This window comes from Bos indicus, chromosome 3 (genome assembly GCF_029378745.1).
Source record: "Bos indicus isolate NIAB-ARS_2022 breed Sahiwal x Tharparkar chromosome 3, NIAB-ARS_B.indTharparkar_mat_pri_1.0, whole genome shotgun sequence".
Taxonomy (NCBI): domain Eukaryota; kingdom Metazoa; phylum Chordata; class Mammalia; order Artiodactyla; family Bovidae; genus Bos; species Bos indicus.
Window position 1 is genome coordinate 106,244,932 of NC_091762.1, and position 144,179 is coordinate 106,389,110.

Here is a 144,179-nt window from a genome sequence, read left to right on the forward strand (position 1 = left end):
CCCCTGTTCAACATAAACAATTTTACAGGACACAAACATCAGATAAGAGCATTCTGATTATGACAGAGGCAGACAAAACAGGACTACTCCATAATCATGTCTGAGCAGACAAAAACAAGGAGCTTGTCTAAACCACAATAACATATTCCCTTTCCCTGGATAATATGAGTGACTACTGCTGAAAGAGGAGCATTGAAAGAGTTGGCTTAAAACTCAACATTAAGTTCATATCCCAGCGGGACATCCAAAAAAAAAAAAAAATCAACATTAAAAAACTAAGGTAATGGCATCTAGTCTCATCACTTTATGGCAAATAGAAGCGGAAAAAGTGGAAGCAGTGACAGATTTTCTTTTCTTGGGCTCCAAAATCACAATGGATGGTGACTGCAGCCATGAAATTAAGACATTTGCTCCTTGGGAGAAAAGCTATGACAAGTGTTTTAAAAAGCAGAGACATCACTTTGCTGACAAAGGTCTGTATAGTCAAAGCTATGGGTTTTCCAATAGTCGTGTATAGACGTGAGTGTTGGACCATAAAGAGGGTTGAGCGCCAAAGAACTGATGCTTTCGAATTGTGGTACAAGAGAAAACTCTTGAGAGTCCCTTGGACTGCAAGATCAAACCAGTCAATCCTAAAGGAAATCAACCCTGAATATTCATTGGAAGGACTGATGCTGAAGCTGAAGCCCTAGAACTTTAGCCAAATGATGTGAAGAGCCAACTCACTGGAAAAGACCCTGAAGCTAGCCAGATTGAAGGCAAAAGGAGGAAGTGGCAGAGAATGAGATGGTTAGATAGCATCACCGACTCAATCACCTAAATTGGATCAAGCTCCGGGAGACAGTGAAGGACAGAGGAGACTGGTGTGCTGCAGTCCATGCGGTCACAAAGAGTCAGACACAACTTAATGACTGAATAACAGCAACAGCAGCTGCTTCTTTACCAAGCACAGCTTTAACTCTGCTTTATTCCTCCTGCCTTCTGGATAAAAACCACAAGAAATTGATATAAATTAGCATTTATTATTTGTCTTTGCTTTGAATAATAATTACATAGTCAGAACAACAGAAGTTCTATGCTGTTGATTTCCACTTCTAGAATCAACCTATAGACAAAGCACAGCACAGAAGATTGGATGTAAATATTTCCCATCTTGATCATGTAAAAATAAAGAAGACAGTAGTTTTGGAAGTAAAAGTGGGGAAGATGCTGAAAGGTAGGATTTCCTGACCAGGGTCAGAAGGGAAGAGGATTTGTTTCAAGGGACATTTGACATTGGCTGGGGACATTTTGACTTGTCTCACTGGCAGGATGCTAGTGGCACCTAGTGGGGAGAAGCCAAGGATGCTGCATAGCATCCTAAAATACCCTGGGCAGTCCTCCACACGAGAGAAATATTCAGCCCCAAATCTCTGCAGTGCCATGGCTGAGCCATCTTGATCTAGAGTAAAAAGCAAGGTCCTTACCATGGCTGATACAGCTCTACCTGATCTGGTGCAGTCTGCCTCTATTGTCAGCTCCACCCACTCTCCGTCAATCACACTGATCTATTCTTTCTCAGACTTCCCCGGCACATTTCTGCCTTGGGGGCTTTGCATATGTTGGTTCCTTTAGTTGGGAGCCTCTTTCCCCAATAACCACACAGCTCAGTCCCTCCTCTTTCTACAAGTTTTGGAATAAATGTCCCTTCTCAATAAGATCTACGTTGACCACATTACATAAAATTACAATACCTGCGCAGGCGCTAGCAATCCTTGCTCGGTTCTATTTTTGTTTTCTTAATTCTGTTTTACTTATCATCTACTAACATTGTTTTCCTTTGCTTGTTTATCGTGTTTATTGCTGTTGTCTGTTATCCCTGTGATAAGCACCACAGGAAATGTTGTGCAGTTTGCTCACTGACCTACCCCAAGTGCCTGGAATACTTCCTGAAATGAAGTGAAAGCTGCTCAGCCATGTCTGACTCTTTGCAACCCCATGAACTATACATTCCATGGAATTCTCCAGGCCAGAATACTGGAGTGGGTAGCCTTTCCCATCTCCAGGGGATCTTCTCAACCCAAGAATCGAACCCAGGTCTCCTGCACAGCAGGCTGATTCTTTACCAGCTGAGCCACAAGGGAGGTCCAAGAAACACTGCCTGGCATATCTCTACGATCCCAAGGACTGTAGCCCACCACACCCCAATGTTCACGGGATTTCCCAGGCGCAAATACTGGTGGGTTGCCCTTTCCTTCTCCAGGGGATCTTCCCAACCCAGCGATTGAACTCACGTCTCCTGTTTCCGGCATTGCAGGTGGATTCTTTACCTGCTGAGTCATTAGGGAAGCCCACTAGTAACTGTCAATATATATTAATTGCATGAATTAAATGGATGAACTTGATAATTTCCAAAGCTTTTTAAAGTATTTAAACATTTTCAGTATCATTTGCAGCAAGATGGATGGACCTAGAGATTATCATACTAAGTCACAAGTAAGTCACTGCTGCTGAGTCACTTCAGTCGTGTCTGATTCTGTGCGACCCCATAGACTGCAGCCCACCAGGCTGCCCCATCCTTGGGATTCTCCAGGCAAGAACACTGGAGTGGGTTGCCATTTCCTTCTCCAATGCATGAAAGTGAAAAGTGAAAGTGAAGTTGCTCAGTCGTGTCCAACTCAGTGACTCCATGGATTGCAGCCCACCAGGTTCCTCTATCCATGGGATTTTCCAGGCAAGAGTACTGGAGTGGGTCGCCATTGCCTTCTCCAAAGAGAGACAAATACCATATGATATCACTTATGTGTGGAATCTAAAATATGACATAAATGAATTTATCTACGAAAGAGAAACAAATTTTAGACATGGAGAACAAATTTGTTGTTGATGAGGGGGAGGGGGCAGGGAGGGATGGATTGGAAGTTTGAGATTAGTAAATGCAAACTATATATAGAATGGATAAACAACAAGGTCCTACTGTGTATAGCACAGGGAATTCAACATCCTGTGATAAACCATAATGAAAAAGAACATGAAAAAGTATGTTGTGTATATATATATATGTATATGTGTGTATAACTAAATCATTTTGCTGTACAATAGAAATTAACACATTGTAAATCAATTATACTTCAATAGATTTTTTAAGAAAGCATATATATCTTCTCTGTTCACTACCAATTTCAAAATTCCAAAAGACTTTTAAAAATCAAGAATTTTCTAAAAATCCACACTACATATTATAAATTATACCTAACAATACATTCTCACCTGCAAACAAGATTTTCTTTTTGACAGTCTATGGATTGAATTAGGAAACTATCAAACTCTCTGTGCTGGTCTCCAGGAAATAAATTGCATAGCCAGTTAAACACCAAGTAGGTTCCCAGAATCTCATTGCTTCCATATTGAATATTCAAGATAAAATTGCATTCTCATAAAGCACTGGCCTGCTTACCCTAGCTCTGTTCATTGTATTTTGAAAATACACTGCATTTAGATATTAATAAAATTAAGTCCATCACTGTTTATTTGTTTTGCCCATAGATTTTCCAAATAACTGCAAATAGAGAAAACACTTTCCCTGTATAAACATACGGGCTTTGGGAAGATCCCCTGGAAAAGGGAACAGTTACCCACTCTAGTATTCTGGCCTGGAGAATTCCATGGATGTATAGTATAAACATACACACATGTGCACACAAATTACAGGAAAAATTATCCTTAAAAGCAATAGTTTACTTTTGTTCATAAAGATTTGGAAAACTCCCAAATTATTTCCCTGAACAGGCAGCTTTTATTTGGCAGTCAACAACCCTACCACATAGAGTCAAATAATTCTTCATTTTTAACCCACAGTACCTTAAAAATTAGTCAGGAAGACAACTTTTGCTTGTTTTTCACTTTGTAATATATCTGGTCAACAAATATATAATTTTTAAATTGATATGTTGGTAAATTATGAATCTTCTTAATTAAGATGAAATAAGCAGTGTGTGTCAATTGTTAAATTGGAAAAAGTTTAAATTTATCTCTGTGTATCATAAATGTAATTTAAACAAAGTTAACAATGAACTTCGGAGAAGGCAATGGCACCCCACTCCAGTACTCTTGCCTGGAAAATCCCATGGATGGAGGAGCCTGGTGAGCTGCAGTCCATGGGGTCGCTAGGAGTCAGACATGACTGAGCAACTTCACTTTCACTTTTCACTTTCATGCATTGGAGAAGGAAATGGTAACCCATTCCAGTGTTCTTACCTGGAGAATCCCAGGGACAGGGGAGCCTGGTGGGCTGACGTCTCTGGCGTCACATTGGGTCGGACATGACTGAAGCGACTTAGCAGCAGCAGCAGCAGCAGCAGCAGCAGCAACAATGAACTTTATAGTAATAATATGTTTAGAAACATGCTAAACTAAAATAAGTTTTGTTATAGTATAACAGGTGATGTCATGGAATCACTTGATATGTGGAAAACCCACACATCTGGTATCAGAAGCAGTGTTAAGGTAGTGTGAGAGTAAAAGAGAAAGACACAGGAGGAGTGCAGATTTTTCTTTATGACCTCTAACAAAATTCACGGCTCTTGGGACTTCCCTACTAGTCCAGCAGTTGAGAATCCACCTGCCAATGCAAGGAACACGGGTTTGATCCCTGGTCCGAAAAGATTCCACGTGCCGTGGAGCCACAGCCAACTAAACCTGTGTGCCACAGCTACTGAAGCCCAAACCCTAGAACCTAGGTTCTGCAACAAAAGAAGCCACTAAAATGAGAAGCCTTCACACAGCAACAAAGAATAGTACCTGCTCTCTGCAACTAAAGAAAGTCTGTACGCAGCAATGAAGACCCAGCACAGCCAAAAAACCAAACAAAAAAAAAATTGATGGCTCATAGTAAGTGTTCAATAAATATCAGTGATGTTGACCTTAAAAATAAAATAGTTATTTCACCAGCAAAAACAGGTTTATTCAGGAATAGCTGGGGAATTGCAATTGGGACAAACAAGCTATAGCAAAAGCCATAGGCAAACCCAGTAACAAAACGAGAGCAATGTTGCTTTATAGAGAAAAAGGAGGAAGTTGAAAGGGGTTGTTTTCAATGAAAATCTATTGGAAAAAAGTGAGAGTTCAGGGTGACGAAGATTTCTCATTGACTGAGTTGCTGGTGTAGTCAATTTCTTGTAGGAGATGCAGTGCACATCTTTTCCTGTTCAGTTCAGTCGCTCAGTTGTGTCTTTGCCACCCCATGGACTGCAGCACGCCAGGCTTCCCCATCCATCACCAACTCCCGGAGCTTGTCTGACTCAAGCCCATCTAGTCGGTGATGCCATCCAACCATCTCATCCTCTGTTGTTCTCTTCTTCTCCTGCCTTCAATCTTTCCCAGCATCAGGGTGTTTTCCAATGAGTCAGTTCTTCACATCAGGTAGTCAAAGTATTGGAGTTTCAGCTTCAGCATCAGTCCTTCCAATGAATATTCAGGACAGATTTCCTTTAGAATTGACTGGTTTGACCTTGCAGTCCAAGGGACTCTCAAGAGTCTTCAACACCACAGTTCAAAAGCATCAGTTCTTATGTGCTCAGCTTTCCTTATAGTCCAACTCTCACATCTGTACATGACTATTGGAAAAACCATAGCCTTGACTAGACGGACCTTTGTTGGCAAAGTAATTCTCTGCTTTTTAACATGCTGTCTGGGTTGGTCATAGCTTTTCTTCCAAGAAGCAAGCGTCTTTTAATTTCATGGCTGCAGTCACCATCGGCAGTGATTTTGGAGCCCAGGAAAATAAAGTCTGTCACTTTTCCATTGTTTCCCACGTATTTGTCCTGTTGGAGCCTATAACTGATGGCTGTTCCCTGTGGATTCTTTCATCGAGGTCTGTAATTGACAGCTCTTCGTGTGAGCCACATAGAGTGCTACTGCAGTGAGAGCTCCCCTTCCTGGCCTACAGACTCCGCTTTAGTGAGATTTCCATTTATTAATTTTCACAGTGATAGTGATCTGTCTTTGTCTTTACTCTGGGCCTCCAGGGAAGTTGCGACTACCAACAAACACTAACAAGCAAATACGTAGCTTTCAGGTGGTTTTGATCGAACCCGTAGGTGGCGTTAAGAGCACCTACATGAGGGACAGATTCTGCACTTACTCCTTCTGCAGGGCCTCCTTCTTCTGCCTGAAATGTTCTGTTCATTGTCAACTCCAATTCTGCAAAGTAAACATATCTTTCATATTGCAGGCCAAGAGTGACTTCCAAAAGAAAACTTTCACTGACCTCCCAGTCTAGGTCAAGTCCCCTTTCTAGAACCAATAGAACTAATCAGAAGTGTAATGTCATAATATTTTCACAGATATTCCATTTGTATCTGCCTCCCCACCAAACTACAGGTCCCATGACGGCAAGGCCTACTCCTTTTTGCTCATCTGTTTCCCCAGGACCCAACTTAGTGCCTGGAATACAGTAGGCATTCAAAAAACACATTTTATGAATGTGTGTCCCTCATGTTATCATCCATAAATTTAAGTTCTTTTTGTTAGAATTTAATTTTTAAGTTGATTTTGTAGTTGAAAAATACTTTTTGCACTTATTATAATAGACTTCTGGAAAAAATATTCATTTTTATTTATTTATTTGGCTGCATTGGGTCTCAGTTGCAGGACGTGGAATCTTCAATTTTCATTGGCATTTTTGGGATTTTTAGCTGGAGCAAGTGGGATCTAGCTCTTCAACCAGGAATCGAACCTGGGCTCCCTGCATTGGAGTCAGCCACTAGACCACCAGATCAGATCAGATTGGTTCAGTCACTCAGTCGTGTCCGACTCTTTGCAACCCCATGAACTGCAGCGCTCCAGGCCTCCCTGTCCATCACCAACTCCCAGACTTCACTCTGACTCACGTCCATCGAGTCAATGATGCCATCCAGACATCTCATTCTCTGTCGTCCCCTTCTTCTCTTGCCCCCAATCCTTCCCAGCATCAGAGTCTTTTCCAATGAGTTAACTCTTCGCATGAGGTGGCCAAAGTACTGGAGTTTCAGCTTTAGCATCATTCCTTCCAAAAAAATCCCAGGGCTGATCTCCTTCAGAATGGACTGGTTGGATCTCCTTGCAGTCCAAGGGACTCTCAAGAGTCTTCTCCAACACCACAGTTCAAAAGCATCAATTCTTTGGTGCTCAGACCACCAGGGAAGTCCCTAAAATAGACTTTAATGGGTGTTGGTAGCATAGAACTGAACCTTGTGCTCTCTGGTAAAATCCAGGCACACTGATTTGCTGGCAGAGGTGCCCTTAAAACTAACGCGTTCCAAATAGAAGATCTATATAAGACAAGCTACATTCGCCAAAGTTTTTGTACTGTGGTGTTTCTGCATCAGTTCAGTTCAGTTCAGTCACTCAGTCGTGTCCAACTCTTTGCGACCCCATGAACCGCAGCATGCCAGGCCTCCCTGTCCATCACCAACTCCCCGAGTCCACCCAAATCCATGTCCATTGAGTCAGTGATGCCATCCAACCAGCTCATCCTCTGTCGTCCCCTTCTCCCCCTGCCCCCAATCCCTCCTAGCATCAGGGACTTTTCCAATGAGTCAGCTCTTCGCATCAGGTGTCCAAAGTATTGGAGTTTCATCTTCAACATCTGTCCTTCCAGTGAACACCCAGGACTGATGTCCTTTAGGATGGACTGGTTGGATCTCCTTGCAGTCCAAGGGACTCTCAAGAGTCTTCTCCAACACCACAGTTCAAAAGCATCAATCCTTCGGCACTCAGCTTTCTTTATAGTCCAACTCTCACATCCATACGTGACCACTGGAAAAACCATAGCCTTGACTAGACAGACCTTTGTTGGCAAAGTAATGTCTCTGCTTTTTAATATGCTGTCTAGGTTGGTCATAACTTTTCTTCCAAGGAGTAAGTGTCTTTTAATTTCATGGCTGCAATCACCATCTGCAGTGATTTTGGAGCCCAGAAAAATAAAGTCAGCCACCGTTTCCACTTGCAAGATTAAAACCTCAGTGCACTAATCCAATTCGTTCTTATCTGTAGATTTTCCCCCAATGGCTACAATCATATTATTCTATTAAGGCCCACTGATCATTGTAACTCAGTTTATCTATTTATTATAAGTTGCCATTCAACTATTACTAATAGTTGAGTTATCACATTTTGATAGCTGGTATCAAAAACCTCTGAGGGTAACCAGCAAGCAGTCAGGGATTGCTATCTCTGGATGGCTCAATTAATATTGTGTAGTCTGCAAGTTTTGGTAATTGCTCTTATGATGAAATAATCATATGTGCATTTTAAATTTCACTTTGATAAGAATTTTTCTTTGTTTTAAGCAAATAAATGACCATGTCCACTTGAATAGACCCTCTCTACCCTGATGGCTTAGTGTTTCTGGTTAATATCCATTAAAGCTGAGTTTCAAGCATCCCAGTACTTTCCAGGGCTAAACTGCTGCCTTTTATTTTGTTCCTCAGCAGAAAAGAGCACCTCCTCAAAGAGAATATGAATAAATGGGCCTCTATTTTGTTCTGAACAGTTCTCAAATGAGCCAGGAGAGTTGAAAGTAGAAGAAATTTCAATTCTTCCTCCACAAGAGGCAATTGAAAGGATCTCTCTTAATATGAGGGTATTAATAGAAATAGAGAGAAAGGCAGAGATATACCCAAATGAACACTTTCAAAGAATAGCAAGGAGAGATAAGAAGGCCTTCTTAAATGAACAATGCAAAGAAATAGAGGAAAACAATAGAATGGGAAAGGCTAGAGATCTCTTCAAGAAAATTGAAGATATCAAGGGAACATTTCATGTAAAAATGGGAACAGCAAAGGACAGAAATGGAAATGACCTAACAGAAATAGAAGAGACTAAGAAGAGGTGGCAAGAATACACAGAAGAACTGTACGAAAAAGGTCTTATGACCTAGATAACCACAATGGTATGGTCACTCATCTAGAGTTAGACATCCTGGAGTTAGGAAGCATTACTTACCAACAAACCATTACTTAGGAAGCATTACTACCAACAAAGCTAGTGGAGGTGATGGAATTCCAGCTGAGCTAGTTCAAATCTTAAAAGATGATACTGTTAAAGTGCTATACTCAATATGTTAGCAAATTTGGAAAACTCAGCAGTTTTCCATAGGACTGGCCACAGGACTGACATTTTCGAGTCAGTTTTCATTCCAATCCCAAAGAAGGGCAGTGACAAAGAATGTTCAAAGCACTTTACAATTACCCTCATTTTGTATGCTAGCAAGGTAATGCTCAAAATCCTTCAGCAGTATGTGAACCAAGAATTTCCAGATGTTCAAACGGGGTTTAAGAAAGACAGAGGAGCCAGAGATCAAATTGCCAACATTCATTGGATCACAGAAAAAGCAAAGGAATTCCAGAACAATATCTACTACTTCATTGACTATTCAAAAGCCTTTGATTGTGTCGGTCACAGCAAACTGTGGAAAATTCTTAAAGAAAAGGGAGTACCAGACCACCTTATCTGTCTCCTGAGAAACCTGTATGCAAGCCAAGAAGCAACACTTAGATCCAGACATGGAACAACTGACTGGTTCCAAATTGGGAAAGGAGTACGACAAAGCTGTATATTGTTATACCACTTATTTAACTTATATGCAGAGTACATCATGTGGAATGCCAGCCTAGATGAATCACAAGCTCGAATCAAGATTGCTGGGAGAAATACCAACAACCTCAAATATGCAGATGATACCACTCTAATGGCAGAAAGTAAAGAGAAACTAAAGAGCCTCTTGATGAGGGTGAAAGAGGAGAGTGAAAAAGCTGGCTTCAAGCTCAACATTCAGAAAATGAAGATCATGGCGTAGGGTCCCATTACTTCATGGCAAATAGAAGGGGAAAAAGTGAAAGTGGATCTTGGGCTCCAAAATCACGGTGGATGGTGACTGCAGTCATGAGATTAAAAGCTTCTTGCTCTTTTCCAGTAGTCATGTATGGATATGAGAATTGGACCAAAAAGAAGGCTGAACGCCAAAGAATTGATGCTTTTAACTGTGTTGCTGGAGAAGACTCTTGAGAGTCCCTTGGACTGCAAGGAGATCAAGCCAGTCAATCCTAAAGGAAATCAGTCCTGAATATTCATTGGACGGACTGATGCTGAAGCTGAAGCTCCAGTACTTTGGCCACCTGATGTGAAAGGCTGACTCATTGGAAAAGACCCTGATGCTGGGAAAGATGGAAGGCAAAATGAAGCAGCAAAAGATGAAATGGTTAGACAGCATCACCAATTTAACGGACATGAGTTTGAGAAAACTCTGGGAGATTGTGGAGGACAGAGGAACCTGGCGTGCTGCAATCCATGGGGCTCACGTAGAGTGTCAGATACAACTTAGTGACTAAACCACAACAACGACAAATTAATAGAAAGGAGAAAGGTACTTGTTTATTGGGTATAAGCAGAGAAGAGAAAGCATGGCACCAACAGCCTCATTCTCCCTAATTGCTCTTCTTTCTGCCAACCACGTTCTCTCTGGAGACGGAGGTATCTGGAAGGGCTGCTCATGGTCCCTCCTGAACCAAGACCATTCCTGGGCTAAGTAAGGACAAGGTATGTATTCAGAAGGAGAAATCCACTGAGTTATCTGTGGTCTCAGGATATCATCTGAGTGAGCAGGTTGTACCCAGCAGGAGGCCTATGCCCCGAACACTCAGTCCTCTTAGAGCATTTCCACTCCTCTCTGCCACTGCACTTTCTCCCACTTTCCTATGTGAACAGACTAACTAACCCATGTTACTCCTTTCCTCATTTCTCAGGGCGTGACCATCACAAGCAGAATTTTCACAACTCCTTTATGAAGGCTTAGACTCTGGAGTCAGGCTCTATCTGACTTAAACAGACTTAATTGACTCTACTCTAAGAACAAACCTTTGGATGTTCAAGGGACACAGTTTTATCAGTTCAAGTGAGCAGGGGAGAAGCTGGAGTGAGGAAGGCAGAGTTACCTCTCATTCTAGAGTGTTCACAAACAGATCTGTCTTTAACCCTTATCTAAGACCCACTCATTTAATCATTCATTCACTCAGTGTTGGTTATGACTTATACTATGTAGACTATGAACTATTTGGTGTGTTAGGAATATGGTAGTAAACAAGACAAAGTTCTTGCTCTTAGGTAGATTACAAAGCAAGTCATAAAATAATGGATATAAAATAGGTGGAAAAATAAACAGGAAAAGGGAAATAAATAATTACATATGTATATTTAACATATATTATTTGCTGAAAACTCCCAGAAGACGCTAGTGGTAAAGAATCTTCCGGCCAATGCAGTGAGATATAAGAGAAAAGGGTTCGATTCCCTTCCCTCCTGGGAAGATCCCATGGAGGAGGAAATGGCAACCAACTCCAATATTCTTGCCTGGAAAATCCCATGGACAGAGGAGCCTCACAGACTACAGTCCATAGGGTTGCACAGACACAACTGAAGTAACTTAGCACCACTGCCTCTCTACATAGGTGACCACTGAATGGAGATGAGAACGAAGTGAGGTTGTCAGCCATGCAAATACTTGGGAGAAGAGCATTTCAGGCAGAAGGAATAGCAGGCATCTTAAGGTGAGAGTCTGCTTGGTGGGCTCATGGAGTAGCTGAAGGCCAGTGTGCTAGAGCTCAGGGGATGACAATGATGGGGGAAGAGATGCAGCCAGGGACGTGAGGCTGGAGGCTAGGGGCAGGTCATGTAGGGTCTTGCAGGCATCGTAAGGATACTGGGTTTTATTCTAAGTGCGATTGGACCTTACTGGAAAGTTGAGGAGTAGCATGATCTGATTCACATTTTCAAAGAATCAGTCTTGTTGCTTGTGGAGAACAAATTGTAGGGGTCAAAGTGGAAGCAAGGAGACTTGCTTCAAGGCCTTTGCAGGAGCTCAGGGGAGAAATAACAGGCAAGGATGGTAGCCGTAGAGGTAGTGAGCCATTGCCAGATCCTGAATGTGTTTTGCTGATAGGATTGGGTGGGGTTATAAGAGAAAGAGAAATGTGAAGGGTGACTCCAGAGGTTTTGATCTGAGCAACTGGGTGAATATAGTGTCACTTACAGAGACAGGAAACCATGGAAGAGGAATAGGGTTTGGGGCAGGGGAAGGAGGGCCGGGGAGGGCGGGTGGTGGGTGGTGGAGTAAAGAGGAAGGGTAGCCCAGAGTTCATTTTAGACATGTTGAGTTTGAGATGACTGTTAAACAATCAAGTAAAAATGCTTACTAGGCAATTGAAAATACTTATCTGAAGTTCAGGGGGAAGTCAGGGCTAGAAACATAAATACAAAAGAGTTCAGTATATAGATGTTATTTATTTATTTGTATTATGAAACAACTTTTAAGCATATACAAAAGCAGAGAGAATAACATAACTATCATCTACATACCCATCACCTAGCTTCATCAGTTACTAATATTTTGCTAATCTTGTCCCATCTTCCCCTGCTCCTCCAGGGCTGCAGCATTTTAAAACAAACTCTGGATATTTATTGCTTTCCCCATAAATATTTCAGTATATAATGGATTATTTTTAAACAAATGACATTACCCACAGAGTGTGTATAAATAGAGACGAGGTCAGAGAATTGATCTCCGACTCTACTTTAGAGATTAGGATTAGGAACCACTTGAGGGGGCTGAGAAGGAACAAGTGAGGGAAAGGGTAGGGAATGTGGGATCTTGAACGCAATGTGAAACATGGGTTTCAAGAAGGAGGGAGGATTTGGACTTCTCTGGTGGTCCAGTGGGTAAGAATCTGCCTGCCAATGCAGGGGACACGGGTTCAGTCCCTGGCCCAGGAAGATCCCACGTGCTGTGGAGCAACTAAAGCCGTGCACCACAACTACTGAAGCCCACTCTAGAGCCCACACCCCACAACAGGAGAAGCCGCTTCAACGAGAAGCCTGTGCTCCGTAATGAAGAGTCGCCCTCATTCGCCACAACCAGAGAAAGTCCGCAGAAAGCAATGAAGACCCAGTACAGCCCCAAAAAATTAATTCATGAATTAAAATACTAGAAAAAAAAAGAAGGAGGAGGAGGGAAGGATCAATCGTGCTGAATGCTGCTGAGAAGCTGGGAAAGATGAGGACTGAAAAAAGACCCTTGCATTTAAGGAAGTTGTGATCACCAGCGATGAGAGCAGGTTAGCACAAGAGCTTGATTAAAATGGATTTAAGAGAAAATGAGAGGAGAGGCAATAGAGAATTCTAGTACACAGAGCTTTTAAAAGGGATCTATTTTTTCCCATAAAGAGAAGGTGGGAAAGGGAGTCATTACCAGAGGATGGTGTGAGGCTCAAAGGAGGCATCTTTTAAAGAGAGGAGAAATGATAGCATGTTGGTAGGCTCATGGAAACAATAAAGTAGACAGGGAAATTCTGATGATGTAGAAGTGAGACAGAAAAAATTCATGAGCTAATTCCTGGAGTAGGTAAGAGGAAGTCGGATTTAGGGTTTTAGATCACTCATTTCAGTAGCTACAGGAAATTCTGAAGAGGCCTTGCCTCTTATGGGTCAGGTCCTAGGGTAGAGACAGTCCCCCTTCTTTATCAGCACTAGCTCCGGAGGATGAGCATCCTTGTCCAAAGAATGATTGGGCTTGTCATCAAGATAGGTGGGATCCTCTTTCACTAAGTGGAATCATTTGGTTGTGTCTTACCCACTGTCAAATCTCCATGGATCTAGTTACTCCCACAGCAAGCGCAGTCCCAGTTATACAGAGATATGAATCACTCCCTCCAAGAATTAGCAATAAAGTTGAGTAGATCAGATATTAAGAATAGAAAGCTTTTTTAAAAATCTCCCTTCATACCCTTCGTTTGGAGAAGCTGACTCTAACTCAGGGGTGGAGTGGATCAGTGCACACGTGACCACAGTCACAGGTCCAGGGGTGGACTTGTGATCTAATCCAATCCAATTGTATCTTTTTTAGAAACCCTAGGCTAAAGATTCCTGATGCCAAACCCTGGAGCTTTGAGCATCGATCAGTTAACAAAAGCAGTCAGTATTACAGATGTAGGGGAAAAAATGCATGGACATCAAGAGGGGAAAGAGGATGGGATGAACTGGGAGATTGGGACTGACATACACACACTGTACAAAATAGATAACTAATGAGAACCGACTGCACAGCACAGGGAACTCAACTCAGTGCTCTATGGTGACCTAAATGGGAAGGAAATCCAAAAAAGAGGGGCTATATGAATACATTTAGCTGATGCACTTTGCTGCACAGCAGAAACTAGCACAGCATTGTAAAGTCACTGTACTGCAGTAAAATTTTTTAAAAATACAACTGGATAATCATGCCAGCCAGATACATTGAATGATATATTTCACCAGTCAAATGAAGGTCAAGGTAAGAAAGTGTTTGTGTTTGCCGTATCCTCATTATTACACCTGGAATGATATTGTAAGATAGAATAATGAATTCCTTGTATCACTCAATAAACATATAACTCATAAAAAAAGAAGTCAGTTTTACGACTGACTTTTATGCCAACATTTCAGAAGGCAGAGATAAGGGATGAAAATATATTGCATCCTTGTTGAGCTGTTGGATTAGTGTGTTACCTTAAGTTCTGATACCAAGTTTTAGCGCAGTTTCGAAAAATATTCAATTATGTAGAATAATATATTTCCCTTTATTGCTTATAGGAATATTGCTTAAAGGGAATATATTCCCTTTAGGGCTTCCCTGGTGGCTCTGATGATAAAGTGTCTGCCGGCAATGCAGGAGACCTGGGTTCTATCCCTGGGTCAGGAAGATCCCTTGGAGAAGGAAATGGCAACCCACTCCAGTACTCTTGCCTGGAAATTCCATGCACGGAGGAGCCTGGTAGGCTACAGTCCATGGGGTCACAAAGAGTTGGACACGACTGAGTGACTTCATGTTATTGCTTAAGCCAGTTTGCGTTGGGATTTCTATTATTTGCGATCAGAATCATCGTAACTGAAGCACAATGAAAGGCACTGTTCTCTACTAGGTTACACATTTATTAGACATGTTTATCATAGACTAGTTCTGTGTCAAGCATGTGCTATGCACCAGGGAGATAGTAGTAAACAAGGATGTGTCTTCACAGTTTAAAAGCAACCCCCCAGGCGCTTTCTTCTGGAGGGTTGGGCCCTTTGTTCTTTGCTGTGAGCCCCCAACATTCAATCCTTGCTTCTCTCTTCTCAGAGCTGACACCTCCTGCCTTCACCACATGGGACCTTCTCTAGCCAATTTTGTCTTAAAGCATATTTATCTTCCCAGCCCTCCTTGTCATATCACTGTTTCAGTTGGAAGTCAGTCAGGGAAACAAACTATTTTAGATGTTTCAAGCAGGAAGGAATTTATCTCAGGGAAATAGTTTTTGTCTCAAACCATTAGAAGAGCTGGAGAGTTGAAGCTCAGAGTAAGTCGTCCTTTGTTCTCAGAACTGTCACTGGCTTTCAAAGAGTCAAAAGTTTTAGGAACTGCAATGATTACTCCTGCAAGTGGCACGGAGGTGTGGGGAACTGCATGGAGACTACTGCAAAACCTCTTGTCTTCCTGCTGCTTGCTGGTGAAGAAACAACAATATATAGCTTCCACTTCTCATTTGCTTTCCAAATCTCATCTGAATGACTTTCATTGGCTGGCAGTAACCTGAACTCCACTGGTGAATTTCCAACAGACAGTCCGACACAGCCAGTCATCAAAGGAAGAACCTAACCCCTTTCTTTTAAGGAATTGTCTGCTAATCACAGTATACCTGGTCTTTGAAGGCAGTGGGGATTTGACTGGAGCAGGCTCCTAGAGAGAATAGTTTACTGGACAAAAAGTAGATCTTGTATAAAAGGAACCAAGGGGCAGGGAGTGGGAAAGCAACTTCAGTTAGAAACAATTCAGTATTTTTGTTATTTCGTTGTTGTTCAGTCTCTAGGTCATGTCTGCCTCTTTGTGACCTCGTGGACTGCAGCACACCAGGCTCCTCTGTCCTTCACTGTCTATCTCCCAGAATTTGCTCAAATTCTTGTCCACTGAGTCAGTGACGCTATCTAACCATATTATCCAATTTACCTTCATTCATGGACCTAACTTTCCAGGTTCCTGTGCAATAATGTTCTTTATAGCATCGGACTGTCGCCACCAGACACATCCACAGCTGAGGTCATTTCCACTTCGGCCCAGCCACTTCATTCTTTCTGGAGTTATTCGAAATTGCCCTCTGCTCTTCCCTAGTAGCATATTGGACACCTTCTGACCTGGGGGGGCTCATCTTCTGTTGTCATATCTTTTGGACTTTTCATACTGAGAATGGGGTTCTTGCAGCAAGAATACTGGAGTGGTTGCCATTGCCTCCCCTAGTGGACCATGCTTTGTTAGAACTCTTCACTATGACCCATCCATCGTGAGTGGCCCTGTACCGTGTGGCTCATAGCTTCATTGAGTTACGAAAGCCCCTTCTCCACCACAAGGATCTGATCTGAAGGGGGAATCAGAGATCACCTCCTCCCCAGGAACCTTCGAAGAAGACTGCGTGATGATATGATCTTCACTTCTTGTTCAGTTAGAGCCCAAAGTTAAGGGATAGGTCTCCTGGGAAAACACACATGCAGAGGAAATTCAAGCTAACTCTCTATATAAGAATGTGCATGGGCAACCAGGTATCTAAAGAGGCAAAGAAACAAACAAACAAAACAAGTTCTTGTATAAAGAAATGAGACTTGTCATCATTAGCAATGAATGTCATTGTGAGGGAATAATTGTTTGAACCTAGAATTGTTAAGAAGAAATTGAGCCAGATACTAATTAAAGGCTGTATAAAGACAGATTTTATTTAGTACCATTGCAACATGGCAGTGAAACTAAATTTCACTAAAACTCATTTTCGAATACAACAAAGACAGCTGGAAGAGCAAAGTGAGGGGGTCAGTGAATGGAAGTTACTAAGGGGAGAGACCTGAAAGGTAGGGGGATTCTTGATAAACGTGTGTAACAGGATTCTATGGCTCAGCGGGTAAAGAACCCACCTGCCAATGCAGGTAATGTAAGAGATGTGAGTTTAATCTCTGGATCAGGAAGATCCTCTGGAGAAGGACATGGCAACCTACTCCAGTATTCTTGCCTGGAGAATCCCATGGACAGAGGAGCCTGGCAAGCTACAGTCCATATGGTTGCAAAGAGTTGGACATGACTGAAGCGACATAGCATCCATAGCACGCAACATAATTTTTGTTTGTTTTATTTATTTGGCTGTGCTGGATCTTAGTTACAACATGTGGGATCTAGCTCCCTGACTAGGATTGAATCCAGGCCCCCTGCAATGGGAACTGAGTCTTAGCCACTGGACCACCAGGGAAGTCCCACAACAGGATTTTTGCTAAGAGCAGGCCAAGGACTTAGATATTAAGGGTAGGGAATCAGTAACTTCATGAGGTATCAATGGTGATGAGATACTAAGAATGGGGCAAGTCTTGCTAAACTAACTCAGCAGGATGCTTGCTAAAACTGGGCTAGGCAAGAGCCCAAGGGTGAAGAAGAGTCAAAAAGAGGACTCAGAGTAGCCTGTCTAAAGTTTTGTCAAGGAGTCTTTGTCAGAATTCTGTACCTAGCCAAACTGCCAGCTGAATGTGAGGGCAAAATAAGAAACAAGTAGAATGCAAAATGGGTAACATCATATACTCTATGTGAAAAAAATACTCATAGATACACTTCCATAAAACTTCTGCAAAATGAAAATCGAATCTAACAAAGATCTATATGACATCGGATAAAAAAGATAGAAGTATAAGACTAGACAAAGTGAAAAAGGCTTGGGAAACAAAAATTAAAGATCCATAAGATCCTGATACATGGAAAGCTTCCTTTTGAGCTACAAAGTTTTGATGCTATACGGATATATTTCTATCACTAAGGATCTAATCATGTTACTTGGTTCTACAACTATTACTTATAGAATTATAATATGTGGGCACTTGAAATCTCTGTTAATTTTATTGAAAAGTCAGTGGGTGTCTAGATCCTGGTCATCAATAATCATGTTTTTTAATGGCAAGCAACTTTACCAAATTTTAACAATCTATGAAAAGTGCTTTCATTTATCTGCAAAAACAGAGAATTGAAATTTATGAGTGTTCAGATACTTCTCCAAGTTCTCATTGTTCCCTGCCTAATTAGGGAATGTATATGTATCTTATTAACTTTCAGTATTCTTTGAAGCTACATGGGAATTCAGACTTTGCAAGCTCTCACTTCCTATTATACTATTAATAAGCATCAGAAGCTACTTATTAGAATAACAATCTGGAATTGACTTAAATTGAAAGAACTTTGTCTCATACTAAATGGTTCCTCTTAAAACCAAATCCAAAGGAAGTAAGAACTCTGCTGGTACTTCTCTACATGGATACTTTGAACTATTTGATTAAAAACTGCTTGGGCAGGGAATAAACTCTGAAGAGATCAATGGAAGAGACAGACAAGAGGCTGAGCTTTGTGGGATGGACTGTATTTGCCTGGAATAAAGATGATGAGCCCATTCAAGACGCTATAAATGATGTTGGAAAAGGAGCAGAGAAGGGATTTTCAGGCAATATCTCTAGTAGATCAGACCAGTTAATTCAAGATTAGAGGGAGATACATTTGGAAAGATGGTTTGGGTTTTTTGTTTTTTGAAAGCAAAAGGATCAACCATATCCTGAAAACTAGGAAGAAGTGTTGAAATTTTTTCAATTTGCTTTAAGAAAAATTATGCTGTTGTTCGTATAAAAAATACATTTTCATGATAAAGAATTTAAGCAATGCAAAACACATACACACAAAAGAAAAATATTTTAAATCCCTCAAAACTCATCATCAAAAATAACCACTATTAACATTTGGCTAACTTCATTCTAAATATCTTTGCATGCTTTATTACAGATAGAATGATAGATAAATAGGAATGTAAATGATATATCTAATTTTTTTAAATGGCATCATAATTTATGTGCTATTTAAAAATTTCTTTGCAGGCAGATGCTTTACCGTCTGAGCCACCAGGGAAGTCCATATTTAAAGATTAACATGTGTTAAATTCAAACTTAGTTGAATTTAACAGAATTTTTAAAAACTAGAAGAAAAGCTAGACATCAAATAAGGGTTTATTCACTACAAGAGCTATCATTTCTTAAAATATCAATTTAAGATAAGAAAAAGTGGTTTTGATATTGTTATTCTGTTGTTTTCAAAAAACATGTTTTAAATTAAAATCAGTTGATCCTCAATTCTTAAAATCTTCAGTTCAGTTCAGTTCAGTCGCTCAGTCATGTCCGACTCTTTGCGACCCCATGAATCGCAGCATGCCAGGCCTCCCTGTCCATCACCAACTCCCGGAGTTTACTCAAACTCATGTCCATCGAGTCGGTGATGCCATCCAGCCATCTCATCCTCTGTCATCCCCTTCTCCTCCTGCCCCAATCCCTACCAGCATCAGGGTCTTTTCCAGTGAGTCAACTCTTCGCATGAGGTGGCCAAAGTATTGGAGTTTCAGCTTCAGCATCAGTCCTTCCAATGAACACCAGGGCTGATCTCCTTTAGAATGGACTGGTTGGATCTCCTTGCAGTCCAAGGGACTCTCAAGAGTCTTCTCCAACACCACAGTTCAAAAGCATCAATTCTTTGGCACTCAGCTTTCTTCACAGTCCAACTCTCACATCCATACATGACCACTGGAAAAACCATAGCCTTGACTAGACGGATCTTTGTTGGCAAAGTAATGTCTCTGCTTTTGAATATGCTATCTAGGTTGGTCATAACTTTCCTTCCAAGGAGTAAGTGTCTTTTAATTTCATGGCTGCAGTCACCATCTGCAGTGATTTTGGAGCCCCCAAAATTAAAGTCTGACACTGTTTCCACTGTTTCCCCATCTATTTGCCATGAAGTGATGGGACCAGATGCCATGATCTTAGTTTTCTGAATGCTGAGCTTTAAGCCAACTTTTTTGCTCTCCTCTTTCACTTTCATCAAGAGGCTTTTTAGTTCCTCTTCACTTTCTGCCATAAAGGTGGTGTCATCTGCATATCTGAGGTTATTGATTTTGCCCTATTTCTTAACTGACTGAATTTCACTCTAAGTATTTCTCTTTTCTATAAGTTCTTTTATATTTGTGGGAACTGCCCAATACCTTTACTTTTGAATGACATCTTGACTGGGTTTACAATTCTTAGATCACAGATTTGTCCTTTCAGAACCCTTTCAGAAACCTATCAGAACTGCTCTACTGTCTTCTGTCTCTGAATGTTGCTGTTGAGATATCTGAGGACAGTCTGACTTTTTTCCTTAGAGATGATTTGCCTTTTTTTCTGCCTGGATGTCTGGATTTCAATAAAATAACTGAAATACATCTCAGGGTTAAATATTCTGTATCAAATATTGGACCTTTCAAGCTACAGACTAACATCATTTTAGAGGAACTTCTGTTCTTATATTTTTTAATACTTCTTATTCCATTAAGAGTTCTTAACTCTGAGGACACCAACAACTTCTGTCTTCCGTATCTAGTAGCTTCTCTCTGACTGTTTTAATCTCTTGGCGATTTTCCATTTGCCTTTATTATAATTATTTCAAGCCTTTTTCCACATCGATAATTCAACTTCCAGCCATGTCTTTTCTGTTCCTTGCTGTTTTAATGTATTTATTAGTTCTTTAATGACACTGTTTTGGTCTCTACTTTATCAGATGTGCGATTTCTCTGTCCATCTCTTTCAGTTGTTTTATTGTCTCATTTTTGAGTTTTGCCTACTGAGTTTATTTTCTTTTTAGATTATTTTAGTGCTCAAAGCACTTGGAGTGATTTTTTCTGATTCTCTATTTGCCTCTTGAATTCCTTCCTACTTGATCTGAAACTGGTTTGATTTTCCTAAGGAACAGCAATTTGAGGCTGTTATTTTTCTATGACTTATAAGCTAGTTTGAAGGAGAGGAGGGTGCAGAACTTAGGGGAGGTAGGATGCAGTCTTTGTTAGAATACAAATATTCTGCAGTCACTTCTGAGGTTTCAAGGGTCTACTTCAGAATTCACTCTACTATGGGAAAGAGCCTCCCCTGATTCACTAGGCTTTCCTGGAGTCTTCACTGCTACCTAAAGACTTAGTCTATTCTCCACTTCTCACTCCACCTTCTTCTCCTCAGCAGCCATTTTTCACGTCTCCGGAGAGAAGAGATAAAAGATAAGGAAGCCACTTACTTTTCTCTCAGGATATATGTGCATATATGTATGTGTTAATTTCTAGGATTTTGAGTTTTAGCAGTATGAGTATTGATGGAATGCTCCAGACCAGAATCTTCTATATCTTTCCTTGACTGCCACTTGTTGACATTTAAGATATTAAGCTGTTACTCTTTGCGTGCTGTGGATGAAATTTTAACTTTTAAAACTTTCTTGGGTATTGGTGGAAACAGAGTCTATGAGAAAGCTTTATTTCATTGCCTTAACCGAGAAACACAATAATTTTTAATGTACATATATATCTTTTACTGATTATAAAAGTTATGTATCTATTATACATATTCATTATGTTGGATACCTCAAACTAACACAATGTTGTAGCTATATTTCAATAAAACTGGGGGAAACATAAGTTATATATCCTTCCTATAAAAATTAAAACCATACAGAAGCGTATAAAACACAAAATGAAAGTGCCTTATAATTGGCAACTGAAGACTGTCGCTCGTTGTGCGGCACTACAAGCATGAAGTCACTAGCCTTCAGTCTCTGACCTTCAACATCCCCTGAAGGGAGTTCAGGCTGGAGATCGGGAATGAAGCACAGTGGGCTCTGGAAACAACTGGCAGAACAGGCCTCCAGGTAGTCAGAGATTTTCAGGAGATTTTATGAGCCCCAATTCTTGCATCTTCTCATGCCCAGGAAAGCACTAAAATCCTCAACAGAAGCATCTGCTCCTCCTGACCAGCAGCTACCTTATAGCGAAAAGCAGCAACCCTCTGCCAAAATAAGCACTTGATTGCAGGTCTCTTGCTTCACCAAAATCACATTATACACTGACATCTGCCCCTTAACCTCTTTGGAGCAGATCCTCAGAGCTCTCTGAGAAATTATCTCTGGGCTATAGTCCTCACTTTGCCCCAAATAAAACTCACATCACAGCTCTTACGTTGTGCACTTTTTTTCAGTTGACATAATACCATCCCCCAGATGTCACTTTTGACAGCTTCCTGATCTTTGTATATATTTATTTTCTTTCTTTTTGCTTGTCAGTGCTTCAGCCTTTCAGTCAAAATCAGGAGAAATATGTGAATATACAGATGTTGGAAGAACAGCTTTATTAAGCTAGGTTTTACATATCATAATGTTCACCAATTTCATGTGGACAATCCAACAATTTTCAGTAAAGATAGAGTGGTATATCCATCACAATATAAATACTTCTTTAAAAAAAATTTTTTTTTATTATTTATTTATTTTTGATTGCACTGGGTCTTTGTTGCTGCTTGTGGCTTTCTCTATTTGCCCTGAGTGTTGCCACAGCTTCTCTGGTTGCAGAGCATGGGACTCAGTAGTTGCCCCTCAGAACAACATATATATTTCCTGTAAAAATACAGTTCCTAGTTTTTCCTTTAAAATAGATCAAAAACATTTTCCCATGTCACTATATACAACTTTGGGCTTCCCGGGTGGTGCTAGTTGTAAAGAACTCTCCCGCCAATGCAAGAGAGGTAGGGTCGATCGCTGGGTGGGGAAGATCCCCTGGAGGAGAGTATGGCAACCCACTCCCCTATTCCTGCCTGGAGAACCCTAGGGACAGAGGAGGCTGGGAGGCCGCAGTCCATAGGGTTGCGAAAGAGTCAGACATGACTTAAGAGACTAAACAACCAGCACCACATATACAAATTTACCTATCCTTTAATAAAATCCACCTCACAATTTTCCATTATATAATGGATACACTTTAATTCACTTAAACTCTCCATTTAAACAATTTCAAAGTTTTGCTGAAAAAAATCATTTTTTTCTTTTGCGGGCAAGGATTGAGATTACTAATCTAGAGGCAAATGAAAAGTGGGAAATGGTGGATGAGAGGTTCCTACCATAATTCAGCTTTTGAGATTATACCAGAAAATGGCAGTGGCTTTTCCCACCATGCTTACATCCATCAGACGCTCTTGTCAATCTGGAAGTTGTGACACTTCTAGAAAACATGTACCTTCCCTCTCTATCTTAGCTTATACCAGTCCTTCTCTGGCATTTTATCTTTGCCTTTTGAAGTTCTATCTTTCCTTCACGATAGCAAACACCACACTGCTATGATTAGCCCTGGAAATTATAACTCTCCTTCAATTTCTGACAAAGAGCTGAGTCAGCTCTTTTTTCTTTCTTCCTTCTCTTTCACAAAGTACTTTTCTTCCAAAGGCAGGGCGATGCAAGGCTAAGAGCAAAGCCTTTGGATCCACCAACGTACTATCTCTGTGACATTGGTTACTAACCCACATTCTCAGTGCCTCAAGTGTCCTGACCTGTAAAATGGGGAGAAGGGTATTTGGGCGTGATGGGAATTAAAGCAGTTACCAGATGTAAAGCGCTTAGAACAGTGCTTGATGCACAGGAAGCACTGAGAATATGTTGGCACGCGTTTGATTTCTGATGGCGAGCAGTCTACTGGGGTAACTAGCCAGGAGAGACGCCCGTCGGACCGGGGCAACCCAGACGGAGGTGTGGCGGATGCGATGCGCCCGCGGCCGCGGCCGCCCTCGCGCCCGCGCCTGCATAGAGGCCGGGGCCAGGGGAGCGCGGTCACGTGATAGAGTCAAGATGGCGTCGTCCAGCTGCTTGTGGCTCTTGGCTCTCGCTTTCCTGCTGGGTTCCTGCGCTTCCCTGGCGCTGGGGCATCTCGACCCGCCGGCTCCCCTGCCGCTGGTGATCTGGCATGGGATGGGTGAGTGAAGGAGGGAGTGAGAAGAGAGTCAAAAAGGTTTCGCGACCCTTTCCCTCTCCGAGCCTGGGTTCGCGTCTGCAAAGTGCAAGTGTGGAGGGCGGGGACCGTGGTCACACAGGACCGGACTGGCTCCACGTTTTAGGATTTAGGGGTTATCCTGCATTGGAAAGGGAGATGATGAGGAAGGAGCTGTCTTTTGGTAAGCGCTCACAGCAGGCTGTGCACTGCGGTAGGGTTTTACGCGGTGTCCTGGTTTAATCTCACGGCAGTGGCGTCAGGGTGCAGCATCCGACTCTCGCTCGGGAAGGCAGGGTTGTGCCTGCGCGACCGCGGTATCTCCATCCTTTTGTTCATTCATGCATTGAACAGAGATTTCTTAGGCACCTGTAATTCGTTTATACTTTTGACGCGTAGCTATTGACTACCTACTGGATCCTGAGGATACAGTAAACTAAACAGACTAAATTCTTTGCTCTTTTAGAACTTCCCAGTGGAAGAGACAAACGATAAATAAACATATGTCAAATGGTGATTCGTGCAATGGAGGAAAATAAAGCAGGGGAGGGGGAGGATAGAGAGTGCAAGTGAGGGCTTGCAGTTTCATAGAGCAAAGTCAGGATTTACTGAAAAAGTGATTATCTGAGCAAAGGCCTGAAGTCCATGAGAGAAGATGCCATGTGAGTATATGGTGGAAAGATCAGCAAATGCAAAGCCATGAGGCAGAAGTATATCTAGTATGTCTAGTGTGTTCAAGGAGCAACACTCAGGTCAGTGTAGCTGAAACGCAGTGAGTCAGAAGAAAATAGGGGTAGGAGGATGGCCTGCATATGTTGTTGGGGCTACTAAGGCTACTGTAGGAACTTTGGCTAGAAGAGATGGGACATTGTTGTGAGTTTTGAGCAGATGAGTGACATGATCTGATTTGCATTTTAAAAGCACTCTAGTTCCTATATTCCCTGATGCTGGGAATGATTGAAGGTGGGAGGAGAAGGGGACGACAGAGGATGAGATGGTTGGATGGCATCAGCAACTCAATGGACATGAGTTTGAACAAGCTCCGGGAGGTGGTGAAGGATAGGGAAGCCTGGCATGCTGCAGTCCATGGGGTCCAAAAGAGTCAGACACAACTGAGTGACAGAACAAAGACAAGTTGCTATATTGAGACTAGATTGTAGGAGGTCATGGACCTTTGCAGGGAAAAAAGTTAGAAAGCTTTTGCAATAATCTAAACAAGATGCTGGGAAAGATTGAAGGTGGGAGGAGAAGGGGACGACAGAGGATGAGATGGTTGAATGGCATCACCGACTCAATGGACGTGAGTGAGTAAACTCTGGGAGTTGGTGATCGACAGGGACGCCTGGCGTGCTGCAGTCCATGGGGTCACAAAGAGTCAGACATGACTGAGCGACTGAACTGAACTGAAATGAGGTGACGGTGACTTGAAAAAGTATAGTAAAAGGGGAGATGTTGGAAAGTAGTCAACATTTGGAAACAGTTTGAAGATAGAACCAGTAGGATTTGCTAACAGATTATATATGGCGTGAGAAAGGAGTCAAGGATGATTCCATGGCCTGGACAACGAGAAGGATGAGGTTGTCATTTTACCAAAATGGGGGAGCCTGTAGGGTGAAAATCAAGGATGTGCTTTGGGACTTACTAAATTTGAGATGTTTGTTACATATTCAGGAGATGTAGAGGCATTTGGAGTTTGGAGTCTTGAGACAGATACAGGCTGGAGGATTAAGTTGGGAACCTTTGGCATATGGCTAGTATTTAAAGCCATGAGACTGGACAAGATCACCTAGGGAGTGACGATATTCAGAAGAGGAAAGAGGTCTAAAGACCAAGCTCGGAGGCATTCCCAGCATCTGGAGGATGTAGAGATGGAATGCATGTGTGCTAAGTCGCTTCAGTCATGTCTGACTCTTTTGAGCCTGTGGACTGTAGCCCGCCAGGCTCCTCTGTCCATGGAATTCTCCAGGCAAGAATACTGGAGTGGGTTGCCATTTCCTTCTCCAGGGGATCTTCCCTACCCAGGGATCAAACCAGATTCTTTACCCTTAAGCCACCAGGGAAGCCCCCAAGGGGATGGAGAGGAACTAGCAAAGGAGACAGAGATAGAACAGCTAGGGAGAAGGTGGAGTCAGGAGAGTGCAATGTCTTGGAAACCACGTGAAAATGTTTCAAGAGGAAGGGATAGCAAACTGTGAAATGTTGGTGATAGGTCAACTAAGATGAGGGCTAAGAATTGGTTATTGGATTTAACAATGGGAAGATCAGTAATGACCTTGATTAAACCACTTTTAGGGGAGTGGTGAGAGTGAGAACCTTATTGGAATAGGTGAAAGAAAAATGTTCAGAGAGGAATTAGAGTCAGTAAGTAGAGATTGTTCTTTCAAGGGTCTGTGCCAGGGCCTCAGGCTACTGCAGTGGAGTTAAAAGAGAGCATGAGAGCTCTGTGTTCTCCCAGAGCACAGTCTATTTGGAAGCCACCTAAGTAACCCGTGATTATAGTTCAGTATGAGAAATAGAACATGCTCGAGCTCTTTTCCTTCTTTAAAAACGAATTTTTAAGTTTAGCTCTCAGGTTGAAAATGGAAAGATTAAGTTCAAAATGGAAAATGATCTTAGCCCACTTATCCTACTCAGCAGTCAGTCACTTTGCTTCCTATTCTTAGTTCTTGGTTCCTTGAAACAGGAAGAAAAAAAAGTGCAGAATGTGAGTTCAGCGTCAGCACTTACCTGAGCTTTCTTTACTTGTCTTGCTCTAGTCCTGGCCCTAAAGAGAGAGAAGATTTCAAGGTGCCTTGGGGCCTGTGAGCCGCAGATGCTCTAGATGATAAGAGAACACGCACCTCTGCTTATTTTCAATTGTGAATTTGGGGTCCCTATGATACCGTGTTGGGCTTTTGAAGTTATTACTTGTTAACAACATGAGCGGAGCAAAAAATGTTGTTCTTTTTGTTGTCGTTGAGGTGAAATTCATGTAACATACACTTAACCATGTTAAAGCATAAGTTCAGTGGCATTTAGTGTATTCGTGTTGTGCAACCACCACTTCTCTCTAGTTTCAAAACTTTTTCATCACCGCAGCAAACATGTGTGCCCCGTTTTAAGGAATCACTCTTCACCCCGTCTTCCCATCACCCCAGGAAATGTTCAGTCTGCTTTCTGTTTCAGTGGATTTGCCTGTTCTGGATGTGTCATATAAAAGGAACTATACAGTATATAAGCTTTCATATCTGGCTTATTTCACTTAAAATAACATTTTTGAGGTTCATCCATGTTGTAGCATGTTTCAATACTTTGTTCCTTTTTATGGCAAAATAGTATTTGCTTGTATATATCTACCATAATTTGTTTATCCAGTCATCCATTGACGGACTTTTGAGTGTTTCCCACCTTTAGCTATTACAGATAATGCTGCTTTAAATATTCTTGTACAGGGCTCTGTAGGGACATATGTTTTCCCTTTTCTTGGTTATGTATTTAGAATTGAAATTAATGGATCAAATGGTCATTGTGTATTTAACTTTTTGAGGAACCATCCAATTGTTTTCACAGTTTCCACCAGCAATGTGAAGAGTTCCTGTTTCTCCCTGTCTTTGCCAACACTTGTTATTTTCTATTTAAAAGTTTTTTTCTTTTTTTTTTTGCTTTGGATGATTTCTTTTTATTTTGCGTTTCATATATTATCCAGTTTCACATTCTCACAGGATCAGCAATTACAACAGCCACCTCGTCTCCCAAGTCTGAAAACGGCAAGACGGCCACGGCCGCGGCCAAAGGCGAAGCGCTAATGTGCTCACGAAACAAAAAATTGCACAATTTTTCCTTCATTTTTCTTAAACTAATGGCTGACGCTAAGGCTCACTGCTGGAGAACAGAAACCCTTTTCTTTTTCATGCCTCAAACGAAAACGTTAAACTTATCTGACAAGGCGGACAAGGTCTCTTCATAATTAATTGCACACACACACGAAAAAAAAAGTTTTTTACATTTATTTTTTATTTTGGCTGCACTGGGTCTTCGTTGCTGTGTGAGGGCTTTCTCTGGTCGCAGTGTATGGGTTTCTCGTTGCGGTGGCTCCTCTTGTGGTGCAGGGGCTCTGGGGTGAGTGGGCTCAGTAGTTGTGGCACACAGGCTTAGTTCCCTGTGGCATGTGGAGTCTTCTAGGACCACGTCCCCTGCATTGGCAGGTGGATTCTTAACTACTGGACCACCAGGTAAGTCTGTTATTTTCCATTTTTAAATAAGTTAATTAAAAAAAATATTGAAGGCTTTAAAGGCATCTTAGTAGGTTTGCATTGGTACCTCATTGTGATTTTGATGTGCATTTCCTTAATGATCAGTGATGTTGAACATAATTTCATGTGTTTGTTGGCCATTTGTATATCTTCTTTGAAGAGATGTCTGTTCAAGTCCTTTTCCTATTTTAATTAGATTATCTTCTTGCTGACTTGTAGAGTTCTTTGTATATTTCAGATATTAAATGCTTATTAAGTATGTTTTGCAAATATTTTCTTCTCTGTGTTGACTTTGCATATTTTCATTAATGCTTTTGAAGTACAAAGTTTTAAAAAGTTAAATAATGTTGTTTTACTCATAAGTTTCCATGATTGTCTTTGTTGTCTAGGAGACAGCTGTTGTAATCCCTTAAGTATGGGTGCTATTAAAAAAATGGTTGAGAAGAAAATACCTGGAATTCACGTCTTGTCTTTAGAGATTGGGAAGACTCTCAGAGAGGTGAGGCGCTTCACCGTTCAGTTCCTTTGAAGGTTTGCTGACTGATTTCGTAGAATGTAATATTAAAATGCATTACCTTGCATTTTTAGCAGAAGACCATACAATGATACTTAAGTTCTTGAGTGGCTTATGAGGGTACCAACCTAAACAAGTTTGCCTCTTAGAGAAGGTGCCAGTGCTTGTGTTCAGCCCCGTCCTTTGATTTCTCTTTTAGGATGTGGAGAACAGCTTCTTTTTGAATGTCAACTCCCAAGTAACAACAGTGTGTCAGATTCTTGCTAAGGATCCTAAATTGCAGCAAGGCTACAATGCTATGGGATTCTCCCAGGGAGGCCAGTTTCTGTAAGTCCCTTTCTGTTATATCATACCACTTATATACCGCATCACGTGAAACTGACTGTTTGCCCTTTAATGCAGGTAGATCTATCCGTTTAGTGTTTCTGGAATCTTCATCTACCTTGGATGGGAAACTCTTCTAAAATAGCCCCTTGAAAGAAGCTCTGTGGAACTTAATTTATTTTCTCTGAAGGAATAAAGATTTGTGTTTGGCTGTATCAGAGGAAAATAAATCCTGAAACTTTGTGGCTTTGGGGAACCACAGATTAAGTAACTTAATCTGGGAAGTTTTTTTTTCTTTAAACTTTTAATTTTGTATTGAGGTATAGTTGATTAGCAGATAATGTGAGTTTCCGGTGAACAGTGAAGGGACTCAGCCATACATATATATGTACCCATTCTCCCCCAGACTCCCCTGGGGAGTTGATTATTGACGATCTATTTCCATCTGACAGTGGAAACTGACAATCCCTTTTTTTTCCTCCAGGCGGGCAGTGGCTCAGAGATGCCCATCACCTCCCATGGTCAACCTCATCTCAGTTGGGGGACAACATCAAGGTAGCTTTGTCCTTTTTACCTAGAATATTCCAGCATCTCTATTTGTACAAGAAGTCAGCCATCCTCCCCCAAACCCTGTTTTGCTAAGCTATAACAAACTAGCCAGCAGTGATGACAAAACCGGATTCCAGACACCTGGAACACAGGGGAGTCATTACATTACTGCCTACTTTTCTCTAATATAATTGACGTGATTTCCTGCAGTTGAGATGGTTGCAGCCGTGTAGCAGGCAGTGGTTGAGGAGTTTGGCAAGTCCAACAACCTTTCCTGTTGTGACGTGAGTGGTGTCATATTGAATTGGGGCTTAGGCAGTGAATAGTGTCTAGACTTTTTTGGTCTGTAAAATTAACAGCAGAGATTAAATCTTTCAAAAAAAAAAAAACCCCAACAGGTTTGCTATTTAGATAGAATTAATAAACTTTTGGGGCAGATGTGTCTTGGGGTAGAACTTTATTTCTGTTCTGATGGATTTAGCTGTTAAGCTGGTTGAGTGTAGGAGCAGGATTCCCCTTATAATCAGTAAATTGAATTCATCCAATTAAGTGTTAATTGGGCAAGTAATTTGGTATCGTAGGGTCCCTCTCACAGAAAGAAGCTAAAATAAGACGCTGCCCATCTTACGGGAATTTTTCAGAGGAGGAAATAAAATAACAGGTAGGAAAATACTTTTTAAAAGTATATGTTTTATTCAGATGCACATTGGTAGAAACAGCTTTATCATTCATTCATTGATTCCATGAATATTTATTGAAAACCTCAAAACAAGACCGATAAGGTTTCTGTCTTCATGAAACTTCCATCCTAGTACGGGAGAGTAGACACGAAACAAGTAAGCAAACAAAATAAATACAGATAGCAGTAACTGTGATAAAGAAAAAAATACAATAATGGAAGAACAGTGGTTATATTTGTGAAAGGCCTGGCCGCTGGAACCAGAATGCTCATGTTCATATCTTGGCTCCATCACTTACTGTCTAACCTCAAAGTATCTAACTTCTCCATTTAAAAGTTTCCTATTTGTAATATGCTCTAAATAATGATTTCTACTCCACAGGGTGATTGTAAGGATTAAATTAATTATTGCCAATATATGCTTAGAATTGGTATGTCTGGTACCCCGCAAAATGTTATTGATGAGGACGCAGGTATAACTGGGTTGGGGGAGGAACAGGGGTTGAGCACTGCTTGAGTTAGGGTTCTCAGATATGACTTCTCTAAGCCAAGACCCAAGAGATGAGAATGAGGCCCCCTGTTGAAGCAGTGAGAGAGGCACATCCTTCAGAGGGGAGTGGGTGCAAAGGGCCTGAGGCAGAAAGGAGAGGGAACACCGGAGGAGGAGGGAGCCGGTTAGAGTATTAATTCCAAAGACATTATTTCCTTAAGAAATGAATGAATGAAATCAGGATCTATTGCTGGTTTTTTTGTTTCTCTCAATGCCCTGCACATAGTAGGTATTCAGGACATGATTATTAAAGGCATGGGTATTTGTCTTCTGCTGCTGTAGGTGTTTTTGGACTCCCTCGGTGCCCAGGAGAAAGCTCACACATCTGTGACTTCATCAGAAAAACACTGAACGCTGGGGCTTACAACAAAGCTATACAGGAACGGTATGTACGGTTGGCCGAGAAGGATGCAGAACTGTCACCGCATGATGATATCACTCGGACTTGCATGCTAACCGTGATTCTAGGAGTAGTTGCTAGTGATATTTAAATGATATTCAAATGATTGTGAATATCTTTATACTATCTGCTTCATTTTATTGTAAATCTAAAGCTGCTCTAATAGTAATTTAAAGAAAGGGAGGACATTCTTTTATATAAGAAGAATGTAATTACAACAATACATTTTCATCTTTAAAAAAAAACAAGCCTATAGAAATTACTCAAGCTAAGAAACTACTGTTAATATTTGAAGGACAGATTCTTTATATTGTCAGCAGCAAAGGGTTAACCTCTTACATCAGTGTCCTCAACTACATATGTTTGGGTATTTAAACATATTCAGAATTACTTTTGGAGTATGTTGTCCTTCAATTGTTCCCAAAGCTAAATTATATGTCAGACCCCCTGGGAAATTCATTAAAAATGAATTCCAGAGCTTCATCCCTAGAAATTTGGATTTAGTAGGTCTAGAATATTCTGGGTGATAGCTGAGATTTGGGATCAACTAGTATGGTTATGGGGCTTCCCAGGTGGCGCTAGTGGTAAAGAGCCTGCCTGCCAATGCAGGAGACGTAAGAGACTGGGTTTGATCCCTGGGTCAGGGAGATCCCCTGGAGGAGGGCATGGCAACCCACTCGAGTATTCTTGCCTGGAGAATCCCTTGGACAGAGGAGCCTGATGGGCTACAATCCATGGGGTCACAGAGGAATCAGACATGACTTAGTGACTAAACAACAACAAAGCAAAAGAATGGCAACAACATGGCAAGAGCGCTCAGTCGTGTCCAACTCTTTGCGACCCCGTGGACTGTAGCCCACCAGGCTCCTCTGTCCATGGGATTCTCCAGGCAAGAATACTCGAGTGGGTTGCCATTTCCTTCTCCAGGGGATGTTCCCGACCCAGGGGTCGAACCAGAGTCTTTGGCGTTGCAGGCAGACACTATAACCTCTGAGCCACCAGGGAAGCTAAAAGAATAAACTGTGATAAACTCACAAGGGCAAAGAGAACAGAGAGGAGAGAAGAGATGATGAAAAAGATGTCAGTATGTTTTTTGAAAGAAAGCAGATGAATGAGTGATAACTGTTTTAGCAGAGCAGCAAATTCTGAAACCTTTATGTCTGTTGAAGGAAACACTGACAAGAAGGGACCGGTTCACTTTTTATAATCTCAGAAAGACTCAGGAATTTGACATCTAAGATACTTTGGTAGAGTAAGTGCATGAGACTCTTTGTTGAAAATCTGTAGAAACAGTGATCAGACTCCCCGAATCCCTTAAGTGTATGTCCAAGTGACTGCTCGTCCCCAACCCTGACAAGAGAAGCCAAATTTATTTTCTGGAGCAGTTTAACTCAAGAAGTACCAGACTTTGTGATAATAAACACAGGATGGTGATAAGATACCATAGTGAAAACCCACCTCCTCCTGTTTGATTCCCAGAATGATAGCAGCCAGGTTATTCCTCCTTGGCAGAAGTTTGATGGATCCCTCCCTGAAAAAACTGATTGGTCCCAGAGAGATCTGCAGGTTGATGTTTTGCAATCCTCCAACAAATCAGGACTCCTTTTGACTAGCACGTAGTGGAACCACCAGTAGATAGCTGTCTAAATTAAAAGACACTTACTCCTTGGAAGGAAAGTTATGACCAACCTAGACAGCATATTAAAATGCAGAGACATTACTTTGTCAACAAAGATCCGTCTAGTCAAGGCTATGGTTTTTTCAGTGGTCATGTATGGACATGAGAGTTGGACTGTGAAGAAAGCTGAGCGCCGAAGAATTGATGCTTTTCAACTGTGGTGTTGGAGAAGACTCTTGAGAGTCCCTTGGACTGCAAGGAGATCCAACCAGTCCATTCTAAAGATCAGTCCTGGGTGTTCATTGAAAGGACTCATGTTGAAGCTGAAACTCCAGTATTTTGGCCACCTCATGCGAAGAGCTGACTCATTTGAAAAGACCCGGATGCTGGGAGGGATTGGGGGCAGGAGGAGAAGGGGACAACAGAGGATGAGATGGTTGGATGGCATCACCAACTCAATGGACATGGGTTTGGGTAGACTCCGGGAGTTGGTGATGGACAGGGAGGCCTGGCATGCGTCAGTTCATGGGGTCGCAAAGAGTTGGACATGACTGAGCGACTGAACTGAACTGTGTGAAGAACTTCCAACTGTGTGAAGAACTTCCATTCAGCTCAGTGAAAGTGAAAGTGGCTCAGTTGTGTCTGACTCTTTGCAACCCCATGAACAATACAGTCCATGGAATTCTCCAGGCCAGAATATTGGAGTGGGGAGCCTTTCCTGTCTCCAGGGGATCTTCCCAACCCAGGGATTGAACCTAGGTCTCCCGCATTGCAGGCGGATTCTTAACCAGCTGAACCACAAGGGAAGCCCAAGAAATCTGGAGTGGGTAGTCTATCCCTTCTCCAGCCGATCTTCCCCACCCAGGAATTGAACCAGGGTCTTCTGCATTGCAGGCGGATTCTTTACCAACTGAGCTATCAGGGAAGCTCTTGTTTAAATATGAACAGTGAGCCAAGGACCGCCACCCACCCCTCCATCAGACATCTGAGGAAAGCTTCCAAAATAGAAGATAGATCAAAACAACAAAAAGTAAAAAGGGACTTGGAAGAAACAGATGGCAATTCAAGAAGCTGAAGGAAACCTTAAACAAAAAAAAAGCCTATATTATTATCTTCAGAGAGAAAGAGATCATCCATGACTCTAGAAAAGAATTCAAATAAAACCAATCATTAAAGAGTAAGAGAGAGATCCTGGAAGTTCAAAATAAGATAACCCAGGGACTTCCCTGATGGTCCAGTGGTTAAGACTCTGAGTTCCCAATGCAGGGGAGCCTGGGTTCGATCCCTGATCAAGGAACTAGATCCCCCTTAGTACCAGCTAAGGCTGTGGCAGAAACAAGATGCAGTAATGGACGGTAATGGAGGAGGTACCTAGTTTGGCCAGAATGGTCTTTGAAGAAAAGATACTTAAGCTGGGTCTCAAGGACAAGAAGGAAGGAGAATAGGAAATGCTAAGGAAAAAGGGATCAGGCAGCAGGAACAGAAGGCTCTGGTCTTTTGCCCCTTTGGTCTCTTGGTGGCCTGTGCCCAGGGCCAGCCCCAGGCATACTGTCTAGTGTGCCGCTTGGTCACCTTTATTTTTTTTTCTCCCGCAGCCTGGTGCAAGCAGAATACTGGCACGACCCCATCAGGGAGGACATATACCGCAACCACAGCATCTTCCTGGCAGATATTAATCAAGAGAGAGTAAGCACCCAAGCCAGGCTACCCTAATTGTGCATTCCCTTTCCTGTTAGGGACATTATAAACAGAGGAGCAGTGACTGTCCAAATATCCCAGGCAGAACCCAGGAAACCGGAAGTTCTGTGTTGGGGGAGGCGGTGCTTATGAGGTTCAGTTCCTTCTGCTGCTGCTGCTGCTGCTGCTGCTGCTAAGTCGCTTTAGGGAGGCTGAAATTCATTTGGCTTTCTTCCTGTGGATTCTTCCTGTTGCCTAGTGTTGAAGCAGCGGGGTGAACTCAATAGGTGCTGGCTGGCAGGAAACTCAACTGCTGCCTTACTGAGGGAAGCCTTTCCAGTGGATCGCTTTGGGGTCGTATTTTTTCAGAAGAGTGATTTACTTAAGAAGAGAGACTGCACAGGGCACTGAGTGCGTCCCAGAGATGAACATGGGTTGGGAGATTCTGGCTCAGTTTTTATTGGCGTATCTGGAGGTTTAAAACAAACAAACAAAAACAGAATTTGAAGAGGGGGGCGACGGTAACAGAATAGTATGGCAGAACCACTCAGAGTTCGCAGTTTCTTATTTTGCCTTGGCTTTCTCTGGCTAGAAGCCTTTAACCTATGTGATGGAGACCTGTGGAGTGCAGTGACAGATTCATGGTGGCCATCTGTCCGCCATGGTTGCTGGGAGCAGTCAATCAGATGGCATGTTAAGAAAAAGGCTGTACCTGGTGTGTTCTGGGCAGGAAGTGAGAAAAGCAGCCCATTACCATGGAGAAGAAACCCAGGGTCACGCAGACCAGAGCACTGCAAGCTTTCAATTCCCTGGCTAGAATCTGATGGTAATGTCCCCACGGTCTTACTATTGCCTTTTCCTCCAGGGTGTCAATGAGTCCTACAAGAAAAACCTGATGGCCCTCAAGAAGTTTGTGATGGTGAAATTCCTCAATGATACCATTGTGGACCCTGTGGATTCTGAGGTGAGACGCTTCTTAGGCCACAACATGCCAGGAGACTGGCAGAGAAATGGCATTAAAACATAGCTGCCTGAGGACTTCTCTGGTGGTTCAGGGGTTAAAACTCTGTTCTCCCAATGCAGGGGATGCAGCTTCAGTCCCTGGTCAGGGAACTAAGATCCCACATGCTGCAACCAAGACCCAGTGTAGCCAAATAAATAAATCAATTTTAAAAAAACAAGTAAAAAAAAACCCACAGCTGCCTGCTGGGAAGAATTGTCAGTCCCTTCCACCCACATTTGTGTAGAGCAGGGGTTCTGAGGTCTATAAATGGGACACTCAGGGTTGTAACCCCCCACAACCCAAAACTGTTTGCAAACTTATATACAGTTGACCCTTGAACAACATAGTGGTTAGGGACGCTGGTGCTTTGCACAGTCAGAAATCTACATATAACTTACAGTTGTCCCTCAGCATCCACAGTACTAAACAAAACCCACATATAAGTGGACCCGAGCAGTTCACACCCATGTTGTTCAAGGGTAAGCTGAAGTTGCATTCTCTGAGGAAGGGCCTGGGAATTTTTTATCAGATTTTCAGAAATCTGTGATCCAGAAAAGGTTCAGCAGCACCAGTCCAAAATCTGTAACTCCCTGAGGTTCACATTCACGTTCAGCCTTGACTTGGCTTTGATTTCTTTCCAACCTAATCTTACTTCATGATCCCTTCATCCCCTCTCGGACCAAGTCATATTGCGCTACTGGAAATGCCCTGCTCCCGGCCCGGGTTTCTTGTGTTCCTTTGTTCATGCTTTAGTCTCTAAAATGCCCTTCCCTGGGCTTCTCCACCTGACAGGCTCCTGTTCAGCTCAGATGTCATTTCCTCCATCCAGAAAGCCACCCCTCTTCTAGGCAGAATTTGCTCCCTCTTAAGAATTATCAGCCTCTATCATATCAGTGTTCATCACACTGTGTCAGAGCACACCACAGCCTATGGGCTGAATCCACCCTGCACCTGCTTTTGTATGGCCCACGAAGGAAAATGGTTTTTGTTTTTAAATGGTAGAAAAAAGTAAAAAACTTTGATAATGTGAAAATTACATGAGTTACAAATTTCAGTGTCTATAATAGTTTCATTAGAATGCAGCCATATTGAGACTTCCCTGGCAGTCCACTGGTTAAGACTCCAAGCTTCCACTGCAGGGGATGTGGGTTTGATGCCTGGCCAGGATCCCACATGCCATGCTGGGATGCAGCTGGGAGCTGGTGGGCAGAGACAGAGGAAAAAAAGAATGCAGCCATATTCATTTAAAAAATACTGTCTCGTGGCTTTTGTATTACAATGGCAGTATTTAGTAGTTGCAACCACGTGGCCCCTTAAAGCCTGAATTATTTTGTGTTTATTATGGAAAAGTTTGCTGACTTCCATGCTAAACAATTAGTTGTGTCTGTGCATTGGACCAGAGCTGCTTAAAAGTAGGGATTGTATACATAAATTCATCTTGGAATGTTTATACCGCACAAGGATTTTCAGAGTAGGTGCTCAGTAACTGTAGGAAGCAGCAATTCTAGGGAACTGGAAAGCTCTTCGGAATGATTAACTCACACCTCAGGATCCACCCTTAAGAAGAAATGACTCAAGACATGCTTTGTTGCCCCTCCTTGCTGCAGTCTTAGGGAGTTGTTCGTCAGTAGTCTTAGCTACTAGCCAGTCTTGAAGTAGTTGGCGATGTGCGTGTGTATCTGATCTGACCTCCTTTCTTCCTCCTCTCCTGTAGTGGTTTGGATTTTACAGAAGTGGCCAAGCCAAGGAGACCATTCCCTTACAGGAGAGCACCCTATACACACAGGTAACTGGGGAGGGGAGGTGCCGTCCTTGTCAGCTCAGTTCTGGGAGCTGCTAGGTGCTTTGGTGACATACCTGGTCCTGTACACTCCAGCACAGCAGGTGCTGTGGGCAAGACTCGTTAGGCTGCTGATTCTGGCACCAGCTTATCAGGCACTGGTTTACTGAAGTCTCCATCCTGAAGGTTAAAGGACCTGTTCCTCGTGTTTTCAGGCCTGGGCAAGGAACATATCTCTAACTCCTTCTGATAACAGGGTTAGAACTGGCTTCCTTTGCTGAGGCACAGTCCATCACAAATCCAAAGAGCCCCCACATGAGAAAATATGGAGGGCTGTTACTTCAAAACACTAATATCAATAGATGCTGTTAAACCAGGCACTGACAGGGGAAAGCTCCTCCTGCAGGAGACTGGGAGGAACAGAGCTATGAATTTTGTTCAGGGTAGGCTTTTTTCTCAAGCAGCTTTTCACCACTCCCAGTTCTGGAGTCTCCCACATTCTCAGGCTTTTATCTTGGAGATACTTTTCCTAAATTGCAGAAATGATACATCTGAACCACTTGCCTTCTATTCAGATCCCAAGTAATTTCAGAGGCCAATTGTCATCTCTTGGCTTTTCTCCTGCCTCTGGTGCTCTGCTGCGGGTGAGGTAAAAGGAAGCTAGGGTCTGTTAAGAGTTTTGCAAGCTACAATTAAGAACTTGTCATGAAACTCAAATTGGTGGTTTGATGCTTTTGAACTGTGGTGTTGGAGAAGACTCATGAGAGTCCCTTGGACAGCAAGGAGATCCAACCAGTCCATACTAAAGATCAGTCCTGAGTGTTCATTGGAAGGACTGATGTTGAAGCTGAAACTGCAGTACTTTGGCCACCTGATGCAAAGAGCTGACTCATTTGAAAAGACCCTGATGTTGGCAAAGATTGAGGGCAGGAGAAGGGGACAGAGGATGAGGTGGCTGGATGGCATCACTGACTCAATGGACATGAGTTTGGGTAAACTCTGGGAGTTGGTGAATAGGGACGCCTGGCATGCTGCAGTCCACGGGGTCTCAGTTGGACACGACTGAGAGAGTGAACAGCAGGAGCAGCATTCTGGCACCATCCTAACTGCTCATCTTCCCAGCCACACTTGTTCAACAACCCAGCTGTCATGACTTATCCAGCTGCCGAATGTTGAAGTGTCTGAGTTTTGTTATCTAAGAGTTGGGTATGTTTTAAGTTCTCTAGCTAATGTTCTCCCATCTTTGGCTCAGTCCCAGTTGACATTTTGAGGCGGTTTTGTCCATGGCTTGCCCACTTGTAGGTGGTCCTCTGGAAGCTTTGGGAGACTTTCCAGAAAGCAGAGTATAAAAGTCTGTATAGAACAACCTCAATGGCACGTAACTTTTTTCCCAATTGCTTGACTCCATAAAAATCAGAAGACAATAATGGACCACCGCCCATCCCCATGGTGTCCTGAGAGAAGACCGATCAGCTTAGATACACAGTGGACCAAAACCCTACCACCCAAGGCTTCAAGCAAGGAGAGGAACAGCCGTCAAAAACACGTTTTTAATATTCAGGGGAAAAAATGGGAGGGAAGTATCCTTATTTGCATTTCATTTACCTAAATTTTAATACTCAAGAGAAAATACTGCATTTTTGAGAATATCTCGTTAACATTATTTATGATTTTACTGTGAAACCATTAAGCTTCTTAATTATGGCCTTATCCTCTACAGGACCGCCTGGGGCTAAAGGCAATGGACAAGGCCGGACAGCTGGTGTTCCTGGCTCTTGAAGGTGACCATCTTCAACTGTCTGAAGAATGGTTTTACGCCCACATCATACCCTTCCTTGAGTGAAACCCTTGTAGTCTGAACCAGAGCTCAGGGAACCCCTCCCACTCCCAAACCAGTTCCCTCTATGCCCAAGCCTGAGCTCAGATCCAGCTAGCAACTAATCCTTTTCTCTAGTCATCATCGAACATGCCCCGCTTGGAAAGATCCAAGATACGAATCTTATCCTTTGCCTCATCCTATCAGCAGATGGTGCTGAATGCCAATTTAATTAGCTAATAGCCGTGGAGCTTGTTTTACAGCCTTTGATATGGTCAGACTCTTGTAGGAATCAGGAGTTTGCTGCAGGTCAGTGCCAGAGCTTTGCCCAGGCCTGGATGAGACTGAACAAACTGAACCAATGGAATAGTCTAAGATGAGTGACTTTCTCAGGAAAATCTAGCCACATCTCAAGCCAAGGGGCCAGTACTCAGGCCTGAGGTATTCACAAAAAATGCTTTAACTGTTCTGGTGATTTGACCAGTGCTCGGAAAAGTATCGCTTGGCTAATGCATCCATGTAATTTCTTTATGGCTGTCCTCCTCTGAGTATGTTGCTTTCTGTGTGTCTTGGGTATTATTTTACAAATTCCGGCAGCCCATGATCTTGCCTTGGTAGCACTGTCTCCTTAGGTAGTGATGAATTAGTTGCTCTGTCACAAAAGGAGGGAAGTAGCACCCAACTGGATTGCTTAAGGCAGGAAGTATACATATTGCTTAACTTAGATGGGGACGATAGGGAGGTTTAAAGAAAAATGTAAAAATTTAAAAAGGAGGAGGTAGCTGGTTCTTTCCATTCCACCCTTGATAAACCTGTCCCTTCTGAATATGACTGGTGGTCTGGATTCCAGAGTTACTCTATTGCTGGCGTTAGCAAAGAATGGGAGGGGGAAAAATATGAACAGATCAGGCTTTCTAACTTCCATCTCAAAAATGTGTATTACCAGCACACTCCAAACTGCTTCTGATGTGTTCTGTGAAAAAAAAAAAAAGATTGCTCAAGAAAGCTTAGGGAACATTCCATATCCCTTTTCTCTTGGAGATCAACCCACCTTAGACTATTAAGGACTCTTTTGAGAATTTCTGCTAAAGACAACATCTTAGCCCCTGACTCCCTTACCCCATGAAATCCTAGCACCACTTCTGGAAGACTGTTCTGCAGAATGCCCCATCTGTGGAAATGATTAGCTGCATTTGGGGGAAGCACTTTCTTAAGTGCTACAAAGTTTACCTTCTGGTTTTCCTTCACCTCTTTCAAGACTTTTCAACTGAAACAAGGGGATGAAAGGCAAGAAGTGGGGACGGGTGAAAACAATTTTATGAAGTCGTCTAAAATAAAGAGTAGTTTCTTATCCTTGGTGTCATTTTTCTTTTCAAAGTTCTTACATCTCTGTTCAGCAAATATCATACATAAATACTAAGCGAGTTTGGTATTAATTTTATTCTATTTTCTGTATAACTTTAAGTACATAAAGGTTTATTTCCACAGGCCTCAGGAAATGGGTAGAAATCACAGGACAATCTCTCTTTCCACCAAAAAAAAGTTGCATATTTTGGTAAAGTGTCTGTCCTAGAGGAAAAACTGAAAGTTGCATTAGCAAGGCTGTGCAAGGTTTTTACACAAGACCTAAAACAGCCTGCAGTGGAGATTTCTGGTCCTTTGTTCAGGTGCCCAGACAGAAGCCACAAGTTGTGAGCGTGACAGGGCCATGGAAGCAGTGAAGACGGATGATGGGCACCTAGAATGGAAGGAGAAAGGGAGCCAGATTGCTGGGAATGGTGCAGTTTTCCTTTTTTTTCACTCTTTTAAAGTCATCTCTGTAGGAAGGTGCTGGGCAGGGGCCCAAGAGAGAAAGGGTCCGAGACTCCCTTAGCTGGCCTGGGGGCAGGGCACCACCACAGCAGCCTCCACAGGACAACCTACGGCCAGGTTTGGCCAGGTGCGGGATGGAATGCAGAAGAAAAGGAATGCTCGTAGGAAATCATTTTCCTAGGAATGCTAGATGGCCAAGCTTCAGCCTTTGGTCCCGTGCAACCCTTGACGCACTTGTCAATAGTGATAATTAGTTTAAGTTAGAAGAACTAACTAGGATCAGCTTCTGTTACCTTCACACTTGTTGTTAGAAAAAGGTTAACTTGTGTGAACATTCTGACCTGTTAATTCCTGGGACTGCTATAGTCTTCCCAAAAGACTATTTGTTGGTCAAATAACCCCAAAGGCTGAAAGCTAAAACACACCTGTCCTGGTCTGCAGTTGCTTAAAAATGGACTGGCGGTGTGGTTGAGCTGATATGAAAGAGCTGCACCTTCCTGCGGAAGATCAACTGACCTGCTATCCCACCCCAAATCTCAGCCTGAGGTATATTTCAGTGAAGGCAGGTAGCTGTGCTTCTCAAAGCAGAGAAGCAGTTTAAGAGCAGAAAGGTAGAGGAAATCTAAAAAAGAACCGTCTTGATACAGATTTATCCCATGGTGTGAGGGAGAGGACAAGGAACCCAGTGGCACTTCGCTTATCCAGCAATTTCTGTCACTGTGGTGACCAACTTCTGCCCATTCCATAGGGTCTTAAACTGCTCAGGGACTGGGAACTCATTCTGCAAATAGAGAAACAACAAGTTTAAACCTGAGCTAGGCAACATGGGGCTAATTAAATCTTAACACTTTTCTCCCAATGCCTGTTTGCACTAAACTGTGAGAGCAAGTAGGATGTAATGAGGGAAACGGAATCCTCTTGTGAAAGCCTGGCTATGGGGGCTATGGAACTGGCAGCACCACATCTTAGAGACCACCTGCCCCACCACTGACACAGTGACGAAGCAGTGCAGTGCAGGAATGAGGACAGAGCCTCCAAAGCTAGACAGATGGAGGTGGCAGTCTATTTCCTACTGACCAGTGACCCTGGACAGCTGTTACGCCTGTGAAGTACAGATGGGAATGTGAATGGCTCAGCAGGGTGCTGTGACTCAACCCCAGTCCTTTCTGCTACCCTGAGCATCTGCTCAGCCTAAGAAAGCCAGAAACCACTCTCCTTAGGGGGTCTACTCTGTGGGACCACCTCAGGCTTCCATGTGCTTGAGGTGTGCACGGCTGGGTTGGACCTCACTCGGTGCAGAATGTCCATCAACTAGCTTTCTCCAACACTAGCCTTCAGGCCCTTCTGTTTTCACATCATACTACTAAAGGGATCAAGAAACTTACGAAGTCACCGCCTTCTGTAGGAATGAGGACATTCATCTCAGAAGATTTGGCACTGACTATCTCACAATCCAGGGAGTTCTTGCTCAGGTAAACGTGGCAGCCATCTGTTTTGTTGATGGAAATGGTTGGCACTTTACCCATTACCTGCAGAGGAAACCAAGAGCACTGAGTTCTGGCCTCTGGAAGAACAACAGCTAACTGTGGGAAAAGCTTTCCCTGTTTCACAGGAGCACATGAACAACTCACAGGTGTACAACAGATACTGGATACTAGGGGTGGGTGGGGATGGTGCTGGAAACAGCTCACGCTAAGGGCCAACTCTTTTCCTGCCACATACGGAGCAGCTCAGCTTACAGACCCCACAGAGTCAGATTTCTACCAGGGCAACATCTGTGGGTCGGCTGTGTCTCTTTCAATTAATCCCCGAGACCAAAGGAAGGAGCCAAGGTATCGAGTTACCTGAACTTTGACATCCTTACTATTGATTATCTCCACAATGCCCACCACGTCATCAAACACCAGACCAAGTTTCTTACAGTTATCTAGGAGAAGAAAGGGAGCAGGTTAACAGTATAAATTTAAAGGAAAACACTCTATTAAGAATCTCTAGAAATAGGGGAGGTAGGGTGCCAGCCCTCTTAAGCTCTAGGACAGAGCCTGCCTGGGCCAAGAAGAACTCACCTACAGTAATGGAGTTAATTTTGCCCTTGATCTGCAATGTTGAGTTCACACACTTGAATATGTAAGCCACCTGTTTCAGCTCTGTATCCTCTATCATCAGGTTGGAAACATTCTCCTGATTTTCCTGTTAAAGAGATCCCTTTTTAGGAACCTCATCACTAAGCACACCCCCAAAACCAGACTATGCCAAACTTTCTTTCTTGTAATCAAAAGCCTGTACTCGTTTGGCTGCGCCCCGTTTAGTCTCTGTGCCCCCACTTGTTCCCCCACTCTGGGCATTTTTAACTCACCACTCTCCACTTCTTGCCCTCCAGTTCAAGTAGGGCTGGCTCCTTCTTTGCGACTGGTTTGGGGGGATCTGGTTTAGATGCAGAGAAGGGTTTGGGGCCACTTCGTATCAGACCACTCTGAGCCTTCAAGGCAGGGTTCTTGTGAGTCTTCATGTCATCAGATACGTGTTTCAGGGCTGTAAGAACAACAGCTGCTTTGTTCCTGTCCTTCATACCAGGGCTTTGAGCTGAGGCAATAATCAACTTCTGCTATCAGAAGTTACACTGATCCTTAACCAAAAATTCAAAGCCAAAACCCAGAGCCTCTGAGATGTTCTCTCTCACACCTTTGGAGAAGCACTTGTATAATTCTCTTCTACCTCAAGGTTAAATTATAAAATTCCACTAAAAAATAAATAAAATGCAGAATGTGTATATATGGGGGGATGGGGATAAAAACACAAGAAAAAGATCTAGAAAGACACTAAGTATATACTCACAAAATACGTACACAGTTTTTAAAGCAACAGAGGAATAAAAAGTACTATGTGATAATAAAGAAAATTTGGTAAAAGGAAAAATAACCTCATTCACAGCTAACTTACCACCCACCCCCAATCAGTGCTGGCACTTGAAACTTCCCTTCCAATAATTTTTCTATTCATAGTTGTTTTTTATTTAGATGTAAGCATACACACTTAGACCAAAAAAAATTTGGTTTAACCAATTAACACAGTAAAATTTTTCTCAAGTTAGCCTATAGTTTCTAAAAATATATTTTTTTAAGGGAAAAAAAATTCCATAATCGCCCTCAATAGGCTGACACGTGCCTTGCTTATGAACAGAGCCCAATCTACATAAGCAACACTAGCTTTTTAGTATCACCACTCCGTGTGGTTAGTTTTTTTCTTTAAACACTGCATGGTTCATGGCAGAAAAAAGACTTAACGGTTGCATAATATTCCATCAAGAGGAACATACCACAGTTAACCATTTCTCTTAAAGTTGGATATACAGATTGTTATACCATTCTTAGCTACTATAAATAATAATGTCTAAAACTTGTCCTTTGAATATTTTTATAGGTAGATTCCTAGGAGAGTGTTGTATAATTTAGACTTCAACCTACTGTATATGAGCCTTTTCTATGCCAACATTAGGTCATTCTTATGCAAGTTTTCCGTTATGACTAATATACATCCTCGGAAGAAGTTAACCACCCTCTTCCATGATGACTTCCCAAAGAGACCATGTGGTAACACGGAAAAAGCTCTAGGGAGAACCACTGGCACCATGCCTTGGCACAATATAGAAGGTACTCTACGTGCCCCTTAAATCACTTCCAATGGGAAGAGAGATTCCCACAACTATAATGACCCATTTTCAATTTCCATTTAAGCCAGCTCTGCTGTCCCTTTAGGCAACCTGAAAGAATGTAACAACCCAAAAGAACCTCCCATAAACAAACCATGATTCTGGTTTACAGACTACCAGGTTGCTAGCCGGTAAGTTCTTGCCAAAACGAGTTGTTTACTGACTCCTCTTGCCAAAGCGTTCACTTACCATGTGTGATGCTCTCCCCCTGATTAATCTGCGCAAACAGTGCTGAGCGTGAAGCAGAGTCATCTGAGCCTGAACTGGTGGGGACTGGGGGGGGAGGTGGACCTGGGGGGGGAGGAGGAGGACCAGATCCAGCAGAGGGTCCAGATGGCAAGCCACTCAGTTCTTTTGCCACAGGCCCCTGGAACAGTAAGTGCAGGGAACACAGTCAACTTTTCTTCCCCTCGGTACCAGCCCCAACAGAGCCTTCCTTACATGTGTCCAAGATACATGGGATTTTTACTGTAGTCCTTGATGCAATGATTAATGCTCCCCACCCACACCCAACTCAGCTCCATTTTTCCAGCTCTAAACCTAGAGTTCTAAAAATCTTAGTGTATCAGCAATACCTCAGACTTACAAAATCCAAGTTTGATTTCACCATCTCCTGCCTGCTCCCCTTCCTGTACAATCACCCCATTTCTATTCTAGTGAAAGGTATTACCATCCAAGCTTGACTGTTCAATCATCTTCTCATTAACTCGTTCTATTATCTTGGTTGTATCTCCCTAAGTTTGTCTGTATCAGCCTCTTGCACCATGAGTACTTAAATAGTACTTACACAGTACTTACATTAGTCCTTGCCCCTAATCTATATACTAAGACTCTTTTAAAGACAAATCTGATCATTACCACTATTTTGCTCAAACACCTATTATAGTTTCTTATCATCAATTAAAAAAAAAGTATTTATTTGGCTGTGCCAGGTCCTTGTTGTGGCACGTTGGGCTCTAGTTCCCTAACCAGGGATTGAACCCAGGTCCCCTGCATTAGGAGTGCAGAGTCTTAGCCACTGGACCACCAAGGAAGTCCCCTTATCACTTGTTGCAAAGTCTAAATGTCTCAACTACTTCCTTTTCGTCCCTTCCTCCTAAAAATTTGACTCTCTCTTCTTACTGAAGGCAGATGACATTTATTCTGCATTTACTTTAAGCTTTGCTGTTACCCATCCCGCCCACTTCCATCCTATACCTGAAAAGTCTCAGATGAGAATATGACTCCTTAAAGTACAGTCTCTCCCAGGTGAGAATCACACTTTCTCATACTCTGTAGTGTGTACCTTTATAATACCACTTGGCCTGGTGATTGGTACTGGGGTTTCGTATCTGTTTTTAAGCTTCCTGAGGGTTGGGATGATGCTATTTATTCATCTATCTCCCCTCCAGCCCAAGCATGTCCCTGACCCATGTTTACCGACACTGCATAGAACTGAGTATTCTTTCCCTTACCCTCGCTTTCTTTACTCTTCTACCCCTTTTCCTCCTCTCCTATTTCCTGGAGGAATGACAGTAGGGGACAAGAACTCACTGTTCTGCTCCAGGCCAGTCCGGTGGTATGGAACTCCTTAATGTAAGCCTGCAGCTCTGTCCATATACTCAAGTAAGCTTTGACCCAGTCCACGTGCTTTTTATCCCTGGGAGAATTAAAGAACAACTCACTGCAGGCAATCAGGGTACATTACAACAATGATTCCAGATCCTTCCTATCTATGAGCTCACATTTTCCTGCCTGTGATGCTCCTTAGGCTCTGCTCAATGGCAGCTTTTCTATCATAACTGAGCTTCTCTTTTCTTTTTTAAACCTATTTTCTTACCCTAATTAGACCAAAGTCCATACTGACAGGGACTCTATATCTCTACCTCTTATAGCAATATGCCTTAAACTTTTTAAAGTAACAAACTGTTTTTTCAAAGCATAAGACCTTAGGCATAATCTTATATAAAAAACTGAAAAGAGCAAATATTCTGTGCCTGAAGCCATGGTCAGGAGGGCGCTCAAGCATCACTATGGATCTTTAGGACTCCAAGAAACTCAACTGCTTTGTAACACAATGCCTTAGGTCAAAAATATGCCTTCCTCCAAAAAATTAAAAATAAAACACTTCCCTTTAGAAGGAAAGATGATACTGTGAAAGTGCTGCACTCAATATGCCAGCAAATTTGGAAAACTCAGCAGTGGCCACAGGACTGGAAAAAATCAGTTTTCATTCCAATCCCAAAGAAAGGCAACACCAAAGAATGCTCCGACTACCGCACAATTACACTCATCTCACACACTAGTAAAGTAATGCTCAAAATTCTCCAAGCCAGGCTTCAGCAACATGTGAATAGTGAACTTCCAGATGTTCAAGCTGGTTTTAGAAAAGGCAGAACATTTAGAAAAGGCAGAACATAGAAAATTGCCAACATCCGCTCGATCATTGAAAAAGCAAGAGAGTTACAGAAAAACATCTATTTCTGCTTTGTTGACTATGCCAAAGCCTTTGACTGTGTGGATCACAAGAAACTGTGGAAAATTCTGAAAGAGATGGGAATACCAGACCACCTGACCTGCCTCTTGAGAAACCTATATGCAGGTCAGGAAGCAACAGTTAGAACTGGGCATGGAACAGACTGGTTCCAAATAGGAAAAGGAGTATGTCGATCAAGGCTGTATACTGTCACCCTGCTCATTTAACTTATATGCAGAGTACATCATGAGAAACGCTGGGCTGGAGGAAACACAAGCTGGAATCAAGATTGCTGGGAGAAATATCAATAACCTCAGATATGCAGATGACACCACCTTTATGGCAGAAAGTGAAGAGGAACTAAAAAGCCTCTTGATGGAAGTGAAAGAGGAGAGTGAAAAAGTTGGATTAAAGCTCAACATTCAGAAAACTAAGATCATGGCATCTGGTCCCATCACTTCATGGCAAATAGATGAGAAAACAGTGGAAACAGTGTCAGACTTTATTTTTCTGGGCTCCAAAATCACTGCAGATGGTGACTGCAGCCATGAAATTAAAAGACGCTTACTCCTTAGAAGGAAAGTTATGACCAACCTAGATAGCATATTCAAAAGCAGAGACATTACTTTGCCAACAAAGGTCCATCTAGTCAAGGCTATGGTTTTTCCAGTAGTCATGTATGGATGTGAGAGCTGGACTGTGAAGAAAAGCTGAGTGCTGAAGAATTGATGCTTTTGAACTGTGGTGCTGGAGAAGACTCTTGAGAGTCCCTTGGACTGCAAGGAGATCCAACCAGTCCATTCTAAAGGAGATCAGTCCTGGGTGTTCCTTGGAAGAAATGATGCTGAAGCTGAAACTCCAGTACTTTGGCCACCTCATGCGAAGATTTGACTCATTGGAAAAGACTCTGATGCTGGGAGGGATTGGGGGCAGGAGGAGAAGGGGACGGCAGAGGATGAGATGGCTGGACGGCATCACCGACTGGATGGACCTGAGTTTGAATGAACTCCAGGAGTTGGTGATGGACAGGGAGGCCTGGCGTGCTGCAATTCATGGGGTCGCAGAGTCGGACACAACTGAGTGTTTGAACTGAATCAGTATTAAATTACAGAAGTAGCACTGCACTGTAGTTCAAGTCTCCTCTCTTATGTATTATTAGCTGGAAGACTTTATGATTATTGAGCGCCAAAGAATTGATGCTTTGAACTGTGGTGTTGGAGAAGACTCTTGAGAGTCCCTTGGACTGCAAGGAGATCAACCCAGTCCATCCTAAAGGAAATCAGTCCTGAGTATTCAATGGAAGGTCTGATGTTGAAGCTCCAATACTCTGTCCACCTGATGCAAAGAACTGACTCACTGGGAAAGATCGAAGGCAGGAGGAGAAGAGGACGACAGAGGATGAGATGGTTGGATGGCATCACCGACCCAATGGAGATGAGTTTGAGTAAGCTCCGGGAGTTGGTGATGGACAGGGAAGCCTGGCCTGCTATAGACCATGGGGTCACAAAGAGTCGGACATAACTGAGTGACTAAACTGAACTGAGCTTAAAACCCAATTTCCTCAACTGTAAATTGTGGCGTATAATAGTGGGATATAATCAAAATGTTGTGATGCTTAATTCCAGATTACTGGAAGGATCAAGGAACTGCCTGGTGTTCTGGGAGATATTTCAGACCCACATGAAGGCTCATTCCTTCAGAGTAGTCACTCAACATATGCTGATTACTGAGGACAAATGAGGGAAGAAAAGAAGGGTTTGGAGAGTTACGTAGCCAAGTAACAGGTGCCTGTAGTCACTCCAGCTCAAAACCAGTGATGGAGAAGTTCACACTGGTGGACACATGTGGTTGGACATACAGTAACTCCCCTTACGCAACACCTGCACTGGTCAGGCAGCCTTCCTCTCACTTTACCTGACTATAAGAATAGTCAGGGTCACTTTATAGTAAATCTTGTTGTAACTTTTGCCATTGAGCCAGTTAGAAGTTTTCAAAAAGGAACAAAATCTTATCCACACAGGCCAAAAAAAAAGGGCATTAGTTCATTTTCATATCCAGCAAAAGCTCCTAAACTGTAAAGGCAAGGATGAGAAAACTCAAAAGCCCTCTACAAACCCCAGATAAAAAGCAGAAGAGGAAGAAGAAACACTTCTTGCTTGCAAATGCAGCTTCTATGAGTCAACATCTATCACACTTTCCAAAAAGCAGCCCTGAGATAAGAGAATAAACACAGCAGCCGTGGCCAGCCTTAACTTAACCCAAAGCCCTACTCTAGCAAGTCAAGTAACCAGCTGGGTTTGTTCTTGACCCCTTGAGGACAAGCTGGACTTACACATCTTTGTACTCCTTGAGGACTCGATTTGTATAAAACATGGCAGCATCATTCATTTCCTTCACATAGGGACCAGGCTTGGGAGCCTAGAAAAAGAAAAAGCTGTCAGTGACGCAGGGCCTTTCCAGCCACATCTCCTGATCTCTGTCCCTTCCCTCCCATAGAAGCTGCACAGCTCACCATAGCCACCCAACCCAGGGCCTGGATACTTTCGCTGACAGCTGACAGGTGATTGAACAACTTGCTGCCTCGGTTCTTCTCCCGGAAGGTCACCACTTCTTGGATCTGCTCGGAGATGGGTGCCAACAAGTCAGAAAGCTTGTTCTAGAAAAAAAGAGGCAGGAAAAGACAGAGGTTAGAGTCCTTTTATGTTTTATGTTGCTCAACTCTGATCTTGTAAGGCAAGAATTCTTCATGAACTACAACAAGCATGCACATAAACTCTGTATTTATCTCCACAGATTCATATGGCTACACTACTACTCAACACCTCACTCTCCTCAGAGTTCCAACTTCTCAGGCAGGATTTTGTGGTTCTTCATGATCAGGACCCATACCCCAGCTGTACCACAAAATTCTACCATTTCTGTCATTTGTCTCTTTTCTGTCCCACTAACAGGAGCTACCAGCTCATTTCTGGGCCCTGACTCACGATGGGCTCTTGTCTTTCCATCTATCCACGTGATCCTCTGCTTCATGAGGAACAGCCCTCCAACCCCAGCCACACTGGCCTCCTACAGCATCTCTCGTCAGCAGAGCCAATTCTGGCACCTTACCATGCAACCATTTATTAATGAACCCATGTGAACATGTTTTTCTTTCTCATTAATTCTTCAAACACAAGGGCTTTGTTTTAGCCCTATTTTATAATCTCCACAGCCCTCAACACAGTGCTAGCCATATAGCAGCTGCTGAGAAGAGATCTGCTGAATCAAATGCAATTAGAGGACTTGGCATTTGAGCAGGAAGCTTAGCATAATGGACCAATCTTGTGTTTCTGTGTTTTCATCCTCCCCACAAAGCCTGGTTTCCTGAACATCTCGATTCTCAGATCTCAGTATGAGAACAGTCTAAAGCAGGAATTGGTAAACTTTCTGTAAAGAGCCAGACCGTAAATATTTCAGTCTTTGCAGGCCATACGGGCTCTGTTGCTATTTCTTAACTCTGCTGTTGTAGTGCATAGAGCAACAACAGACAACACTTAAAAGAATGGACATGGCTGTGTTCAAAAAAACTTCCCTTAAAACAGGTGGTGGGCCGATTTGGCCTGCAGACTACAGTCTGCCAATCCTGGATCTAAAGTAAGGGGAATACAATAATGTCTCAGCAGCCTGAATTGTTGTGAAAAGTGTGGGGTTGGGAAAAAAGGTTTAGACAAAATGCTTTAACCTTTTGTCTTTTAAGATTAAAAATTAGAGTCTAACATATTTAACATTACTTCTGCTACTTTTACATTGTTTAGGCATGTTGAGGGTTCACAGGTTTTAATACAGCATTAGCACGAAAACTTATGTTATTACCCTTTACCTAGGAGAGCCAAATGCAAAAAAGAAGAAACAAAACAAAACTAAAATGTGTGGCTCTGAGAAAAATCTAAATTTTCTCAAATTTATTTTCATACTTTGGCAGCTTAAAATTTTGAGGTAGGAATAAAGTTTAAGAGAGATGTCCAACCACTTAGGGTGAGGGGAGAAGCAATACTTTTACGATCTCCCCAGCAGTCTTACTAATAAAAGCACATCCACAGTGGAGTAAGAGAATCACTTTCTAGGGCCTAATGAACTTAGGAGACAATATGATGAATTTGGGCTAAGCCAAGAGGCTAGAAAAGACTGTCAAATGGCACATTCCCATAGTGGGGCTTAAAATCAGACTCTCCTGGGACTTGGTGCCTGGTAGGTCTATCTTAACATGTTGTGATAGCTCAGCAGAAAGCCCTCAACCTGTCCTGCACGTCAAACCATAACAAAACCAACTAGCAGTGAACTTACGCCTGCTGGCTGCTGGCACTGAGAGGCTGTAACCAAGAGAGCTCGCTCTAACTTCAGACCTGTGTGGACCATCTCCGCCTGGAAACAAGAAGACAGGAAAAGAACCAGCTATCAGCGATACTTCACAACTGGACAGGTCCTGATAAGAATAACCTGAAGCCTCCATGTTCATGTATTCTGGCAGCAACCCAGGCACTTCATGTTGATTTCTTTAAGTAATCCAGATTTCAGGGACTGATAGCAGAATTACATATACCATTGCTCCTGTTGGAACTAATCAGGGTTGTATATCCAGAGTTGGAAATGAAGATACTTAGGGCTTTCAAAGAAGTCAAGTTTGCAACTGCACATGTGTGGTATGAAGTGCACTGAAAAATCTCTCCTACCTCTCATCACCAAAAAAAAATTATTTTCAAAAACCAGAGGTAGGAGTAAAAGCAAAAGCCTAAGCTTATGCCTCAAATTCTTAAGGTATTTACTCCATAAGGTTAAAGCTGTTTTCAGGTGTTGGACCATGACCTATCACAGGTAATTAAATCAACTTTGTGACACATAATGAGCACTTCATTCAGTGAAGTATAGTAGAACAATGAGTGCAATACAGCAATTAGAAATTTTTTTTTAAGGTTCAATACAAGTAGCATAAACACTATTTTGTGAAACATCTATCTCAACTGGTCTTCCCAGGTGGTGCTAGTGGTAAAGAACCTGCCTGCCAACGAAGGAGATGTAAGAGGCACGGTTTCGATCCCTGGGTCGGAAAGATCCCTAGAGGAGGGCATGGGCGACCCACTGCAGTATCCTTGCCTGGAGAATTCCATGGACAGAGAAGCCTGGCAGGCTACAGTCCCTAGGGTGGCAAAGAGTCGGACACGACTAAAGAGACTTAGCACACATGCATATCTTGGTTACAAATATGTGTTTCTTACTGAGGGCCATGGACAAATGAATATTAAGAAGCATGAAGCTATAAGCACTACCACATATAAAATTCAAAGTCAAGTCATTTTTCTGGGTTTGTATTTTTTAAATGTAGAACTGATATGTTTTAAACTTTTTCAAATGTTATGTACTGTATAAAGTAAAAATGCAAGCCCCATACTCCTAAGTCCCAGTCCCACTCTCTAGAGTTAACACCACTGCCAACAGATGGTATCTAAGAGGCTTCAAATAGATCTTTCAAAGATCAGGGAAACAGTTTTACTGAAGGATCAGGCTGATCCTAAACATGGTTACTGCTTACAAAGGATCACTCAAAGACTAGCAGTAAGGTTCTGGGTCCCGAAGAGAAAGAGTGGTGGTGGGGGGGGCGGTGGTGACAACGTGGGTAGCAGCACATGAAGGGAGGTGGGTGGAGAGCACCTGTCAGTGCCTACTTCGTATTCTTACTGTGGGCTAAGTGTGAAAATAACTCACATTAGCATAGTTTTAGCATAACTACCAAGCACAGTTTCATAAATGCTAAGTCATGATGATGAGTCCTTTGAATAAGCCACCCCAGGCTTGGTTATATAACATGGTGGGGTAGCATATTCTCACTACCAAGATGAGCAGAGCACGCTATCTATATAAAAGAAGCCCATCAGAGCATGTGATAAAAGCAGAGGGCCTGGGAAAAAATGTGAAAAACTGTTTCAGTGCATAGACTGAGTTCCTCAATGCAGGTAGAAGAAGCCAGGAGCCTCTCAAGGGGCTCTTAAACCAAGCATGACTATGATTTGAAGAAAGCCACCAGTCCGTAAAAGATGGGAAAAAGGGCCAAACCTCCTTACATGTTTCTGCACATCTCCCCCAATCTCTTTACTGATCTTGAGGTACTCTGCCACAGGACCGGCCAGCAGTGAGTCAAATGCTTGCACATATGGAGTCGTTCCTGCTGAAGACAGTCACACCACCAAGAATGGTCACACATGAGAGAGTTTGTTAAAGGCACTTCCATATGAAAGCGGAGAGGCAAGGTAACAGTAAACAGAAGGCTGGAGTGTAAGTCAGGAGTTTGCATTCTAGCTCCAGAATCACCATTAACTTCTTATGTGATCCTAGCTAAGTCCCCATTCCTAACTAAGCTTGATTTTCTTGATCAACAGAATGAAAATAAGCAAAATTACCCCCCACCAAAGTTCCTTTTAGCCTAACATTCTATAATTCAACTGGTACATGTGGTCAATCTGCCAATAATTTGGAGAGAGGAAATTTTAATATCACTTGTCATTTGACTTATACTAGAGTCATTTTGCTAAAGAAAGAACAGGAAGCAGGAAGTTCTCGTGTTAAAATAACTTAACCACAGGCCTCCCTGCAAAGAAGTCACTTCCTCCCTTATCTTACAGGCGATGAACTTTCTAAATTTAATGTTTCAGCAAGTTAGCTCCAAAGAAGAGATCATACCAAGATAGAAAAATTTCAGGCCAGGACACCAAGTTTCACTCAAAGCATTCTACTGGCACGTATACTGCTTACCTTTTGCAGCACTGTCTCCATACCCACAGTGTGTGTCAGAGGCATGGGAGACTGCCTCCAGGCGGCCCACCACTCTCTCCAATCTTTCTACCAGATTTCGCATGTCAGCCATAATGTACCACCTGCTGAAACAGACCAAATGTTATTTGTTGTTTTAATATGACACAGAACCTGGGGTGGGGGGGTGGGGGGAGAATGCCCTGGAGATAAAGAAGATGCCAATTCTGAGGAACAGAATCATTTTACAGTAAAGTAAGATGGAAGATAGTTTAGCATATTTGCAGAAGCCTAGAGACCTCATTAAGCAAAAGAACTACCCAGGAAACAGTGTTAACTGAAAGCAAATACTTACTCATCCAAATACTTACTGAATATTTACTATGATATCATCAACTAAGTATTTGTGTAAGAATTTAGAATTTACAAGGAACAGTCACATATGTTCTCTCAGTTTAATAAGCCTCTCAACAACTACTTATGAATGGAAAGATAATTAATATATTCTTAAAGATAGGAAACAAATTCAATGAAGTTAAATGACTTGCCTATAGTCACAAAGTTAGTTAGTTGGGAAGCCAGTACTCAAATCAAGTCTTCTGGCTCTAAGTTCAGTGTTTTTTCCTACAACATCCTGCTGCCTGCATGCGGAATGCCCAAGGCCAAAATGAACAGGATATTTATTCTACCCACAATAACTTATAGTCTAACAGAGAACTGTACACTGTGCACTAAAACTATTAAAAACAAACAGAAAAATATTTAAGGTGATGTAAGTTGCAGGCAAAATAACATAGGATTTCAGAGAAGAGAAGGCTATATCAGCTGAAAGGGTCAGATAAGGCTATCAGGGAGAAGCTGCCAATTGAGCCAGGCTTCCAAGGAGGATGGGCAGGATCTAGATATGCAATAGAGAAGGAAAACAAGACATATCCAGAAGGGCTTGTTATAGATCTTTTCACAAATACCAACTTACTGAACTAGCCTCATTCAATGTCTGATATCCTAAAGAAAGGAAGCTCCTTTCTTCTCAAAAGAGAAGGGACCTTTTCTGGTTTGTTTCCTAAACAAGTTTATCCTCTACCGTCTAGACCACTACCTGGCAGGTAGAAAGTGTTCGATAAATATTTATGAAGTCAATGAACCTGAAGCATAGAATCTCAGAACTCCAAAGGGACAAGGGTTCTGAAAGTTGCCCACAAACCCATATAAGTGTTAACGTTATCAACATACATCAATATAAAGTGGCTGAGACTGTAAGTGATCTTGTAAAAATCAGTCACATGAAATTTGAGCCAAAGACTTGAAAAGATTTCATTTCAAAGCATTAATCTGGTCAGGTAACTGAAGACTCAACTCCCTTGAAGCCACCTAAAATGACGATAGAATCACAATTCTCTCAAAGATGACGACATGACCGAATACCTTGATTTAACACATTGTCTTCCCTGTGGAAGAGAGAAGCAACTCACGAGATAAACTAAGATCATCCCTAACAGACTGGTTCCAAATAGGAAAAGGAGTACATCAAGGCTGTATATTGTCACCTGGTTATTTAACTTATATGCAGAGTACATCATGAGAAACGCTGGACTAGAAGAAACACAAGCTGGAATCAAGATTGCCGGGAGAAATATCAATAACCTCAGATATGCAGATGACACCACCCTTATGGCAGAAAGTGAAGAGGAACTCAAAAGCCTCTTGATGAAAGTGAAAGTGGAGAGTGAAAAAGTTGGCTTAAAGCTCAACATTCAGAAAATGAAGATCATGGCATCCAGTCCCACCACTTCATGGGAAATAGATGGGGAAACAGTGGAAACAGTGTCAGACTTTATTTTTCTGGGCTCCAAAATCACTACAGATGGTGACTGCAGCCATGAAATTAAAAGACGCTTACTCCTTGGAAGGAAAGTTATGACCAACCTAGATAGCATATTCAAAAGCAGAGACATTACTTTGCCAACAAAGGTTCGTCTAGTCAAGGCTATGGTTTTTCTGTGGTCATGTATGGATGTGAGAGTTGGACTGTGAAGAAGGCTGAGCGCCGAAGAATTGATGCTTTTGAACTGTGGTGTTGGAGAAGACTCTTGAGAGTCCCTTGGACTGCAAGGAGATCCAACCAGTCCACTCTAAAGGAGATCAGCCCTGGGTGTTCTTTGGAAGGAATGATGCTGAAGCTGAAACTCCAATACTTTGGCCACCTCATGCGAAGAGTTGACTCATTGGAAAAGACTCTGATGCTGGGAGGGATTGGGGGCAGGAGGAGAAGGGGACGACAGAGGATGAGATGGCTGGATGGCATCACTGACTCGATGGACGTGAGTCTGAGTGAACTCTGGGAGTTGGTGATGGACAGGGAGGACTGGCGTGCTGCGATTCATGGGGTCGCAAAGAGTCGGACACGACTGAGCGACTGATCTGATCTGATCTGATCTGCCCACTCTTTTCTGTGTACAGGCTCTGATCTCTCAGAGGCTAGTGATTTGCCAAAGTGTGTTGTTCAAAAGCTAATCAAAGAGAAAGATGAGAATGTGAACCAAATAAACCTTTCCATTCCCTGGCCTGGAGAGGCACCAGAAGCCTCCAAATTCTTACTGAAAATGAACAGACTATGGAGCAGACCAGAAGCATCCATAACTCTCCCTTACGTCACAGCATGATCACTGAGTATCCCAACTGCTGCCCTGTTTGTTCTGGGTACTATCCAGGGACAGAATGATATATATAATCCATCACACTATGTAAATACCATGGGGAAAGGCAGTGAATGCAATAAACTCCCAAGTTACCTTCCATTAACAGATACCACTCATTCTGTTATAAAACATGTTCCTTCATACATACTGGATGCTATAGGTTGAGGCCACTGTTAACATGGTTACACAGTACAAGTGTCTCTACAGGCTGCCAGGGTTGCCGAATGAACACTTACCAGTCTTAATAGCTTAATAATACAGCTTCATGGGACTGTGGTTTCTTCTTTTCCATTTTTCATTTGTACTTACAAGTTTTTAATTCTAAACAAGCTATCGTTCTGCTGTTTAACTTAAGCAGAATGAGAAAGGACAAAACGGCTATCATTAAAGCTATCTCATTCCGCCACTAATCAAATATAGGAAAACAGTACCTAGTTTGTTTTTGGTAGGGGGGACTGAAATTTGAGATGTATGTATTCTAGACATTCTTTCAGAATGTCTAGAATTGAAGGGACCAAAAGACATACCTTGTCTTATGCTCTATGACGTATATACCAATCTTTAGGTGGTCATGTCCACTCCAAAGCTGTCAACCAGTATTATCATATTACTATTCAGTCCACTTGCCGAGTGATACCACCACAACCACCTACAGACTAACAATTCCCAGAGCAGTGTATCCAGCTCAGGCCATCCTTCTGGAATTCAGAATTTTAGATCAAGCTCCCACCTAGACATCAATTAGATGTCCCAAAGGAAATGTCCAAAACAGAACTCATCACTTTCCCTAACACTGCTCCTCCAGACCCCACCCTCACTGTTTCAGTAATACAGCACTTACAGCACTGCCACCAATCACTTGAGGTAATCAAGACAGTAACCTGCACCCCAAAACTCATTGCAGCACTATTTACAACAGCCAGGACATGGACGCAACCTGTATGTCCATCAATAGAGGAATGGATAAAGAAAATATAACATACACATGATAAAACATTACTCAGCCATAAAAAGGAACAAAATAGTGCCATATGAAGAGGCACGGGCAGACCTAGAGACTGTAATACAGAGTGAAGTCAGAAAAACAAGCATCATACAGTATCATTTATATGTGGAATCTAGAAAAGTTGTACAGAAGAACTTATGTGCAAAGCAGAAATAGAGATACAGATGTAGAGAATAAACTTATGGATATCAGGGATGGGGAGGAAGGGGGATGGGATGAATTTGGAGATTGGGATTCACATACATACACTACTATATATAAAATACATTGGCTGTATATTGTTAACCTGCTTATTTAACTTACATGCAAAGTACATCATGAGAAATGCTGGACTGGATGAAGCACAAGCTGGAATCAAGGTTGCCGGAAGAAGTATCAATAACCTCAGATATGCAGATGGCACCACACTTATGGCAGAAAGTGAAGAAGAACTAAAGAGCCTCTTGATGAAAGTGAAAGAGGAGAGTGAAAAAGCTGGCTTGAAACTCAACATTCAAAAAGCCAAGATCATGGAATCTGATCCCATCACTTCATGGCAAATAGACGGGGAAACAATGGAAACAGTGACAGACTTTATTTTGGGGGGCTCCAAAATCATTGCAGACAATGACTGCAGCTGTGAAATTAAAAGACGCTTGCTCCTTGGAAGAAAATTTATGACCAACCTAGACAGCATATTAAAAAGCAGAGATATTACTTTGCCAACAAAGGTCCGTCTAGCCAAAGCTTTGGCTTTTCCAGTAATCATGTATGGATGTGAGAGTTGGACTGTGAAGAAAGCTGAGCGCTGAAGAATTGATGCTTTTGAACTGTGGTGTTGGAGAAGACTCTTGAGAGTCCCTTGGACTGCAAGGAGATCCAACCAGTCCATCCTAAAGGAGATCAGTCCTAAATATTCATTGGAAGGACTGACAATGAAGCTGAAACTCCAATACTTTGGCCACCTGATTCGAAGAGCTGACCCATTTGAAAAGACCCTGATGCTGGGAATGATTGAAGGCAGGAGGAGAAGGGGACGACAGAGGATGAGATGGTTGGATGGCATCACTGACTCAATGGACATGAGTTTGAGCAAGCTCCGGGAGTTGGTGATGGACAGGGAAGCCCTGTGTACTGCAGTCCATGGGGTCGCAAAGAGTTGGACACAACTGAGCTGATGTATAAACTGATGTATAAAATAGATAACTAATGAGAACCTACTGTATAGCACAGGGAACTCTACTCAATGCTCTGTGGTGACCTAAATGGGAAGGAAATCTAAAAAGAGGGGATATATGTATACATATAACTGATTCACTCTGCTGTACAGCAGAAACTAATACAACATTGTAAAGTAGCCATACTCCAATTAAAAAAAAAAAGACAGTAACCTGGAAACTGTTAAGCAGTACAGTATAGTGGTTAATAGCATTATTCTTCAGAAAAGTCAGATAGATTAGGAGTCTCTGTGTCTGAGTGTTACCAAACTTTTTGAACCTCAGCTTCCTTATTTGTAAAACAGGAACAACAGCATAAAATCCAAAGGGCTGTAGAAAGAATACGTGAGAAAATACATGTGCAATTGCTTGACTGGCTCAGTCCTGAAACATGGCTAGGATTCCATAAACATTAACTAAATTGTCTTCTTACTAATCTCATCAGTCATCAAAATCCATAGGCTCTATTTTGTGTATCATAAATAAATGCCCCTTGTCTTCATCCTGATTTATAAAAATTCAGCCATCATGACGTTGCCTAGATTACTGCAATAACCTCTTCACTAGTCCTCTAATTTCAGTAACACACCCTCTTATCCATTCTCCTTATTACCACAGTGACTCATAGTAAAGTCCAAACAAGGGTTTCCACAATCTGGCCCTGTTTTAAATTTCCCACCTCTCCGCCAGTTTTATCTCCTGCCACACCTTTCCTCAACATTCCACAGCAACCCAAACTACTGGCAATCTCCAGAAAGAGTTACGCTTTCTCTCACTTTTAAGACTTCTCAATGCTATCCACTCTGCTTGGTTGCTTTCCCTCCCAACCTGTTCCTTATCTCATAACTCCTACTACCTTTTTCAGATTCACCTACGCTATCACCTCCTCTAGCAAGTTTTTTCCGGTTTGGTACGCTTTCCCTTCTCAATCTGCCCCTAGAATTCCTACCATCTATTAAATCTCAGCCAAGGTATCATCTCACCAAGAAGCATTTCCAGTATGTCTCCCACAATATTTCATTGTGTACTTATTTCTACCATACATTTCACACACAGCTTTAAAATCATTTAATAGTCAACAGGCAATTAGTCACCCTACAGAAGAGACCATGTCTTGCCTTTGTAATTCCAGTATTATAAATGTGGTAGGCACTAAACACAATAGGTTAATATAGGTCCTTGAAAAAAATGATAATAATAAGGGCCTTTACCCTCTCTCCCCTCAACACAAGCCTGGCTGTCTCCTCTCTGTGTCAAGTCTGAGGAGACGTGTGGGGTGTTTTTCCCCCTTTCTTAAAAAAAATTTTTCCCCCCATTGTAGGATCTAACAAACATTGTCTTTCAAATAAACACAGCCTTCTTGGGCACAAATTACACTGATATGGAGATTGTCAAACCAAATACCTTAAGGAAGATAACTTTATTAGATGATATACTATCAATTAAAAACAAAATTCCTCGACTTCCCTGACAGTCCAGTGGTTAGGACTCCACAATCCCAATGCAAGGGGCACAGGTTCAATCCTCGGTCGGGGAACTAAGATCCTGCACACCCCAAGGTGCAGCCAACAAAACAAAAATTTATAAAGAAAAAAAAAACCAAAAGTCCGTTATAGTTGTGCTTTACATCATCAAACTACCGCTTCTTTGTCTAGTAATTCTATGATGTATGTTACAAAGATACTGATCCCCATCTTTAGAGGAAAGAAACTGACAGAAGTTAGAGTGGGGAGAACACAAATTCTCAGGCTCTTCCCACCACTCTACATGGCTTTCAAGCACTTAAGGGACTAACGGGTTCATCACAGCATCCAGCCCCAGCTGTTTGCTGAGCACAGCACTGTGGCTTCAAGGTCTCTTTTTGGTATCCTGAGTCACATTATTAGCAGCCTTCAATTTCCTCCATGGAGGCCAATATTTTTTTCACCTTCAGTAGAGATGACACATATTTGGAAGGTAAATATTTACAATAAGATTTTTCCCAATACAGAATCTAATCTTGTTCCCTGCCATTTTTGGTTGCCAATAGCCAACAACTGTATGTAAGTGTCCATAAATGAATATACAGATTCCCAACTATTTATGTGTTCATCATAAAACCCTCAGAAGGCGAGGCAGTCTTAATTACTCAAGTCTTAATAAAACTAGGATTCAGGAGACCAAGGTTTGAGTCCCGACTCTGTCATGTATTAGCTGTGAAACTTCAGGACAGTCATTTAATGGATCATCACCTGGCACACCTGGGACTTCCCAGATGGGGCCAGTGGTGAACAGCAACCCTGCCTATGCAGGAGACCTAAGAGATACGGATTCAGCCCCTGGGTTGAAGGAAATGGCAACCCACTCCAATATCCTTGCCTGGAGAATCCCATGGACAGAGGAACCTGGCAGGCTTCAGTCCATATGGTCACACAGTCAGATGCAACTGAAGTGACTTAGCATGCATGCACCTAGCACATGGAGATATAAGGATCCAATGAGTTGGTTTTATAGATAAGTAGCTCAGCTGGTAGTAAAGAATCCGCCTGCTATGTAGGCGACCCCAGTTTGATTCCTAGGTGGGGAAGATCCCCTGGAGAAGGGATAGGCTACCCACTTCAGTATTCATGGGATTCCCTGGTGGCTCAAACTGTAAAGAATCCACCTGTAATGCAGGAGATCTGGGTTTGATCCCTGAGTTAGGAAGACCCCTGGGGAGGAGGGCATGGCAACCCACTCCAGTATTCTTGCCTGGAGAATCCCCATGGACAGAGGAGCCAGGCAGGTTACAGTCACAAAGAGTCAGACACAACTGAGCGACTAAGCACAGTCTCTTTGGGAGCCTTAAAATGCAGTTCAAAGGTAAAATGTTATCACTGCCTACCACGTACTAGAATATAGGCTCCAGAAGCATGGGAAATTTCTTCATTCTCCCTGCCTCTGCTCCCCTAACTGCCCCCCCACCCCCAAATTTCCAGCATCTAGAAAACCTGGCACATAGGAGATGCTCATAACATTAAAGTGCTCAGACTGTCACAGCTACTGAAGAAATGGCAGACCCACGGTCTCTGCCATCTAGAAGCTTTCATTCTTATTGAGAAGGACAACACAAATGCCAATGGAATAAATACTGAAGACTATGTGTTTTAAAGTTCTGTTAAGAGATTAATTTCATTTGGATTGGGAAAAGTTAAAGTATCAACCAATACACTGGAGCTTTTTCTTTGTAAGATGTTGTATGGTCCTAAATTAGAGTATAAATGACTGTATGCTTGGAGTTCAGAAGAAATCAATGAGGACTAGAGTTAGTCTCAGGGGTTTCAGGAGAGAAGTGGGGCAGAAAAACTAAAAGAAAAAAGAGAAGACATTCTAGAGCAATGAAAAGCAAATCGAGACCAAGGAGGCTCAGTACAGAGTGTGAGCGGACAGAGTATTATGGGGATAAGCAAGGTGGGCTAGTTATGGAGGGCACTGAGGGCCAGGCAGCATTTGAATTTCGTGCTGTGATAAATGTGAAGCCTTTCAAGGATGTTGAATGAAGGAGTAATATGATGAAAGCAAAATTTTTACAAGTACTGAGAGAATCAGTTTTAGGGGGAAAGAAGGACGATATTAGGATTTAGGTTAGGTTGAAAGCTATTCAACTAGCTGCAAAATAAAAGTGCTACTGCAAAAAAACATTTTTGATATTGCAAAGGAAAAAAAAATCACTTTTAGGGCACTAAGTGACCAGCACCTGAATTAACAGTAAAATAGTTTTTCTGTTCTGAGGGAGTCTAGCAGGAGTGACAAAGCTATCTTTCACTGAATCACTGGCTCTCAGGATCAGGAAAGAGTCTAGAAAGCATAATCAGATGCAAGAACAAATCTTTCAACATCCTCAGCAATTAGTCAGGTAGCCTCTGTTCAAACACCCTCAGTTGGAGAACTCAAGACTTCTGGAGGCAGCCTATTCCATTCGCACAGCTCAAAGTATTTAAAAGTTCTTCCTTATATGGAGGCAAAACCAGTCTCCCTGTAACTTCCACCCACTGATCTTGGTTCTGCCCTCTGAGGTCACACAAACCAAGTGAGCATTAAACACAGAACAAGTATTAACTGTCTGGTACTGCTGAGTATAGTAGCATTCAGAGAAGGAAGTCAAAGATGACTCCACAGTGGCAAATTCAGGGGAGTAAGAGAATGATGATGCTATAGGCAAAAACACGTTTCTGGCATGTTCTAACTAAGGCAAGAACATGAGATCAATCTTGGATACACAGTTTGAACAGAAGATGAAGTTTCCAAGTAGGAATATCCAATAAATAGTTAGAAATAAGCTTGGGGAAAGATCAAGGCTGGAGATCAAAGTTTACAAGTCATCAGCAAGGAAACATCATTAAGTAATGAGAATGCATAGGCTTTTGGAGGGATATTATGCAGAACAAAAAGAAACGAGGAGCTTGATTCTCCAGCAACTTCTTTTGTGGTTTGAAACTAAGTGAAATCAGAAATGGTCAGTGACTCCTGCCAAAGCTGCTCCATATTCTCCTCATTCTAACAATTCAAACAACCCAATTCCTTCTACCTGTCATTCAGAAGTAAATGGAACCAGGTTACTCCTGCAGTTCTTGCCTCTTTTCACTAGGCAATTAAGGCAGTGGAATGAATTTCTACTTACAAAAAGCTGCTATGATCAAATGTTTTCTGCTTTGTCTGGTAGTTGTTCCTGTAGGTCATACCCTTAAGTAGAAATGAAAATAAAGCAACTATACAAGTCACCCTGTATATTATTGTAGCCCACCCGATCTGCTTCAAAATGCTTCTGCTGGCCTTTACTTTGGAATTCTGTTCCCAGGATGTTATCCTAAGGAAGTAATACTAATGTGGGAAAAGTGACAGGCATGAAGATGTTCACTGCAGTGTTAGCTTAGACTTCTAATTACAGGGAAATAGCTACATGCACTGTGGAAAAAGACTTGAAAAGAACACAAGATTTACAATATTTGCCAAGTTAGAGCAATGGATTTTTGCACAATTTCCCCTTCTGTTTTCCAAACTTTAAAAAAAAAAAACAAAAAACATAGTTATATAATTTCTTTTAAACAAAAGACAACAAAACAGTTCCACTTGGATCTCTCTTCTAAGCTACTGCTAAACCATAAGGCATTAGTTTAGTTCTACTCCTAACAATATAGAAATTCTCATCACTAGGCTCTAACATGTTACAGAGCAAAACCTACACATGCTAACAGGATACTTACAAGTTGGCTTGTAACCCAGAAACCAAAGAACAGACAGCACTTCACCCCAGTAAAGATGCTATCTAAATCTAACCCAAATCAGGAGCCAATGTTCTTCCCCAAGCATTTGGTTTCTCTGATGAAACCAATGACATTTAGTGCCCAAGTCACTGCCATCCCAGCAAGAAAGGTCTGTCTTCTAGAGAGGGAAAGAATTCTGCCTAATATCAGCACTTGTCTCCTGTTCCCTCAATAAACATGTCCTCTATCTAAAGCTCCAGGAGTGAGTAAAGTTAGTAACTGCACAAGCTGATGTCAGATTTAAGAACTAGCTGTTTCAATGCTTTGGGGCAAAGAGATAACTTTGTGTGGTCATGGGTTACCTTCTCTCTTATATTCAATGAACATTCATTCATATTATGAAGACTAACAGCATAAAAACACTCAGTAGGCATCTTTTACATTATATAAGGAAAAACCACATTGGTTGATTTCAGTTGGTAGTTGCTTTAAACAGAACAGCATTTCCCATTCTCATGCATAAAGATAGATTCAAGGATGTCATTTGTCCCTAGCCATGATTCAGCTACAGCTACACATATGAAAAGATCTGTGACTGTACCTCTATAATTAACTTAAGTACAGGAATTTTACTGACCCCTGGAGGGAAAAAGACAACAACAACAAAGCTCACTCTTTAAACATTTCAACTATGTTTGGCAGTGGAATGGAAAAATGTGACACAACAGGTCTGGTAATATAAGGCAAACAAAGCTGCATTGTAGCTGAGGAGTATTTTTAGAGCTTTGATAGTTTTTATTATGTTTACGTGATGGCATATCAAGAACAAATAGTTCCACGGTGAATGCTAGAGCTGCATTAACTTTACGGTCATGAAACTACAGTCGACCCTTGAACTACTTGGAGGTATGAGCACAGGCCCTCAGTGCAGCAGGAACTCCACAAATAACTTTACAGCCAGCCCTCCATATCCTTCTGTGTAACTGAACCCTTGAAAATCCATGTTGTACGAGGGTCAACTATATAACAATTTTATCAGTCAAAATAAATGTTGAATAACAACACCATAAACTGCATGCAATTTAAACTAAATGATAGGGACCTTCCTGGTGGATAAGAATCCAGAAGATAATACAGAGGATAAGAATCTACCTGCCAATACAGGGGACATTGGCTCCATCCTTGGTCCAGGAAGATTCCACATGCCTCAGAGCAACTAAGCCCATTCGACACAACTACTGAGTCTGAGCTCTAGAGCCCACAACTACTGAGTCTGAGTATTACAACTGCTGAAGCCCATGCACCTAGAGCCCATGCTCTGCAACAAGAGAAGCCACTTCAACGAGAAGCCCATGCACTGCAACCAAGAGTAACCCCCAGTCGCCGCAACTAGAGAAAGCCTGTGCGCAGCAGTGAAGATCCAGCACAACCAAAAATAAATAAATAAAATGAGAATCCCTGTTTGCTAAAGAAAGCTGCCTAAGTGCAGGCAAAGAAAAGAGGAATTTATATACCTCCAATATAGGAGAAATATAAATCGGCTGACTTGTGCTGTCAACTAATACAAATCTCATTTCTAGTGAGTGCCTTAACAATGGCTTTCTTCATTAAAATCACATTCTCTGAGGGGAAAAAAAACCACAAAACAGCCAGTCCTTCAAAGCCCACCCAGAAATTCCTTGAATAAACAATTCTTGACGCTTCAACGAAACCCATGACCCATTTCTTGCAAAGTACACTGCGCTTATCATGTGCCATACACTGTGTTAATCACGGCAATGGAGCCTGCTCTCAGAGAACTGAATTGAAGATAAGACACCACACAATCAGAGCTAAGATATTTTCTCATGCACTATTCTCCATGCGGGAGACATCTGGCAATATCTGAAGACATTTTTGGTTATCACAGATGAAGGACTGCCCCTAGCATCTTATAGGTAGAGGCCAGGGATACTGCTGAAATCCTACAATGCACAGCACAACCCTGCAAAATGAAGAATTATTTGGCCCAAAATGTGAATTATGCTGAGGTTGAGAAACTCTGTTCTAATGTAATCATGAGCAAAAGGTAAGTGCAAAAGGTACAAATAAAATGCTAATAGTTTGGAACTCTCTAAATCAGAATGTCAATCTGTACCACCCAATGAAAACTAAATTAAGGATCTGACTCTGGAGAACTCTGTAAATTGGACAAAAGAGTTTAGACTTGATTTTCTGGGAAAATGAAGCCAGTGAAGGGGTAACAAGATGAAAATGGTTCTTTTCAAAAAAGCAGTCTGGTTTGGTTGAAAAGCTTAAGTATCGATATGAAAGCCAGCTTAATAGAAAATAAACTGATGAGGGTAAGGCAAAGAAATAATCAGTAGGACTGCCTAAGATATGGCTTGATGATCCTCAGATTTCAAATCTCAGGATTAAATTTCAAACCAGAAGGTTCAGTTTCCAATGACACTGCATTTGCTTAAGTAAAATGCATCTTTGATTCACCACGCCTCACAGAAAACTGAAAGAAGGAAGTCACTTTTTAAAGGCTCAGTTCCTAGTTGAAAAATAACTGCAACTAAACAAAGGTATGTATAAGGAAGAAAAGGGATGAAAAAAAGGCTTCAATCCTTCAGGCTGGAAACATTTTACAAACTAAACAGCTAACCTCTGCAAATCAAAAATACACACACTGAAGCTTAGCAATACTACCACTTTTGATTTGTATGACAGGTTGTACTTGACAAAGTACTTTCACTACTACCACTTTATTTAAACTCCTCCAAAACATCTGACGAAGTATTTCTGGGGAAGGGGGAAGAAAATTCAACTGTAATTTCTTTATACTGAACAGCAGTAACTCAAAACAAAAAGCAAAATGGCAACCACAGAATAAATCCAAATGCATTCAAACAAGGCATCAAAAGCCCCTGACAACCTGGGAGCACCTACCTTTTCTTTCTGGTTTTATCTTCCCCTACAAACCCAAGACCCCAGTATTTCACTGAACAATATAAACCCTCTCCTGCCTCCAAATCTTTGTTCGTGCTGTTTCTTCTAGCCGGGATACCTTATTAGACACCTTTGCCTAGATGTGCTGCAAACACCTCAAACTAAATACGTCCAAAATTTATTTTCTTTCCATATCACCTCTCCAGTTAACCTTCTTCACTGAGTACCTATCTTGGTAAATAGTACTACCACTTCCCTAAACCAGAAAATCAGACAATTGTCCTAGGCTCTATTTTTTCATTTCCATAAGTAATCAGCCTCCAAATCTATGGATTCCATCTTTTTCATATTGCTCAAATTTGATCCCTCCTCTTCTTTCCATTCTCACTGTCTTTGTTCAAGCCATTGTTCAACCTTGCGAACACCCGTCTACTTCCCCATTAAGGTCCTTCCCCTCCCCCCTCCAGAGGCAAATTATTAATAAAACATCAATCTGACCATATCATTTTCCTACTTAAGAGTGTTCAAAGCCTCCCCACAGCATTCAGGGTAAGCTCCAAATTCCTTAGCAGGGTTTACAAGGGCCTTCATATTTGATCCCACCACTGCCCACCTCCTTCACTTCTCTGAGCTTTACTGGAACTCCAGTCTTGGTCTTTCAACACCCAGTCTCCATTTCTTGCATTGGACTCTTTGGCTGGAAATTCTTTTTTCAGATTCACCATATGGCTAAATAAATCCTGCAAGACTTACTCTCCCACTTCCTCCCCAAAGCCTGGAAACCTGGCTCAGGTAGTCCTGTGCTCACACAGCGCACCTCAACACTGTAAGCTACCCTCGATTTACTTGTCTGCTTCCTCCTCCATTCCAAGAGAACTACTGTATTCTTGGTCACCAGGGCCAAGCGTCTCATTTCATACGTGCCTCACACATATTCAATAAATGACTAGCAAATGATAAACGTGCTGGGCTCCCCACCCCGTTTATCACTTGAACAGGGATCCCTATAAAGAGCTTCAACTGACAGTTCTGATACTAACCTCTGCTTTAAGTTTCTCATCCTGTCTTCATCGAGCTCTTCGTTGTTTGAAACTCATCTTAAACCCTGCTTCTGCAGAAGCGATTTTCCTGAGCCCCTTGTTACATACTGCCATAGTACCCTGTTCTTTCCTAACAGGCATCACATTTATAATATTTGTTAAATTCCCTGTGACCAATGTCAGATCCACAAGGGCAGGGTCTACCTTATTTTGTTTCTGCAACCCCTGGATATGGCAGAGTGCCTAACAAAGAATGAACATAATTTGTTACACAGAATTTAATCCTGTGAGGTGAGCAGAGATCTTCACTTAAAAGATGAGAAAAAATGAGGCTCAAACAAAGTAAATAAAGCACCTATGGCTACCGGGGCTTTGCAGTGGAGCCAGACCAAACCTGAGCCAACAGATTTTATGACCAGAAGTATGAGATACCTTCAATAAAGTTAACTTGGGTTTTCAAGATAAGAACTACAGACTAAGAGAAAGGGGAGGCTCTCAAATTGCAAACACAAAGACCTGCTCCACTCTTTAAAAAAAAAAAAAAAAAAACAACTCCCCAGGCATTCCAAACATGCTGTATTTTTAAACAAAAGTTCCACGCAGCGGGTAGCCTTTAAACCTGCAACTGCCTGAGAGACACCTACCGGAAGACCACCCCAAGGTACAGAAAGGTTCCTGGGAAATGAACGGGGGAAGGATCTGGGGCTGGTAAACCAAGGAACTGAGGTCTAGATTCCGATTGTTTCCCTGTTAAAGATTGTTTCCGATTGTTTCGCAGTAAGACAAGCCTCTTCTCTTCGGGAATCAGTTTACCCATCCAAGCAATGGGGGCGAGACCAGGACTAGTGAAGACTCTAAGGTCTCGGAGGTTTCTTTCAGTGAGAGCTCCTTAGGAATCAGGCCTCCGTTGAGACTGACCTCCAGAACCGCTAGGTCCAGCGGAGGGAGGGCCTCCACAGGAGAGCCCGGCTCAGTTGGTCACCCCGGCCCCACCTCAAGAGACCGCGCCCAGGATCCGGGGTCGGCGTAAGAGCCCCACAACGCCGGCCCCCTCAGGAGGGCTCACCGCACGCACCTAGGCCAGAAAGGCCATTAATAACGTCAAAGGCCAGTGGGCCGAGGAGTGGACCCCAGTCACTCCCCACCGCGCACACTCACCTCAGACTTCTGTCTCACCTCTGGACTGTGATCAGCCTCTCTCCACTTCCGGCAAGAACCGCCCAGCAACCTTCGCGCGACCCACTTCCGGGCCCTCACTGGGCGCGGCACCCCCACCGGAAATGAAGGGCCGGCTAAAACGCCGGCCTAGTGGAGGGACCCGGGAGGAAGTCTGGCCGCCCGGCTAGTGACTCCGCCCCTTACCCGCCACGCCCGGGAGTAAGAATTCCCCTCTAGCTTGGTAAAAGAGCCCCGCCCCCGAGGCGGGAGCGACGGAAGGCTAGACCACGCCCTCCAACAGTAGTAGACCAAGCTAAGCTCCGCCTCCCTCTGGGCGTGGATACCTCGGTTTCCCCGTTTGTGATGTTAGGAGGCCATTGCTCTGGGCAGTGTCTCGAGAGGACCTGCGGAGGCTGGGTGTGGGGAGGGGTCGGCGGGGGCGCTCAGGCATAGCCCAGGATTTCTGGGCGTACCCGCCGCCGCTGCCTTGCTAGCTCTCGCCGGGGCTGGGAAGGTGGAAGCGCAACCCACTTCCTGTTAGTTCGGTGCGCTCTGTGACCATAGATGGTCAGGTCTGGGACCGCGCGGAAAGCCTCCGCCCCGCGGTTTAGGAGTCCTTCTTCCCCGCACTCAGGGTGTGGTCCCCGAAAATAAGATAATCGAGAGGGGAAAAAAAGATGAGCAGAATTAGAAGAGATCTTGCTTCACTCTGCTAAAACCTGGCTTCTGAGGCATCTTTGCCCCGGCTGGGCGTTTCCAGCCGGCTGCCACTCAGTCCGGGGGAGGTTCAGCAAGGTGGCCGCTAAGCGCAAGGAAGACTTCGCTTCCGTGCTCCTTGGGCCTGGGGATCTGAGCTTTGTTCTCTCAAGGCTCACGCTTTCCAACCAGTGATTATCCTCCCACAAAGATTTTATTTCCAGAAAAAAATTGGCAAGATGCCACCCCTTCAGTTCAACGCCTCTGACAGCTCCAAGTGTCAAGTTCAATGCAAGCGTTATATGCCAGAGTCACTCATTCAACAAATACAATTCTTATAATAACGACTACCATTTACTGCGCGCTGAGTACATGCCAGGCCTCTGCTGAAAGCTTCAAGCTCATTTTCACTTAACTCTAATAGGAACTCTCCGCGGTAGGTACCATTATGGCCTCCAGTTTTCAAGCGAGGATGCTGAATTATTTGCCAAGTTCACAAAGTATCGGAATTTTAGAGGAAACACATTTATGTGACTAAACCCCAGAACGTAACCCCTGTCATAGACCATACTGGAATCATCTACTGCAATTTGGAGGCAGTGATAGCCCTGGTGGGAAGACATCTGGGGTTCCAGCTATGGCTTAGGTGCTTTGCAAGGGGTCAGAATTTGGTCAGGTTACCTAAGTTCTCTAAACTTGGGGCTCTTCTCAGTTTTATGACTCCCGGAATAGTTAACAGAAAAAAATCACGTGACAAAATATGGAACAAAAATTGGAGTATATTTTAAATAATGACGTTTAACAAGAACAGTGTCTCACACATAAATTTTATTCAGACATAACATAAAAAGTTGGAAAACTCAGCAGTGGCCACAGGACTGGAAAAGGTCAGTTTTCATTCCAATCCCAAAGAAAGGCAATGCCAAAGAATGCTCAAACTACCACACAACTGCACGCATCTCACAGGCTAGCAAAGTAATGCTCAAAATTCTCCAAGCCAGGCTTCAACAGTCCGTGAACTGTGAACTTCCAGATGTTCAAGCTGGATTTAGAAAAGGTAGAGGAACCAGAGATCAAATTGCCAACATGTGCTGGATCATCGAAAAAGCAAGAGAGTTCCAGAAAAACATCTATTTCTGCTTTACTGACTATGCCAAGGCCTTTGACTGTGTGGATCACCACAAACTGTGGAAAATTCTTAAAGAGATGGGAATACCAGAACTCCTGAACAGCCTCCTAAGAAATCTGTATGCGGGTCAGGAAGCAACAGTTAGAACTGGACATGGAACAACACACTGGTTCCAAATCGGGAAAGGAATATATCAAAGCTATATATTGTCACCCTGCTTATTTAACTTCTATGCAGAGTACATCATGAGAAATACTGGGCTGGAATAAGCACAAGCTGGAATCGAGATTGCTAGGAGAAATATCAATAACCGCAGATATGCAGATGACACCACCCTTATGGCAGAAAGTGAAGAAGAACTAAAGAGCCTCTTGATGAAAGTGAAAGAGGAGAGTGAAAAAGCTGGCTTGAAACTCAACATTCAGAAAGCCAAGATCATGGAATCTGGTCCCATCGCTTCATGGCAAATAGATGGAGAAACAGTGGAAACAGTGACAGACTTTATTTTGGGGGGGCTCCAAAATCACCACAGACAATGACTGCAGCTGTGAAATTAAAAGACACTTGCTCCTTGGAAAAAAAGTTATGACCAACGTAGATAGTATATTTAAAAGCAGAGACATTACTTTGCCAGCAAAGGTCCATCTAGCCAAAGCTTTGGTTTTTCCAGTAGTCATGTATGAATGTGAGAGTTGAACCATAAAGAAAGCTGAACACCGAAGAATTGATGCTTTTGAACTGTGGTGTTTGAGGAGACTCTTGAGAGTCCCTTGGACTGCAAGGAGATCCAACCAGTCCATCCTCAAGGAAATCAGTCTCGAATATTCATTGGAAGGACTGATGCTGAAACTGAAACTCCAATACTTTGGCCACCTGATTCGAAGAACTGACTCATTTGAAAAGACCCTGATGCTGGGAATGATTGAAAGCAGAAGGAGAAGGGAACGACAGAGAATGAGATGGTTGGATGGCATCACGGATTCAATAGACGTGAGTTTGAGTAAACTCTGGAAGTTGGTGATGGACAGGGAAGCCTGGCATGCTGCAGTACATGGGGTCACAAAGAGTCGAACATGACTGAGCGACTGAACCGAACTGAACATCAAAAGATTATATTTGAGTGCTTCGTGTGTGTGTGTGAGTGTGTATGTGTGTGCGCATGCGTGCACGTATGCATGCTAAGTTGCTTCAGACTCTTTGAGACCCTCTGGACTCTAGCCTGCCAGGCTTCTCTGTCCATGGGATGCTCCAGGCAAGAATACTGGAGTGTGTTGCCACACCCTCCTCCAGGGGATCTTCCTGACCCAGGATTGGAACCCAGGTTTCCCACGTTGCAGGCAGATTGTTTACCATGTGAGTCAACAGGGAAACCAGCCTGTGTGGGTAGCCCAAGGCAAGTAGCCTGCCTGGCCTTCATTGTAATCAGCTCTACATTTAGCCATTCTAAGTCTCTTGCAACGGTAGGTGTTGCAAGAGGTAAGTGTTGCAAGAGGGCATCAGAGGGCAGACTCACTGAAACCATACTCACAGAAAACTAGTCAATCTAATCACACTAGGACCACAGCCTTGTCTAACTCAATGAAACTAAGCCATGCCTGTGGGGCCACCCAAGACGGGCGGGTGATGGTGGAGAGGTCTGACAGAATGTGGTCCACTGGAGAAGGGAATGGCAAATCACTTCAGTATTCTTGCCTTGAGAACCCCATGAGCAGTATGAAAAGCAAAATGATAGGATACTGAAAGAGAAACTCCCCAGGTCAGTAGGTGCCCAATATGCTACTGGAGATCAGTGGAGAAATAACTCCAGAAAGAATGAAGGGATGCAGCCAAAGCAAAAACACCCAGTTGTGGATGTGACTGGTGATAGAAGCAAGGTCCGATGCTGTAAAGAGCAATATTGCATAGGAACCTGGAATGTCAGGTCCATGAATCAAGGCAAATAGAAAGTGGTCATACAAGAGATGGCAAGGGTGAACGTCGACATTCTAGTAATCAGCAAACTGAAATGGACTGGAATGGGTGAATTTAACTCAGATGACCATTATGTCTACTACTTCGGGCAGGAATCCCTTAGAAGAAATGAAGTAGCCATCATGGTCAACAAGAGTCCGAAATGCAGTACTTGGATGCAGTCTCAAAAATAACAGAATGATCTCTGTTCATTTCCAAGGCAAACCATTCAATATCACAGTAATCCAAGTCTATGCCCCAACCAGTAACGCTGAAGAAGCTGAAGTTGAACGGTTCTATGAAGACCTACAAGACCTTTTAGAACTAACACCCAAAAAAGATGTCCTTTTCATTATAGGGGACTGGATGCAAAAGTAGGAAGTCAAGAAACACCTGGAGTAACAGGCAAATTTGGCCTTGGAATACAGAATGAAGCAGGGCAAAGACTGATAGAGTTTTGCCAAGAAAATGCACTGGTCATAGCAAACACCCTCTTCCAACAATACAAGAGAAGACTCTACACATGGACATCACCAGATGGCCAACACCGAAATCAGATTAATTATATTCTTTGGAGCCAAAGATGGAGCAAAAACAAGACCAGGAGCTGACTGTGGCTCAGACCATGAACTCCTTATTGCCAAATTCAGACTTAAATTGAAGAAAATAGGAAAACTGCTAGACCATTCAGGTATGACCTAAATCAAATCCCTTATGATTATACAGTGGAAGTGAGAAATAGATTTAAGGGCCTAGATCTGATAGACAGAGTGCCTGATGAACTATGGACTGAGGTTCGTGACATTGTATAGGAGACAGGGATCAAGACCATCCCCATAAAAAAAAAAAATTAAAAAAAAAAGACCATCCCCATAGAAAAGAAATGCAAAAAAGCAAAATGACTGTCTGGGGAGGCCTTACAAATAGCTGTGAAAAGAAGAGAAGCGAAAAGCAAAGGAGAAAAGGAAAGATACAAGCATCTGAATGCAGAGTTCCAAAGAATAGCAAGAAGAGATAAGAAAGCCTTCCTCAGTGATCAATGCAAAGAAATAGAGGAAAACAATAGAATGGGAAAGACTAGGGATCTCTTCAAGAAAATTAGAGATACCAAGGGAATATTACATGCAAAGATGGGCTCCATAAAGGACAGAAATGGTATGGACCTAACAGAAGCAGAAGATATTAAGAAGAGGTGGCAAGAATACACAGAAGAACTGTACAAAAATATCTTCAAGACCAAGATAATCACAATGGTGTGATCACTCACCTAGAACCAGACATCCTGGAATGTGAAGTCAAGTGGGCCTTAGAAAGCATCACTACGAACAAAGCTAGTGGAGGTGATGGAATTCCAGTGGAGCTATTCCAAATCCTGAAAGATGATGCTGTGAAAGTGCTGCACTCAATATGGCAGCAAATCTGGAAAACTCAGCAGTGGCCACAGGACTGGAAAAGGTCAGTTTTCATTCCAATCCCAAAGAAAGGCAATGCCAAAGAATGCTCAAACTACCGCACAATTGCACTCATCTCACACGCTAGTAAAGTAATGCTCAAAATTCTCCAAGCCAGGCTTCAGCAATATGTGAACTGTGAACTTCCAGATGTTCAAGCTGGTTTTAGAAAATGCAGAGGAACCACAGATCAAATTGCCAACATCTGCTGGATCATCAAAAAAGCAAGAGAGTTCCAGAAAAACATCTATTTCTGCTTTACTGACTATGCCAAGGCCTTTGACTGTGTGGATCACAATAAACTGGAAAATTCTGAAAGAGATGGGAATACCAGACCACCTGACCTGCCTCTTGAGAAACCTATATGCAGGTCAGGAAGCATCAGTTAGAACTGGACATAGAACAACAGACTGGTTCCAAATTGGAAAAGGAGTATGTCAAGGCTGTGTATTGTCACCCTGCTCATTTAACTTCTGTGCAGAGTACATCATGAGAAATGCTGGGCTGGAAGAAACACAAGCTGGAATCAAGATTGCCAGGAGAAATATCAATAACCTCAGATATGCAGATGACACCACCCTTATGGCATAAAGTGAAGAGGAACTAAAAAGCCTCTGATGAAAGTGAAAGTGGAAAGTGAAAAAGTTGGCTTAAAGCTCAACATTCAGAAAACTAAGATCATGGCATCTGGTCCCATCAATTCATGGGAAATAGATGGGGAAACAGTGGAAACAGTGTCGGACTTTGTTTTTTGGGGCTCCAAAATCACTGCAGATGGTGACTGCAGCCATGAAATTAAAAGACGCTTACTCCTTGGAAGGAAAGTTATGACCAACCTAGATAGCATATTCTAAAGCAGAGACATTACTTTACCAACAAAGGTCCGTCTAGTCAAGGCTATGGTTTTTCCAGTGGTCATGTATGGATGTGAGAGTTGGACTGTGAAGAAGTCTGAGCGCCGAAGAATTGATGCTTTTGAACTGTGGTGTTGGAGAAGACTCTTGAGAGTCCCTTGGACTGCAAGGAGATCCAACCAGTCCATTCTGAAGGAGATCAGCCCTGGGATTTCTTTGGAAGGAAAGATGCTAGAGCTGAAACTCCAGTATTTTGGCCACCTCGTGCGAAGAGTTGACTCATTGGAAAAGACTCTGATGCTGGGAGGGATCCGGGGCAGGAGGAGAAGGGGACAACAGAGGATGAGATGGATGGCATCACTGACTTGATGGACGTGAGTCTTAGTGGAACTCCGGGAGTTGGTGATGGACAGGGAGGCCTGGCGTGCTGTGATTCATGGGGTCGCAAAGAGTCAGACACAACTGAGCAACTGAACTGAACTGAACTGAAGTCTCTCTAGATTAGAGACAGGAAATGCTTAAACCATACATACATCCTAAAGGAAGGGGAGAGAAAGGAGGAAATAGAAAGGAGAATGAAGAAAATAAGGAACAAATCTTCCCCAAATATAAACTGAGGATAGTAATTTATGTGGTTGTAATGAGAAACAGAACCAGTAACCCATGTAAAACCATTTGGTAAAGTGATTCTTTGTAAAGAGTGTACACCATGCCTGCCCTTCAGGAACTTCTAATCTTTTAAGGAGTCTGAGCACAGGCACTTGTGACTCCAGTGCAAGACTGTTTAAGAATTTTTTAAAATCTGTGACTTTTATTTTTTTCATTTATTTATACACTGAAAAAAATTACTGGGTTCTGTGCTAAGCTCCACACTACTTTGTACCAGGCACAACTAGGAGTGCAGCAGTAGACAAGTCAGGCCCTGTCACTGCTCTCATGGACCTTTCGCAATGTATTGTGGATACCAACATCACCACTGGGGGATATTATCAGAAGATGCGCTGACTACTGGTTCCAGCTTTTCCTCCTCACTGATCTTGTTCATTGCCTAGTGCTCAGTGCTTCATCCATGCTGGACTCTCATCAAGCCCATGTTCAGTGAGCCCCTTGAATTCAGAATAATCTTCCCCTGGGCTGAGATGAATCCATTGCAGGGCAAGTATGAATAAACAGTAGGGGAGATGGGAATCTGTGCCTGGATGAGGTGAGAGTTTCCTGGAGGAGAAGGATAGGAGATAAGCCTGAAAAAAGAGGTTGAGTAAGTTGTACCAGGCAGGAGATGCAAAACCCTAACCTGAAAGCGAGACAGAGCAGGTTAGATTGCATTTTATTTTATTTATTTATTTTTTATTTTATAAACAGCAAACATTTATTTTTCACAGTCCTAGAAGCAGGTTTATCCAACATCAAGGCACCAGCAGATTTGGTGTCTCCTGAAGTCCACTCCCTGGATCTTAAATGCCAACTTTTCACTATGTCCTCACTTGGCAGAAGGGGCAGAGTATCTCTCTGGACCCTCTTAAATAAGGCGCTAATCACATTCGTGAGGACTCCACCCTTATGACCTAGGCCCTTCCCATACACTCCACCTTCTAATACCAGTGAAGTGAAGTGAAGTTGCTCAGTCGTGTCCGACTCTGTGCGACCCCATGAACTGTAGCCTCTCAGGCTCTTCCGTCCATGGGATTTTCCAGGCAAGAGTGCTGGAGTGGATTGCCATTTCCTTCTCCATAGATTGCATTTTAGAAATACAACTCTCTGGTGTAGAGCATGGGCTTGAGTGAGTGAAAAAAGAGGCAGGGAGACCTGTTAGAAAACAGCTATAAAGATGTAGTGAGGTCTGAATCAAGGCTTTAGCATGGGGATGCAACAAAGAAGACAGTGCAGGAGACAGCATTTGTACAAAGCGGTCAGTGAAGAGGAGGCAGACAGGAGGAAAGAGGATGAACAGGAACCTTCAGACTAGATCTAGTTCCCCAGGGGTCCACTCCTATTGAATATTACTTTTGCTTCTTGGCAGATAGCACAGTCTTAATTAAATAATTATTTGTGTGATTATCTTTTAGTATCTTGTTAAGTACCTTGAGGTTAGAGTCCTTGCTTCTCTGGCACAAAATTGATACTCAATAGATATTTATGGAGAATGTGACTAAACGAAAGGGTGAGAGGGGTCAAGGTGGCTCTGAGACTTGGAGATGGGTAAATAGGAGGTGAGTGGAAGACTGGATTTGGGGGGTTTCAGCCTCAGAGCTTCAAAATCTAGCCTGGGAAGAGAAAGGAAGAAAGGAGTGCAGTTATTTCTCAAGCAAGAATTGTCAGCAGAGAGTTGATTGATTCTCACATGTGCCCCCTCTTCATGTATTTTGCCACTTATTTTGCCTGGATTTCAGCAAAATTCTAAACCTGCAGGATCGCTTTGTCTCAGAGGATGCCACACAAGATTCTTCCTTATCACTCAGAGTTTCAGACACAGAGTCTGCTGGTTCATCTGGAGTGTTTCCCAGCCTGGCTCAGAGGAGTGTCTGCATCTGTGCTGCCTGGCCCAGAGCCTGTCTGTGTTTGGGCAGATCCTGTATCCCCCTGCCAGAAGGGGCTGACAGACGACAATCTATGTGAGCCCATCTTTCTTCTCCTCCTAGGACAGAGTCCCTGAGTTAAGCTCTCAAGTCCAAACATTACAAGTTGGCAAAAGAGATATTGGCGATATGATAATACAGTGGTTAAGATCTGGCTTTGGCACCGCGCTCATCTGAACCTGAACCAGAACACTGCCACTTAATGCATAATATTGGTCAAGGCAGTTAACCTCAGGAAAAGATATTAAAATCCAGGAACTTCCCTGTTGGCCCAGGGATTAAGACTTTGTGCTTCTACTTCAGGGGATGTAGTTTTGGTCTCTGGTCAGGAATCTAAGATCCCACATGCTGCAGCCAAAAAAATTTTAAAATATATATGTATGTTAAAATTCATCTAAGATCCCACATGCTGCAGCCAAAAAATTTTTAACATATATGTTAAAATTCATCTTGAATCATTGATATGGCAATTAGAAAAAAACTTATAAAAACATTTGGCTCACTAAATATTCAATGAGTAGTAATCATTATTATTCGATTCTGAAAGTCTATTGTCTCTGTCTCTGGTAAAGGTAACTAGGAGGCAAAATAAGATCTGAAGGGTCAACATTCTGGATGGTGCCATTAGAAGCTCTGCCACTACTGACCCATCATCAAAGAGCATCTGCTTTTTAACAATTGTTATTTAGTATTTTATTTTTGGCTGCACTGGGTCTTCGTTGTTGCACACACGCTTTTCTCTAGTCGCAGTGCGTAGGCTTCTCATAGTCGTGGCTTCTCCTGTTGCCGAGCATGGGTTTTAGAGCATGTGGGCTCAGTAGTTGTGGCTCCCTGGCTTAGTTGCTCCGAGCCTTGTGGGATCTTCCAAGACCAGGGATTGAACTCGTGTCCCCTGCATTGGCAGGTGGATTCTTAACCACTGGACCACCAGGAACGTCCCAAGCATCTGCTTCTTTATATCACTAACTTTTTTTTTTTAACTTCACCTTGAAGCTCGTGGGATCTTAGTTCTCCAATCAGGGAATGAGCTCAGGCCATGAAAGTGCCAAGTCCTAAACACTGGACCACCAGTAAATTTCCTTTATATCACTAACTTTTGATTCAAAGTCTGGGCCTGTGTGCCCTTGCCTGCAAGACTAGATAAGTCAGGAATATGAATGCTTTTGGCTGCAGATAAGAGAGAAATTGACTAGGGTAACATTTTTTTTTTAAGTATGTTTTGCTCGCAAGAATAATGTCAGTGGGCAGTTTTACTGGCTCGCCAATGTCCAAGCTGATAGCTCTGTGATTCAGTTTGACTTACTTTTAAAGTTGCAAGTTCGTTGCTGTAGCCCAAGCCATCACATCATGTGTAAGTAAAGAGAAAAGGGAAGTTGCAGCTTCTGAGACTTGAAAGCTAGAATTTCCTAAAGAACTCCACAAAGCCTAATCTACTTTCTGTCTCAAAGCCAGAACCAACAGTCAACAAATATTGCAGCTTCCTTGTCCCTTGGAGGGACATTTTCAGGTGTGTGTTTCACAGTGTTTTTGAGGGTCCCCAGAGGGACTGAGCTCCAGCTGTCCACAGTAGGAACCCATTCATTAATGAACTTTTAATGGCTTTTCTCCTTTCCCCAAATCACTTGTCTCAGGGAACTCAAAGAGAATGGAGTTGGCTGGGTCAGCTATACAAGGACAGTGAGCTCTGTCAGCTTTGATGATAAAAGGTGCACTTTCTTGATAGTATTGCCCAGATATATGAAGCGCAGGCCGATGCTGAGTGCCCAATAAGTGATAGATGTCATGATAATAAACCCTGGATGGCCCAAGAGCAATATATCCTCTTCTTTCTATATTAACACTTTAATAAATAAAACAAACCAAAACTCCTAACTAAAACAACCCTCCCTTTTATAACCAAATTGTCATCACTATACTTATCCTCCTACCACCCCCCACCCCGCAAAGGAATCGATCCAAGTCTCATCAATTACTTCATCCAGCTCCAAGTCCAGGATTTTAGAATAATATTCATCTTCCTCCATTTCCACAGTGACCCTTCATCAATGTATATCAGCCTATGAATTGAACTTCAAAGAGCAACCACCACAACAAGCCACACCCTATATCTATTGGAAGATGGGGAGAAGAAAATTAGATGCAGTTTAACTGAGAGTTTACCAAGGGGCACAAGTGGTAAAGAATCTGCCTGCCAATGCAGGAGACATGAGAGACGTGGGTTTGATCCCTGGGTCGGGAAGATCCCCTGGAGGAGGGCATGGCAACCCACTCCAGTATTCTTGCCTAAAGGATCCCAGGGACAAAGGAGCCTTCCGGGCTACAGTTCATAGGGTCACAAAGAGTCAGATACGACAGAAGCAACTTAGCCTGCCCACACGCATACCTATTGAGCTGACATGACACAATCTTCCTGGAACTGATCACAAGGCCTTAGTTGATAATTTTGATTTCACATATTCACTACACATTCCATATTCTCTTTGTTTTCAACCAACACCTACGTTCATCAGGATCATAGTGATGGAAAAAGAGGTAGGGCATGAAGGAAAAGTCCTGATCCATAAATGGTAGATATCACTTCCACATATACTGCATTAACTTTAACTTAATCATATAGCCTCTAGATGGAGCCATAACTGATTTTCTGTAGGTCACCCAAAACTTTTTTCTTAAGGGATTGAAGACCTTGGTGCTCCTGCCTACATAAAATTCCCACAATTTTTTGCATTAAACATGGCAGAACTAGGAGGTGCCCTAGGAATCCTCTGGATTATATCGTAATTCTAATGGCTCTTCACCTCAATAAACCATCAGGACCAGAGGTATGCAGTAAGACTTTAGCAGTATGTGCTCCCCTGGGGAAATACCTGATTTGTAGCATTTGCCAATTTCTATATTGTAAATACTCCTATCATGGCCAGTTTTAAGCTACCAATGTTATACTGAAGAAAAATGCACTGTGATATGTGGGATAATGACTCTCCAAAGATGTTCACGTTCAAATCTTTGGAACCTGTGAATATGCTACCTTACATGGCAAAAAGGATTTTGAAGATGTGATTAAATTAAGGATCTTGAGATGGGGAGGTGATCCTGGGTTATTCGTGTAGGCCAAATACAATCACATGGAGGCTTATAAGAGAAAGAAGGAAGCAGGAGAGTCAGTCAGAAAAAGAGATATGGGACTTCCCTGGTAGTCCAGTGATTATGACTCTGTGCTTCCAATGCAGGGGTTGTAGGTTCCATCCCTGGTCAGGGAACTAAGATCCCACATGCTGCGTGGTGCTGCCAAAGAATTTTTTTTTTTTTTTAAAGAGAGAGATGTGACCATGAACGTTTTACTTCAAATGTGTCGTGACGCTATTCAGTGCGTCAATAAATTACCACAAGATGGCAGCCTTGCTAACTTTGGCTGCACTAAATATGCTCCTTCAAGTTATAGTGGGTAGGAGGGACCTCTAACAAGACTTTAATTTTATTTGTTAAGCATTTGTTGAAAGCCTGCTTAATACTGATCTTTTTAATATATTAACATTGTTTTTTTTTTTAACATTGTTTTTTTAATACTTGCAAAAGTTCAGCTCCGTTCGCAGATGAGAAAACTGAGTTGAAAATGATTATTTGCCTGAAGTCAGAACATTGATTTAAAAACAGTTTTCTGACTCCAAATGCAGTTCTCTTTCCATTACATAAATGAATTTCAAGCTGCAACAGTATTAAGATGTTTTTGTTTTTGAAAATTACAAGTAACAGAAAACCAACTTGAGTCAGCATAACAACGACACAACAAAGTATTTGGGAGTGTCTCATGGAAACCCAGAAAATGATGTCCTGACTTGAAAAGAGAGAATAGAGCCAGGAACTGGAACACCTTCAAGACCTGTAAGAGAAAGGATGAAGAGTGGAGGAGGTGAGAGAAAGGGAAAGCTGGGGAGGCCGAAAAGATGAAGCTCTGCCCCCTCCCATGTTCACCAGAATAGCCAAATTTTAATGCATCTTACGTTGGGATCCTATGTGAGGTTCTATTTGAAAAACAAGGCTTAGATATATTAGGCAGTTATTTTAAACCACTGGTTAATGTATGAAGCCATTCCCATATTGCTGGACATTTAGGGGCTATTGGCTTTTTTTTAAATTTTTCACTCTAATGAGTAAAATTGTGATGAATACTCTTTCATATTGTACTAGACAGTGCATGAAGTCACCCAGTACTTTTATTTCCTCTGGTCCTTATAACTTCCTTTAAGAGAGGAAAGGGTGGGGGTTATAGCCTCAGGCAAGTCTAGTCTGTGCCCAAGACCAGTGCTACTTGGGCCCCCCAGCTGTCAGCCAGTCCAGAAATACTCAATATCTAACTACATGCTTATCTACGATGATGAATAAAATAAGCAGGGTCTGTTGTAACAAAGCTAATACTCTGGTGGGGAAAGCGGACATGAAACAGATACTCTACTAACTTATTAGAAGAATCACAAGCAAAGTGCTGCCAAGCAGAAGTTCAAAAGGTTAAGAAAACACGCAACAGAGTGAGCTGATGTAATCTGGGGGCTAGGGTCAACTGCCCTGAGGAAGTGTTATTAATCTGAGGCTTGAAGGATGAGTGAGAGCCAGACAAAGAGAATGGAGAAGAGCTGCTTAAGCAGAGGGAAAGTGTGAAGGTCCAAAAGTGAGAAAATCTTGGCATGTTCAAGGGATTGAGAGCAGATCATTGAGACGGGTTCCAGAAAAGAAAGGAAAATGATATGAGGCTGAGGTGAAAGAGACAGCACAATCCAGATTATGCAAAGTCTTATGAGCTATCTTAAGCAATTTGTAGTAAATTCCAAGGATGTAGGAGATCATTGACAGACTTTAAACTGAGGGAATGCGTCCTGTTTGTGCCTAAACAAGCAAATAGCATGGAGAGCTAAAGTGAGTACAAGGAGGCTGCTGGATAGAGGCAGGGGGCTGATACAAAAGTCCAGGCAAGGGATGATGATGGCTTGGCCTACATCTTGCTTGGCAGCACTAGATAAAAAGAAATAGACAGATTTGAGAGTGAGTGATCCAAGACGTAGAATTACAGGACTAGTGATTGATTGTCTGTGTGTAAGAGAGGGTGAGTAGCCAAGACTATAGCTTTCTGGCTTGAGCAGTTGGGTAGATGGTATTTCCTTATAGAGACTGGGGACACTGGAGGAAGAGTAGGTTTGTTGGGGAAAGTGATGACTCCTACACTCACACGTTCAGTTTGTTTATCTGTTGGATTCTTGAATATGCAAGTAGACATATAGAACTGGAGCTCAGAAGACAAGTCTAGGCAGGAGGTGTTGGTTTAGAAATCCTAGAATTGACAGACTATAGAAAAGGGTCATTCAGAGATATTGATCTATATAAATAGTGTATTAGAAAAGAATCCAGAAGAGGAAAATGAGAAGGGGCAACCAGAGGGGTAGCAGAAAATCAGAAGTACATGGCTCAAGAGAGCCAAGGGAAGAATATACTTCAAAAAGGCAGTGTACCTGTACTAAATGCAGCAGAGTGACTAAATAAAAAGAAAATGGGTTGCTTCCATGTTCTGGCTATTTTAATTAGTGCTGCAGTGAGTACTGGGATGCATGTGTCTTTTTGATTCTGGTTGTCTCAGGGTATATACCCAGGAATACGAATTGCTGGATCATATGGTAGCTCTTTTATAAGCTTTATAAGGAACTTCCATACTGTTCTCTATCGTAGCTGTACCAGTTTCCATTCCCGTCAACAAGGAGGGTTCCCTTTTCTCCACACCCTCTCCAACATTATTGTTTACAATAGCCAGAACATCGAACAACCTAAATGTCCATCAACAGAGGAATGGATACAGAAGGGGTGGTATATATGTACAATGGAATATTAGTCAGTCATCAGTTCAGTTCAGTTCAGTCGCTCAGTCGTGTCTGACTCTTTCTGACTCCATGAACGACGACACGCCAGGCCTCCCTGTCCATCACCAACTCCTAGATTTCACCCAACTCATGTCCATTGAGTCAGTGATGCCATCCAACCATCTCGTCCTCTGTCTTCCCCTTCTCCTCCTGCCCTCAATCTTTCCCAGCATCAGGGTCTTTTCAAATGAAAAGCTCTTCAGCTCTTCGCATCAGGTGGCCAAAATATTGGAGTCTCAGCTTGAACATCAGTCCTTCCAATGAACACCCAGGACTGATCTCCTTTAGGATGGACTGGTTGGATCTCCTTGCAGCCCAGGGGACTCTCAAGAGTCTTCTCCAACACCACAGTTCAAAAGCATCAGTTCTTTGGCGCTCAGCTTTCTTTATAGTCCAACTCTCACATCCATACATGACTACGGGAAAAACCATCAATTCACTTCAGTTCAGTCGCTCAGTCATGTCCGACTCTTCAACCCCATGAACCACAGCACACCAGGCCTCCCTGTCCATCACCAATTCCCAGAGTTTACCCAAACTCATGGAAAACCCATAGCCTTGACTAGATGGACCTTTGTTGACAAAGTAATGTCTCTGCTTTTTAATATGCTATCTAGGTTGGTCATAACTTTCCTTCCAAGGAGTAAGCGTCTTTTAATGTCATGGCTGAAATCACCATCTGCAGTGATTTTGGAGCCCGCAAAATAAAGTCTGACACTGTTTCCACTGTTTCCCATCTATTTCCCATGAAGTGATGGGACCAGATGCCATGATCTTCGTTTTCTGAATGTTGAGCTTTAAGCCAACTTTTTCACTCTCCTCTTTCACTTTCATCAAGAGGCTTTTGAGTTTCTCTTCACTTTTTGCCGTAAGGGTGGTGTCATCTGCATATCTGAGGTTATTGATATTTCTCCCGGCAATCTTGATTCTAGCTTGTGCTTCTTCCAGCCCAGCGTTTCTCATGATGTACTCTGCCTATAAGTTAAATGAGCAGGGTGACAATACACAGCCTTGACATACTCCTTTTCCTATTTGGAACCAGTCTTTTCATCCATGTCCAGTTCTAACTGTTGCTTCCTGACCTGCATATAGGTTTCTCAAAAGCCAGGTCAGGTGGTCTGGTATTCCCATCTCTTTCAGAATTTTCCACAGTTTATTGTGATCCACACAGTCAAATGCTTTGGCATAGCCAATAAAGCAGAAATAGATGTTTTTCTGGAACTCTCTTGCTTTTTCGATGATCCAGCAGATGTTGGCAATTTGATCTCTGGTTCCTCTGCCTTTTCTAAAACCAGCTTGAACATCTGGAATTTCATGGTTCACATATTGCTGAAGCCTGGCTTGGAGAATTTTGAGCATTACTTTACTAGCGTGTGAGATGAGTGTAATTGTGCAGTAGTTTGAGCATTCTTTGGCATTGCCTTTCTTTAGGATTGGAATGAAAACTGACCTTTTTCAGTCCTGTGGCCACTGCTGAGTTTTCCAAATTTGCTGACATACTGAGTGCAGCACTTTCACAGCATCATCTTTTAGGATAAAATAGTTCAACTGGAATTCCATCACCTCCACTAGCTTTGTTCATAGTGATGCTTCCTAAAGCCCACTTTACCTCACATTCCAGGATGCCTGGCTCTAGGTGAGTGATCATATCATTGTGATTATCTGGGTTGTGAAGATCTTTTTTGTACAGTTCTCCTGTGTATTCTTGCCACTTCTTCCTAATATCTTCTGCTTCTGTTAGGTCCATACCATTTCTGTCCTTTGTTGAGCCCATCTTTGCATGAAATGTTCCCTTGGTATCTCTAATTTTCTTGAAGAGATCTCTAGTCTTTCCCTTTCTGTTGTTTTCCTCTATTTCTTTGCATTGACTGCTGAGGAAGGCTTTCTTATCTCTTCTTGCTATTCTTTGGAACTCTGCATTCAGATGCTTGTATCTTTCCTTTTTTCCTTTGCTTTTTGCTTCTCTTCTTTTCACAGCTATTTGTAAGGCCTCCCCAGACAGCCATTTTGCTTTTTTGCACTTCTTTTCCATGGGGATGGTCTTGATCCCTGTCTCCTGTACAATGTCATGAACCTCAGTCCATAGTTCATCAGGCACTCTGTCTATCAGATCTAGTCCCTTAAATCTATTTCTCACTTCCACTGTATAATCATAAGGGATTTGATTTAGGTCATAACTGAATGGTCTAGTGTTTTTCCCTACTTTCTTCAATTTAAGTCTGAATTTGGCAATAAGGAGTTCATGGTCTGAGCCACAGTCAGCTCCTGGTCTTTTTTTTGCTGACTGTGTAGAGCTTCTCCATCTTTGGCTGCAAAGAATATAATCAATCTGATTTTGGTGTTGGCCATCTGGTGATGTCCATATGTAGAGTCTTCTCTTGTGTTGTTGGAAGAGGGTGTTTGCTATGACCAGTGTGTTCTCTTGGCAAAACTCTATCAGCCTTTACCCTTCTTCATTCTGTACTCCATTGCCAAATTTGCCTGTTACTCCAGGTGTTTCTTGACTTCCTACTTTTGCATTTCAGTCCCATATAAAGAAAAAGACATCTTTTTTGGGTGTTAGTTCTAAAAGGTCTTGTAGTCTTCATAGAACCATTCAACTTCAGCTTCTTCAGTGTTAGTGGTCGGGGCATAGACTTGGATTACCGTGATATTGAATGGTTTGCCTTGGAAACGAACAGAGATCATTCTGTCATTTTTGAGATTGCATCCAAGTACTGCATTTCAGACTCTTTTGTTGACTATGATGGCTATTCCATTTCTTCGAAGGGATTCCTGCCCACAGTAGTAGATATAATGGTCATCTAAGTTAAATTCACCCGTTCCAGTCCATTTTAGTTCGCTGATTCCTAGAATGTCTAGTATGCTACTGATCTCCAGTATGTCTACTGATCTAGTATGTCTAGTATGCTACTGATCTCCAGTAGCATACTGGGCTCCTACCAACCTGGGGAGTTCCTCTTTCAGTATCCTATCATTTTGCCTTTTCATACTGCTCATGGGGTTCTCAAGGCAAGAATACTGAAGTGGTTTGCCATTCCCTTCTCCAGTGGACCACATTCTGTCAGACCTCTCCACCATGACCCGTTCATTTTGGATGACCCTACACAGCACGGCTTAGTTTCATTGAGTTAGACAAGGCTCTGGTCCATGCGATCAGATTGGCTAGTTGCAAAATAATGCAATTTGCAGCAACATGGATGAACATAGAGATTATCATACTGAGTTAAGTAAGTCAGAGAAAGATAAAAATTATGGATAAGCTGTATGTGGAATCTAAAAAAAAAATGGTACAAATGAACTTATTGACAAAATAAAAAGAGTTACAGATTTAGAAAATAAACTTATGGTTTCCAGGGGATAAGAGAGAAGGGATAAATTGGAATATTGGGATTGGGACACTACATATAAAATAGATAATAATAAGGACCTACTATATAGCATGGGGAACTCTACACAGTAACTGTGTATGGTCTATATGGGAAAGAATCTAAAAGTTAGTGGATGTATATATATGTATAACAGATTCACTTTGCTGTACACCTGAAACCAACACAATATTGTAAATCAGCTACACTCCAATATAAATTTTTTAAAGTAAAAAAAATAAAAGAGGATGGGTAAGTGTCCATTGGATTTAGAAATACAGTGGTCATTGGTAATACTGTCAACAGCAATTTTGCAGAGGTAGTAGGCAGAGACTAGGTGTGGGATGACAAAGTGGGAGTGAGAAAATGGAGACAATGGTGTAGGTCATTCTGGAAAATTCTGCTCTGAAAGGAGGCAGACGAAAGGGGTATGAGTGGGACATACATTCACCTGGTTCTTCCAGGGCTTCATATTCAACTCTTCTTTTTTTCTCATGTCCTAACTCAAAGCCAACAGACTGGTTCCAAATAGGAAAAGGAGTACGTCAAGGCTATATATTGTCACCCTGCTTATTTAACTTCTATGCAGAGTACATCATGAGAAATGCTGGACTGGAAGAAGCATAAGCTGGAATCAAGATTGCCAGGAGAAATATCAATAACCTCAGATATGCAGATGACACCACCCTTATGGCAGAAAGTGAAGAGGAACTAAAAAACCTCTTGATGAAAGTGAAAGAGGAGAGTGAAAAAGTTGGCTTAAAACTCAACATTCAGAAAACAAAGATCATGGCATCTGGTCCCATCACTTCATGGGAAATAGATGGGGAAACAGTGGAAACAGTGTCAGACTTTATTTTGCGGGCTCCAAAATCACTGCAGATGGTGACTGCAGCCATGAAATTAAAAGACGCTTACTCCTTGGAAGGAAAGTTATGACCAACCTAGATAGCATATTCAAAAGCAGAGACATTACTTTGCCAACAAAGGTCCGTCTAGTCAAGGCTATGGTTTTTCCAGTGGTCACGTATGGATGTGAGAGTTGGACTGTGAAGAAGGCTGAGCGCCGAAGAATTGATGCTTTTGAACTGTGGTGTTGGAGAAGACTCTTGAGAGTCCCTTGGACTGCAAGGAGATCCAACCAGTCCATTCTGAAGGAGATCAGCCCTGGGATTTCTTTGGAAGGAATGATGCTAAAGCTGAAACTCCAGTACTTTGGCCACCTCATGCGAAGAGTTGACTCATTGGAAAAGACTCTGATGCTGGGAGAGATTGGGGGCAGGAGGAGAAGGGGATGACGGAGGATGACATGGCTGGATGGCATCACTGACTCAATGGACGTGAGTCTGAGTGAACTCCAGGAGTTGGTGATGGACAGGGAGGCCTGGAGTGCTGCAATTCATGGAGTCGCAAAGAGTCGGACACGATTGAGTGACTGAACTGAACTGACTGAACTCAAAGCCTGTTGGCTCGGATTTCAAAATACATTGAATCTCACCACTTAATCACTTTTTCCACTGCTGCCTATTCAAAACCACCACTATCTCTTGCTTGGGCTATCTTAAGAGCTTCTGAATTTATCTCTTAACTGGTCTGTCCCTCACACCCCTTCTCTGTATAGCAGATCTGTAAACTAAAGAGGCAAGTTATCTCTTCCCTACATACGTTGTTCATACCATACTGGGAAAGGCATCAGATAACCTCAAAAAGAGGGGAAGAAGGAGGTACACAACAGAGCCAATTCTGAAATGTTTGTTGGATTAGTCTTTTGCCCAACTGCCTGAGAATCATTCTTGTTCACTGTGGTTTCTGGCTCCAATGTCTGGGTTCTTGTTTCCACCCTCTGAATCATCCTTCCTTTCCCAAAAGAAAAACTGAGTTTGCAACCAAGTAGTCTTCTCAGCCTGCTTCTTGCCTATAAAAGGGTTGCAAAGGCCTCTTTTCATTTTGTGCCTGTTAGTCTAAGCTGATAATGCTGCTGGCAGGGCAGTTCTCTTAAAGGCGCTGTGGGGTTTTAATGCATTGATTTTTATCCCACTCCTTTCATCAAATCCATAACTCCTTGAGATCAGCTCTTCTCTACCTTGGGCTCACTAAAAGACTACTGTGAGTGAATATCCTGAAGATACCTGGGGAGACTTCTTTCTATCTGACAGGTTCTGTTGGACACCTCCTTAGATCGTTTTGTAGTGTTAACCTTTAATTTCATTTTTAGATAATGTTTTCCTAATAGTGTCTTGGATTTTATTTTTGCAAAGAGACACTATTTTTGTACCCCCACACCTCGTGGTTTGCAACATCTGAGTTCACTGATCAGGGATTGAACCCAGGTCATGGCAGTGAAAGTACCAGAGTCCTGACCACTGGACCACCAGGGAATTCCCAAGAGATACTTCTTAATTTTAGAATAATTTACCATCTGGAGATGCCAACAATGAAAACCTATTTTAAATTTGAGTCCAAGTCCTGGTCCTGAGTATTCAGGAAGGCTTTGTTAAGATGTAGTTCACATTCCATACGATTCATCCATTCAAAGTATACAATCCAATGGTTTTTAGTTCACTCATAGAGCTTTTACAACCATCACCACTATGAGTTTTAGAACATATTCATCACCCCAAAAAATAACCCCGTACCCATTAGCAGTCATTCCTCATTTCCCCACAGTCCTCAGTGTCCAGCTATAGCAACCACTAATCTCCTTTCTGTTTCTATAGATTTGCCTGTTCTGATTCCATTTCATATAAAGGGAATCATACCATACGTGGTCTCCTTTATTTTGCTTTGCACATGTGCTCAATCGTGTTCAACTCTTTGTGACTCCAAGGATTGTAGCCCGCCAGACTCTGTCCATGGAATTTTCCAGGCAAGAAATACTGAAGTGGGTTGTCACTTCCTCCTCCAGTGAATCTTCCTGACCCAGGTATTGAACCCGAGTATCCCGCATTGGCAGGCAGATTCTTTACCACTGTGCCACCTGGGAAGCCCCAGTCTCCTTTACAGTTAAGTTATTTTTCAGTTTCTCTCTCTCCTTTCATGTTTCATCACAGGCAATGTGTAGAAAGCAGGTAACACCTTCAATATTCTACCTAGAAATCTCCTTGGTTGACTCCTTGAGTTCAACAAAGACATTTCTTCTTTTCTGTATTACTTCACATGACAGTGTTGCCGACCTTTCTGGGAAAGGACCCCCTTTCCGCTCTGTCCTTGTGTCCTCCAACAATTCTCTTCGGGTCCTTTAGGTTTTAGCTTACACTCTCACTGAAGCTCTTTGAAAGCCTTTGCCCTCAGGCTCCTCCGGCCCCTGCCGGGCAGTTTCAAAACCAGCGCCACACATTTTGGGCATTTGTTATGGCAGCACCCACATCTAGCTGTTTTGTTATGTATTGCTGCACAATGAATCACCCCAGACTGAGTCCTCTAGCAAGCAGATGCCAAAGATGGAATTGGAAGTTCAAGGGTAAATGCCTGTAAAAGATAAACATGAGAAGCCAGAGTAGACAGGGAGAACCTTCACATCATGACACAGGACTGGCCCATAAAAGGAGGAGCGGCTAAGAAGAGCCTCAAGGGCAGTGCAGACAGCACTGAGAACTCCCTGGCCAGGCTGATTTCCCATTAGCTGAACACTATGCGAGGCACAAATGGCCCAGCGCTAGGCCTACTGGGCTCAGCCATGGACTAAGAATAACCCAGGGAGACTCTGCCCTGGCACGCAGGTTGTGGCAAACCCCAGCAGTACTGCAGCTGGAAGCTGCCAGCCACCTACACTCCTCACGCAGCATGGCTGCACTGGGTCTTCCTTGATGTGCATGGGCTTTCTCTAGTTGCAATGAGTGGGGGCTATTCTCTAGCTGTGGTGTGAGGGCTTGTTGTGGTGGCTTCTCTTGTTGCAGAGCATGGGCTTTAAAGCATGGGCTTCATTAGTTGTGATGCAGGAGCTTTTTTTTTTTAGCTCCCTGGCACGTGGGATCCTTCTGGACCAGGGATCGAACTTACGTCCCCTGCATTGGCAGGCGGATTCTCAACCTCTGGACCACTGGGAAGTCGAGCAGTTCTCTATTTGAATATAGATCTAAGAGGTCATGACATGACTGAGCAACTGAACTGAACTGAACTGAAGAGGTCATGGACACAGTCCATCCCTTGCTGACATAGTCTGTTCCTTGCACAGCTCAAGGATCCACTCTTCCACACAGCTTTGGAAAGCAGCTTCTCCTCCAAGGCTCTCCTAGGCCCCTCTTCCTGAGGGCGGACAGAAGAGGGAGGTTAATGGGATGAACTATAGCCTCCATTGCTACAGAGCGTGGAGTTGTCTTTTTAAAAAATGTTAATTTATAGACTCTTATTGTATATTGCAGGTAATAATCCTTATTCAATTTCATGCACTGCGAACATTTTTTCAATCTACTTTTTGCTTTTGTTATCTTTTCACATTAAAAAAATATTTTTATGAGCTATAATCTAACTTTTTCTTGATTTTCTGAATTTTTCTCCTATTTAAAAGGTCCTTCTACTCACAGTCATAGAAATCAGACTTTGGTTGCCATGCTTGGGGGGAGGGGAAGGAGGGAGAGGGAAGGTTTGGGAGTTTGAGATTAGCAGATGCAAACTATTATATTAATATAAAGAATGGATATGTATAATATAAAGAACAGGGTCCTACTGTTGAGCACAACACAGGAAATTATATTCAATATCTTGTGATAAACCATAATGAAAAAGAATATGAAAAGTATACACATATATATGCATAACTGAAACACTGATGTACAACAGAAATTAACACATTTTAAATCAACTATACTTCAATAAAATAAAAAATAAATGAAAGATCTTTCTAAATCTTAAATTATATGTTTAGACTCTAAAATATTATTAACATTTTTTTCTTATCTTTGAAGTTTCATGCATCCAGGCTTTATTTCTGAATGTAGTGAGTTTGGGAGTCCAATCTTATTTTTTTCTTCTCATGGATGGCTAATTGTGCATTTATTAAATCACTTATAGCTTCCTGCCTGAGGAAGGATGACTGTTTTTTCATTCCTAAAATTTTCATGTACACTGAAATGTACGTCTGAGTTCAATCTTTTTCTATGGTAACATAAACTTTTTTATAACCTTTTAAAAATTATTTTTGTTTGATGATCAGAACATAGACTGTGACCAGTTTGCACATAATTCTTAATCTAAGTATTGAAAATCTCTACAAATTACATGGTTGCAGTAATTTTCTGAACAATTTTGCAATGACATTCCAGCTTAAAATTTGATGTCAATTGTTTCATATAAAGAGGATATCAGGGGAATTCCCTGGCAGTTCAGTAGTTAGGACTCTGGACTTCCACTGCAGGGGACCCAGGTTCAATCTCTAGTTGGGGAACTAAGGTCCTACAAGCTACATGGTGCAACCAAAAAAAAGAAAAAGGATATAAAATATCAGTATCTTAAAATACTAACAAACTATTAGGTATAAAACTCCATTAATTAATAGTTTAATATCAAACATACTGCCTACACCATAAAAGTTTGGAGTATTTTATATCATATTAACAAAAAAAGGATAACTGGAATGATACCTGCAAAAGATGTCACAAATGGCATACAGTTATCACAGGGGGACCCAAGACGAAGACACAGTTGTTGTTTTTTAACTTCTTATTTTATACTGGCATATAGCTGATTAACAATGTTGTGATAGCTTCAGGTGGACAGCAAAGTGACATGTGACCATTTTCCCACAAACTCCCCTCCCATGCAGGCTACCACATAACATTGAGCAGAGTTCCCTATGCTATACAGTAGATTGCCCATTTTAAATAGAGCCGAGTGTACATGTCCATCCAAAGGAGCATCATTTTAAATAGTGGAACACAGTTTTAAGGGGTGATTTAATATATCTTACTTAGAAAATTTACCTAATATTAGAGAGTATGTATTTTCATTGATCATTTCCATGGAGCTGCTGTAAATATTGACCATACTCTAGACCATTCTCTAGCCTTGTTGAAAAATCTCAAATACCAAAGAATCAGTATTATACTTACCACATTGGGTGTCTAAATCTTAATTAGAGGACAATAAGAGCAACAACTAAAAATGCCCTGTTTGTTTGGAAAATTTTAAACATGCTGCTAAACTCATAGCAACCCACTCCAGTATTCTTGCCTGGAAAATCCCATAGATGGAGGAGCCTAGTAGGCTACAGTCCATGGGGTCGCAAAGAGTCAGACACAACTGAGCGACTTCACTTTCACTTTCAAACTCATCAAAGACATCAGATAAGAAATCAGAAAATGCTTTTAAAATGAAATGACAAAAAAAAAATACTATACATTGATACTTGTAGGATATATTTCATGCAAAGCCTTGAGTACTAATGTTAGAAAAGAAGATAAGGTACAAACTTAAAGAGCCAAATGTTTAAGTCAAGAAGTTAGGCAGAGAGTTTGTTCCCTGGTGGTCTATTGATTAGCGTTCTGGGTTTTCATTGTCCCTGGTTGGGGAACTGAGTTTCCACAAGCCAAAGGGTGTGGCCAAAAAAAAAGGGAGAGAAAGTTAGATAAAGAACAACAGAACTAACAAAAAGAAAGTGGAAGTAATGAGTTAATAAAAGTAAGAGGAGAAACTAAGCAAAAAGCAAATACATGTGATTTTCAAAGACTGACATAGCCAAAAGTTGATTCCTTGAGAAGAATAACAAAATAGATAAATCTTTGGTGAAATGATGATGAGAAGGCACACAAAAATTTTGGAGTAAAAAGAAACTATGGAAGAGATTGAATGTGTAACAAATTTAAAGACTACCTACCACCACCCACCCTTTGGACAACACAATTCACGTCCATTGAATGTGAATCCTCTTCCCAGGATTCCTAAAATCTCATCTCATGATAGCATTAGCTCAAAGTTCAGGATCTCATCATCTAAATGAGGTCTAGCTATAGATGAATCTCTTTGGGCATGGTTCCTCTTCATCTGAATATCTATAAAAAAATAACCAAGTTGTCTGCAACACAAACACAGCAGATAGTGGTGTTATGGGGATAAGACAAATGCAATAAATACTTTTGTTAAAAAAAAAAAAAAAACTGTTCAAAAGGGAGAAACAGGAGACACGTGACAGTGGTCCACAGCAGTTCTGAAATCCCAGTCAGGTACATGCTTCCATTTCCTTGTTTGGGACCCAGTCCTGCTTCTGTGTGGAGTAGGAAATGGCAACCCACTCCAGTATTCTTGTCTGAAAATTCCCATGGACAGAGGATCCTAGCAGGTTACAGTCCATAGGGTTGCAAAGAGTGACTGAGCACTCATGCACGCCTGCTTCTGGGGAATGATTCTCTGTAGCTTTAGGCTCTGCCTTCTGGTCTGGTTCTTCACATTGACTCATCCTTCCTTTTTCCTAAAAAGTGCCTCATACGTAGCCTTCACATCCAGCTTCTTGCCCACAGGAAGTTGGGTGTTTCAAGGGCTCTTTACATTTTGAACTGTACTCTTTACTAAGCTGATGTTATTTCTAAAAATGCAGTTCTCCTGAACATTTGTGTTTTCTGGGAATTTTATTTAAGTTCTCAAAAGTCACATCCACAAATGTCTTCAAAATATCTTGGTCTGCCCTTCTCTACCTTGATCTGAGATTCAGTATGCTATAGGAAACACCCTTAAGATTCTTAAAAGCTCTCTTGTCTAGTTAAAAAAAAAAAAGTCTAAGAGGCATTCTAGCATTCTTAGAAGTGATTTTGTTTACTTGAGAGAAGCTATAAAATATGTACTTAAACTTTCTAAAGTCTTAACAGAGAGTCTTACAGATGCACTCTTGACTTCTTCTTTATTTGAAGAGCATTCCTCTTTTGAGAATTTTTAATGGCAGGAAGACTGTCCTGTGTCCTTCATATATCCTCCAAATTTTTCTAAAAAGCTGACTAGTTCCCTTTTAACTTACCTCTCTCTTAGCTTATCATTGACAGCTTATCGTTGTAGCTTGTCGTTGACAGCTAAAATAAACCAGTCAGGCTTGGGACAGTCTACCTAGAAACTTCCTTAGCCAAATTCACCCAAATTCACTACATTTTCTATTTTGTGTTTTACCACTTCTGAACTTTTTGCTGCTACATAACAGGAGTTGCCTTTTCTCTGACTTCCAATCACAATTTCCTTTCTCTCCTTCAAATCTTCACTAACAGTCTCCCTGAGGCCCTTTCAGCTTCCAAAAACCTCATGGTCCCAAGCCATTGCCACATGTCTTAGGTTTTTGTCATAGAAGGATGACACTTTTGTTATCAATTTCTGTTCCAGTTATCTATTACTGCATAACAAACCATACTAACACTTAGTAAATTAAAACAATAATTTGCTATCTTTCGTGCTCCTTTGGCTTGTCTGGGCCCAGCTGGACAGTCCTCAGTTGGGCAGTTCTCTCAAGTGATTACTGGGGTCAGAGCCACCTGAAGGCTTGACTGAGCTGGATATGGCCAGTCAAGGATGGCTCATTCACATAACTGGGAATTCATGTTGGCTCTCTGCTGGGAGCTTATTTGGGGCTGTCAATCATAGTGCCTATAGATGATCTAGCTATATGGCTTGGGATTCTCACACCATGGTGTCTGGGTTCTGAGGGGAAATATTTGAAGAGAAAACATTCCAAGAGATCCACATGGAAGCTGCAATATTTCTTATGATCTAACATTGGAAATCCCAAAATGATACTTTCTCTGCATTCTATTGATTAAGTAAGTCAGCCTTTTATTCTACTGATGAGTCATTAAGTCCAGTCTAGGTTTAAGGGGAGAGATAACTCTCATCAGCAAAAGAAGGAATTAATCACATTCATCTATGGAGACTATCTACAAAATCAGCTTAAAGATTGTTTTGTCCATTTCAAAAAATATTGTTTATAATTATAACTGTATTAAACTTTGATAGACTGGACATTTTAAGTCTTCCCTTCCAAGAATAGGACATGTTTTTCTGTTTGTTTAGATTTTGCTTTATACCTCAGTTGTATTTAGTAAGAGAAACTTCCTGTTTGGGATGAGACTGTAAAAGAAACAAAGCATTGTGTATACTTGGAATATATTGTATTCCCTTGAATCCCTATATGAAGCTACATTATCCAGACTTATAATTATTATGTTTAAGAAATTTTTATAATTATAGAATAGACCTATCAGTAACCTTGTGGGAATAAATGTCTTCATGAATTTAAATAATGGATGATGACTAAGACAGTGGCTTAAAATCAGGAAAATGCAGTGATTTCTGGATTTTCATTCATTCATAAGTTGATTGAACTGAGAAATAAGCCACTGTCCTCTACTACACCTGACTCCCCGTTTCCAGCCCACAAAATTAAACCAAAGTCAGATTATTGGTCTTAGATGTACTCTTTGAGGGCAAAGATAGGTAATCTCTACCATGATTAATATCATTTAATGAGTACCTACTCTATGATAGGTAATGGCCAGGTATTTTGCATCTATTATCTCATTTAAGATTAAATCACACCATTAAAAGTAGATCTCAGAGACAGACCTAGGTATAAATACATGAATTTAATATATGATAAAAATACAGCACAAACAAATGAGAATATGACTGTAGCAGACAGGGTCCCACCACGGGACAGAAACTATACATTATTATGAATAGGAAAAATTTTATATAAAGATCCAGTAACTATAGCAGGGGATGAAATTACAGGAGATTGAGTAGTAAGAAATAAAGAGAGCACCTAAATAATACAACAATCTCAACTGTCGGGAAAAGCAACTACCTCTAGGGCAATGCTTGCAGAAGAGTATTCCTTGCCCTCCAAACTGAAACCCAGAATGTGTTGACAAAGTAGTGTCCTCTTCACTGGATGATGAAGTGGCACCAGTGAATTTTGCTGGAAATATACCCGAGAAGGTGCCAGGGAAAGTTGCTATATACTGCGCATTGCAGGCTGCTGCACAATCCAGGAACCAGGTGCTGGAGAAGTTATGTGCTGCAAACCTGGTATCACAGAGATTGCATACTGCAAGAGCCTGATAAGAAAAGGAAGCAGGAAAAATCTCTTTTTTCCTCCAGTATTCCCCTGGCATCCTCTACTGACTAGCTTAACATTATGCCGGATGTTAATAGAGAATGGAGAAATATTTAAAGGGATCATCATAATTTTTGCTGAGCAGGCAAGGGAGGGTAGATTTGGAACTAGGAGGCAATACATTGAAAACTGGCACAAAGGCTAATTGGATTGTTTAGTAGATAGTTTTTGATAAATTGTCTCTCTATATGGAGAAGGAAATGGCAACCCACTCCAGTGTTCTTGGCTGGAGAATCCCAGGGACGGGGGAGCCTGGTGGGCTGTCATCTCTGGGGTCGCACAGAGTCAGACATGACTGAAGCGACTTAGCAGCATATGGAGAAAAAATGCTAGATTTCTCTATTTAACACTGTATTTAAAGGTGAGTTCCAAATGGGTTAAAGACCTAAACATAAAAGGTAAGAGTATGAATTAAATAGGAAAAAAAAGTAGGAAGGTAGTTTTGTAACCTAGAGGCAGAACAGAAATCATTTTTTAAACTTAAAAAAAGTGTAACCTGAGGTAAAAAAGAAAATATCAGTGGATTTGATTACATTAAGTAGAGATTTTTGTTGTTGTTGTTGTTCAATAAAGGACTGTATAGACAAAGTTCAAAGATAACAAAATGGGAAAAGAGGTTTGTCATGTCTGACGCCAATAAGAGATTATTAACTAGGACAGGATTTGGCAAACTTCCTGTAAAGGACCAAACAGTGAAAATTTAAGTCAACTTAGTAGAACAGATGATCTTTGACATAACTGTTCATCTCTACTCTTCTAGTAGAAAAGCAGCAGTAGATAAGTGAATGAGTGTGACTGCGTTCTAACAAAACTTTATTTACAAAAACTGGAGATGTGCTAAATTTGGTCTGTGGGCCATTGTTTACTAATTCTTGATCTAGAAAAAAACAAAGAAGTCCTGAATGTTTGCTAAAAGTACAACAACTTCAATTTTAAAAATGGGAAGGGATATGAGTCTGCAATACACAGAAGAGGCAACTCAGAAGGGTAGCAAGCATATGAAGAAATGTTTAAACTAAATTATAAGGAGAAAAAATAGAAATGAACAATGAAATATTGCTTCACATCTAGTCAAACAGCAAAAATTCGAGACTAATAATGAGCTTCATTGGGGAACTAGGAACTCTTCATGAGGGGAATAAATACAGGTGCAACCATTCCAGAGCACAGTATGGTGGCGCATAGTCCGGCACTGTGAATGTCTACCTAATGACCCAGCAAATCTGCTCCCGAATCTATAGTGCAATGAAGTTCCCATACAAGCTTGTAAAGAGTCAAGAACTTGGCTGTTCATTCCAGCATTATTTGTGATGCAGAGGAGTGGAGATGATCTGAGTTTCTGCATTTGAAAAGTAACTATGTAAAATGTTTATCATGAGTACTACATATAGCAGTTGGGAACAATGGATCAGATGTGTACTCAATAACATGGATGGATCTTAAATTAAAAATAGCATTGATTTTAAAAAGTCAGAATAAGTTATACATATAAAACATGCAAATTTAAAATATGTGATCACAAAGCAATATACATTTTGCAAGAACACAAAGACAAAGGTATGTATTAAACCCATTACAGAGGTGTCTATAGGGTGGGAAGGAAGTGGGTTATCTAATGAAGTGAAGTGAAAGTCGATCAGTCATGTCCAACTCTTTGGGACCCCCATGGACTATACAGTCAATGGAATTCTCCAGGCCAGAATACTGGAGTGAGTAGCCTTTCCCTTCTCCAGAGGATCTTCCCAACCCAAGGATCGAACCCAGGTCTCCTGCATTGCAAGTGGATTCTTTACCAGCTGAGCCACCACGGAAGCCAGCTGAGCCACAAATGGAATGAAAGGGAATATAAAATATGCATGAGAAGCATTGCATGAACCAATGATGATAATGTGCCACGAAATGAAGAAAATGATGAACTGCATCTGAAGCTAATATTAAAATATCAGACAATATAAGAGGACAATGAGTGTCAAGAGGAAGAGGAATGTCAGCAGGGCTGTGAAATTCCCATTCGATTCTTCTCACTTGGGATTAGCCATCCACACAGCAAGCATGTGAGAGAGTGCTGGGTAGTGTCCGTGTCAGCATGAACACTGAATAACAGTGCTGGAGCTTAACAAGGTTTGAACCTGTGTGTTCTTAAATTCTGAATGTATATGGATGACAAGTACGTGTAGGTTTTATCTGAATCAGCGGCCATGCATAGTATCTGATGTGCATGGTGTGATTCCATTTTCATTACAAAATATTGTTATATATTAATGTATGCATACAAAGGAAGCTGGAGGACTTTGCTCTAAACTGTTGATAGAGTTAACCGAGGGCTGGGTGTGGGCAGAGACTGGTCAGCAATTTAATAAATCTCTTTCCTCTTCCACTGGGGCCCTCATTAGCTTACATTTCTTGGCCCCCTTATAGAGACAGATGGCCTTGTGCCTGGGATCTGGCCAATGGAATTGTGGACAGTTCTCCATGCTTTTTCTCTTTCTGTGAAAGAGCAACTTTGGAAGCTCTGTGTTGAAGATGGAGACACCAGATGAAAGGAGTCGGGTCCCTGAGTCATTGCTTAAGGGAGTACTGCTTATTGATCAGTGAGAAAATCCTGTTTTGGAATTCTAAATTAAAAAATAAACTTTTATTTTATTAGGCACTTGATATGTGAGGATTTGTTTAACTACCACTATACATTAGCTTATAAAACAGGGTTTAGGAGACTTTAACTTGCTAAGGTCTGCATTTAGGATTGTTTATATTTAGTAGAATTTTATATGGCATTTATAATTAGCCTTGTATATAATATAGATGCTTTTAAAAATAATGCTCTGTAATTTATAATCAATTATTTCTCCTTATTCTCTAAGTCCGTGAATTTGGGGAGAAAATGCAAAGTGGATGGAGTTACCAAATGGCTGATTGTCTAAGATGTGTAAGTATAGAAGTCAGCTTGCTATCCTTCCTGGTTTTCTTCATTGAAGTATAATTCACATAGTAAAAAATTCATCCAAGTGTAAAATTCAGTCATTTTCAGTATATGTATCAGAACTATCTAATTCCTGAACATTTTCATCACCCCAAAATGAAGACCCATGCTGGAACTTCTCTGGTCAGGGAACTAGGATCCCATGTGCTGCTTGGCTAAAAAAAAAAAAAAAAGCCCCATACCCATTAGCAGTCATCCTCCTTGTCTCCTACACAGCATCTGACAAACACTAAACTACTTTCTGTCTATGAATTTACTTGTTTTAATTTTTTTAAATTAAAAGTGCCCGGTGTGGCATGCAGGATCTTGTAAGTTTCCCTCAATGAGGGGTGGAACCCGGGTCCCCAGGAAGCACAGAGTCTTAACTTCTTGACTACTGGGGAAAGTCCCTGAGCATCTCATACAAATGGAATCATACAACATGTGGCCTTTTGCATCTGGCTTCTTTATTAAGCAGAATGCTCTTGAGGTTTATCCATGTTCAGCATATATTACTAGTAGTTCATTCTTTTTTATGGCTGAATATTATTTCATTTATACCACATTTTGTTTATTCATTATCAGTTGAGGGACATTTGTGTTTCTTTCCACTTTTTGGCTATTATGATAGTGCTACTATGAACATTTGTGTACAAGTTCTGGTATGAACGTGTTTTCAACTTCCTTGGGTATTAGAAGAAAAAAGTATTAGTTACTCAGTTGTGTCTGACTCTTTGTGACCCCATGGACTATAGTCCTTCAAGCTCCTCTGTCCATGGAATTCTCCAGGCCAGAATAGTGGAGTGGGTTGCCATTCTGTTCTCCAGGGGATCTTCCTGACCCAGGGATTGAACCCAGGTTTCCTGCATTGCTGGCAGATTCTTTACTGCCTCAGCCACCAGGGAAGCCTTAGGAGTAAAGTTGCTGGGTCACATAGCAACTCTGTGCTTAACTTTTTGAAAAAATGCTGAACTATTTTCCACAGCAGCTGCACCATTTTACATTCCTACCAGCAATGGATCATGGTTCTAATTTCTCTGTGCTCTCTCTAAAACTTGTTGCTTGTCCTTTTTATTATAGCCATCCTAGTGGGTGTGAAGTGGTATTTCATTGTTGTTTCCATTTTCATTTCTCTGATGATTAATACAATTTAATTTAAGCACTGTTCTAGTGCTTGTGTGTGTGTGATTGCGGTGGTGGTGGTCATGGTGTGATAATTACTTTGACAGAGTATTTATGGATTATATGTTGAAGAAAACATGAAACAGAGTCGACTCCATTCTCTCTCATATTTTCCATTCACCTGTCCTCACCCACAACAAACCAAAAGACACCTAATCAACTCATTTTTTCTTCTTCATGTAGCAAGGTGGCTAGATGGGACACAGTTTGGGAGTCAGTACTTCTAATAAATGAAATTCATTAATACCCTTCTCTCCACCTCCACATATCTATTTAAATCTGTCTTAGTTGGCTTGAGCTGCCATAACAAAATACCACAGACTGGGTGACTTAAAAATAAACCTCACAATTCTAGAGACTGGCAAGTCTAAGATCAAGGTGCCAGACAATTCAGTTTCTCGTGAGGGCTCTGGTCCTGGCTTGCAGACGACTATCACCTTGCTTTATCTTCACATGACCTTTCTTCAGTGTATGTGTGTGGAGAGAAAGAGAAAGAGTTCTCTGGTATCTCTTCTTATAACGACACTAACACTATTGGACAGGAACCCACCCTCATGATCTCAGTTAACTCTAATTACTTCTTTAGAGGCTCCATCACCCAATACAGCAATGCTGAGTTTAGGGATTCCACTTAGGAATTTGAGGGGGACACAAATATTCAGTTTATCCATTGACCTCCTAGGAACTTCTTGAGAAAGCTTTGAATACTATTCACTATTTGATTTATACACATACAAACTCACCTGATGGATTGGTTTAGCCCTGACTGATTGGAGGGAAAGTCAACTGTGCACTTGAGGGAAAATTCAAAAGAAGGCTGTATGAGGCTGACACAAAAAGCCAAATCCAGCAACAGGACTATGAGAGGGGAGTAACAAGTCACTGCACTACATATCACCAAGGGTACCATTCACATCATAATCTATGTAAATGGCACTCCCTGGAGTTTTTTGTAGTGCAAAATCTTTAAGGCCATATTCTAGGTGGTGGTTCTGCATACAAGGTATCAACAAGTACTGGTACCCTTCCTGAAACCTTTTCTAGTCCAGACACCACAGCATAATGCTTGGGGAGAAACCTACTATATGTAGATGCTGAAAAAGCTGAATCACTCAGTATCATCTTGTTTGGGGGACCTCTTTGATACAAAACCCTTCTACTGAATTTAGTGTTCTTTTTGCTATGGGATTCTTCTAATTGAACTTAGTGTGAGGAATTAACTGCCAAATACATTTCTTTGGCTACAAGCAACAGAAACTAACTCTGGCTGACTTAAGGAAGCAGAAAATGTAAAAATTCACAAAATCAAAAAATACTCTGGGGGCTTCCTTCGTGATCCATTGGTTAGGAATCTGTCTGCCAATGTAGGGGACATGGGTTCAATCCCTGGTCCAGGAAGATGCCACATGTTGCAGGGCCCATGCATTGCATCGACTGAGCTCTAGCGCCTAGAGCCTGTGTTCCACAACAAGAGAAACCACCACTGCAATGAGAGGCCCATGCACCAGGACAAAGAGTGGCCTCCCCTCCACTCTGCAACTAGAGAAAGGCTGAGTGCAGCAACCAAGACCCAGAGCAGCCAAAAATAAATTAGTATTTTTTTTAAAAAGATAATCTCAACAGTTAACTATCAAGATAATCAGGAATCAGGGCAGTTCTAGATTGGTAAGTGACAGAAACAGATAGTCTCTTCAGGACAGTGTGTCAAAATGAATCAACTTTAAGAGTTTTCTGTCCTCTTGTCTCCCAGCGAGATATTCTTCCAGAGAAGGAATTTCTAGGTGGCCTAGTCGGGACTGGACCCCATCCCCCCTCTCTCCAACTAGGGAAGAGCAGAGAACAATGACTGACAGCCCCACCAAGCCAGCATACAGTGGGGGTGGAAGCATACTCCAAAAGAAGGAGATAGAATGCTGATAGAGGAAAACAACAGATGTCCTCTGCATTCCAACCATGGGTTGCCAAGCAACGCCCTCCCACTTTTTTCATGCCATATACCATTTTTTAAATGCCTCTGCCTAACATAATGCAATTGTCTCACATACAAACAAAAAATATACTCAACTCCTTCTGAAAGGAGAGAACCCATGTCCAGTTATGGCATCCATTTCTCCCCTGGTTCCATTATGATTTTGCAACTTAACAAAACGACAAATTTAACCATCACACTTCACATCGTGCATAAGTCTAAGGGATGAGAAAAAGAAAAAGAAGGATAATTACTTTCAAAATACATCTGACTTTCTCCATATTACTCTATGTCAGCTTGAGAAGGAAAAACCCAGCTTTCTTCCTGTGTTTCTCCCTGACTCTCACACCACTACCACACTCGCAACATTTCTGACACCAGATGTATGAGGTTTATCTCCACAACAAGCAATTCTCTGTGATATTACCTGGGTGTCCTACTGCTGCTGCTGCTGCTAAGTCGCTTCAGTCGTGTCTGACTCTGTGCGACCCCATAGACAGCAGCCCACCAGGCTCCCCTATCCCTGGGATTCTCTAGGCAAGAACACTGGAGTGGGTTGCCATTTCCTTCTCCAATGCATGAAAGTGAAAAGTGAAAGTGAAATCGCTCAGTCGTGTCCGACCCTCAGCGACCCCAAGGATTGCAGCCTTCCAGGCTCCTCCGTCCATGGGATTTTCCAGGCAAGAGTACTGGAGTGGGGTGCCATTGCCTTCTCTAGGGTGTCCTACAATAGGTGTCAATTCTGACACTATCTTCTTGAAGTTAATGTCTGATCCCCCAGTTTAAGGGCTCAGTCCTACAAGAAAGACTGCCCCTCCCCCACATACTTCAGCCACCAATTGCAAGTCCAGGTTGTCACCTGTGTTTCTGACCAACTGGCTATCAATTGGAGGTATGCATGCCTTCCTCCAATCCAATTGTGGTGCTGGAGAAGATGCTTGAGAGTCCCTTGGACAACAAGGAGATCAAGCCAGTCAGTCCTAAGGAAATCAACCCTGAATATTCATTGGAAGAACTGATGCTGAAGCTGAAGCTCCAGTAGTTTGGCCAACTGATGTGAAGAGCCAACTCATTGGAAAAGACCTGATACTGGGAAAGATTGAGGGCAGGAGGAGAAAGGGGTGACAGAGGATGAGATGGTTAGATGGCACCATTGACTCAATAAACATGAGTTTGAACAAACTCTGTGAGATGGTGAAGGATGGGGAACCTGGTGTGCTGCATTCCATGGGGTCACAAAGAGTTGGACATGATTGAGCAACCAAACAACAAATGGCTTCCTCGTAAGATTCAACCAATTTGCTAGTATGGCTCACAGGACTCAGAAAAACCATTTGCTCACCTTTTACTAGTTTATTATAGAAGGTACAATGAAGGACACAGATGAACACCTGCAGAGCAGAGATGCACAGAGCAAGGCACCAGGGGACGGGCACAGAGCTTCCATGACCCCTTTGGACATGCCAATCTCCCTATACCTCCACATGCTCACTGACCTGGAAGCACTCAGAACCTCATACTATTGGGGTTTTTAAGGAGGCTCCATCACACAGACGTGATCAATTATTAACTCCAAGCCTCTCTTTCCTCTCTAGAGAATGGAAGGTAGGACTGAAAATTCCAGGCTTCTAATCATGACTTGGTCTTTCTTGTGACCAGCCCCCATCTAGGAGCCTACTCAGAGTCATCCCATTAGAACAAAGGCCCTGCTATCATTCAGGAAATTCCAAGAAACTCTGTGTCAGGACCTGGAGTCAAAGACCAAATGGTAGACAGAAGATGTTCCTAATGCTCCTATTAATTATAAATTAATGGATTCCTTGAAAATAGGAAATTACAAAGGCTTTAGGAGCTCTGTGCCAGGAACCAGGGGGTAGAGAAAATTATATATATTTTTCTGTTGTCTCATAAAATTATACCTCAATAAAAGAGAAAAAAAATTCATGACACAGCAAGAAAGAAAATTCAAGAAGAGGCAACAGTCCTCACTTAATGGAACTGGTCATGATATTTGTGATTCCTCTCCTCTCCCACCAGTCCAGATTGTCTTGTCATTGGCTGGCATCTTTGTTGGGCTAATACTTTGCCAGATGGGTTGTGGTAGTCAGCCTTCAAGGTGGCCCCCAGTGATTCTCACCCCTGGAGATCATGTCCTTGTCTAGTCCCCTCCCACACTGAACATACCTTGGAATATTTTATTTTATTTTATTTTTTGGCCTCGCTGTAAGACATGCAGGATCCTAGTTCCTCAACCAGGGGTTGGATCCATGCCCCTCCTCCCCACAACAGCAGTTTGAAGTCTTAACCACCGGAATGTCAGGGAAGGCCTAATCCTAGACTATTTTAGATTCCTGGAATTCAGTCTTCCCCAGGGTAGCTACGTCATCTGCCTTCATGGTTACCACTCTGGTTTTCAGCTGTCTCTTTACTTTGGACCCTGGAGATTACTCTTTCTTCTTACCAGGTCATTTATGCGTTTCCTTACATTTTTTCCCCTTAAAATTTTGCCAGCGTTTCTAAGTGTTAACCATCTGAACATTTTCAGGTTATTTAGTGCTCCTGATTGCTGATATTGGAAGTTGCCACGTGTTCACTTTTCTATCTCCCCAACTAGACTGCAAGCTCCACAAAGACAAGGAAAATGTTTTATCCATAACTATGTTCTCATAATTTAGTACTGTGCCTGGTATAATGTCTATTCATTACATGTTTGTTAAATGAGCAAATGTAACCAGAGAAGGAATGGATGCCGAAACTGGACATGGATTGGCACCTTTTGGAAGGAGCTGCACTTTTTGTTTGCATGTGAGATTATTAATAATCAATTAATTAATGAGAAGGCACACAAAACTTTCCACACTTAACAAAATTCTCTATCAGAATTGTTTGTTGTGATAATTAAACCTTGAGACTTGCTTTGTAGATATAATTGTTTGGTCTGCAAACATGGTGGTCATTTGAGTTTTACTTCTTGTTTAAAAACTGTTTATTTTGTTGAAGTATAGTTGATTCACAGTGTGTTCATTTCTGCTGTAGTTTTACTTCTTTGTACTTTATTTAACCTTGAAAGTCTCCAGAGGAAGTGGAATTTGGTTATGTTGACCTAGTTATAACACAGACCAGACATGGACTTCTCTATGTCAGGGTAAAAGAAACAAAACTTACTTATCTAAATATAGTATTTGCATTGGTTTTTATAGAGCTTGCTCTTTAATGAATGGATATTTTAGTGATTGACTTGAAAATTTGCACTGTTTAGAATAGCTTTTCCATAGTCTATGGAGTTTGACTTGATCAATTTCGTGATCAAAAGAGAATTCTTGATTCTTTTTTTCTATACTTGCCCCCATCTTCCCTTTCTCTGAAATTTTATCTAGTGGTTCAGGCCAAAATCCTAGGAAGCTACTGTGACTCCTCTTTTCCATCCCATCCTATAGCCCTCATCCCACACCCAATTCACTAGCTGTCCTGCTGACTCTCCTTTTTAAAGACTCTAACCTCTTCTCTGAAGTCCACCTACCAAGTCTAAAGCCCTATCATTTCTTGCTTAGCCTACTACAGAGCCCCCAGCTCACCTGCCTGCTTCCATTTATGTCCCACTAGCAAGAGTCAGAGGGAACTTTTCAAAATATAAATCAGATCAGATATCCAGTCATGGGCAAATTTGAAAGGCAACTGGAAAACATATCCTCCTATGGCTACATTGCAGGAAGCCAGGGACAGTTGCAAAAAAAAAAAAAGTGTGATGTTCTATCTCTAGCAAATAATGGAAAAAGAGGGAGGCAAAGCTGCATGAGAACTTTATGGGAAGTTATAAATTGCAGAGATTGGCCTGATCATCTTGGCTCTCCTCCATCCTTCATTGGTATTCAGCTAGCACAAACAACCTCTAAGCAATCAGCATGAGAATGCTGGGAAAATGGTCATAATAACCTGATGTTTTCCAGATAGATCCCTGCTGTTCTTTTCGCTTCTCTCATTACAAAGTTGACCTTTGATGAGCTAGTGAAAGGCTAGTTCCTATGATGGCCCAGGGTTGGTGCTCTGATGTTATGCCATCACTCCACAGGAATGAATATGGTGGATTTTGATCTTTTTCTATGATGCCTTCCAGAAGGACCAATGGCCAGAAATACAGCGGGCAGAAAAAGGTTTTCTGACTCAGGCCAAAATAGAGACACACTTACTGTGACGCTAATGAAGCTTAGCTTCATCCTTCCCTTCCTGTGTGAGACCCTTCCAAAGCCCCGGACCTAAATTTTATTCATATTTAATGTATCCTTTTTCCTTAAAAAGATCATCCCCCCACCCCTTTTTGCAACCAAGTTCACAAGCCCTCTTCTCAGGTTTTGTGAAGCTACCAGGGAAAGGAGATTCAAGATGTCGATGATATGGGTTGGGGGAAAAGAGCAGCCAATACTGTGTCCCTGGAACCTTCTATTTTGCTGACACCCTGAGAGACCTTCTGTCCCAACCATTCCAAGCTACTCAACATCCACACCCTTAAGTCAGCCATCCCCACTGTTTTTCCTTCCCAAGAATCCTGAAAGATTGCCAGCTGTGTGGTTATCCATGAGACCCTGTTGAAAAAGATGATCCTAAATATCTTTATTATACAACTCTATGTCAGAACTTCGCTGGTGGTCCAGTGGTTAAGACTCTGTGCTCCCAATGCAGGGGGCCTGGGGTTCCAACCCTGGTTAGGGAAGTAGATTCCGCACGCAGCGACCAAGATCCCCAGGACCACAACTAAGACCCAGCATAGCCACATTAAAAACAACAACAAAACACTTCTATGTCAGCTTCATCATCACTTCTCCACAGAACAGAGAGAGACCAGTTTGCAATAGTTCCTCTTGGCCTCGCCTCTGCATCATCCAGGATACAGACTGTGACTCTCTAAAGTCCCGGCAGGATGTATTTGAACTTCTTGGAACGCAGCACACTTTCTGATTTATTAAACTTAACTCCAGGTAAGATCTTTTGCTTTGATTTCTATGCCCAAATCATGGACAATCAAAATACTCTGGATATGCATGGACTCTGATAGCTCCATCTTTAGGCAAAACTGCGCAGAACGGCTTAACTTGTGACAGCTCTTCCCAGGTGCAGCATCCTTCCCCTTCATCATTTCCAAAGCAGGACACTGAAGTCGCACTGAGTTGCATTTATAAGAACAATTTTTTTATTGTTTAAGAACCAACATTTTTAAAAGGCAGCAGTAAAGGAACTTTCCTGGTGGTCCAGGGGTTAATACTCTGCTCTTCCACCTCAGGGGGCGCAGGTTCGATCCCTGGTTGGGGAACTAAAATCCCACATGACTTGCGGTCATAAAATAAAATAAAAAGCACTCGGTAAAACTATATAATCCTCAGACCCTACAAAGCCCATCTTCATCTCTTCCATACTTTAGTGAATAACAAACTGAAGACTTCAAGAGACCTTATTCTGTCCATGGGGTTTTCTAGAGAAGAATACTGGAGTGGGTTGCCATTTCCTTCTCCAGGGGACCTTCCAGTCCCAGGGATCAAACCCATGTCTCCTGCGCTGGCGGGTGAATTCTTTTCCTCTGGGCCCCAAGGAAGGCCCCTAGTTTCTATTTAAAGGTCACGCTAATAGAAGACCAATATATTTCTGACTGAAACTAACCTTACCTGATATTCTACACCTCCTATTTGTTAAGTACCACATTACCCAGGAGGTTTACCAGCATTTTATGGTAAATGAAGCTTTTTTCTTTAGGTTCTGGCAACTACATCATATGTATGGTGTTATAAGAAGGATGGATTCCATTAAGACCCCCACTTGATGACTTTAGATATCCATGCTGCATATTCAGAGCTGGGGAAAGCTGAATTGCTCTGCATAACAGAGAAGGACACATTGGAGAGCAGAAGGCGATTCTAGAAGGAGGAACGTATAGGAAAGGAAGAGCGATAGGAGCTAGCAAAATTCTGGAGGATTGGATGTACACAGGGTTAAATGTGAGCGAGAAACCCGTAAAATGGTGGAATAACTGAAAAGAACGTTAAAATTGGAGCGTTCCCTTTTTCACTGCAAATACTTCCCTGAACCCCACCCCCACCCCAGTTTTAAACGTGCTTCTCAACTTTTTGTAAAAGTTGGAGAAAGAAGTGAGGTCATGCATGTGGAAGAGATCAGGAACCCAGTAGGATAACCTGAGAATGTAAACCCTAGGAATTCACAGGATTCTTAAGGATGCTGTGGATTTCCTCCACAGGGTTTAGAATCGGAGGTTAGAGGCAATTTTTTGTTTGTTTGCTTTGTTCTTTATTTTTTTGGTAGAAGCGATTTTAAGTAATCTCAGAGGGTAGCAAGTTGGCCTGAATGCTTGGTCTCTCCTTTTCTCATCTCAGCAGGTGTGTCTTGAGACAGGGCAGAGCTCTGGGCATCACCCTTGTCTTGGCTCAATTTGGGCCCGTCTTCTAAGCAGATCTTCCTGCGGCCCACTGGTCTACACTGATGGCTGGCCCTCAGGGCTGCTGAGCATAGCCTTGGAGACCATAAAGTGTGTAGGCGCCTGTCCAAGGAATTTTCCAGGCAAGAATACTGGAGTGGGTAGCCACTCCCTTCTCCAGGGGATCTTCCTGACACAGGTCTCCTGCACTGTAGGCAGATTCTTTACCACCTGAGCCACCAGGGAAGCCCCCCAGTTCACACTCCACTTTCCAAACCCTGCACGCTGGCACAGAGCTGCACCCACTCAGGGAAGGGGCACCCTTTACTAAATTCCTCTGCTGCTGCTGCTAAGTCGCTTCAGTTGAGTCCGACTCTGTGAGACCCCAGAGACGGCAGCCCACCAGACTCCCCCGTCCCTGGGATTCTCCAGGCAAGAACACTGGAGTAGGTTGCCATTTCCTTCTCCAATGCATGAAAGTGAAAAGTGAAAGTGAAGTCGTTCAGTCGTGTCCGACTCTCAGCGACCCCATGGACTGCAGCCTACCAGGCTCCTCCATCCATGGGATTTTCCACGCAAGAGTACTGGAGTGGGGTGCCATTGCCTTCTCCGAAATTCCTCTAAGGAGTCCCATTAGATTAGATTAAAGGTGGCCTGCTGCCACTAACTGGGTCAGAACAGGAAGGGGAAACCTACCCCTCCCATACTTGTCCCTGTCGCCTACCTTCCCCTAGAGGTTTATATAATTCTCCCCTCTTGGGTTTCACTAATTGTTCCTGACTTAGCTCTCTCACCTCCGCTACCCTCGAAATTTGCAAGGCCGTCTCTCTCACAATGGAATAGGACTTCTATTTGCAATGCAGAACAGTTTTATTTCTTTCTTTGATCTTTGGCCTCCCCAACTGTGTTCACTTAAGCCCGCTGGGAATAATGAGTAGGCCTATTGAAGGGCCAGGTACTTCTTAATGGCTTTTCCTTTTCCTACAAAGACACAAAGACCCTGCCAAAGCTTTGAAACTAAACCCTTAGACTCCTCCCATCTGTGCCTGTGTGTGTTACATCAAAAGGAGCCTAGTAAAAAGAAGGGGACAAAGAAGGTAGTTTTCTTTTTCTAGTTAGAATTGTTTGCATTTTCTGATTTTTCTGAAATGACTACACAGAGGCTCAGGGAGGTTATATAACTTACCCGAGGTCACACAGCCAGTAAGTGGTGACCTGGACATTGATCCCATCCCACAACTTCAGATTGCAGTTTCTTTCTACTATAATTGGACTGTCCCTGGGAGATGAAGGCTGGCTGCCAGGCCTGGAGAAGAGATTTTTCAATAAAGAGAGAGACATATTATTGCCCCTGAGCTGGTGATGAAGGAGGAGACAGAACAGGCTCCATCTTGAAAGCAGGACTTGTCTAGGGCCGGACTGTGGACTTTGAGCTATATGCTCAGTATCTATGGAAACGACACACCAACTGGAAAACCAGACCCCCACCCCCACCCCATGGAAGAGCCCCAGGGCTCGTACCTAGACTCTCCGTCGCCTAAAAGAAACCCTAATTGTCAGGCGAGTGTATTCTCCTCGGTTCTGTCTCGTCACAACAAAGATTTGGAGTGATGGACATTAAAACCCTCGGGATGTCACAGCTCTCAGGTCTTGGACAGAACGTGTTATAGCTCTCAGGTCTCGAACGGACCATGTTATAGCTCTTAGACAAATCACTGTTACAGCTCCGTATTACAGCTCTATTTTATTTAGATAATAACAGGAAAATCCATCCTCGAGGCGTGAGGGCATGTCGACCCAAAGACGCGAAGAGAAGAGCGCCCAGGCGCATGGCGCGGGGAGGGGGCGGCAGTGGGGGGTGGGGGCTGGGGATAGGGGGAGAGAGAGCCCTTTGGCTCCTCTTTTTATATGTTTTTCTTTTCCCCCTGGGCTGGCCCTATGTAAATTCGGTTAGCCAGGAGTGTTGTTCTACCTGAGGTCCTGACTCCGGTCCTCGGACCTTCCTTTGTTCTATTTTCACGGGCTTTTCTCTTCCTTATCTTTTAGCCGCCACCATTCTGGACTCCTTTTCCCTATTCTAACTACCTAATACTAATTATCTGTGTAACCAAAAAGAATCATAAATTCTATTATGCTTATTGGGGTATGACCACAGGTCTATTGATAATTGTCCCCTGTTAACTACCTAGGCTTAAGGCACACCAATCCACAGGTTTAAGGCATATGCATCACGGGTTAACTTTAATTGTCTCTTTCTTTTCCTTTGTTCAGACTAGTTTCAGGGAATTTGGGGAGGTGGGTTTGAGCATATACACTTAGGGAATATAAGGTTTTCATAAAAACTAGTTGGGGTCCTTGGCTAAAAGGAGACTGCCTTGGGCCCACCGATGTAATAAATTGCACCCCACTATCTGCATTGTCCTTTGGAGTGAGTTTGTTTCCGGAATGCGTGGCTACAAAAGTGAGAAAGGATCTAAATATCTTTACAGTCAAGACAGCAAATGTGTCGCCTCCAAGTGATTGGAGAGCAATCACTTCCAGATTTTAGCCAGGCTGATAGGGTCTCTCTCGGGGAAATCACTAATTAGAATTAAGAGCGGCCAACTCAAATGTGGGAGGTCGCTTGAACAGAAAAGTATGTTTCAGAGCTATGAGCTGGCCGTCTTCTACCTGTTAGTGGGGAAAAAAAGCTGAGCAAAGATGTGCAGAGAGACATATAAGACAAAGAAACGGAATAGTCTTTAGTTTCTGGATCCAGTGAATTCCTGCTTTGTGTGGGGAGGTCAAAGAACTTGGGACAAAGGTCACTACATCTCCAACAAGCCATTTCCAAGCTGTAGATAGGTTGCCATTTCAAAATTTCATTTATTTATTTTGGCTGTGCTGAGTCCTCGTTGCTGTGTGGGCTTTTCTCTATTTGTGGCGAGCAGGGGCTACTCTCTAGTTTCAGCGCGCAGGCTTACTGTGGTGGCTTCTCCTGTTTCAGAGCACGGGGCTCTAGGCCCATGGACTTCAGTAATTGCAGCTCGTGGGCTCAATAAGTTGCAGCTCCTGAGCTCTAGATCACAGTCTAGTTGTGGCGCAGGGTTACACCTCAGCATGTGGGATCTTCCTGGATCAGGGATTGAACCCATGTCTCCTGCATTGGCAGGCAGATTCTTTACCACTGACCCACCCAGGAAGCCCTCAATTGCCATCTGTCACACATTTTCATGTAACAAGGGGCCAAATAGCTTACTGGCTAAAACACGCTGTGACTTCCTGGGCGCCTTGGGTAAGTTTCTTTCTTTTCTTTTTTTAAAAAGAAGTGTATTAAAAAAAAACAATTTAGATTTGCTTTGTTTTTTTCTTCAGTATTTACTTATTTTATTGGTTTATTTGGCTGTGCTGGGTCTTAATTGTGGCACATAGGATCTTCGGTGTTAGTTGTGGCATGTAGGGTCTAGTTCCCTGACCAGGGACTGAAGCCAGGCCTCCTGCATTGGGAGCTTGGAATCTTAGCCACTGGACCACCAGGGAATTCCCTTGGGTAAGTTTCTTAATATCTGTTGCCCCAAATGTAAGATAGAAATAGTACCTTTCTCATATGGTTTTTGTGATGATTCAATGAGCGGATGTACAAAAAGTCCTCAGAATAATGACTGGAACATAGAAAGTAGTATGTAAATATTAGCTATTATTCAAATGTGTTTTCTTCTTCTTTCTCCCATTTTATATATGGGAAAAGGAAGATCCCAAAAGATAAGGATTTTGCTCAAGGCCATGTAGCAATCACCTAGGCTGGGCCTAGAACTAAGGACTTCTGATCCTAGCGCAATATTTAATTCATCTCCTTAAATGTCCTGCAACCAACCACCAGGTGCAGAGTTCCCTTGGGAAAAATGTCAGACTCCAAGTCCTGAGGGTGTTATGAAAGCTCCCGGCCTCTGCTCCTGGTTGGAGAACCAGGCTACTGCACATTGCCCTGCCCAGTTTGGTCTCCATGGCTGTACAATTGAGGAAGAAGAGGGCTTCGTAATGAATAATATGAGATTTGGGGAAGTACCTTGCAAAGAATCCTGCAGCCAAAAATATGTCTGCTAATGTTTAGGAAATCAAGACGTACAGAAATCATAAGGAACCAACACCAAGGAGCTTAGCTACCGGAGACACGAAAGTGGGTGAGTCACAGGAGGATATCTGAAGTCACATCCCAGATCACCTGCTGCCTGCAGAAGCTATAGCTTGGTCACCACTGCTAGAGTAACAAAAGCTTCTCCTTTCCTCTGCCTTGCAAATCTCACATGCACATCTCTCATTTGCAAGACCCAATCTAGAACCATGCTGTCAAAGGAATCTGGGAAATGTAATCCTAAATCTTCCAGCCTCCAAAATATAAGGGAAGTGAGGATGAATCTTAGAAGGAAGTTAGAATGATACTGGGATGCCAACAACCTGGTATGGTCTATCCCTTTGGCCAGTCAGTGAAATTCATACACATTTTCTGTCTATATTTAACTTTCAAATTATAGTAATGTTCTCCTTAATACAATGCAACTGTTATAGGCTGAACTGTGTTCCCCCAAAATTCATATGATGGAGGCTTCTGCAAAGGCTCAGTGAGTAAAGAATCCACCTGCAACGCAGGAGACACAGAAGATGTAAGTTCAACCCCTGGGTTGAAAGATTCTCCCAGAGAAGGAAATGGCAACCCACTCCAGTATTCTTGCCTAGGAAACCCCATGGACAGAGGAACCTGGCGGGCTACAGTCCAAAGAGTCAGACACAACGGAGCAACTAACACTTGAATGTGGAGCCAACAGAATTGACTGATGAATCCCAAGTGGAGTGTGAGAAAAAGGGAGGTGTCGGGAATGATTCAGATGTTTTTGGCCTGAACAACTAGGAGAATTAAACGGTCACTAAACTAAAATAAATCTGGGAAAGGAAAAGGGTGGGGATGTCTGGGCTGAGGAGTAGATTCAAGGTCTTAGTTTTAGAGATAAATTTTGAGATACCAGCTAGTGATGTAAAGAGACACGTGAAGTAGAAATTGAATCTACAAGTGTGAACTCAGGAAAGAAGATGAGCCTGAATGAATAAATCGGAAGCTGTCAGTGCACTTAAACCCATGAGACCGGAGGAGATCATGTAAGCCAGTGATTCTCCAATAGGATAATCCACCCACTAAAGAAAATTTTGGAAAATTGCCAGAATTTTTTTTTGGGGGGGAGGGACTGGGGGTTAGGTAATGTCATGGTGATTAGGGTGGGGAGCACTCTGGGGCTTTAGTGGGTGGGGCCAGAGCTCCTCAGCATCCTGCAATGGACGGGACAGTCCTGCACAACAGAAATTGTCCCATGTTCCATACGATTTTCAAATGTCCTATCAGACATTCATCTGATGAAAAATATGCTTATTATTTATCTCAACATAGAGCCTAAATTGATTCTCCACATAAACACAGAGTATTCAACATTTTTTTTCTTTTTTCTTTTTAATTTTATTTTATTTTTAAACTTTACAATATTGTATTAGTTTTGCCAAATATCGAAATGAATCCGCCACAGGTATACCCGCGTTCCCCATCCTGAACCCTCCTCCCTCCTCCCTCCCCTACCCTCCCTCTGGGTCGTCCCAGTGCACCAGCCCCAAGTATCCAGTACCGTGCATCGAACCTGGACTGGCGACTCGTTTCATACATGATATTATACATGTTTCAATGCTATTCTCCCAAATCTCCCCACCCTCTCCCTCTCCCACAGAATCCATAAGACTGATCTACACATCGGTGTCTCTTTTGCTGTCTCGTACACAGGGTTATTGTTATCATCTTTCTAAATTCCATATATATGCATTAGTATACTGTATTGGTGTTTTTCTTTCTGGCTTACTTCACTCTGTATAATAGGTTCCAGTTTCATCAAGTTTCCCAAGAACACCCTTTCCACGTAATTGATGGAAGAGGGTGTTTTGCCTTGTTCAGAAAATCAACCACACAGCTTTTCTCTGTATTTGAGATGCCACTCCAGTTCTGCTGGATCATGTGCAGCTTCGGCAGACACAGTGATTCTGGGAAGCAAGCACCTGATGGTTCCATTAGGACTTCTGGTGAAGTTGTGCAAAATTTTTGCATATAAATAAATATATAACTTTTTTTGCATATAAATAAATATATAACACTTTATGCATTAGTTTTCCTCTTGTTTCTCCTTGTAACAGGAAATTCAATTCATTATTCTGAAATTATGTGTATAAATTGCTATGAGTTTTCTCCATTTGTCCCTTCAGACCAGATCTCTGTTATTCTGCACTCTGCTCTCTGCCCCAGAAGGCGGACTTTCATACATGACATCAACCAGCTTCCTTGCCCAGTGGCTTCTGGTTGTGTTCAACCAAAGGGAGCTACCACTCCCTCATCTTGGTCCTTCAGGCCCAGGGATGAGACACGCCCTCCACTGCTTCCTCATTTCTTGTTGGTTCCCTTAACTTTGCCCACATCTTTGTCAATAATCCCTTCATAAAACTGAACTCAGTTGGACTCGGCTTGAGTGTGCCATCTGTTTCCTGCCAGACCCTAACTGATACAGTAGCTACATTATTTCTGAATCTTATTTCAGGACAGTAAAGGGCAAATTACAAAAGATTTGTTATAAAAAGGAAGTGGATCCAGAATGTGGAACATTCTACAGGGCATTTGAGCTGGTTTCTGCAATAAGTCAATCGTGAAAAATAAAGGGAGGAGGACTGCTTGCTCGTGGTGAATAATACTGAAAGGATACAGTAACAAAATGTAATGTGGAGACCTATTTGTATCCAAATTTGAACAAATTCAAGGTAAGGAGATATATCTGAGACATTAGGGAAAGTGTAAATTATGGACCTGATATTAAATGATACTAAAGAACTATTTTAAATGTGTTAGGTTTGGTTATGGCATTGTGGTTTTGCAAGGCAATGGCCCATGTCTTTAAGAAATGCATACTAATTTTGCTGGAATTACAAAAAAAAAAAAAGAAGAAATAAAGAGAGAAAAATTAAAAAGAGATTCACAATGAAATAAGTAGGAGTAAAATGACATGGTGCCTGGGATTTGCAAAGAAAATAGAAAAAGAAAAAAAAGGGATAGATAAAGCAAATGGGCAGAAGTATTATTAAGTATTGAACCCAGATAATAGACACATGATGGAGAAGAAATGGCTACCCACCCCAGCATTCTGCCCAGGAAATCCCATGGACAGAGGAGCCTGGCAAGCTACAGTCCAGGGGGTCACAAGAATCGGACATGACTTAGCATCTACACCACCATAACCAATAGTTATATAGGAATACAGTATTCTCTCCATTTTTATTTGTATGTTTGACATTCTTTATGATAAAACAGTTAAAAAGTAAATTAAATTAAAAGGGGCATTTGATCATTAGGGTTGAGAACCATCAACCAAAGCAGGTAGTGTAAAGAGGTCTGAGACTGGGTCCTGAGCACTTCAGGTAGAGGTTGGGAAGATGGAAGGAAAGTCAGGCAGGGAAGAAGAGAAGAGAGAAGGGTGTCCCTGTGAGGTCAAAGGAGTTCAAGGAGGAAATGAACATCTGGGCTGTAGATGAGCAAATACGAAGGCTACTGAGCACTGGACTTAACACGGAGGTCCTTTGGTGACCTGATAAGTGCAGTTTTGGTGGAATGGTGGGGCAAAGCCTGAATGGATTAGAGTCCAGTCATCCCCATCTCTCAATACAGCTCTTTTCCCTGCTCCCTGTACAGCACTGCCTGCAGCTTAGGGTAAGTAGACTGGAGTGGGTTCAAGAGAGAATAAAAGTGGACAAAGTAGAGGGGTAAAGTCAGTCTTTTGAGATGTTTTGCTATCAAGTGGATTAGAGAAGTGAGCTGGTACTTAGGGGAAAAAAAGTGTGCTGTCAGAGGAGGGATTTGGTTTGATCTGGTTTTTAAGACAGGAGATAACATGATGTGTTTGTAAGCTGCTGAGAAGGAATCATTAGATAGGGAGAAGAGGAAGATGTGAGAGAGAAAGATAAAGCTATTGTAGAAGGAATGTCCTTGAATAGGAGAGTGCATGTGCTGGTGGGTGGGTTGATGTGGTTGTAGAATGCAGAATCTTTTGATTGCTCTTCCAGTGAAATAAGAAGCAAGATCATGAGTTGAGAGTGAAGATGGAAAGAAGGCTTTGGAGGTTTGAGAAGATAGAAGGTGTGAGATAGTCAGTTGAGAGTAAAAAAGCAAAGGGATTGGGGAAATGAGTAGCATTACAGGCCCATTTATTGTGAAATTAGTCAACATCATTGTGTCTTTTTCTCAACCACCTTGAGCCTAGGGTTTGGACTGAAACAGAAGCGTATCTAGGCAAGATCTATAGATCCCTTCTATAGAGGGGAAAGGGGCAAGAAAATAACGATAATGATGAGACCATGGACCGCAAGAGGTAAGTAGGCAACGTGAAGGGCTATAAAAAGGTGGTAGGGTCAATAGGCTGGAGGTCCTAAAGAGCTTAGAAAGTTAATGGATTCGGGATATTTAAGAGAGTCAGAAATATAAGCATGATGGTCAAAACATGGGATGCTTTAAAATAATGAAAATACCAGCTGGAACATTAGATGGATGAAAAAAAAATTTAATTAAATATGTGCAGGTTTCTTAGAATTAATATGTGAATTTAAAAGACTACTGGATACAAGATCAATATACTTAACAAATGTATTTCTACAAACTAGCAAGAAACAACTGGAAAAATGAAACTTAAAAAACGATACCATTTTTAACTGCATGAAAAGTATTAAATACCTAGGAATAAATCTATCAAAGTTGTGCAAGACTTTAACACTGAAAACTATAAAACTTATCTCAAGAGGAAATTCCCTGGTGGTCCAGTGGTTAGGAGTTTGTGGTCTTCCTGTCTAGGATTTAAGTTCAATCCCTGGTCAGGGAACTAAGCTCTCACAAGCTTCATGGCCAAAAACAAAAAACAAGACCTAACTAGAGAAAAATTAAACACAACCTCAGTAAATGGACAGATGTTCCATGGTCATGAATTGGAAGACTCAATATTGTTATCAGTTTTTTCCAAATTGGTCTATAGGTTAATTGCAATTCAATTAAAATTCCATATGTATAGTATGTGTGTGTACGTGTGGTTTTGTATAAATTGATAAAGTGAGAGCAAAACTTATATGCTAATTAAAGGACCTTGAATATCCAAGAACTCTTGAAAAAAAGTTGGAAGACTTTCATCAACTTCCAAAAAGTTGGAAGATTTTGAGATTTATAAAGCTATAGTAATTAATACAGGGAGACTTTGGAGCGACAATAGATAAATATGATCGCTGAAACAGAGTAAAGAGTCTAGAAATGGACTCTTTTAAATAGGAGATGGATGGAGGGAGGTTGTGTTTTGTGGATTTGTGGGGACAAACCAGAAGGACCTAGTTCCAATTAGGATGAGGAATTTCTCTTTTTAACACCTTTCTTTACAAATAAAATGGGCTTCCCTGATAGCTCAGTTGCTAAAGAATCTGCCTGCAATGCAGGAGACCCTGGTTCCATTCCTGGGTCAGGAAGATCCTCTGGAGAAGGGATAGGCTACCCACTCCAGTATTCTTGGGCTTCCCTTGTGGCTCAGCTGGTACAGAATTCACTTGCAATGCCAGAGACCTGGGTTCGATCCCTGGGTTGGGAAGATCCCCTGGAGAAGGGAAAGGCTACTCACTCCAGTATTCTGGCCTGGAGAATTCCATGGACTGTATAGTCCTTGGGGTCGCAAAGTGTCAGACACAACTGAGCAACTTTCACTTTCTTTCTTTACAAATAAAACAGACCAACTTGAACCATCATAAATTGTCTGCCAATGGCATGTGTAAGCAAAATGCAGCCAGCCAGCCATAAGGCAGGAATGTTGTAGGGGCATCCAAGCAACAGGTGGAAGTTGGGTTGGACAATCTGGGTCTCTTCCCTTGTGGCTCTTGTGTCTGGGTCCCTTTAAGGAATAGCAGGGAGTGGAACTGCCTAGCACCTGGATGTTAACAGAAAAGACCAAACCCATCTGCTGGGAAACTAACTCAGGAACCTGAGCCCTGGTAGAAGTAAAGGGGAAGGGACTGATACAGAACAAGAGTCTGGGTCCTTAAGAAAGTGACCATTTGGTGGGAAAACAAAAATGATACTGAGTGGGGAAATGAGGACTAGATTCCACTCTGCTTCTGTCTTGATTGGCTGTGTGACCTTGTGTGACTCCATCGCCCTCTCTGAGCCTGGGGGCTACCCTGGGTGGTTCCCTGCCTTCTTCAGTATAGATATCCTTTGAGGCTGCATGGGAGTTCTAAGGTGAAGGTACTGGGATAAGTGACTGCTGTGACTCCAGTGGGAGACAGAGAGACTTCAGGCCTCTTCCCTTGTCTCTGATGAACCACTCTAAGAGCAGGCAGTCCTGTGCCCTCCTTGCTTCTCTGACCTAGATCACCCCAGCATGTCCCATACTCCCTCCAAGCTATCCAGGCCATATTGGATCTCCTTGGAGCAGGGACCTAGTGTACCCACCCCAGGTCATTTTCAACAGGATCTCTGTCAGACAGAAGGTAATTTCCTGGATGGGTGAGCAATCAGAGCTCACTCAAGGCTGGGCCAATTTAGGGTTTGGGCCTCACCCCGGAAAATGAACAATGTTTTAGGCCATAGCAATCGTTCCCTTCCTTGATTGCCCTGGAGCTGTGAGCCCCACCCTGCCACGCATAGCTTCCCTGGAGAAAAAGAGGGAGGCTCTGGATCTCATCCAAAACACCCAGTCAACCGTTCCCTGGCTCTCCACCACTTCTGTCATTGCTGCTTCTTTCTTCTTCCCTCTCCTGCCTCCCTTCTTAGGGTTGCTAATAAATTTTAGCAAGTAAGGAAATTCACAAACACGGAATTGGCAAATAATGAGGATCAACTGTATGTTTTAACTAGGGGATCCTAGAGGAACCTCTGACTCAGCCTGTTAGATAGAGTCAGGGAAAATTCTCAAAGAGATGGGACTTTGGCTGTGACCTGGAATACAGAGAAGTCTAGACAGAGGGGCTGTGACCATGTCTTGTGGTTTGATATAGAGCTGCTGCTGCTGCTGCTGAGTCACTTCAGTCGTGTCCGACTCTGTGCACAGACAGCAGCCCACCAGGCTCCCCCGTCCCTGGGATTCTCCAGGCAAGAACACTGGAGTGGGTTGCCATTTCTTTCTTCAATGTATAAAAGTGAAAAGTGAAAGTGAAGTCGCTCAGTCATGTCTGACCCTCAGCGACCCCATGGTCTGCGGCCTTCCAGGCTCCTCTGTCCATGGGATTATTCCTAGGTATTCTGTCGCTCTCATGCGTGTGATCTTCTCTTTCATTATATCTTCCAACTCAGCACTGGTCAACAGAACTTTCTGCCATGCTGGGTATGTTCTATAATTATATGAATTCAGTAGCCACTAAGCACATGTGGCTACTGAGAACTTAAAATGTGACCAGTTGGACTGAGAAACTGAATTTTGTTTTTATTCAGTTTAATTATTTTACTTCTAAGTTCAAATAGCTACACATGGTAGTGGTCATCATGTTGAAGGATGCAGTTTTAACTGTTTCCGTTTGTATATGCAAAGGGTATTGATTTTTGTATATTAATTTTATAACACATTTCCTTACTGACTTTTTTTGTTTAGATTTTCAGCTGATTCACTTGGGTTCTCCTGGAATACAAAACTACTATCAACAAATAAAGATAACTTTACCTACTCCTTTCCGATTTTTATTTCTTTTCTTATCGCATTGTATCGGTTCATATCTCCAATGAAAGGTTAGATAGTAATAGTAGTGATTGTGTGTATCCTTTTCCTGATTTAGTGGAATTTCTAAGAAATGTTATTAATATTAATAGAAAGTAACACTATTTCTTTTTATACGAAAATGATACAAACAGGTGACAAATTATTTGTTTAGTCCCCCAAGTTTGCTCCATCTCCGGTGTTCCCTCTATTACCTAGCAGAAGTGCCAGTCTGTTTCCCAAGTTAGAAATCGAGGCATTGCCTTCATTTCTCTCTCCCTCTCTCACCATTTCTCTGTCAGTTTTCCAGGCCAATCAGCTGCCGAATCTGCCTTCTATTTCCACTGCCAGCAGTACCACTGTTTCTTCTATTTCCAGTGCCACTGTGGTACTTTTCACTACCCAGGAGCATGACAAGAGCAGCCTCTTCATTAGTCATCTTGTTTCCACTTTCACTTCCTTCAGTCTTCTCTCCACAAAGCAGTTGATGCGTCTTTCTAAACTCCTGATCTATCACATGGTTCCCCCACTTGAAAGACTCATCAGTGGCTTCTGTCTGCTCTTAGGATAAAGACCAAAACACTTAACGTGGCTCACAAAGCCTGGTACCACCTGCGTCTGTCTTCACTTTTTTTTTTTTAATGTAAATCAATTTTCTGTTTAAACCTCTTCAATGACTTTTGGCTGCTCTTAAAAATAAAATTGAAACTTTCACTGTGGGCTGCAGGGCCCTGTATGCCTCTCCAAACCCAGCTCACACCACCTACCCTCTCCTTCATGACTTTCTGGCTGCACTGTTCCTACCTCAGGGGTTATATGTTAGCTGTCTCCTCCACCTGCAAAGCTTTCCCCCAAGCTCTTCAACTGTCTGGCTAATTCTCCTCCTTTGTGATTCGATTCAAACATCACTCTCTCAGAACATTCTTTCCTGAACACCTGTTTAAAATAAACTTAAAATAAAATAGAGACTTCCCTATCAGTCCAGTGGTTAAGATTTCAACTTCTAATCGAGGCGGTGCAGGTTTGATCTCTGGTCTGGGAGCTAAGATCCCACATGCCTTGTGGCCAAAAAACCAAAACATAAAACAGAAGCAATATTGTAATAAATTCAATAAAGACTTTAAAAATGATTCACATAAAAAAATCTTAAAATGACCTCTGTATCAGTTCCCTCTATTAGCACAACCTGCTTATTTCTTTCATGGCACATACTGCAGTCCGAAGTTATTTTATTTGCATGTCCATTTATTTGTCATTGGCCCCACCAAGAATGTAAGCTCTGTTTTGTTCACCATTCTATCCTTAGAGCCTAGTCGATGTATGACACATAATAGGCTCATTATAAATATTTGTTGCATAAATGGATAGCCAGGGTCCTAGAATCACTGTGGACAGTGACTACAGGCACGAAATTAAAAGACGCTTGCTGGCCTGACCCAGAGCTGCCCCTGCTCAGACCCCACCTCCCAGAGACTGGTGAGTGGGAGTGCTCAGTCAGGGGTGGGGGGACCCACTCAGTCAGATGGCAAAGGCCCCCAGACTGAGGCTTATACGACTGCAGACCTGCTCCAGCCTCGGCACTGACGGGCTGTGTAGCCTTGAACACGTGTCCTCCTGTCTCTGGGCCTTACTGTTGGACTTGATCATCCCTAAGGACTGATGCAGGGGAACCACTGACTGAAACCACCTGCCCTGGCCAGGGAAGATATTAGTTTAAAAAAAAAAAAAAAAAAGACGCTTGCTGTTTGGAAGGGCTTCCCTGGTGGTTCAGAGGGCAAAGTGTCTCCCTGCAATGCGGGAAACCCAGGTTCGATCTCTGAATCAGGAAGATCCCCTGGAGAAGGAAACGGCAACCCACTCCAGTATTCTTGCCTGGAGAATCCCATGGACAGAGAAGCCTGGTAGGCTACAGTCCACAGGGTCGCAAAGAATTGGACATGACTGAGAGAGAAGAAAAGCCATGCCAAACCTAGACAGTGTATTAAAAAGCAGAGACATCACTTTGCCAACAAAGGTCAATATAGTCAAAGCTATGGTTTTTCCAGTAGTCATCTATGGATGTGAGAGTTGGACCATAATGAAGGCTGAGCACCAAAGAAAGGGTGCTTTCAAACAGGTGGTGGAGAAGACTCTTGAGAGCCCCTTGGACAGCAAGGAGATCAAACCAGTCAGTCCTAGAGGAAATCAGCCCTGAATATTCACTGGAAGGACTGATGCTGAAGCTGAAGCTCCAATATTTTGGTCACCTGATGCAAAGAGCCAACTCATTGGAATAGACCCTGATGCTGGGAAAGATTGAGGGCAGGAGAAGGGGATGATGGAGGATGAGATGGTTTGATGACATCACTGACTCAATGGACATGAGTTTGAGCAAACTCTGGGAGACAGTGAAGGACAGGGAGGCCTGGTGTGCTGCAGTCCATGGGGTCGCAAAGAGTCGGACACGACTTAGCAACTAAAGAACAGAGTCCTAGAGCCAGTCAATGATAGCTCTGGAAATCCTTCTTTGCTGTGTTAAAAGGTATTTTCCCTTTCTTCCAGCAGGTGGAGCCAAAGCCACACCTGGTCCTTAGCAGGGGTCTGTGGAGGGGTGTGTGGTTGGCCTGGCTGAGGACAGTGAAGAGGGAGGGAGAGGCAGGGTTTATAGTGCTGTTGGATCCAAGTGTGAAGGAAGTCAAGGCGGCAAAGTCTCCCAAAGGACAGGAAAGTAGGAGCTCTCCAGAAGAGACGTGGAGCCAAGCCGTCTCTGAGATCCCAGATTGTTTTCCCACTTCCCCCACCTATCCCGCCTCCTAAATCATGCCCTCAAAAGTCAGAAGGGGTTTTTGAGGAGAGCAATTTTCTATGAACATGAAACTGGAGAGGCAAGGGCTTTCAATTCCAAATCCTCATTGTATAGTTGGGGGAAAGAGAGACCAGGGAAGTGGGTGAGCGGGAGTTGGGTGTAGCTGACAAAGCCCTCGCTCATTAATTCATTAAAGTCTTAGCTCATTAATTTGGCTCCACACAGCCCACCCCTTCCCTCCTTGCCTGGTGCCATGATGAGGGCATTGATTCCCAGAGTTGCCCTAAAGATGCAGGAGGCAGGAATAGCTTATGAGAGGCACGCTGGAGCCAAGACATGCTGGAGTACCAGAGGTCAGAGGTATGTTCCAGGGCCAGGTGGCCTGCGTATAAACCTAGAGCTGGGAACTTGGCAGGGATCTTGGATTTCCTTCTGAAGATGTGTTAGTCACTCGGCCGTGTCCAACTCTTTGCAATCCCATGGACTGTAGCTGGCCAGCCTCCTCTGTCCATGGAATTCTTCAGGCAAGAATACTGGAGTGGGTTGCCAGTCCCCTTTCCAGGGGATCTTCCCAACCTAGGGATAGAACCTGGGTCTCCTGCACTGCAGATAGATTCTTTATCATCTGAACCACCAAGGAAGTGTCAAGTTCTAAATGACTTAACCCTCTTTTTAAAAATTTGCATTTTAAAAAGATGGTAGAGATAAGGGTTCCTGAGAGATCAGGTAGAACATTTGCATCTGATAATGGGGACTCAAAAGAAGTTTCTAACTTGGAGAGCTATCTTGGTTATCTTAAATAGCTTGCAGAAGGAATCAGATATGGTTTGAGGAGATCAGAAGCCAGTGAAGACACAGGTATAATCATCCAGGTGAGAGAAGATAAAACCTGGGAAGCTATTGCAGGGAGGGGGAAAGAAGCAAACTTGGGTGGTTTAGGGAATTTCTGTTTTAAAGATGGGATTTGGTGCTTATTGATTAGAGTGGAGGGAGAAGGGAGGTGTTAGTGAAGTGAAGTGAAGTAGCTCAGTCGTGTCTGACTCTTTGCAACCCTGTGGACTGTAGCACACTAGGCGCCTCCGTCCATGGGATTGTCCAGGCAAGAATACTGGAGTGGGTTGCCATTTCCTTCTCCAGGGGATCTTCCCAACCCAGGGATCGAACCCCGGTCTCCCACATTACAGGCAGACGCTTTAACCTCTGAGCCACCAGGGAAGCTGAGAGTCCTAGAATGCTCCAGCTGTCGAGATTGGACCAGAGCAGCCTCTAACTCTGAGGGCAGCTCCAAAGGCAGCAGTGGGACCTGGCTTGGTGGTGGCAAAACTATTGGTTCACATAACAGCCTAAAGCAGTGGTTCAAGAACACAGGCCCTATAGTGAGATGACTTCCCTAATGGCTCAGATAGTAAAGCATCTGCCTACAATGCAGGAGACCAGGGTTCGATCCCTGGGTCGGGAAGATCCTCTGGAGAAGGAAATGGCGACCCACTCCAGTACTCTTGCCTGGAAAATCCCGTGGACGGAGGAGCCTAGTTGGCTATAGTTCATGGGGTCTTAAACAGTCGGATACAACTGAGTGACTTCATCTATAGCGAGATAGCCTGGGTTCAAGTATCAGATTCTCCACTTACTAGTTTTTCTGCACCTCAGTTTCCTGATCTGTAAAATGGGGAAGTTATGAGGACTAATGAAATTTATATTTATTAGGCATGTGTAACAGTGCCTGTAGAAGTGGTTGTATAGAGCTTCATCCAGTAAATGGAGCTCCAATTCAAAAAAAAAAATGGAGCCCCAAACCCAAAGTAAAAACCAAGCCTAAACAGTTTAACCATGTCTCTTCTCTGGGCCTCATTTATCCATCTACATAAAATAAAGGGCTAAATGAAAAAAGAAAACGAAATTTTAAAAAATGAATAATAACAATAAAATAAAGGGCTAGACTGATAGCCTCTAATCTTGCAAGTGCTGTTTTCTTGATTTTTTTTCTTGTCGGGGGGAGCTTGGCCTGAGTGTGTTACACGCGATGACTTGCTAAGACAAGCTCCTACCAGCTTGCGAGGGCCAATTACTAAATTTTCAGGATAGAATAACCGCTGGTAACTTGAAATTGGCTACAGTGGGAACATTTACACTCTAGAAATAGGCAAATGCTACAAACTAGGCGTTTCCCACTGCCCTCCTCCCCGATACCAGTGGTGAGATCCTTCCCCTCAAGCAACACATAGACTGGCCTTCCAACACTGTCATCAGTGATAGAGAATCACAGGTCTCTCGGGCCCCCCAGGGTCCTAATCACAGAATCCGCCCCTGCACAGCCAGCCCCGCGTGCTCAGGCACGCACAGGGCGGGAAGCAGAGCGCACAGGCCTGAGCAGAGCAAACTGGCTGTTCTCAGACTCGGGGTACAGTGGGTAGTGGTTAAGATACTGGAGTCTCACACACCTGGGATGTTATCCCAGTTAGATCTCTATTGGCTGTGTGAGTTTAGCCAAGTTTCTCTCAGTAGTGGGGCTCAGTTTCCTCACCTGTAAAATGGGGACAGGGGACTTCCCTGGTGGTCCAGTAATTAAGACTGTGCTCCCACTGCAGAGGGCATGGATTCTAACCCTGGTTGGGGAACTAAGATCCCACATGCCACATAGCCAAAAAATTTAAAAATACTAATAAAATAAAATGAGGACAGTCCTGACCCAGCAAAATGGTTCCCAGGATTAAGTGAGAACACCATCAAGGTGAGAGGAAAACTTCCACAACTGGGCCTGGTACAGACAGATATTTAGTAAACGTTAGCCAATGCTGTTGTTACACCCCCACACACATTCTGGCTCCCTCTTACTCTCTGCATCCTGGAACAGAAGGGCTCAGTGAGTTGCTGAGAACAAAGGCAGAAACAAGCAGCTCAGTTTTCCAGCTTTTATGAAAATTAATAACATTAATAGCTTACAGACATATACATACATACACACCGCTATATACATGGTCATTAAGTTATTAATTAGTCTCTGTATACAACGTTTCTACATTAGTGTTCCAGGCTAGGCCCAATCAGTCCTTGGCATATTCACAGTAGCAGTCCCTGGGCTTGGCCCCTAGGGTGGTCACAGGGAGGCCGGGGGCTGATGCCCGCCCCATGATAGGCACAGGAGGTGTCCTGGGTCACTTACTATGAAGTCTTTAGCTCCCTTCCTGGCATCTGGAGACCAGCTATTCAGGGAGCAGCCTACGATGAAGTCTTTAGCTCCCTTCCTGGCATCTGGAGACCAGCTATGCAGGGAGCAGGCAAGCGGGCCTCGATTCCTCGTGTGGCCTGGTGACCCAGGCCCTGTATATAGTGGCTTCGGGCCATCCAGTAGGTACTAGAGGATGCTGGCCAGTTCTGTAGAGTCTGTGTCAGAGCAGCCTGAGCTGCTGGCCTCTTCCCTGCAAGAACCAGAGGAGACGGGTTGGAGGAAGCATCCTTACTCACCTGCTTGTTCCCCGAGGGATCTTGGCTCTGCAGGCTTAGCTGACTGCCAGGTTAGTCTAAATCACAGGACAGTGCTTGTTCACTCCCACTCTCAGCCCAGAAACTGCTGAGGTTTGTTCACTGTTCCTGCTGTCCTCAAGGCACCCCAAGTTCCAGTACTACATCCTGGCCTCGGCGGGTTGATGAGCTGGCATAACTCACTCCACCCTGCTCTCTGGTCTTCACACTGAGGTCCTGCATGCCAGGAGAGCCATGAAGAGTATGGGCTCTGGAGTTAGAATACAGGGGCTCAAACACAGGTCTGCCCCTTATCACTTGTCACACTTCTGATTAAGCCTTACTTTCTTCATCTGCAGAGTGAGAATCACAGGAATCTCTGATGCCCAAGGCTGTTAAGATGACCACAGGAGATCATGAGTACACTCTCTAAAATGTGAATCACCTTAGGTGACAGGGATTTTTGTTTGTATCATTCACTAGGCCAAGGCCTGGCACACAGGCTTCCCATATACGTATTTGATGAATGAATAAACGTAAAACCAACTCAGCATAAGCAGACAGCAAAGGGCTCAAGAAACATTAACTAGGAGACTTTCCCAGTGGTCCAGTGGTTAAGAATCCACCCTCCAATGCAAGGGGATGTAGTCTTTAGCTCCCTTCCTGGCATCTGGAGACTCATCGATTCGATTCCTGGTTGAGGAACTAAGACCCCACATACTGAGGGGCCCCTAAGCCCGATACTGCAACTACAGAGGTCCCATGCCGTAACTAGAGCAGCCTGCATGCTGCAACAAAGATTCTGTGTGCTGCAACTCGATGCAGCCAAATAAATATTTTTTAAAAATAAAATAGTCAAAAAGAAGAAAAGATACATCAACTGCCATTGTGATGAACTGGCAGAGGGGAAGGGCAGAGGAGAAGCGGTGGAGGGGAAGATGTGTGGGAGGCAGATCCGAGCTTGGCAGCTCCAGGAGGTGCTTTTCAAGGGCTTAGACTAGATGATGCTCTTTTGTCCACCAACCATCCCTTGCCCACTCACCTCAGAGCCTGCAGGGCCTTCTTGTTCTGCCGCCGCTTCTCCTCATCAATGGGGTACAGCTTGAAGAGCAGCAGGCCTATGAGGATGAGGACTATGGGAGCCATGGTCACCAGCATCTTCAGCGTGAACTTGACACGTGCCGGCTGGGAGCAGCCACGGGTCTGGTACCCGGTGAAGCTGTGGGGCCCAGTGGTTAGGGGAGTGGTGAGGAGGGGGCACCTGGGGCCTGCCCCTGCCCAGCATTACCCAGACCCCCACCCCACTCACTCCAGACTGAGGGTGGAGATGCCCAGAGAGACTCCAGAGGCAAACTTGGTGAAGAAGACGTAGAAGGAGAAGAAGATGGGCTCGGTCCCGTGGATGTGGGGCTGCTTCAAGTGGAAGTCATCAATGACGTCGGGCAGCATGGACCTGCACACAGGGGTGGCGGCCATGAGCACCCTCCCACCTAGCAACCCCAGGCCTCCACTAGCCCATGTGGTCCAGGTCAATAAGAGCGCTCCTCTGGGAGCTGGCAGTTCTATAGTACACACACACAGTTCAGTGATGAGATGGCAACTTCACGTGAATCAAAAAGAAGGCCTCTTCCTCTGAGATGAAGTAGCCCCACATGTAGCTGCTCAGCTGGGCAAGTAAAGTACAGGGTTTGAACCCCCATTTCCCATCCTGACTAGGTGTGCTCAAGCAGTTCACAATCTGTACAACTGTACTGGGAGGACCTGCCCCACTCCCAACCTGGACCTGCAGAAAGAGAAGTCCCCACAGATTCTCCCTAAGGAGTTTCAGAACTGGGGAGCTGGGAGGCTGGGGAACATACCAATATATATATATATATATATATATATATATATATATATATATATATACTTACCATGGTAGTAAGAAGGCAGCTGCAACGCTGATGCCAGCTGCCACAGCCACCACGTATGTGACAATCAGATTACTCTCCATGAGGGCCACCAAGATGAGAAATGGCACTGCTGACTAGGAGAGTGGGTGTAGGAAGATGAGTCAGCTGGGGGGCTCCCAGCAGTAACCCCCAGGCCAGCCCAGGCCCTACCCTTTCAGCCCCACTCACCGAGATTCCAATGTACACAGCTGTCTTTTTGCCAAACCGGGTTAGGAACCACTGCCAGATGGGGATGGTGACTGTGGCTGAGAACTTTGGAGGGGCAAAGGGGTGAAGAAGTGGGTTAGAGCCCTGGAATCCCTCTTGCCCTTCCCAGGACTCCAAAGGTGCTGTTAACCCTGACCAGGAGCAGCCAGCTGCCATCACCTGGATTGCTCCACGGCAGCTGATGGCTCTTCAAGGAGCTAGGACAAAGTCCTGATCTTATCTGCTGCCCTCTGAATACAGAACTCTGAGTTCTGGCCTCCACATCTTTGCTTTCGCTATGCTTTCTACTTGAACATCTAACCCCAATGCTTTCTTTTTTCCCCAGTGTTACTAAGATATAATTGACAAGAACATTGTACTAGTTACTAGTTCAAGGTGTACAATATAAAGATATTTTTAAAATATTTATTTGGCTGTGCCAGGTCTTAGTTGCAGCACGCAGGATCTTTTTTTTTTTTTTTTCCTCCCCATAGTTGCAGCATGCAAACTCTTAGTTACAGGATATTCTGTGGCGGCATGTGGGAGCTAGTTCCCTGGCCAAGGACTGAACCCAGACCCCCTGCATTGGGAATGTGGAGTCTTAGCCACTGGACCACCAGGGAGTCCCAATAAAGATTTGATATATGTACCCAAACTCTTTCTTTCATAGTCCTACCTAAGCCACTGTAGGTCAGATCCAAATGTTCTGAGAAGCCTCCCTCATCCCTCACGATCTTGGCCAGTCTGGGAAATATCCTCTGGCTATCCAAAGAACCATCTCACTGCCTAAGCCCCTTCAGCCACCCTTGGGGCCCCACACGCACCATGATTGCCAAGAGCAGATTCTGGAATTCGTTCCGAAAGCCCAAGGTGTAGGTACAAAACAAGGCAAAGTTCCCCTCCACCAGCTGGGGGCCAGGACGGTGTAGCAGGAAGAAAGACAAAGAAACAGGTGCTGATGGAGCTGAGCCTCAAAGACTCTTTGCATGCTCGGGGGACCTCTGCTCACCCCACCCCCATTCCACCTGTCCCTCAGGCCCTGTCACATTCTAAGGCCTATCCCATCCCCTATTGCACTCCCCCATCAGGCTGAGCATATCAGAGCCCCACTCACCATGAAAGCCAAGGAGGTGAAGAGGAAGCCGGCAATAAGCTTGATGTATGGCCCATGGCTCATGACCAGCCGGAGGCCCCGAAAGAAGGGCATCTGCTTGGTCTGCTGAGTCTCGTAGGATTCTGGGGGCCAGAGGGGACAGTGAGCAGGAGCAGAGGCCCCTCCCAGAGTCTGAGGCCCAGGCAGAGGGACAAAAACTGCCCCACGATGGGGCCTGTACCCCTCCCTGGGACCCCTCACCTCTCTGTTCCCGCACGCCCAGGATCAAGATGACAGCACAGATGACATAGATGGAGGCAATGACTCCTGCCGCCAGCAGGTATGCATTTTGCTATAAAGCAGGTAAAGATCACATAGAGACACAGTCAGTCTGATTTCATCCCAGCTCCCAGCAGCTCTACTCAATGACCTTTGATCAGTCCCTTCTCTGGGGGCCTCTCTGTCTCCATCTGTGAAATGAGAAAGTTAGCTTGGGCCTACTGCTGCTTCCCAAGGCTGGAACAAGCCCAGATGAACTCTAAAAAGGCCAGGATGTGGAGTCTGAAAGCCCACAGTTCAAATCTTCCGAAACCTAGTTTCTGCAACTCACTAGCTATATTACATTGGACAAATTATTTAGCCTTTCAGTGCATCAGTTTCCTTATCTGCAAAGTGGACATATTAAAACTGTATGTAACAAATGCCCAACAAATTACCAACACTAGCCATTATTACTATTCTGAGGATAACTGCAAACCCCATCATTCCTCATCTTCCCCCATCCCTGCCCTGCCAAGAACTCACCGTTTCTTTGATTGAGGTGGAACTCTGCGTGCGATTGACTGTAGAAGCATTGGCATCCGGGATACAAGGCGAATCTGCTTGGCCCACGATCTGCCCCTGGATTGCTGTGCCCAGCACTGTACCTAACACCTCCACGGTCATCCCTGAGCAGAAAAAAAGGTCCTTTGGAAGGGCCGCATGGCTTGTGGGCCCCCAGGGAGGAACGTCAGATGGATAGAAGCCCCAGAAGCTCTAGCCCCAAGAGATGGAAACAGCTCCGGATGGAATGGTTATAGATGGCATCTTGGCTTAAACTTGTGGCCTTGCTGTGTGACCTCTGCCTGGTCCTTGTACCTCTCTGGTCTCAAGAGAGCAATCAGTTATTTTTTAGTATGGTTTCACACCTTCTCCCAAGAGCAGAGAGCTGAGCCCAAAAGGGAAGAAACATGGTAGGAGAGTCAAGGAGTGGGGGACTCTGGGTGCCTGGTGGGTGGGATCAGTGGGCGGGGGAAACTTACGATAGGCAGTGGCAGAATCACGCTCACTCTGCTCCGTGCTGATGAACATGGTGAGAGCTGAGTAGGGAACGTGGAAACACTGGCATGGAAGAGAGGCCCTCGGCCAGTCAGACGATGGACAGACAGATGTGGCTTTGGGCACCAACCCCGGAGGCCCCAGGGACTTCCTTCCCCCTGCCCACACTCACCGTGACCAGCGTTTCAAAGAGGCAGTAGAAAAGCAAGTACCACAGGGTCTGGCCCTGGTGGAAGTCGGGCACGAACCAGATGAGGAAGTAGGCGATGATGGCCAGGGGGGTGGAGAAGGTGATCCTGAGGAAGGGGAGAGTCTGAGTGGGAGCTGGATGCCAAAACCCCAGGATTCGGGCCCGGCCTGGACTCTTCAGCAGCCCCACAGGGTGCCTGGTGGGAAGGAAATTCCTCCCTCTGGATCCACCCACCCCAGGGTCTCTGGGAAGGTACTGATGGCCAACCCTGGAAGGGCAGACTGAGACAGGGTTCTGGCCTACAATTCCGAGCATGGAGCAGGAGGTCAGACCCTTCTGAGTCTTGACTGCCTCTCCCCAGGGGTTAAGGCTCTAGACACAGGGGCTTTCTATGGGCTGGGGGATGAGAATGGAGGCTGAGACTTTGGGGAGAAGAAGCAGCCCCAGTGCTGGGGTTCTCACCATTGTGTGTACACACGGGGTGAAGGGAGGCTAATTCCAGGGGAAGATTTCCTTCTGGAGCGGCCACAAGGGAGGACTGGGCCCCGTGAAATAACTATAAGCAGGGTTGGGGGTGGCAAAGGTCTGCCTCCCCACATGTGAATCCCATGGTCCAGAAAGATCCCACATGCCGCAGAGCAACGGAACCCACGCCCCACTACTGAGCCTGTGCTCCGCAACAAGAGAAGCCCTCCACCATGAGAAGCCCATGAACTTCAGCTAGAGAGAGGTCCCTGCAACTGGAGAAAGCCTGTGTGCAGCACCCAAGACCCAGTGCTGTCAAACATAAAATAAATAAAATCTTAAAAAAATAGAAAAGGCAGCTGAGAACCAAGGCCATGGAGACCCATGGTTAGAAGGGCCCACAATTCAGGGATCCAGTTCTGGCTCTACTACTAACTATTAATAACTTGGTCTTGGGCAAGTTATTCACCTTCTCTGAGACTCATTTTCTCATCTGTAAAATGAGAGTAGTAAGAACACCTACCTCACCTTCAACATTTACTCAAGAAATATTCAAGTGCTAACTCTGAGCTGAGTGCTATTCTAATGACTTGGGATGGATCAGGAAACAAAACAGACAAATCACTGCCCTCATGACATTCACATGCTAGTTGGCAAACAAAAAAAAATAAACATAAGATATGTACTATCCAGCCTTAAAAAGGGATGAAATTCTGAAACATGCTACAGTATAAACCTAGAAGTGACACAGAAAGACAAATCTGGTATGATCCCACTTAGATGGGTCAGATTCACAGACAGAAGACAGTTGGTTGCCAGGGGCTAGAGGGAAAGAAGGAATGAAGAGTTAGTGTTTAATGGGTACAGAGTTTCAGTTTGGAAAAAGTTCTGGAGATGGTTGTGCAACAGTGTGACCATACTTAATGCCACTGAATTGTACACTTGAAAATGGCTAAAATGGTAAATTAAAAAAATTTTAAATAGTGTATTTTATCACACACACGCACAAAAGCTACATAACGTATTAGATGGTAATTAAGTGTTATGGAAAATAGAAAGCAGGCTGAAGAGGATTAAGAGTATGGGGGTACAATCCATAGCCAAGTGGCCTGAGTTGCCCTCATTGAGAAGGTGACCTCTGTGCCAAGATGAGTGGGAGTTGGCCTTGCAGAGCTTGCAGGGCAAGGGTGCTCAGGCCGGAAATGTGCCCCAGTAGGTCTGGGGAGTAGCAAGGAGGTCAGGGGGCTGGAGTATGGGAGATGGAATTAGGAGATGAACTTGGAGAGGAAAAGGGATGCCTGGGCTCTGCAGGCCACTATAAGGACTTGGGCTCTGCGTCATTGGGTTGAAGTAGTTAATATTAAAATGTAGACCAGCGCTTGGGACACAGCGCCGTGATTATCACACCAGGAAAGCCCAGCAGGAGACTTCAGGAGCTGCAAAGCCCTGGGCTGGGACTCCGACCTCAGGCCCAGCCCTGCCACATCTGCCACGTGGCCCTGCTGACACCCTGCCCCTCACTGGCGGCCTTGGGAACTCCAGGAAAGCGTTTGTCAAAGTCTTCCTGGTCTGAAAAGGAAGACGTAAATGCTGACTGAGGGCAGGGGCTGATCTGAGGCCTAGGAGGAGAGGGGCGTCCCAGGGCTCATGAACCCCTGGAAGGCCCAGCCTCTTCTTACACTGGAAGGAGAAGGGTTCCCAGGTCCTGACAGGTATGGATGGAGAGTTGGGTCATGTGTATTACATGGCAGCCTTCAGCACGCACTCAGATGGGGGTGGGGGACCAGGCAGATATTGCCAGGAGGTCCCACCCAGACAGCTGAGGACATGTCCAGAGACATGCGTCAAATCAGAAACCAGCCCTAAGGGCCCTCAGCTACTTCACCAAGTGGGCTGCCACACCTGCCCAGGCAGGCAAGATGGCCTCGGATCCTACCTCCCACAGAGAGGGCTTCCTCCCCTCCCCCTGCCTCACCCCACCCCACCCCTCCTCTCCTGTCCCAAATCCTCCCAGAACAAGGGCTGCTCTGGCAGCCCTCGCCAAAATACTCCCGTCCAAGCAGCCGGCCGCTGAGGAAGCTGAGGAACCAAATGTGACTGAAAGTAACCCGGGTTACTGCTGCCTCAGGCTGGCCCGAGTGGCTGCCTGCCATTGGCTGTGCCTCATGAGGAGATGTGGCAGCGGAGCCCCGCCCCCCACCAGCTGCCAGGGAGGCGGGTACAACGGACTGCGGGTACAGGCGGGTACAGGGCCCCTGAGGCAGTCTCAGGGGCTGGCTCCCTGGGAGCCCCAGCATCCTGCGCAGGTAAGGCAGGCTCTCCTGTCCCCTGGCCACAAAGCCTGGATCAAAGGCCTCGACCTGGGCCTTCGCCAGGGGCTGGCGGGGTTTTGGAGGGAGGGGGGCCTCGTGGGAAAGGAAGCTGTGGGTGGGGGGGCAGGGACTGTGGGAAGAGCTTTGAAGGCCTTGAAGGCCGGAGACCAGGTATGCGCGCCCCTGGGGCAGGAAGGCGCCCACTTGAGCGTGGATGGGCCAGAGATGAAAGGGGTATGTCCTCCTCCCCCCCAACCACCAAGCAGGATGTCCTGGAGGGAACCAGAGCTCCGGCCTGTTCGCCTGTCCCTTGTGCCTGCCTTTGCCGTCTGATCTGTGGCACCACCTCCCCCAACCCTGCCTCACAGTCTGAAGCTGAGGAGTGTAGGCTTTGTATCAAAGGAAAAGGTCGTTCTCAGGGCCCAAGAAGCCAGAGGTTATGCACTCCCATTCTCGGTTTTATCATCCACCCATACCCCACCTCCAGGAGCCACTCTGCAGGGGTGCCCAGTTATATATTACTTAATGTGTCAGGCACTGTTCTAAGTACGTTATATGCTGTGTGTGTGTATTAGTCACTCGGTCAGGTCCGACTCTTTGCAAACCCATGGACTGTAGCTCACCAGGTTCCTCTGTCCATGGAATTCCCCAGGCAAGAATACTGGAGTGGGTTGCCATTCCTTTCTCCAGAGGCTCTTCCCAACCCAGGGATTGAACCCACATCTCCCGCACTGCAGGCAGAGTCTTTACTGTCTGAGCCACCAGGGAAGCCAAGTACATTATATATTACAAAATTTAATTTTCACCACAACCCAGTGAGGAAGATATAATTATTATCTCCACTGTGCAGATGAAGGAACTTGAGGCTGAGGAGTTAAACTGTCTTGCCCAAGGTGGTACAGCTATAAGTGGTCAAGTTGGTATTAAAACTGAGGCAGGCTGGCTCCAGAATGTAACCTTTCAACCGCTATAGGAAGTGATGGAGTGGAGAGGTTAGAATTCCAGTTTCATGGAAGGGAAAGGACCTTGGGGAGGAATGGGGCCTGAGACAGGGGAATCTTCTCAGTCTAACAGCTAGACCAGCCTGAACTGGCAAGAGTTCCAGTGCCCATGACTGGTCCAGCTGAGGCCCTGCTGAGGCTTTTGCCATCATTCCTTCTTCTCACCTCCCAGTCTGACAAACCAGAGGGAAGAACCATGGGGTAGCAGACACACCAGAGGCCCCGCCTTCTACCACCATGAAGGAGCATCTTCTACTCACCAGGGCATGAGGCGGCCCAGGCGGGTCCAGGGAGATTTGCTAATGCAGAAGCCCACCAGGGGGTCTGTGATGGCATCCCAAGCTCGGCCCACGAATAGGATGATGGAAGCAGAGAAAGGATCCACCTGGGATGAGTAACAGGAAAAAGATGACTCCCTCTTCCTTCATCTGATGGGCAACCTCAACCCTCACTGATGGGCAAAAGCGGGGGTCCCTCCCCACTTCAGCCAGGCCATTAGGACCCTGTACTGCTCCTACCCAGGCCTCAAGCATCATCACTTGCCTTGTTAATAATGATAATAACAGTCACCCAATAGCAGTGGTACTGTGTGTCTCCTGAGAAACTTTGCCAGGTCCCCCCTCTTCTGTCCTCCCCTCCACTGCCTTTGAAAACTCATCAATTAGACTGAATCCAGATTGCATTTCCTTGTCTCCCTCTCACAAGCCCCTAACCACCTGATGCCAGAACGAGCATTTGAGGGACTTCCCTAGTGGTCTAGTGTCTAAGACTCTATGCTCACAATGCAGGGGGCCCAGGTTTGACTCTTGGAGGGGGAATAAGATCTCACATGCTGCAACTAAGTGTAACTAAGACCCAGTGCAGCCAAATAAAAGCAGAGATAGCATTTTCTGGGTCACCACAGTGGCCCTCAGTTTTCCCATCTGTATAATGGTGTATGATCCCTATTTTACAGGGTCGAGCTCTATCTTGGATGTGGAAAAAGGATTAAATAGAGTAGGCTGTTACCATCACTACCCATTAAAGTTATACCTCTGCCTCCAGAACTTCTCGGCTTATAGACAATTTTTCTGGACTCTTCTTTATTCAAGGCTCTGCTATTACTATCACTATTACTATTACTCCAAGAAGATGGAGAGGACTTTCCTCGTCTGACTTTTCTAACTTTTTACATTTTGACAGGGGGTTAGTCGTATTTGCACCCAACTTAGGACCCAGGGCATGGGAGTTGCTTGGAAACTAGCTACTTAAAGGGAGTCATTTGTCCTATCTGGGGCTCAGGGTTCCCCATCTGTAAGCGGATACCACTAAGATGCCTTGTTTGCAAAGTCAGAAGTTACATGCAAAAGACAGCCGGTGTGTGCACCCTGAGAGCCTTGGCAGTTTGGCCTCCCACTCTTGCACCAGACAAGGTGAATTCTCAGGATGCCAGGCTGCTGGCCGAGGAGCCCTGTGACACCCTAAGTACCCTGTGAGGGCCCCTCTGTCCACTTGCATGCCTCTGCTCCTTAGGTGAAGGTGGGATGCACCTCATCCACAGGCCTGACAACATCCACCAATCTCCGAGCCAAGCCAGCTGACTGCCGTCCAACTGGGGACATGGTGTGCCAGTCTCTTCTAAGAACGTCAGAGCAGGCTTTATTCTCTCACACCATTGCCTACCCCTCCAGGCTCTGTTGCTTTTGCCAGGCAAGGAGGAGTTGCCTGACCTTGCCAGCTAAGACTCCTGGGGCTGAGAGACTCCCCTTCTGGATACTCTCCAAAGCCTTATTTCTACTCCACTGTGACTCTGAGAGGCAGAAGTGGAGGGGTGCCTAGTCCCATTTCCCAGTTGAGGGGAAAAACCCTAGCCTAGAGTCCGTAGTCTCTCCCACCTTGGGATGATGGAGGAGCCCTAGGGAGTTCAGCTCACTCACCTGAGCTACATCCAACAGGTAGATCTGCAGGAAGAACCCCAGGGCACATCCCGTCACCTGATACGGGGCTCCCCCAACTGCATAGCATAGTTTGTTGCAAATGGACAACTGTTTTTTCTTCTTTGGTTCCTTCTGGGAAGAAGAGGAAAGAATGAAGAGACCTGGAGACGAGACTGGCCTCCATTGTAGAACTTTCCAGAGCCAAGACCATCCCTCTAACCAACTCTGCCAGGAAGGATAATTCTGCCTTGCCCTGTTACCACCCAGGGAAGAGTTCACTTCTCACAAGAAAAGAGAGGTCTTCTCTGTTTTTAAAAATCTGGAAAAGGCGAATTCATACTGAAGAAGTAGCCCCTAAGCCACCTCACCCCAACCCCAGATCATCAGTGCCCCATCCCTTAATGACTCCCCCCCCTCCAAGGCCTCAATCATGTTTCTTTCCAAGTTGAAGGGGGAGTATGCTCCAGCAGTGAACCTGTCCCCACCTGGCACCAACTGCCACAACCTGAAAATCCTCTTGCTGCCAAAAGCTGCCTAAGCCCAGGCCTGGCTCCCGCCATAGTTCAGAGGGTAGAACCCACCTGCCTACTGGGTGAGAGCTCTAGAGATCTTTAAGGGCCCAGCCCAGTTGGCTGTAGGCACAGCTGTTCCTTCCATCTGTCCCAGAGCCTCCCTGGCCCCTGGAGGCAGCCAGACCTTCAGGCAAACCCAGGAGATGCCCTCCCCTACCTCTCCCTGTCCCCCTCCCCCAGTGCCCAGGGGATCTTGTTGTGGGGACTGGGGAATAGGGGGTAGGAAAGCCTCTAGGTGCTGGGTTGGGCCCTCTCTGGGTGGGGCACTAGGGAGGTTAAGGTTGCCCAGGGAAAGTAGATTACTCATACATTGCAGCAGCATTAATTGCTTACCCAGGCTCCTTCCAAAGATCGGTTAATAAAATTAAAACGAAAAAGGCAGTCACCTCCCAGGCAGATATATTGCCTGGGATCCCTCTCTGGGGCCGCCTGATGTCACTGGGTCCTTCATTACGTCCAGAGAGCTGGGAATGGGGCCGAAAGTCAAGACAGGCAAAGCGCAAAGTGTACGCGCGGCCGATACCTACACTCACACAGAGCCTACAGGATGCGGCTCCTTTAAGAGCAGAGCTCTTGTTTTATGAATGAACTTGATCCGCCCTCGCCCTCGCCGAAGAGTTGAGAAGCTAGCGTAGGACGTGGGGGTGGGGAGTAGGCGGATGAGAGATGGGGGACCAAGGTGGGTTTCCCAGATTTCTGGGGTCTCCCTGCCGTCTAAGGCAGCAAACTTTAGCGGCTGATCACAGAGGAACGGAAACCTGCTAGGCAGAGCCGGGCACCACGTGGAGCTGCCTGTAAGGCTGCTCTCCAGAAATGCCCAGAGCTGGGGTGGGCAAAAGGGGGGCCTGGCGCCTACAAACCTTTTCCATCACTCCCCGCCTCCAGGGCACCCCCAGAGCTCTCTCCTGCCTCTGAGTTCTGTCCCTGGCTTAGCCCAGTGTGTCCCAGAACCAGGCTTATCCCGCGACGCCCCCATCTCATCCTGGCCCCCCATCCCAGACCCTCCATCTGGGGTTGCGGGGACCTCACCTTCACCTGGACCGGGCGTTCACCGGCTTGGAGGATGCCAGTGGGCAGAAGTCCCGCGGCGGAGCCGCTCTCGGCGCCCTCTCCTTTGGCCATGACCCGCGGGCCACGCCGCCCGGGGACCGGGAAGCCGGGATGCTCCTCTGCTCCGCGGGCCTCCGCTCCGCCCGGGCTCGCGTTGTAGTTGTAGCCGCCGCCGCCACTTCGGTCGCCGCACACAAGTTAACCCGGCAGGCGGCTGGGCGAAGCACTCTCTCCCCTGCACGCCCCCCGCGCCTCTTAAAGGTTCGTCCAGCCCTCTCTGATCTGGCCAATCCTGGAGCTTTGCTACCCCGCCTCCAGCCAATCCTGGAGCGCGCCGGTCCTCCCGCCTGCCCAAACCACCCGGCCTGCTAGCTGGTGCTATCCAGCCACGTTCTCTAGTCCGGAACCCGTATCCGGCTGCGCGTGCTCCGCGCAACATCGGGGGAAGGCCTGGAGACCCACCTGACACGCACGAGGAAACTGAAGCCCAAGGCTAAAAGTGACCTGCCCACGGACCCCCAGAGTGAGTTCTCCCAGAGCGAGATCTACACCTCATGACTTCGAACCCGCAGGTCCAGGAAAAGTAGGGGCTCCAAAGCCCACTGCCCCCTTTTAACTTCTGGAATCAAGTCGAGTCTCCTGCTCTAAACCTGGAGTATGTAGCGCTGGCACTTTCCTAACCGACGCCTCTCTCTCTTTCCCCAAGATGGACTATTTCTTCTTACGGACAGAGGCATCTTTGCGGTCCTCATGATGGGGGAGAAAGACAAGCTGAGGTAACCAGGCAACGCAGAGGCAACGCTTTGCCTTGGGCAGAAACCCCCACTTTGTGGAAAGGCGTGGAGACCACAGCCGTTAGCACACAATGATAGTAACAGCAGCATTTTATGGAGAACTTCCTCCAGGCTTGACAGGATCTCCTTCAGCCCTTTAACCACCCTGTGAGGGTGGTACTATTATTATCTCCGTTTTACAACTAAGGGGAGAAAAACGCAAATGAAATAGCTGTAATGTGGCAGAGCCAGGGCTAGGTTTTGCCCCATTTCAAAGCCTTCCCTCTTCATTGCACCGCCGCTATCCCTCTCAGCAAAAATGAAAAGGCTGAACCTGTCTCCCCAACAAGAAGCCCTGGGATATAGGAAGCCCTGAGTTGAAACAGTCAAGGAAAGATTTGAAAGAGTGCTGAATAATCTGCTCCTTGAAAGAAGGTGGGAGAGGAATTCCCGGGCGGTTCAGTGGTTAGGACTCTGAGGGCACTCCATCACTGGTGGAGAATTAAGATCCTGTAAAGCCTTGGGGTCTGGCCAAAAGAAAAAGAAAGAAGATGGGGGGCCAGACAGATGTCGAAAAACAGTCTTTTACCACCGGTGTGTCCCTTGTGTCACCGTCACTCCTGGCTTCCCAGACACTCAAGAGGCCAAGAGGGGGCCAGTTGGCACTGACCAGTGAAGTGATTGCTCAAAGGCCACTCAATCCTTTGCCTGTGGTTGCTGTGTCAGGTCCTTTTTTCTTTCATAAAATCTTATTGCCAGCAGGAGAGATGAGGTCTCGCAGCCCCATGATGGCCACACCAAGCTTCCTCATCTGCCTTAGAAAATCCCCATCTTGGCCACTGCTGAGAGCCAAGGTGAGGCAGCTGAATTGGTGCAAAGGGCCTGGACTGGCCCCCATGGCTCTGCCATGAGCTGTGTGACACTCTTCTATGTCTGCCCCTCTCTGGGCTTGAGTCCACAGCCCTAACATCCTCAGCCCTAGGGGATTACACTGCATCAGAAGTGATTTAGACCCCAGTCAAACCTTGAGCTCTCAGAAAGTGAGAATCACATCTTTTTCACTCCTGTTTCCCCACTGACTAGCTGGGGGCCTGATTCATAGTAGGAACTTAAATATGTATTCAGTGATGCCTGCTCAGTCTCCCTAAGGGACAGCACAAGGGGAGCCCATTCAGAAAAGCCCCAGGCTCCTCCATTTACTAGTTGTGTGGTTGATCCTGGGCAACCCAGTTAACTGTCCTACATTTATAAGGTAGAGATATTAAATGACCACCTGTTTTGAGTATGAAACCAGAAAATTCAGGGGAAGTGCTTAGCACAAATGCCTGGGAGCCAAGGCTGGGCTGGTCCCCTCTCTTGGCTCGATTCCAGTCTGAAAGTGTAGCAGTGTAAGATTCCAGATATGGCCTGACCAAGCGAGAACAATAGGCCTATTATTTCCCGCAGTCTGGACACGACACATTGTTAATGCAGCCTAAGACTGCTGGGCTTCAGAGTCTTTCTCTCCCATGACTAGTTCCCATCAGGTTGTGGTCAATTAAATTATTCAGATCCTTTTCGCTGGAACTGGGGTCAAGTCAGGTCTCTCCCCGACCCTCTGCTTTGTGTAGTGTCTCCTCCTTCATGAAGCTCACAGGACAACAGTGTCTTCTTGCTTATTTCAGCTTGTTGAAATTGTTTTCAGTGCTGGTTCTATTGCCTCCTGTTTTCTCCCCCTTTCAGTTTATTTTTCTGTTTTTGTTTTGTTTTTTAAATTTTGGCTGCACCATGTGGCATGCAGGACCCTAGTTCCCCTGTCGGGAATTGAACCTGCGCCCCCTACATTGGAAGGTGGAATCCCAGCTATTGGACCAATGGAGGAAATTCTGCTCCCTCTCTAATTTTAGATCCAGGCTGCTCCTCTCCACTTCAACTACACCATCTGGTCTGTTGATCAGGACAGAGTCCCACAACGCTCCACAAGAGACACTCTTCACCACTGACTGAGTTAGGGTCCTGCTATTATACAACAGCTCCCAATTATTGCTGGGCAAGCACGGTGCCAAGTGCTTTATGTATATACCATCTCATTTCCTCACAACATCAGTGGGTAGTTGATGAATCTGAGGCTAAGAGAGGGAAAGCAGGGACCGGTTTTACACGCCCAGAGTCAAGCCCCTTTTTCTGACCATGTGCTTGGCTGTAAATTTGTCACTCAGAAATGCTGGCTTCCGGCTACACACAGTCCTGACTACGTGCCTGCATGGCCGTCTTGGCTACTGTCTCTCCTACCCTCTTTCCCCCTCACCACCAGGCCTGGAGCCCAAGGGGCTTTGCTGAGGCTCCAGGCCAAGATGGGCAAAAGGCAACCTTATCAGCTCCATTAGCCTCAGGAACCTGGAGCAGAGACTTGGACCCTTTCTTCACAGCAACAGTCTTTTCATCTAGGATAGTAGTGAGAACAAGGGCTTCTCCTTGAGGAGCAGAAAGGCAGCTCCCCACTCAGTGATGAAACTACCCTTGTGGCCATCCTTGACCTTTTCCAGATGTAGCCTAGTCTCACAGCCAAGGGCAAATACATTTCAGAGCTCCCCTTGTTGATTTCCACTTGTCTGTGCCCTCACAGTGCACCATGCCCAGCTTGAAGGGCTTCTTCATACCCTAGCGTACTCCCCTGAGGGGCTTTGGGGAACGCCGCTGGGTCCCCTGAGCTTCTTTGGAGACAGGGAAGCAGAGTTAAATGCAAAGATTCGAAGGACAAGTCACTGGCTTCATAGACTATCTCTACCATACAGTTTGTGCATATGTACGAGCTCAGTTGTTCAGTTGTCTCGGACTCTTGCACCCCCATAAACTAACCTGCTGGGCTTCTCTGTGAGATTTTCCAGGCAAGTATACTGGAGTGGCGGAGAAGGCAATGGCACCCCACTCCAGTACTCTTGCCTGGAAAATCCATGGACGGAGGAGCCTGGTAGGCTGCAGTCCATGGGGTTGCTAAGAGTCGGATACGACTGAGTGACTTCACTTTCACTTTTCACTTTCTTGCATTGGAGAAGGAAATGGCAACCCACTCCAGTATTCTTGCCTGGAGAATCCCAGGGACGGGGAGGCCTGGTGGGCTGCCGTCTATGGGGTTGCACAGAGTCGGACACGACTGAAGCAACTTAGCAGCAGCATACTGGAGTGGCTTGCCGTTTCCTTCTGCAGGGGATCTTTCTGACCATACAGTTTACTCTTGGGCAAATTACAAAATCTCTTTGAGCCTCACTTATCTCACCTGTCAAATGAAGATAATAATTCTGTATATCTCACAGTGTAGTCATGAGGATTAAGTAGGGTCCGTAGAACAGTGTTTGGCCTTTAGTAAGAACTTAAGCAGAAATCCCTGGTGGTTCAGTGGTTAAGAATCCACCTGCTAAAGTAGGGGACATGGGTTCAATCCCTGATCCAGGAAGATTCCACTTGCTGTGGAGCAACTGAACCCGTGTGCCACAACTACTGAGCCACACGCTGCAACTGCTGAAGTCCACATGCCCTCAAGTGCATGCTCCACAACGAGAGAAGCTGCTGCAATGAGAAGCCCTCTCCCCACAACTAGACAAAGCCCGTGTGCAGCAACAAAGGCCCAGCATGGCCAAAAAATACATAAATAAAATTAAAAAAAAATTTTAATGCCCCAGAGAGCTTCTTAACTCCATTCAAAAAATAAATAAATAAATAAAAACAAAGAGCGTGGATTGCCTTTTAAAAATATTTGTCATCATTATCA

General features: G+C 43.5%; 3 protein-coding genes, 1 long non-coding RNA gene and 1 other non-coding gene across 10 annotated transcripts; 2 read left to right on the top strand and 3 right to left on the bottom strand.

Annotated features, from left to right (window-relative positions):
* The first annotated feature begins 23,730 nt into the window (after positions 1-23,730).
* On the top strand, positions 23,731-40,396 carry PPT1 (palmitoyl-protein thioesterase 1). The gene is made up of 9 exons (XM_019957752.2): positions 23,731-23,888; positions 28,525-28,634; positions 28,849-28,976; positions 29,458-29,528; positions 31,034-31,136; positions 34,365-34,455; positions 35,312-35,410; positions 37,164-37,235; positions 38,950-40,396. The coding sequence occupies exons 1-9, from the start codon at positions 23,765-23,767 to the stop codon at positions 39,070-39,072; spliced, it is 921 nt and encodes a 306-aa protein (XP_019813311.1). The 5' UTR covers positions 23,731-23,764; the 3' UTR covers positions 39,073-40,396.
* A 71-nt stretch (positions 40,397-40,467) lies between these two features.
* Positions 40,468-69,251, bottom strand: CAP1 (cyclase associated actin cytoskeleton regulatory protein 1). Of its 4 annotated transcripts, none has more exons than XM_019957750.2 (13): positions 69,075-69,251; positions 53,805-53,926; positions 53,117-53,220; positions 51,345-51,422; positions 49,534-49,677; positions 49,354-49,439; positions 46,100-46,205; positions 44,756-44,933; positions 43,214-43,389; positions 42,924-43,047; positions 42,702-42,784; positions 42,243-42,386; positions 40,468-41,638 (listed from the first exon to the last, which is right to left on the bottom strand). In XM_019957750.2, exons 2-13 carry the CDS (start codon positions 53,914-53,916, stop codon positions 41,555-41,557), a joined length of 1,419 nt encoding a protein of 472 aa, XP_019813309.1. In that variant the 5' UTR covers positions 53,917-53,926; positions 69,075-69,251; the 3' UTR covers positions 40,468-41,554. The 4 variants fall into 4 exon arrangements, with proteins under 4 accessions (XP_019813309.1, XP_070642875.1, XP_019813308.1 ...); XM_070786774.1 differs by having other exon boundaries at positions 53,117-53,217; positions 53,805-53,929; positions 69,057-69,245; XM_019957749.2 differs by having other exon boundaries at positions 53,805-53,929; positions 69,057-69,245.
* Positions 45,527-45,599, bottom strand: TRNAR-CCU (transfer RNA arginine (anticodon CCU)). The gene has a single exon. It is a non-coding gene; the product is annotated as a tRNA-Arg (tRNA).
* Positions 69,252-127,040: 57,789 nt separating the features above from the next.
* Positions 127,041-139,900, bottom strand: MFSD2A (MFSD2 lysolipid transporter A, lysophospholipid). Of its 3 annotated transcripts, none has more exons than XM_019957756.2 (14): positions 139,638-139,900; positions 138,029-138,168; positions 136,381-136,536; positions 132,325-132,448; positions 132,137-132,215; positions 131,640-131,782; positions 131,097-131,187; positions 130,857-130,978; positions 130,567-130,650; positions 129,725-129,808; positions 129,518-129,630; positions 128,914-129,057; positions 128,647-128,823; positions 127,041-127,561 (listed from the first exon to the last, which is right to left on the bottom strand). In XM_019957756.2, exons 1-14 carry the CDS (start codon positions 139,728-139,730, stop codon positions 127,498-127,500), a joined length of 1,614 nt encoding a protein of 537 aa, XP_019813315.1. In that variant the 5' UTR covers positions 139,731-139,900; the 3' UTR covers positions 127,041-127,497. The 3 variants fall into 3 exon arrangements, with proteins under 3 accessions (XP_019813315.1, XP_019813313.1, XP_019813312.1); XM_019957754.2 differs by having other exon boundaries at positions 136,381-136,505; positions 138,037-138,165; positions 139,638-139,899; XM_019957753.2 differs by having other exon boundaries at positions 136,381-136,505; positions 138,037-138,168; positions 139,638-139,898.
* LOC109556458 (uncharacterized) lies at positions 134,819-137,166 on the top strand. Its single transcript, XR_002180412.2, has 2 exons — positions 134,819-135,113; positions 136,293-137,166. It is a non-coding gene; the product is annotated as an uncharacterized lncRNA (long non-coding RNA).
* Positions 139,901-144,179: the final 4,279 nt, after the last annotated feature.

Coding starts and splice junctions, on each gene's coding strand:
- MFSD2A (XM_019957756.2), bottom strand. CDS start 139,730: ATGGCCAAAGGAGAGGGCGCCGAGAGCGGCTCCGCCGCGGGACTTCTG. Junction 132,216..132,324: donor TCTTTGAAACGCTGGTCACG/GTGAGTGTGGGC, acceptor CTTCCATGCCAG/TGTTTCCACGTTCCCTACTC. Junction 129,058..129,517: donor GCTGCCTTCTTACTACCATG/GTAAGTATATAT, acceptor CCCTGTGTGCAG/GTCCATGCTGCCCGACGTCA.
- PPT1 (XM_019957752.2), top strand. CDS start 23,765: ATGGCGTCGTCCAGCTGCTTGTGGCTCTTGGCTCTCGCTTTCCTGCTG. Junction 34,456..35,311: donor CAGATATTAATCAAGAGAGA/GTAAGCACCCAA, acceptor CTTTTCCTCCAG/GGTGTCAATGAGTCCTACAA. Junction 35,411..37,163: donor TGGACCCTGTGGATTCTGAG/GTGAGACGCTTC, acceptor CCTCTCCTGTAG/TGGTTTGGATTTTACAGAAG.
- CAP1 (XM_019957750.2), bottom strand. CDS start 53,916: ATGGCTGACATGCGAAATCTGGTAGAAAGATTGGAGAGAGTGGTGGGC. Junction 42,785..42,923: donor AATTAACTCCATTACTGTAG/GTGAGTTCTTCT, acceptor TTCTTCTCCTAG/ATAACTGTAAGAAACTTGGT. Junction 41,639..42,242: donor CTACAGAAGGCGGTGACTTC/GTAAGTTTCTTG, acceptor CTCTATTTGCAG/AATGAGTTCCCAGTCCCTGA.